Here is a 144,179-nt window from a genome sequence, read left to right as displayed (position 1 = left end):
GCTATGCTGGCTGGAGAATTCTGGGAGTTGAAGTCCACAAGTCTTAAAGCTGCCAAGTTTGAAGACCTCTGTAATAATGGATGGAAACTGAACAAGGAGAGATTCAACCTGGAAATAGCAATCAACCAATGGAACAGAAGTTGCCTTCAGAAGTTGTGGGAGCTTCATCACTGGAAGCTTTCAAGAAGAGATTGGACTGCCATTTTGCCAGAAAAGGTCTAGGATCTCCTGCTTTGGGGGGGTGGGTTGTACTAGATGATCTACAAGGTCCCTTCCAACTCTGTTAATCTGTAATAAACTAATCCAGCCTTTTGCAACTGCTCAACTTTGGCAACTTTAAGATGTATGGACTTCAACACCCAGAATTCCCCAGCCAACATCCTTTAAAATGGGTGGACTTCAAATCCCAGAATTCCATGCTGGCTAGGGAACGCTGGGAGTTGAAGTCCATCCATCTTAAGTTTGCAGAGGTTGAGAAATGCTGGTCTAGACCATAAATGTTCCTGCAGATTCTTCTGTTTTACAATAAGTACATCTCAGCAGCCTGGAAAAGAAAATTGATAGATCTTTGGAGATTTTTTTTCCCTTCAAAAAGCCCGAGAAAATCAGATCCCATGGGAGCAATATTATATTTTATATACCATAGGAGATTTACTTTTTCTTCCTACACAAGTAGTCCTTGATTTACAACCATTTGTTTAGTGACGGTTCAAAATGGAAAAAAGTGACCTATAGATACTTCGAAACCTCCTCCCAGAGGGGAGCAACAGAAAACAGACTTCCCTTCAGAAGTTGTGGATGCTCCATCACCGGAGGTTATCAAGAAGAGAGACGGGGTGGCCATTTATACGGAGTGGTATGGGGTTTCCTGTTTGAGTAGGGGTTGGACTAGAAGACCTCCAAAGTCCCGTTACGAATCTGTTATTCTGTTATTTCGCCGAGATGTGGAACAGAATCTCCCTTAAGATTCAGATGTCCCTGGACCTGATAACGTTCTGTAAGGCCTTAAAAACTTGGCTTCCTGTCCAGGCATTGGGCCAGGAAGTTAGATCAACCTGTTTCGGAAGCGTTATTGATATAGACATGTGCGCTGACCCAGGGGTCATTCGTTTTCTCGCTAATGTTTTTATTGTTGCTTATAACTTTCTGCTCGCTGCCCAGAGACGTTTGTCATCTGTCAAGGGGTGCCTTAGAAATCAAATCGGTGCTGCGGTGCTACCACGTTGTGTCTTCTTGTATGCAGAGTTTGGTCTGCTTGTGCACCTTTTTCACATTTAACTTTTTTATTAGTTGATCCAAGTATAAAATACATAGAAAAAAAAAAAGGCATGAAAAAGCAAGACGAGAGGGAGGGAAAAAGAAGGAATATAGAGTAGAGTAGAATAGAATAGAATTAGTATTAGAATTAGAATTAGAATTAGAATTACTACTGCAATGCTCTCTACATGGGGCTCCCCTTGAGGAGCACCCGGAGGCTCCAGCTGGTCCAGAATGCAGCCGCGCGGGTGGTTATGGGAGTGACGGGGTGCTCCCATGTGATCCCCCTCCTGCGCGAGCTGCACTGGCTCCCGGTGGTCTTCCGGGTGCGCTTTAAGGTTTTGGTTACTGTTGCAATATTTTCAGGATCAGACTCAATAAAGATAATAGAAATTATAGGTTTAAATATAATTCTCTTTAATCATAATAGGCATTCTATATTCGCTGAATATTCAAGATAGAAGCAAGGAAAATGGGGAGGATGGCTCCTTTTATATACAAGGGGCGGAGCCAGGAATGGGAGTGGTAAAATATGAATACATTAAAGCTCAAGTAATAAGTTAACCCCTGATGTTCCATATATACATTATTTACACATTAGAGAATAAGGCATTTACATCTGACAAATCCCCCTCTAAATGCCGGTTCGTTATACAACACCAGTTACATTCAGATTCAGGACAATATAATACATATAATTTAGAAGTTAAATATTTGTGTTGTTTAGAAGGTAAGGGTTTTGTTAATATGTCAGCTAATTGTTCAGAAGTATCACAATGTATTGCTTTGATGAATCCGTCTTGAGATAGTTGTCTCACGTGCTTAAATTTTATATCAATATGCCTGGACCTTTGTCCAATTGCATCGGATCTAGAAATTTCAATGGCCGCTTTATTATCTTCATGCATAATAAATGGTAAAGTAGGTTTCTTCCAAACATCTGTGATCAAATCATTGAACCATACAAGGTTATTTGCAGCTTTAGACAAGCAAACATATTCTGCTTCTGTGGTAGAGGTGGCTACCAGTTCTTGTTTACCAGTATACCAGTAAACTGGACAATCGTTCAATAGAAAAACATAACCAGAGGTACTCTTTCTGCATGATGTATCACCAGCCCAATCTGCATCAGCATAACAAGTAATTTTTGGTTCTTTGTCATTATTGGGTTCCAATATTAAACAAAAATCTAATGTACTTTTCAGATATCTTAAAATTCTTTTGACAGCTTCCCAATGATACAAGGTTGGTTTGCTAACATATCTTGACAATAAATTGAGAGGTAATGCAATATCTGGCCTAGTCCAATTAGATATATAAAGGAGTGAACCTATAACTGATCTGTAAAATGTGTTGTCTTTAAACTCAGGGGAAGATTCATCATTGTTTCTAAGAAAATCAGTTTGCATAGGTGTGTCACATGTTTTGGCATTATTTAAGTTACATTTGTTTAGGAGTTCAATGATTTTATCTTTTTGAGTAAGTTTGAATCCCCTTTTTGTTTTGTTAATTTGTACACCAAGGTATTTATTCACTCTACCTAGTGATTTCAATGAGAAGTGTTCGTTTAACTTATTTACAAAGATTTCCCTGCTCTCTTTATGCTTTCCAATATATAAAATATCATCCACATAAATTAATACAAATTCAATATGATCATTACTCTTTTTTACAAAGAAACAGTTATCAGCAGTGGTGGCGTTGAAATCCATGGTCTTTAGTACTTTTACCAAACAATCGTACCATCTTTTGCCAGATTGCTTCAATCCGTACAGACTCTTATTTAGTAACCAAATTTCGTTCTTATTAGTGTATTGACTGTGTGGTGCTCTTACATATATTTCCTTATCTAATTTTGCATGTAAGTATGCAGTCTGTATGTCATATTGGAACACGTCTAGATTGAGTGCAGATGCTACTACTAGAGCTGTTTTGACACTCTCTGTTCTCACTGTGGGTGAATATGTGTCAGTGTAGTCTTCTGGATATTTTTGTGCATAACCTTGTGCAACTAGTCTGGCCTTGTATAAGGTATTTCCTCCTTCTAAATTCTTAATTTTATAAATCCACCTGGTACCTATAATTGTTTTATCCTTAGGTGCGATCGCAGGTGTGAATACATTTAATCCTTGTAAACTTTTCATTTCTTTTTCCATAGCTAGTTCCCATTTTTCTCTTTCTTCACGGGGAAGTTTCAATACTTCCTCATATGTATTAGGTGTTATTTGTTCTCCATCCATATGCATAATATAATCTTTGTATTTATTTGGTATTTGGTTTCTATTATTTCTAATATTTCTTTCAGGTTTGCTATGGTTGTCATGCAAATATCTGGCTTCCTTTTTTGTTAATGTGTCTGTCTTTATTTTATGCTGACTATTTGTCCAAGTTTTGGTTTTGTTCTTACTTTTGTTAATATTTTGATTTTCTGTTGTTCCTTCCTCGCAAGATATATTATCTTTGCTTTTATTAGAAAAAATTTCATTAAGGTGCAACTTAGACCAATTGGCCTGCTCATGAAACACAGCTGTTCTGGATACTATAAATTTGTTATTATTATCGATGAATCTGTACCCTTTGGTTCCAGTTTCGTATCCCATGAATCTTAATCTCCTGGATACGTTTTCTCCCTTTCTCCTCAATTGTTTAGGTATGTGCACGTCTGCAGTAACTCCAAATATGTGCATGTGTGCTAATTTAGGTTTTCTATTGTACATCACCTCATATGGTGTCTTATTCACAATACTGGACCATGTTCTATTTTGAGTGTAATTTGAATAATGTAAGGCTTCTGACCAAAATTGTTTGCCTAAACCAGCATCTTCTAATGTGCATCTAATCATGGTTTGTAGTGTGGAGTTCTTTCTCTCTGCAATCCCATTTTGAAAGGCAGAAAATGGATTGGACGTGAAATGTAGCATCCCTCTATCCTTTAACCATTGGGAGAATTCTTTAGACATGAATTCACATCCCCTATCTGTCATAATTTGTTTTATTCTGATATTATGTTGTGTTTCTATGCGTTTGTAGAATTCCTTAAATTTCTGAAAGGTTTCATCCTTGTGCTTTAATGTGTAAACAAAACCATAGCGACTGTAATCATCCACTATTGTTAGGAAGTAACGTTTTCTATAGGTAATTGATGGAGTTAATGGACCAACTAAGTCCATATGTACCAAATCAAAAATATTGTTAGTTGATCTGTTAGATTTTTTTGGTCTAGGACTGGTTTTTAGTTTGGTGGATTTACATACTGAGCATTCTAAATAATTTTCACAATTTTTTATTTTTACACCTTCTGCGTGTTCAGTCATTTTTTGTACTACAGGAAAGCTTGCATGTCCTAACTTCCTATGTAAGATATGAGCACACTCATCATGAATTGGTTTACCTATTTTTGGTTTCTTCTCATTGTGTGTATTTTTGTTATCATGAGTTATTTTACATTCATCATTGTCACTGTTACTGACATTTTCATCATCTGCTTCAATACAATCTTCCATATTTGAATCAATGTTATGTAACCATCTTTCTTTGGTTATCAGATAGGGTAGACCCCCTTTTATCATCACAGTGCCTACATTTGTTTTGTTCTTTTCTATAGTTGCTTTCCCCTTTGAGAAAACTATATTGATGTCAGATTCTCTGCTTAGTTTTATAGCACTTAGTATGTTGTGAGGTATTTCTGGGATTAATAATACCCCCTCTATTTTCCCTAAACCAGGCAAGGTCACATTTCCTCTGCCTAATACTTGAACCTTTTCTTGATTAGCTACCTTTATCACAAACTTATCTTCTGTAAATGAAGATAATATACTTTTGTTATTAGTGGTGTGATTTGTTGCACCAGAATCAATAAGCCAATTATTGTTCTCATCTTGTTGTGTTTTGGTGCTGTCTTGTTTATTTAGCCCATTTAGTGACCCAGATTTTCTCTCTTTTGAATTTTCTCTACCCCCTCTACTTTCTCTGTAGTTTGGTGGGCTTCTATATTTGTGTCTATCTGTGGAAGATTGTCTGTAATTGTATTTGCTCCTATATTCTGGCCTATGTCTCTCCCTTGGGACTTTGGGACAGTCTCTTCTACTGTGTTCCCTGGATCCACAATTGTGGCATCTAAAGACCTCATTATATTTATCTTGAAAGACTACTTTCCTAAAAGATTTGTGTTCTGTTTGGTTACTGGAACGATTTTTTCTTGAATTGTCTTCTGCTATCAATTTGTTAGATAGACTTTCTATTGATAAATATCCCAAATTAATGGTATCTAAGTGTGACATAAAGCTATCCCATGATGGATCAAGTGAATTGATAATAACACTTTTCATAGTTTGATCTGAAATCACTTCCCCCCTCAATTGCAGCTCAGCTCTTATTTTGTTTAGATTTATCAAATGTTCACTTATAGAAACCCCTGGTTTCACTCTAGAAGAAAAGAAATCCTTAGACATTCTTGTGGTTGTGGCTACGCTATCGCTGTGAAATAGATTAAACATGCATTGAATTATTTCTGATACAGTTAGGTTTGGTTTGATGCTATGATACATTGCAGGAGACACGCTAGAAATTATTATGAAAAATGCTCTATGATGTAAACAGTCTATTTTTAAAGTCCAAGGTCTTCTTGGAGGACTAGTTATAAAGAATAGTAAATTTTCTTTCATAAAAATAACCTGAAGCTGTTGGTACCACTCTTGTAAATTAATGCCATCAACTCTAAGTTTTGGGAAGTCACTGGGTAAGTTCCCCACATTATTTTGTCCATTACTTACAACCTGAGACAGTCCGTGGTCTCTCAAGTGCAGGAAATTACAGAACGGCATTGGGATGCTTGTAACGAGTCTGCGCGGTTCTCTGGCCAGTTCAAGTCTTTCGGGGCCGTCTACGTAGTTTTGCACATGCGCGTTGCTCATTTCTTCTTTGGCGCCGTTGTGGAAGGTTCTCTCCATTTCAGCTCTTTCGATCCGCTCCTCTTCAGATGAGTCGGTCTCTGGCTCGGTTTTTGGGGCTTTGGTGATGGCGGCGGTTCTTCTCTTTCTCTTGTGTGTGCTGGCACTCGATTCTGTCTGCGGTGTAGGACGGAATCGGCATGGCTCTCTGGGCTCGGGTGTCGTCGTTTTCGAAGTCAGGATGGGAGCGTGCAGGTCTTGAGTTGTCGGTTTGATTGCTTGCTTCTTCGTTGATGTCTTAGAAATTTTCAATCTTGGCCCAAAAGCAGCAAAAAGTGTTTTCATTGCTGACTCTACTTGAGACTTTGTTAAATCGTCTTCACTTTCTGATTTTGGTTCATCTGAAGAGTTTGAGACTTCTTTTTCACTTTCTTCGTCTGATAGCGTTTTTCGCGCCAGAAATTTTGAACTGAGCGTTTTGATTGGCTCTGCTTCACTCTCTTTTGAAGTTCGTTGAAACCAAGATGGCTGCCGTTCAAGATTTCGCGCGGGGTCACATCTTTTCTTTTTTACAACTATTTTCTCAGTAGTCATTTCACTCACAGTTTTTTGATCTTTGGGTTTTTCTTTAATGATGTTTTTCTCTCTCGCTGCTCCGCTGTTCCTCAGCATCTCCTGGAGGTCCGCGATGAGGCTTTCATCATTCTTTTGGCTTTTTAGTATTTTTGATATTTCTGACCTGAGTTCGTTATTTTCTATCTCGATTTCTTCCTGGTCGTTATTTTCACTCATCAGTTCTTCTTCTTCAGTGGTGTATTCTTCGGATTCTCTCGAAATCGCATTAGTGGATTCGTTGATCATCTCTTGATCAGTTTCTATTTCTTTGCTGTAGGCCCTGGTGTTGGGCCTATCTTTCTTGGACATTTTTAATTACTTATTGAGTCAATTAACCATCCTCTGCTACCAGCTTGTTGCAATATTTTCAGGATCAGACTCAATAAAGATAATAGAAATTATAGGTTTAAATATAATTCTCTTTAATCATAATAGGCATTCTATATTCGCTGAATATTCAAGATAGAAGCAAGGAAAATGGGGAGGATGGCTCCTTTTATATACAAGGGGCGGAGCCAGGAATGGGAGTGGTAAAATATGAATACATTAAAGCTCAAGTAATAAGTTAACCCCTGATGTTCCATATATACATTATTTACACATTAGAGAATAAGGCATTTACATCTGACAGTTACCACCTTTAGAGCGCTCCATGGCTTAGGACTGGGGTATCTACGAGACTGCCTTCTGCCACCAGTAGCCTCTCACCGACCAGTACGCTCCCATAGAGAGGGGCTCCTCAGGGTGCCGTCGGCGAAACAATGTCGACTGGCGGCCCCCAGGGGGAGAGCCTTCTCTGTGGGGGCACCCGCCATCTGGAACGAGCTTCCCCCCAGAGATACGGAGGATCCCGGACCTGCGCGCTTTCCGCCGTGCCATCAAAACATTTCTTTTCCAGCAGGCCGGCCTGGCCTAACCTCTGTTTTAAACTTTTTAAACTTTTTAAAATTTCTAAATTTTAAATTTTGTCTTATGAATTTGCGGGTTTTAAATTTCGTTCTCTGAGCCAATTATTTAATTGTATTTTAACGGTTTTTTACCATTTGTATTATATGTATTTTATTTGGCTGTTCACCGCCCTGAGTCCTTCGGGAGTAGGGCGGTATACAAATTTAATAAAACAAAATAAACATAAAACAAACAATTAGAATTAGAATTAGAATTTTTTATTGGCCAAGTGTGATTGGACACACAAGGAATTTGTCTTTGGTCCATTTGCTCTCAGTGTACATAAAAGAAAAGATACGTTCATCAAGAATCATAAGGTACAACACTTAATGATAGTCATAGGGTACAAATAAGCAATCAGGAAACAATATCAATATAAATCGTACGGATACAAGCAACAAAATTATAGTATACTGTCATAAGTGAAAGGAGATGGGTGATGGGAACAATGAGAAGATTAATAGTAGTGCAGACTTAGTGAATAGTTTGACAGTGTTGAGGGAATTATTTCTTTAGCAGAGTGATGGCGTTCGGGAAAAAAACTGTTCTTGTGTCTAGTTGTTCTGGTGTGCAGTGCTCTATAGCAGTGATGGCTAATCTTTTTGCCATCGTGTGCCAGGAGGAGGTGGGGTGGGGGAGGTTCACGCACGTGCATGCCCACACCCATAATTCTATGCGCCCCGCCCTGTGTGCACAACCCCCCTCCCCCCCGCTCCTGGCACACGATGGCCCGGTAGGCCTGTTTTTCTTTCCCACCTGGCTCCAGATTCTCTCTATGCATCTGGGGAGGGCAAAAACAGCCTTCTCCACCCCCTTGGAGGCCCTCCGGAGACTTGAAACGGCCCATTTCCCAACTCCTGGTTGGACAGGTAGTGACATTTTCTGCTGTCCCCAGCCTCCAGAGCATCACTTTTCCTCCCCAGATGCATAGAGAGGCTCTGGAGCCAGGTGAGAAAGAAAAATGGGCCTTCCCCACCCCCACCCGGACCCTCCGGAGGCAGGAAACATCCTGTTTCCCTACTTCTGGTGGGCCCAGAAGGCCCGAAAATCAGCTGACCAGTGTGCACATACACGCCAGAGTTGAGCTGGCGTGCCCACTGATATGGCTACGCGTGCCACCTGTGGCACGCGTGCCATAGGTTCGCCATCACGGCTCTATAGTGTCGTTTTGAGGGTAGGAGTTGAAACAGTTTAGTCAGGGGTCGTATTCAGTTACCTTCCTTATCTTGCAAATGTGAGCGCGCATGCATGCACGCTCGCTTTGCTCACATGCATTCCATCCACGCATGCGCATGGCCTTCCGCGCATACCCTTTGCTCGCTTGTGCACCTATCATGCATGCGCCTGACCTCAAAAACGTGGCTAAATAGGACGGCATAGAGGCAGGCGGTGGGGCGGGTCCACCCGTGATTTCCATTACCGGTTCGGGCGAACCACTCCGAACCGGCTGAATACCACTTCTGGATATATGGAACAGGGAAGAAAAAGAAAGAAAGAAAGAAAAAGAAAAAAAAGGCACTGACTTCTGATTCTTCTGCACATTTTGAGTGCACACAAATAGGATTAGGCCCTTTTGTGCTTGTGGAAATCCTTCTGGTCACATCTATTATTCTGCTGGGATGCCAGGAAGGATGGAATCATCCATAGCTTGCATTCACACAACCTGTGTAGAAAAAAGAAGATCGCATGATCCCGGGACATTGCAACTGTCATAAATATGAAGTTGCCAAGGGTCTTGAGTTTTGATCATGTGACCTTGGGGATGGCGCAACAGTTGTAAGTGTGAATAACGATCATAAGTCACTTTTTTTTTTTTGTAACTTCGAACGGTCTCTAAATGAACTGTTGTAAGTCAAGGATTACCTGTATTAAAGACTGTCAACACTTTGAAGTAACTTAACTCGGGAAATAAACACCACAAGTATCCCAGGAATGTTACTTTATTGTTAGAGGGGATAATAACCGAGTCTTGAAACCTAACCGAACAACGTCAAAGTGGAGCTATTGAGAGTTTTACTCTTAAACTTTCCAGTTATCCAAAACTGAGTTTATCCCCTTAATGGCTCCTTTCTTCTCCACATTCCTTTACAATTCCACAGTCCCCCCCCCCCACCTCTTAAAAGTTGTAAAAATGCATCTTCTACTCTTTGATTTACCTGGTTAAGCATTTTAGGTTGTTAAGCCATAACAGGGTTGATTAAAGGTAAAGGTAAAAGTTCCCCTCGCACATATGTGCTAGTCGTCGTTCCCGACTCTAGGGGGCGGTGCTCATCTCCGTTTCAAAGCCAAAGAGCCAGCACTGTCCGAAGACGTCTCCGTGGTCATGTGGCCGGCATGACTCAATGCCAAAGGCGCACAGAGCACTGTTATCTTCCCACCAAAAGTGGTCCCTATTTTTCTACTTGCATTTTTTACGTGCTTTCAAACTGCTAGGTTGGCAGAAGCTGGGACAAGTGACGGGAGCTCACTCCTTTATGCAGCACTAGGGATTTGAACCGCTGAACTGCCGACCTTTCAATCGACAAGCTCAGCGTCTTAGCCACTGAGCCACCGCATCCCTTAGGGATGATTAAGTTTTGCCTTAATTTCTGCAAAGTCACCCACTGAATTTCATAAATCTCAGTTTTAGGATTTAGGAGAACAGCTGAGGAAGCAAAGCATGGTTTGATGGTGGTGAATGAATGAGGGAATTAACATCTCAACCCTCCCCAGTGGTCATTTCTGGTACAGGTACTCCTTGACTTACAACAGCTCATTTACTGACCGTTGGAAATTACAACGCAGTGAAAAAAGTGAAGTTATGACCCTTTTTTCACACAACGGTTGCCGCAGCCCCACTCAGATACTCGGCAACTGATTCATAATTATGACGGTCGCAGTGTCCTGGGGTCACATGATCACTTTTTGCAACCTTCTGACAAGCCACGTCAATGGGGAAGCCAGGTTCACTTAACAACCATGTGACTCATTTAACAGCCGCAGTGATTCACTTCACAGCGACTGCGGCAGGAAAGGTGGTAAAATGGGACACAATTCACTTAACAACTGTCTCGCTTAACAACAGAGACTTTGGGCTCAATTGTGGCCGTAAGTCAAGGACACCAGCTTCCTTTCGCAGCTGGACGTTTTGTGTCTGTGTGTATGAGAAGATGGTTAACTCTTAAGTGGAAGCAACGCTGTTCGGTTTGGATCTGCAGAACAATCATTCTCAACCCTGGCAGCTATATAAGATGCAGGTAGTCCGTGATGGTGAACCTATGGCCAGGTGGCACGCGAAGCCATATCGGTAGGCACGCGAGCATTGCCTTAGCTCAGCTCCAGCACGAATGCGCGCACCAGCCAGCTAATTTTCGGGCCTTCTGGGCCCACCGGAAGTCTGTTTGAAACAGGCTGTTTGTGGTCTCCAGGCAGGGGGGAGGCCATTTTTGCCCTCCCCATGCTCCTAGAAAGCCCCTGGAGGCTGGGGAGGGCGAAAAAACGGGCCTTCTGGTCTCACTGGAAGTTGGGAAACAAGTCGTTTCCGGACTCAAGAGGGCCTCCGGAGGTGGGTGGGGGGAAGCCATTGTCTCCCTCCCCAGAGTCCCCCTCTTTTTGGCACGCAACGGCAAAAAGATTAGCCATCACTGAGGTAGTCCTTTAGTTCTGACCAGGGTGGATAAAAATCAATGATTGTTTTAAAAAAGATTTTAAAAAATCAGATTTTTTTGATTTAAATCAGATTTTTTTGATTTTTATTGAATTTATTTTAAGAAAAAACTTTTGGGGTAAAAATCTATCGTAAGATAGTTTTCTATTTAAGATACATAAATAATTTAGTTTATTCAGCATGAAATGGAGCTGAGTTATGTAGCAGGAGGCTGTATATTCTGCAACACTGGGACTATCGGTGAGTCAACAGTGGGTCAAAGGAGTAGCAGAGATGACAGTTGCTCTTTAAAAATTATGATTTAAATCGAGTTGATCTAAATCAAGTCTTTTTACTAGTGATTTAAATCATGATTTAAATCGACTCGATTTAAATCAAATCCACCCTGGTTCTGACCCCAGTTGGGGCCAGAATGTCTGTCTCCAAATGGTGCAGTCATTAAGTGAGTCATCATGTGACCATGCTCAATTTTTCCAAGCTTTTTGCCATGGTCATTGAGTGAATCGCTGCAGTTGGTAAGTAAGTCCGACTTTTTTTCATTTACTCGTCAAAAGCTGGTTGGGAAGGTTGCAGACGGCCATTTATATGACCCTGGGATTCTACAGCCATTGAAAACACATGCCAGTTGCCAAGCAACCAAATTGTGACCATGTGACCATGAAGAGCCTGTGATGGTTGTACGTGCAAAGACCAGTCTAAGTCACTTTCCCAGGCCCTTTCATTACTACAAATAATCATTAAACAAATGGTTGTAAGTCCAGGGCTACCAGTTCATAGACCTTCAGCTCCAGAATTCCCCATCCAGCCATGCTGGCTGGGGAATTCTGGGAATTGAAGTCCAGGTATCTTAAAAGTTGCCAAGGTTGGTGAACGTTGCATTATAATTTGCCCCAAAATACATGACTTAGAAGTTCTGCACCCAGAAACTGGATGGAAGCAAGACAGAATTTGTAGCCCTTCCCATCCTTTTCTACACAGAGCTCTTGGCAAGGCCCTTTCTGTCTTCTATGTCAGCGCTCTCCAACCTTGCCAACTTTAAGGCTTGTGGACTTCAACTCCCAGACTTCCTCAGCCGGGTGGCGGAATTCTAGGAGTTGTAGTTCACAAGTCTTCAGCCTTGCCAACTTTAAGGCTTGTGGACTTCAACTCCCAGAAGTCCTCAGCCGGCTGGGGAATTCTAGGAGTTGTAGTCCACAAGTCTTCAGGAGTCTCCAAACTTGGCAACTTTTAAGGCTTGTGGACTTCAACTCCCAGAATTCCTCAGCCGGTTGGGGATTCTAGGAGATGTAGTTTTCAAGTCTTTAAAGTTGCCAAGTTTGGAGACTTCCTGTTCTACCAAACGATTGGAGGCACAGGTCAGCATGGTCACATTTTCTCCTTTCCCCTGGTTAGTTCATTATTGTTTCCTCCCATCTGCGTAGTATTTTTATAGGAAATCTGCCTGGAAAATAGAAAGTTTGAAAGCCACCGAGTCTGCAAACAAAGGATCGGGGGAGATCAAGTATTTCTAACCAGCAGGTCTGCTTGGAGTAAACCTGACAAGCCGAGGGAGATTTATTGGATCAATTCAGCGTGACTCAGATTTTTGACCTGGATTCGTTTGTACCCGGTGGCCTTGGATACATAGAAAAGTGGGCCGGGGAGCTGGGAGGAGGCCGTTTACCTCTTTCCCCAACTGTGGGTTTGTTTAAAGGTAGTCCTCAACTTACAACCATTCGTTTTGTGATCAACATTACAATGGCACTGAAAAAAAGTGATTTATGACCATTTTCCCACACTTACCACCATTGCAGTATCCCCATGGTTACATGATCAAACTGCAGACTTTGTGTTTGTGGTATAGGGCAGGGGTGAAATGTAAAATGTGTTACTATCAGTTCTGTGGTCGTGGCTTGGTGAGGGGAGTAATGTGACTGGGTGGGCGTGGCCAACTTTAAAAAAAAAAACTTTTCAAAGCATTTTTTCTAATGCTTTGAAAAGCCTCTGGCGATCAGGCAACTCAGCTGGGATCGTCAGAGAGGCTTTTTTTAAAAATGCTTTGAAAAGCCTCTCTGACGATCAGGCAACTCAGTCTGGGATCGCCAGAGACTTTTCAAAGCCTTTTTTTAACCACCTCTTCGGCCAAGAGGTTGCAGAAAAAAATGCTCAGCTGAAAAATGATCCCAGCTGAGCCTCACGATCATCAGAGGCTTTTTTTTTTTACTTTTAAAAGCATTTTTTCATCAGACGAGGTTGTAGAAAAAATGCTTTTAAAAGTTAAAAAAAAGCCTCTGATGATCGTGCGACTCAGCTGAGCATGGGGGTGGGGGGGTGCGCAGGGATTTTTGCTACCGGTTCTCCGAACCACCCGCCACCATCGCTACCGGATTGGGTGATCCGGTCGGAACCGGGAGCATTTCACCCCTGCACTGGCAGTCTTGAGGCCAATCCCTCTTTCTGGGTGCAGCCTACCTTATAAGATTGTCCGGGGAGTTCCCTATATTCCATGCTGAGCTCCCCAGCTAAATGTGAAATGCAGATGTGACACACAAACAAGCATCCAACATAATATGTCAGGTTTAGAGACATTTATTTAGGTCAGGACTCAGAGCCAGGCAACCAGTGTCCTCTTGTCTAGTCTCAACCAACAAATGCTCTGTCTTACACATTGGCAAAAGGAATCAGAACACAAAAAATACAAGCTTGCCAGGCTCAAGGTTGACTCAGCCTTCCATCCTTTCTAAGGTAGGTAAATTGAGGACCCAGTTTGTGGGGGCAATAAGCTGACTTTGTATAAATATACAAAAGTATGAAGGCTATTGCTTAATACACTGTAAGCCGCCCTGAGTCTCCGGAGAAGGGCGGCATATAAATCAAATTAAAAAAAAAAATCAATTCATGCTTATACTTATATATATTATTTAATACGTACTCAACAAATACATTAAAAAAAAATAGATGGTTTAAACTGCAATGCCCATCAGCTCAAGCCCCTTGGTCAACCTTTATTGCAGGGGAGGCCAAACTTGGCAACTTTAAGACTTGCGGATTTCCGTTCCCAGAATTTTTCAGCCCTCATGGCTGACTGAAGAATTCTGGGAGCTGAAGTTTGAAAGTCTTAAAGTTCCCAAGTTTCGAGATCCCTGCTTTACAGGAAAGAAAAATGGTAAATATTCGGCCGCCTAAGATCTTCAGTCCTCTTGAAACCTCACCTTAGAGGAAATAAAATTCCTGCTTTTGGATGTGTTGAGCCTTCATGGGACGTCGACAAAATGGGGTTCCTGCTGAGGTTTGCCTGCCAAGGAGAAAAAAAACAAGGCTTAAAGTCAAAAGTTTATTGAACCATAAATGAAAAAGAAGGGGCTGGATCTACACAGCTCTCTAAATCCCCGTCCAAGTTTATACAAGCCAAACTTAGCAGGTGGAGTGAAATGCCCCTGTTAGATCGGCTCCTGACCTGGTTAGGCCTATTCTGTAAAGTTCATTAGTTTAAAAAATATTCATTTTTCATTTCATTTCATTTTATTAGATTTCTATACCGCCCTACTCCCGAAGGACTCAGGGCGGTGCACAGCCAAACAATAAAAACACATACAATACAAAATTTAAAAATAGAATAAAATCAAATTAAATAATTTTGGCCCCGACAAATTTAAAACCCCAAACTTTTAAAACCAATTTAAAATTGAATATATAAATACTAAAAGATATTTAAAATTTTAAAAATCTTTTATAAAAGAGGGGGAAATTTAGGCCAGGCCGGCCTGGTGAAATAGTAAGGTCTTTAAGGCGCGGCGGAAGGTGCGCAGATCCGGGATCCTCTGTATCTCTGGGGGGAGCTCGTTCCAGATAGTAGGTGCCCCCACAGAGAAGGCTCTCCCCCTGGGGGCCGCCAGTCGGCATTGTTTGGCTGACGGCACCCGGAGGAGCCCCTCTCTATGGGAGCGTACCGGCCGATGGGAGGCTATTGGTGGTAGTAGGCGGTCCCGCAAGTACCCGGGTCCTAAGCTATGGAGCGCTTTAAAGGTGGTAACCAAAACCTTGAAGCGTACCCGGAAGACCACCGGGAGCCAGTGCAGCTCGCGCAGGAGAGGTGTTACATGGGAACGCCATGTCGCTCCCATAACCACCCGCGCGGCCGCACTCTGCGCCAGCTGGAGCCTCCGGGTGCTCCTCAAGGGGAGCCCCATGTAGAGAGCGTTGCAATAGTCCAGGCGGGAAAAATATATATGAGAGCTCCTGAATTAGAGCTGAAAGTCAAAAGGGAAGCAGTATGCTCCCTCCCATATTGGGGTAGACCAAGTGCTTTGATAGAAAAACAATCTCTCCCCTGGCTCAAGCTGATCAAGGGAGGAGAACTTGTGGCTCAGAGGCTAATACAACTGCCTAATATGCAGCCCAAGTTCGAATCCGAGTAAGGGTATGGTTAGCTGATGAGAGCTAAATAGCTTGAAATAGATCTATACTAGTCTCCCTTTATTTCTTTATCAGCAAATATAAATTTGGTATAAAATGGTTTGTCGTGAATGCGACTGCTTGAGGGCTCCTGGATTGGAGCTGAAAGGCGAAAGGGAAGCAGTATGCTTCCTCCCATATTGGGGTAGATCAGGTGCTTCGATAGAAAAACACTTTATACATAATAAAAATCCATATATATATTATAAAAATCCATATATATCCCTTTCGCCTTTCAGCTCCAATCCAGGAGCCCTCAAGCAGTCGCATTCATGACAAACCATTATATATATATATATATATATATATATATATATATATATATATATATATATATATATATATATATAATTTATATTTGATATAAAATGGTTTGGAATGCAGTATGCTCCCTCCCACATGCTGGGGTAGACCAGGTGCCTCCATAGAAAAACATTTATTGCAAGCTAAAGTGAGAAGGAATTCAAAGAGAAAGCTAAAACTGCAAGAACCCCGGGCCTGGTGGCTCAGCAGACTGATAGCATTGTGATTAACACCAGCTATCTGCAATTACTGTAAGTTCGAATCTCCCCAGGCTCAAGGTTGACTCAGCCTTCCATCCTTTCTAAGGTAGGTAAATTGAGGACCCAGTTTGTGGGGGCAATAAGCTGACTTTGTATAAATATACAAAAGGATGAAGGCTATTGCTTAACGCAGTGTAAGCCGCCCTGAGTCTCTGGAGAAGGGCGGCATATAAATAAATAATAATAATAATAATAAAATAAAGGGGGGGGAGGAAAAAGAAAAATAGAAAAGATAGAAAGAAATAGCTTCCAATCTTTACTGCAGTAATAAGTACAAGTATAAATTTTACCTCTGTCTCTAGGATTACAATCAGAGGTGGTATCCAGTGGGTTCGGACCAGTTCGGGCAAATCGGTAGCGGGCCTGCCCACCCGCCCTGGCACCATGCCATCCTATTTAGCCACGTTTTCGAGTCTCGGCACATGCGTGGAAGGCGTGTGCGCGAGCAAAGCACATGCGCCAAAGGCCGAGTACATGCGCGGAAGGTGTCGGTGGTAACAATACGTGAACCGCACCTCCCGATTACAAATGTAACTTTCCTTTCTATAATCCTGTCCAATCATCAAAACAATAAATCGTAAACTCCTTTTTGTTGTTGTTTTGCACAAAAAGTCAGTGACTGGTTTCCAGACAGCAATAAACAGCAATAACAGAGCAATAAACAGCAAAAAAAAAAAAAATCAATAACAGAGATTTCTCGGATAATTTAGTCATCTCAGAAAGTTTTATCGTCTTCCCCAATCATTCCTCCTTTGTGGGCGGTGCCAAATCTTTCCATATTAGGGCACGCAATCATCTCGCGGCAGTTTATCATGTAGAAAAGCAAAGTTCCTTGGCTTCCCCCCCCCACCCCTCAACTGTTTGTCCATTAATCCCAAAAGAAAAACCTCCAGTCTCTACTATGGTCTAAATCAGGAGTGGCCAAACTTGGCAATTTTAAGACTGGTGGACTTCAACTCCCAGAATTCCCCAACCAATGTGGCTGGCTAGGGAATTCTGGGAGTTGAAGTCCACAAGTCTTAAAATTGCCAAGTTTGGAGACTCCTCATCTATTGCATGGAGCCAATATGTGAAGGGAGGGGATGTCTAAGCTGGGCTTTACAATATATTAAGCTATGTATAAACTGCCATACTGGGTTCACGCATAATATGGGCCAATCCATATGGGCCAATCACATATTGGCTCCATGCAATAGATGAGGAGTCTCCAAACTTGGCAATTTTAAGACTTGTGGACTTCAACTCCCAGAATTCCCTAGCCAGCCACATTGGTTGGGGAATTCTGGGAGTTGAAGTCCACCAGTCTTAAAGTTGCCAAGTTTGGAGAATCCTGCAATAAATGGATCCAAGCAGCTTTATCAGCTCACGGCCCTTTTCTTGAGCTTTGCACAAGGTTGATTGCAGAAAGCAGAATCCAGATTTATTAATATTTACAACCTCTTGACTTACAGCCATTCATTTACCGACCGTTTGAAGTTATAACGGCACAAAAGTGAGTTAGAACTGGTCCTCACGCTTATGACCGTTGCAGCAGCCCCACGGTCGCATGATCAAAATTAACACGCTTGGCAATTTGCATGCATTTACAGTGGTTATAGGCAGCATCCTACGGTTTATGGGGTCAGCATCTGTGACTTTCCCAACACGGACTCCGTTGTACCCCCAACTTTTAAAGTGGGCTTATGGCTACTGGCCCAGTGCTGTGAGTTTTCCACAAAGGTGTCAAAGTTTCCATTATGGAATATTCCAATCCTAAATAAGAGGTGTCCAAGCTTGGCAACTTGAAGACTTGCGGACTTCAACTCCCAGAATTCCCCAGCCAACATGGCTGGATAGGGAATTCTGGGAGTTGAAGTGCGTAAGACTGCAAGTTGCCAAGCTTGAACAAACCTGGCCTAAATCTTATTCCCAACGCACCAGGGGTGAAATCCAGCTGGTTCTGACAGGTTCTGGAGAACCAGTAGCAGTTCAGGGAACCAGTAGCGGAAATTTTGAGTAGTTCGGAGAACCGGCAAATGCCACTTCTGGCTGGCCCCTGAGTGGGGTGGGAAAGGAGATTTTGCAGTATCCTTCCCCCAGGAGTGGGGAGGGAATGGAGATTTTGCAGTATCTTTCCCCTGGAGTGGGGTGGGAATGGAGATTTTGCAGTATCTTTTCCCCGGAGTGGGGTGGGAATGGAGATTTTGCAGTATCCTTCCCTCAGGAGTGGGAAGGGAATGAGATTTTGCAGTATCCTTCCCCTGGAGTGGGGTGGGAATGGAGATTTTGCAGTATCCTTCCCCCAGGAGTGGGGAAGGAATGGGGATTTTGCAGTATCCTTTCCCTGGAGTGGGGTGGGAATGGAGATTTTGCAGTATCCTTCCCCCAGGAGTGGGGAAGGAATGGGAATTTTGCAGAATCCTTTCCCTGGAGTGGGGTGGGAATGGAGATTTTGCAGTATCCTTCCCCCAGGAGTGGGGAAGGAATGGGGATTTTGCAGTATCCTTCCCCTGGAGTGGGGTGGGAATGGAGATTTTGCAGTATCCTTCCCCTGCCACGCCCACCAAGCTGCGCCCACCAAGCCACGCCACGCCCACAGAACCGGTAGTAAAAAAAAAAATTGGATTTCACCACTGCAAACGCACCCACACCCTTGCACACGCACCCACACAAACACACCCCTGAAATTTAAGTCTGCATTCTGCTTTTCCTTCAGCTTCAAAGGGGGAGATTCAGCATTGATTCAGCAATGCCCTGTGGAATGAACTGCCCCCAGAAATTCGTAAAATCTCCGATCTCCGTGTGTTTCGCTGTGTCCTCAAAACCATGTTGTTCCGCCAGGCTGGGCTATCAATGTAAAGATTTTAAATTTGGGATTTTAAATTTGGGGTTTTATAAATTGGGCCTACTATTTAATAATTTTAATTCTTTTTAAATTTTGTCTGTCTTTGTGTTTTTAATTAGGCTGTACACCGCCCTGAGTCCTTCGGGAGAAGGGCGGTATAGAAATAAAATTAATAAATAATAAATAAATAAATAAATTAGAGGTTATTTCGCACTTCCTCCTTAGACAGAAGGCCAGCTGTCCCCCCGCCCCCTTGCCCCCCCCAACCATGCTGCTTTCTCCACTGAGGTCAGCAATTCCCAAATTCTACCTTGGCTGTGTTGTTTCAAGCCATTGTTGCTGGAAAACAAGCGAACGGTTTCATTGCAAAGCCCAGCGGGGGCTCTTGAAATCAAAGTTGCCCCCTGAGGAGGGCACAGATCGGTGTGGGGGGCGAGAAAGGAAATATAAAACCCCAGAATTCCTGAATCCCACAATGGAGAGCGCAGGCATGGAGTCGGGGGGGGGTGTGTGTGTATCTCAGATGGTTTCCACACGGGAGGTTTTTAAGAAATTCGTCTGGAATGTCACAGCGCCATGATGGTGAACCTATGGCACGCGGGCCAGAGATGGCAGACAGGGCCCTCTTTGATGGCACACGAGCCCTCACCCCAGTTCAGCTCCGCTGCACATCCGCAGGCATCTCCCACCAACCAGTTGGTCTTCGGGCCTCTGCCGCGCAAGCATTGGGGGTGGGGCGCATACGGGGAGCCGTGCGTGCATGCGAGGGCTGCATGCGCGGGTGCAGGAGAAGTGCAGCACTGGTGGGTTTCAAAAATTTTACGACCGGTTCTGTGGGTGTGGCTTGGTGGGCGTGGCAGGGGAAGGTTACTGTAAAATCTCCATTCCCTCCCCAATCCTGAGTGGCGTAGGAGGCTAATGCCTCCCACTAAGGCAGCATTTAACATCCAGCTGCCTGCAATTACGGCGAGTTCAATTCTCACCAGGCTCAAGGTCGACTCAGCCTTTCCATCCTTTCTAAGGTGGGTAAAATGAGGACCCGGATTGTGGGGATAATAAGCTGACTTTGTATAAAATATACAAAAGTATGAAGGCTATTGCTTAACGCATTGTAAGCCACCCTGAGTCTCCGGAGAAGGGCAGCATATAAAAATAAATAAATAAATAAATAAATAAATAAATAAATCAATCAATCAATCAATCAATCAATCAATCAATCAATCAATCCAGGGAAAGATTACTGCAAAATCCCCATTTCCTCCCAATCAGCTGGGACTCGGGAGGCAGAGAATAGATGGGGGTGGGGCCAGTCAGAATTTTTACTACCGGTTCTCCGAACTACTCAAAATTTCCGCTACTGGTTCTCCAGAACTGGTCAGAACCTGCTGAAGCCCACCTCTGCTTACCACCCTGTGTTTATACGTGATGAGGGAGGAACAATTCTGCCATTTGAATAGCTCATTGAATCACATTAAATCATTGTATCAAAGAGTTGGAAGAAACTATTTAGGCCTTCTGATTCACCTCTGGCTCTGAATGAGATGCAAAGACAGATAGTCCTTGAATTACAACTATTCGTTTAATGGCCATCCCTTCCAACTCTGATATTCTATGCTTTATGTTGAATGTACTATAAAAAGAAAACAAAACAAACACTCCAATTAACATCAAAGTCTTAGTTATATAATAGCTTCAATCTTTAACTAATTACTTGATATTAAAATCTCCATTATCTAGTTATTTAATGTATGTAAGGATCAGAGGTGGGTTTCAGCAGGTTCTGACCAATTCTGGAGAACCGGTAGTGGAAATTTTGAGTAGTACGAAGAACCGGTAGTAAAAAATTCTGACTGGCCCCGCCCCCATCTATTCTCTGCCTCCCGAGTCCCAGCTGATTGGGAGGAAATGGGGATTTTGCAGTAACCTTCTCCTGGAGTGGGGTGGGAATGGAGATTTTACAGTATCCTTCCCCTGCCATGCCCACCAAGCTATGCCCACCAAGCCATACCCACAGAACTGGTAGTAAAAATTTTTGAAACCCACCACTAGTAAGGATATATGTATGTATGCATGCATGTATGTATGTACAGTAGTGGCCAAAATTGTGGAAACCTTTTGGGAAAAGTGTATTTTCTAAAACTAGCTAATAACATCACTTTTGTTTGGAGAAGTACCATGAAATTATATATCAATGAAAAGATAATTTAATCAAGAATGTAATGCCATAACTTTTATGAACGATTTGCTATTAGAATAGCAGTTACAGTATAAAGAAGAAAAGTGAAACACGTAGAAAAAATGAGATACACCAAAATTATCACCATGTCTGTTAATACTTGGGTAACTTTTAGCATGAATAAAAGCCTTACAACGTTTTCCCATGGAGTGAACCATGTCTTTTCGTTCTGCAGCTGTTCTACTGTGAAACCAAAATTGAATGACGGTTCTATTAACTGGGTTTTATTGCTGGATCGCTTCTGACTAACAAGTTTTTTTAGTTGGCTCCATCGATTTTCAATTGGGTTAAGATCTGGGCTGTTCCCAGCAGTGGAATATGATTATCTTGAAACTCCCCCCAAAAAGTAGTGTTATTAGCCATCAAACCTTAAAAATACACCTTTCCCCAAAGGTTTCCACAATTTTGGCCACTACTGTACGTATTTCTATAAAAGGAAATAAAAAATAGATGAAGCAAATTTAACAAACAATATTCCTAAAAGGGTGTTCTTAGAGACCGAAGATGAGGGGACTTGTATCCTAGTAGGAAGAAAGAACCAGTAAAAGAATATGGAATGGACCGGAGAAGGTGCAAAAAAGACCCCAAATTAGCTGGCGTTTCCCAGCTATTAGAAGTAGATTGAAAATAAAAGACTGTGGACTGGGTAGATAAATCACTGATGCCTGACACACAGAATCTCTGAAAACACAACCATCTCTTTTCAAGCTGCCCTGGGTGAAGGACACCATGTCCTGGCAAAGCAGTCAACGCAAATAAAGGGAAAACATAACCATCTTTAGATTAGCAAATCAGGCAAGAGGCAGGAAAAGAAAGGAAAAGGGAAGGGAAGTGAAGGGAAGGAAGAGGGAAAGGAAGAGGGAAGGGAAGGAAAAGGGAAGGGAAGGGAAGGGAAGGGAAGGGAAGGAAGAGGGAAGGGAAGGGAAGGGAAGGAAGAGGGAAAGGAAGAGGGAAGGGAAGGAAAAGGGAAGGGAAGGGAAGGGAAGGGAAGGAAAGGAAAGGAAAGGAAAGGAAAGGAAAGGAAGAGGGAAGGGAAGGGAAGGGAAGGGAAGGGAGGGGAAGGGAAAGAAGAGGGAAGGGAAGGAAAAGGGAAGGGAAGGGAAGGGAAGGGAAGGAAGAGGGAAGGGAAGGGAAGGGAAGGGAAGGAAAGGAAGAGGGAAGGGAAGGGAGGGAAGGAAAGGAAGAGGGAAGGGAAGGAAAGGAAAGGAAGAGGGAAGGGAAGGAAAGGGAGAGAGGAAGGAAGGGGGGAAGGAAGGGCAGGGGAGGAAGAGAGAGAGACAGAAGGAAGTGATGGAGGGAGGGAGGAAGGAAGGAAAGAAGATAGAAAGAAAGAAAAGAAAAAGAAGAAAGAAGGCGGGAAGAGGGAGAGAGGAGGGAAGGACGAGAGAGAAAGAAAGGAAAGAAAGAGAAAGGGAGGCGGATAGAGGGAGAGAGGGAAGGAAGAGAGAGGGAGGTGGGGAAGAGGGAGGGAAGAAAGAAGGGAGGAAGTAAATAAGAGAGAGAGAGAGAGAGAAAGAAAGAAAGAAAGAAAGAAAGAAAGAAAGAAAGAAAGAAAGAAAGAAAGAAAGAAAGAAAGAAAGACTCCACCTAGAGAGTTTAAGGGTATTTCCAGGGTAATGAAAGTGATATTTTCTCAGGATAAAAAGAACGGTGTCTGGAGAGAATTCAAAAGCTTACAGAAATACAAAATCTCCGTGGAATGTCTCCAGAAGGTCATGTATGTGCGTAGGATAAAAGTGGCTTGATGAGAACACGGCTTTGTGACGAAAGTTGGAGGAGACAGACAGGGCTTGCTAGGACATTGGCCAAAGGCATTGAGTTATCTAAAACGGGGACCACAAACTGCAAGGTTTGGCTGCAAGGACATCTCATAGCTTAAATTGCAGGGAATGGCAGATTCCTCTTTGGAAGTCACTCAAATTGGAAATTACTGGCCTGTAGGAAGCTGGAACCTTTCCTTCCCTTCCCTCCTTCCCTTCTCTTCCCTTCCTCCACCTTTCCTTTCCTCTTCCTTTCCTTCCCTTCCCTTCCCTCCTTCCCTTCCCTTCCCTTTCTCCTCCTCTCCTTTCCTTTCCTTTCCTTTCCTTTCCTTTCCTTTCCTTTCCTTTCCTTTCCTTTCCTTTCCTTTCCTTTCCTTCCCTTCCCTTCCCTTCCCTTCCCTTCCCTTCCCTTTCCTTCCCTTCCCTTCCCTTCCCTTTCACATAACCTCAAGAAAGGTCGTAAAATGGAGCAAAATTCCCTTAGCCATTGTCTCACTCAGCAACAGAGGTTTTGGGCTCAGTTGTGGTCCTAATTCAAGGACAATCTCTATCATTCTGGCTGCACCCACCCTATGCAGTAAGTGAGTTACCGAATTAAATCTATTTGTGGCTCAATTGTGGTCATAAGTCATAAGGACTACCTATACTGGGCTATTTCGATGCTTGCTCTGACATATCCTAGTTAAGTGGGTCGGAAGGAATCCTGGAGGACATCCAGTCCAGCCCCCTACTAAGGCTGGGGCCAGGATACAGGAGGCAGTTTTGGCACCCTTGTCCAGAATAACCTCTTTTCGACGCTGGGTGGATGCTCAGGCTGGCCTGATCTGACCCAGCTGTTTGCTGGTGCATTTGCCCATTTCTGGCTGAGAGAAGCATTGTATGGGAGAACAATGGCTATAGATCAACCCAACACCACTTAATCGGTCTTGCATTGTTGGGTTTCTACATCCCTGGGAAAAGAAAGTGTTTGCTTAGCCTTGACAAGCCCTGTGCTCCAGCGATCGGCTTTCGTGGGTAGACGGAGCTGAGCAAAAAGTACATTTCCCCTTTCCCCTTTTGCATTTATTTTTTCCATCTGCCTTAATCAAGTTTCCAAATCCTTTTGCCCTCATTAGTTAGTTAGTTAGTTTATTAAACTTCTATACCGCCCTTCTCCCGAAGGACTCAGGGCGGTGTACAGCCATGTTAAAACACACATAAACTCTCAAAATTTAAAAACAATCTAAAACGAATATATAAAATTTGGCCCACAAAGTTAAAACATTGACAAACAGCCCCATTTAAAAGTCATATTCTAAGCCAACCCGGCCTGTTGGAACAAAAGGGTCTTAAAGGCACGGCGAAAGGTACGAAGGTCGGGGATCATACGAACCTCCAGGGGCAGGTCATTCCAGAGGGCAGGAGCCCCCACAGAGAAGGCTCTCCACCTGGGTGTCACCAGTCGGCATTGTTTGGCCGACGGCACCCTGAGGAGTCCCTCCCTGTGGGAGCGTATTGGCCGGTGGGAGGCTACCAATGGCAGAAGGCGATCTCGTACATACCCAGGTCCTAAGCCATGGAGCGCTTTAAAGGTGGTAACCGGCACCTTGAATCGCATCCAGAAGACCACCGGGAGCCAGTGCAGCTCGCGCAGGAGAGGTGTTACATGGGTGCGCCGTGTCGCACCCATAATTACCTGCGTGGCCGCATTCTGGACCAGTTGGAGCCTCCGGGTGCTCTTCAAGGGGAGCCCCTTGCTGGCATATTCATGAAGAATATGCCAGCAATGAAGCCTTGAATTCAGTTGGAAGGACCTTGGAGGTCTTCTAATCCAACCCACTTCTCAAACAGGACACCCTATACCCGTGATAGCGAACCTTTTCGACACCGAGTGTCCAAACCAAAACGCGCGTGCATGTCCGTGCGCCGGAGCACCGGAAACCCAAAGACCAGCTGGCTGGCGCATGCATGCCTGTTTTTTGGCTGGTTTTGGCCATTTTTCAGACCATTTTCTTGGCCGTTTTCTGGCCATTTTCAGGACTGTTTTCCAGCCATTTTCAGGGCCGTTTTCTGGCCATTTTTAGGTTGTTTTTCGGGCCGTTTACGGGCAAACAAACTGCCCGAAAACAGCCCCCAAAAATGGCGAAGACCAGCTGGGTGGCGCTTATGTGTACGCTGGAGACCAGAAGAGCAGCTGGCAATGGTGCGCGTGCCCACAGAGAAGGCTTTTGTGTGCCCTTTTTGGCACTCATGCCATAGGTTCGCCATCAGGGCCCTATACTATTCCAGACAAGTGACTCTCCAGTTTCTTCTTAAAGACTCCAGTGGTGAAGTACCACAACTTCTGAAGGCCAAATGTTCCACTGATTCTCATTATCAGGAAATTTCTCCTTACTTCTAGGTTGGATCTCTCCTGGATAGGTTTCCCTCCATTATTTCTTGTCCTGACCCTCAGGTGATTTCAGGATTTCCTGCTTTCTAGCAAAGTCAAACTTAGTGGCACAGCTGATAGTTGGAAATACCGGTTCGGAGAAACCGGTAGCTTTTTAAACTACCGATTCGCCCGAACCGGTAGCTTTTTATCACTACAGGTTCGCCCGAACCCGAGCGAACTGGTAGCATTTCATCCCTGGTACAGGGTTTCCTGCCTGAGCAGGGGGTTGGACTAGATGACCACCAAGATCCCTTCCAACTCTATTATTATTCTATTTTATTTCTAATGCTGAGAGACAAACGACTCCTTTAAAAAAAGATCTAAACTTGTGGATAGAATCCAAGGAAGCCTGCTTAGATAGTATAAAGAACAAGCTAGCACGGATGTAGAAGAAGAACATTGTAAAAGAAAGAGAAAAAAAAAAACCCAATACAATATATCTACTTTTCTACAGTAGTAGTAGTAACATTTTGTGCAAATGTCCTAAACTCACTTTTAAAACAGTGAATTAAACCTTGACTGCACAAAATCAACTCTTTTCATTGATAAAAAAACTTGGCAACTTTTTGATGTGTGGACTTCGACTCCCAGAATTCCTCATCCAACCGTCTATTACAAAAATATCTTTCATCACACCTTTTTTTGCGACAATTCAGGCACCATGAAAGCTAAAGCACTTCCAAATTTAGGGAATGTTGTTGATCTCCCATATTATGGGAGGGGGATTATGGGAGCGACGGGGCGCTCCCATGTGACACCTCTCCTGCGCGAGCTGCACTGGCTTCCTGTGGTCTTCCGGGTGCGCTTCAAGGTTGACCACCTTTAAAGCGCTCCATGGCTTAGGGCCGGGGTATTTACGAGACCGCCCTCTGCCGCCAATAGCCTCCCGCCGGCCAGTTCGCTCGCACAATGAGGGCCTCCTCAGGGTGCCGTCGGCCAGACAATGTCGGCTGGCGACCTCCAGGGGGAGAGCTTTCTCTGTGGTGGCACCTGCCCTCTGGAACGACCTACCCCCAGAGATACACATGATACCAGACCTCCGGACTTTTCGTCGGGCCCTGAAAACCCATCTTTTTCACCTAGCCGGGCTGGCTTGATCCCATCCCCTCGGTTTTAATTTGTAATTGGTTTTAATTCGGGTTGTTTTAAATGGATAGCCAAAATTATTTAATGTTTTTAAACTGCTTTTAAATTTTATATGTTATGTTTTACCATGGCTGTTCACCGCCCTGAGTCCTGTTGGAGAAGGGCGGTATACAAATTACATAAAGTAAATAAAGTAAAATAAAATAAATATTAAACAACTTCAAACGTTACATTCCTCTCAAGGATCTGGTTTGTCAGTCCTTGGCTTACGACCACAATTGAGCCCAAAATTTCTGTCGCTAAGTGAGACATTTGAATTTTGCCACGTTTTACCACCTTTCTTGCCAAGTTTTATTAAGTAAATCACTGCAGTTGTTAAATTAGTGACGGGGTTTGTTAAGTAGATCTGGCTTCCCCATTGACTGTGCTTGTCAGAAGATTGCAAAAGGGGATTGGTCACGTGACCCCAGGATGCTGCCACCGTCATAAATATTGCCAAGTTGCCAAGCATCAGAATTTTGGCCGTGTGACCATGCAACGGTCGTAAGTGTGAAAAATGGTCATGTCACTTTTTTTCAGGCCTGAATGGTCACTAAACAAACTCTTGTAAATCAAGGACTATCTGTATAGTGATGTCAAATCCAACAAGAGCTACACTAATGAAATTTCAGCTCGATTGCATCTTGAATCATAGCAAGTCGGGATAACCATTTTAGCATGTTAGGTGAAATTTCACTTTATTAATTTGGATTTAGAGTTCCCATGTGATGTGATTCTCTTCCCCCATCACATCATGATAGCAGTCTTCCAATATTTGAGGGGCTGCCCCAGAGAGGAGGGGATCAAGCTATTTTCCAAAGCACCCGAAAGCCAGACAAGGAATAATGGATGGAAACTGACCAAGGAGAGATTCAACCTGGAAATAAGGAGAAATTTTCTGACAGTGAGAGCAATCGACCGATGGAACAGAAGTTGCGTTCGGAAGTTGTGGGAGCTTCATCACTGGAAGCTTTCAAGAAGAGATTGGACTGCCATTTATCAGAAACGGTGTAGGTAGGGTCTCCTGTTTGGGCGGGGGGTTGGACTAGATGACCTACAAGTTAATCTGAATCTGAATCAGCTAGGCTTTGTTTAGCACGATGGCTTTGTAAATCAGTGCATGCACAACCCAGCTCCTCCTGTTTGGCGAGCTTATTGGCTTCAGAGTTTTTATGAAAAATCCCCAAATGGACTTAATTCAGTAACGCAGTTACAGTATAGGATGAGTGCAGCCAGAATGGTACAGATCAGTGGTGGGTTGCTTCCGGTTCGCACTGGTTCGCAAGAACCGGTAGTAAAAATTTGTAGTAGTTCCAAGAACCAGTAATAACATCGGCTGGCCATACCCCGAAACCGGTCCGCGGCCCGGTTGCCACTCGCTTACCCTGCCCACCTTATCAGAGGCTTTTTTTTTTTTTTACTTTTAAAAGCATTTTTTCTACAACCTCTTTGGCCGAAAAAATGCTTTTAAAAGTAAAAAAAAAAAAGAGCCTCTGATGATCCTGCAGCTCAGCTGGGATCGTCAGAGGCTTTTCAAAGCATTTTTTCTACAAGCTCTTCAGCCAAAGAGGTGGTAAAAATAATGCTTTGAAAAGCCTCTGACGATCTCAGCCGAGTTGCCTGATCGGCAGAGGCTTTTCAAAGCATTGTTTTCTGCAACCTCTTAAGGTTGTAGAAAAAATGCTTTTAAAAGTAAAAAAAAAAAAAAGTTGGCCACGCCCACTCAGTCACATTACTCCTCCCCCCCAAGCTACTCCCACAAAATATGCCACGCCCACAGAACTGGCAGTAAAAATTTTAGAACCCACCCCTGGTACAGATGGCCCTTGACTTAGGACCACAATTGAACCTAAAACCTCTGTTGCTAAGCGAGACGGTTGTTAAATGGAGTTTTGCTCCATTTTACGACCTTCCTTGCCACGTCTCGCTTAGTGACTCACGGCAGTCATGACGTTAGTAGCGGGGTTGTTAAGTGAATCCGGCTTCCCCATTGACTTTTGCTTGTGAGGAGGTCGCAAAAGGGGATCATATCACGTGACCCCGGGACACGGCAACCGTTTATACAGGCATGCCAAGCGTCTGAATTTGGATCACGAGACTCTGAGGATGCTGCAACGGTCGTAAGTGTGAAAATTGGTCGTAGGTCACTCTTTTCGGTGCCGTTGTAACTTCAAACAGTCGTTAAATGGACGGTTGTAAATTGGGGATTATCTGTACTGCATGAGGTAGATACATCCAAAATGGCATCTTTGTCATCTTTTGTTAACCTCAAGGGCATTGTCGACCGAAACTCCTCTGGCATAAACTTCAATAAATACATAAAATTCTTTCTAAATTCCTGGCTCTTGGTGGGAGGTGGGGAGGGGCTGACCCTGAATGGTTCCCCTCCCTCTGAATTCACCTACCCCCCCCCCAAAAAAAACCCCCTTTCTTTCCACTGTTGCTTAAAGTTGGCTGGCGAATACCTGAATGCCAATCGATCAATAAAGAAGAATTAAGCGTCGGATGCTAGTTTGCCACAAGAGTGGATCAGAAAATGGTCCCTGGCGCTGACAGCCCCAAATATTGGCCTTCCGTCTGACCCTTTTGCTTCCTCTCTTGGTTTAAGATAAGTGATAGTTAAGGATCTGCTAGCATTTCCTGGGAAATCGAGAGAGGAAGCAGGACGAGAGAAGCTCATTCTTGTGAAGCCACATTAACAGAATCTTGCAAGTCTGAAAGTACAACATCTCCTTTACAGCTTGAGAAACTAGGGAGGGTCCCTTCTGACCCTCCCTTCTGACCCTCCCACTATCCAGCGATGCTGTCTCTTAACCAGTGGTGAAGTCCAATTTTTTTTTACTACCGGTCCTGTGGGCGTGGTTTGGTGGGCGTGGCAGGGGAAGGATACTGCAAAATCTCCATTCCCTCCCCACTCCTGGGGGAAGAATATTGCAGAATCTCCATTCCCTCCCCACTCCTGGGGGAAGGATATTGCAAAATCTCCATTCCCTCCCCACTCCTGGGGGAAGGATATTGCAAAATCTCCATTCCCACCTCACTCTGGGGCCAGCCAGAGGTGGTATTTGCCGGTTCTCCGAACTGCTCAAAATTTCCGCTACCGGTTCTCCTGAACAGGTCAAAACCTGCTGGATTTCACCCCTGCTCTTAACCGGCTATTCCCTTGGCAAGGTTTCCTTGCTGTGAATCCCAAGGTCTTCCCCACATACCATGACAAGACCTCAGGAGAAAGGAGGAAGAGGATCAGAGGTGGTATTCAGCCGGTTCGCACAAGTTCGGGCGAATTGGTAGCGAAAATCGCAGGTGGGTGATTTTTAGGCATGTTTTTGAGTCCGGGTGCATGCGCGGAAGGCGTGCGCGGCGAACTGGTGGTACCAAAATGTGAAACCCACTGCTGAAGAGGCTACAGCAGGAAGCCAAATTAATCCTCAGACCCACCTTTGAGGCAGTCTGTGCTTTGCTGGCTGAGGAATTCTGGGAGTTGAAGTCCACAAGTCTTAAAGTTGCCAAGGTTGGAGACCCCTGCTTTATTGGATATACCATTTTGGCACAGATCTAGTGAAAACCGAGACTGAAGGTTCCTACGGTTTTCACCTAATTAAAAGTAAAAATTTGTCACTTTCTCTTCAAGTTTTTTATTTTTTACGAACATATCAACGTGTGAACAGTGTGGCACCTGAACGTCATACATTTTGATACAAATAAAATAGTATGAATCATATTTGTTCCATTTTTTTACAAGCTCATACAATCCTATTAATAATATACATATTTTTATTAAATTATAATCTGTCCTTATTCAATATTTCAATGTGTCATTTTTATGCCAATCACCCCAGGGGTGGGTTCTAATTTTTTTTACTACCGGTTCTGTGGGCGTGGCTTATTTTGTGGGTGTGCTTGGAGGTCATGTGACTAGGTGGGCGTGGCTAGCTGGTCAGAGTCATTTCTGGAAGGTCCTCACACTTACGACCAGTCCTCGCACTTACGACCCAACTCATTTGTTTGCTTTTAACACTGATCAGCTGTAGGGCGGCCCTTTGAAGCCCCGCGGCAAGAGTTTAAACAGTTTTTTTCCCTCTAGTCATCAGCTGGGACTCAGGAGGCAGCAATAGATTGGGGGTGGGGCCAAATAAAAGGTAAGAATAACGTGGGGGGGTGGGGGGGGCGGGGGGGGAGAACCGGTTCGGTGATGTCATATCGTCACCGCTACCGGCTCGGCCGAACCGGGAGGAACCCACCACTGAATCACCCTATTCTAAGTGTCATACCTTTTTAATACAAATAGAATATTATTAATCATATTTATTACATTTAGCTAGCTTATATAATTCTAATAACAATATAGACAGTTTGTCACTTTCTGGTTGCCTGGTGATATCACTCCGCCTCCCTCTGATCAGTGAGAACGTCCTTGGTTCTCAAGAGAAAGTGTTTTGTTTTGGCTACAAAATCCCAGCTGTCTCAAATCCCCCCACCTCCCTATCCCTCAGCTCCAGTGTGGCAACCCTGAAGCTGTCAAGATGGCCTCGGTCAGGTCAGCTTCAGGGTTGACACCCACTCCTTAGTAGCCCTGATGATGTTCCCTAGTTTGGGTCATGAAGAGTCTGCAAGAAAACAAGCGAGCTCAGAAAGTGTCCCTCGTCGCTGCTCATCTCAAACCTGGGATTATTCTCTTTGCTCACTTGCGGCTGGGAGGGCACCATAGAAACGCTACTCTTGTGTTCACACAATGCATTTAACCTGCTTTCAGAATTAACCCTCTGTTCAGGGGTGAAATGTAAAATTTGTTACTACCGTTTCTGTGGGTGTGGCTTGGTATGTGTGGGGGTAATGTGACTGGGTTGGCATGGCCAACTTTTTTTTTTTAAACTTTTCAAAGCATTTTTTCTAATGCTTTGAAAAGCCTCTGCCGATCAGGCAACTCAGCTGGGATCATCAGAGAGGCTTTTTAAAAAATACCTCTCTCACGATCCCAGCTGAGTTGCCTGATTCGGCAGAGAGGTATTTTTTAAAAAGCCTAAAAAATACCTCTCTGCCGATCAGGCAACTCAGCTGGGATCGTCAGAGACTTTTCAAAGCATTTTGTTTACCACCTCTTCGGCCAAGAGGTTGCAGAAAAAAATGCTTTGAAAAGCCTGTGACAATCCCAGCTGAGCCGCGCGATTATCAGAGGCTTTTAAAAGCATTTTTTCATCGGAAGAGGTTATAGAAAAAATGCTTTTAAGAGTAAAAAAAAAAAAGCCTCTGATGATTGTGCGGCTCAGCTGGGGATGGGGGGGGGATTTTTGCTACCGGTTCTCTGAACCACCTGGCTTCATCGCTACTGGATCGGGTGATCCGGTCCGAACCGGGAGCATTTCACCCCCGGGTGAGGTCAACAGTAGACAGTCTAAGGTTAAAGTTTTGGGGGTTTGGGGAAGAAACCACAGAGTCAGGTAGTGCATTCCAGGCATTGACCACTCTGTTACTGAAGTCCTATTTTCTGCAATCGAGTTTGGTTTTGACTTTCTAGGGCAGGGGTGTCAAACTCAATTTCATTGAGGGCCACATCAGGGTTGTTTGACCTTGGTGGGGGGGCAGAGTAGGCGTGGCTAGGGTGGGCGTGGCCAGCTCGATGTCACTAGTGTCGGGGGCGCCTGTGGAGGCCCGAGCTCTCTGCCAGTGAAAATGGGCTCTTGAGCTCCGTTTTCCCTGGCAGAGGCACCACAGTCTGGTCCTTTGCTGTTTCTAGGGCAGCACCTCTGCCTAGTACCCCGCATGCCGGATCCGGCTTCCGGGCCTTGAGTTTGACACCCCTATTCTAGGGGAAAGTGACAGACTTCTGAGCCCGCATCTCTTTGTAGGGTCCCAATGCCGGGTTCGCATTCCCTCTTGATCTCTCCATGAAGGTAGAGCAAACCATCTTCTCTTGACCTCCCTGGCAGGGTCCTTGACTCACTGCTTTCTCTTTTCTACCCCAGATGTATGGACGCTACACCCAGGACCTGGGAGCATTTGCCAAGGATGAAGCGGCTCGCGTCCGGCTGCAGCAGGAGCGCTGGAAATTTTCCCCGAAGGAGCGGCTGCGTCCCTCCGAGTTTCTGGAGTACGACCACGGTCGCTGTGCCTGTTGCCGTAGTAAGTAGCTTGTTCTGCGCTGAGCATGTCCGTGCCAGGCCTAAACCCTGTGCATTTGTTTTGGTCACCACGCTATAAATAAGATGTTGAGACTCTAGAAAGAGTGCAGAGATGAGCAACAAGGGCGATTAGGGGATTGGAGACTAAAACATACGATGAACGGTTGCAGGAACTGGGCCTGGCTAGTCTAGTGAAGAGAAGGACCAGGGGAGACACGAAAGCAGTGTTCCAATACTTGAGAGGCTGCCACAGAGAGGAGAGGATCAAGCTATTTTTCCAAAGTACCTGAAGGCCAGACAAGGAACAACGAATGGAAACTCAACCAGGAAAGATTCAACCTGGAAAATAAGGAGAAATTTTCTGACAGTGAAAACAATCGACCAATGGAACAGAAGTTGCCTTCAGAAGGTGTGGGAGCTTCATCACTGGAGGCTTGCAAGCAGAAACTGGACAATTGAAATGGTGTAGGGTCTCCTGCTTGGGCGGGGGGTTGGACTAGATGACCTCCAAGGTCCCTTCCATCTCTGTCATTCTGTATTCTGAGGGACGCAGCCACTCGTTGGGGAAACTAGGATGAGGGTTTAACATGTTTAGTGAGCTCATTCTTTGTTTGCAAACAAGTGCTTTAGACCTCTGGGTTTCTAGGTGCTAATTTTATCCTTCGCCGTGGGCATGTAAATAAGCGGTTTGGATTACAGTGTTCCGTGGCTTCCTTGATTGAAAGGCGCAAAATGCATCCGTTCTGTGAAGCGGATCAGGAAGGGGGGAGAACCAGAATGAATTCATCGCCATTAAAATATGTAGGTGATCTTGTGTTCTGGGTGTCCCAAAGGTGCTTTTTCAAAAGGCGATGGAGACTTTGTTTTTCCTTGAAGACGTTTCGCTTCTCATCCAAGAAGCTTCTTCGGTTCCGACGGAAGAACCGAACAGTCAGAACTGAAGAAGCTTCTTGGATGAGACGCGAGACGTCTTCAGGGAAAACATCGTTGCCTTTTGAAAAAGCATCTTTGGGACAACCATGTCCTGGATGACTGAGAATCTCCATAGACGAGTGTACTGGGTATTATGTGTTTGCTTGGAAAGGGAGAGTGGCATCCCCCAAAAATACCTCTCTTCCTGACAGTGGTGGAATTCAGCTGGTTCGGGCCGGTTTGGGTGAATCGGTATTTAAATTGCTGGCTGGCCCCTCCCTTCCCCACCCCTTCCCATGCACCCCATTTTGACTCCTAGGAGGCTGCAGGGAGGCCTACTAGGCTCAAAACGGGGTGCGGGGGACACATTCCCCCTCACGGCCCATTTTTGCTCCCAGGGGGGTGCAGGAGGCTGAGTGCTGCCTGTCACACCCCCTGGCCACACCCACTATGGCCATGCCTCCCCCCCACCGGTCATTAGGGCAGCGAACCGGTTGTTAAAATATTTGAATCCCATCACTGCATGCTACCATTTATCTATCACGGCCCTAAACCAAAAGGCAAGGCATTTTCAATAGGGCACCCTTTATTCCCAGTTGTGTGAAAAAGTAAGTACACCCTCTTTGAGTTAGATGGTTTTATCTATCAGACTTAGGGGACTTAGGGGTCTCCAACCTTGGCAACTTTAAGACTTGTGGACTTCAACTCCCAGAGTTGAAAGCTGGCTGAGGAATTCTGGGAGCTGAAGTCCACAAATCTTAAAGTTGCCAAGGTTGGAGACCTCTGTCCCAGAGAACACTCTGTGCATGGAAGTGATCTGCTTAATAGGGCAGAAAAGAGAAAGAAATTCTAGGTCTGTGATGGCGAACCTATGGCATGGGTGCCACAGGTGGCACGTGGAGCCATATTGGTGGGCATGTGAGCTCAGCTCCGGCACACATGCGTGGCCAGCCAGTTGATTTTTGGGTCTTCTGGGTCCACCAGAAGTCAGGACGCTGTTTCCAGCCTCCGGAGAGCCTCTGGGGGGGGGGAAGGCTGTGTTTGCCCTCCCCAGGCTCCTAGAAAGGCTCTGGAGCCTGGGGAGAGCAAAAAATGGGCCTACCAGGCCACGTGCCATCGCGTGCCAAAAGTAGAGGGAGCATTGGGGGGGGGGGCGCATAGAATTATGGATGAGGGCACACATGCGTGTGACCCCTCCGCGCTCGTCCCGCTTTTGACACGCGATGGCAAAAAGGTTAGCCATCACTGTTCTAGGTTGATCCCTTCTTGATAGGTTTCCATCCGTTACTTCTTTTTTTTTTTTTTTTTAATTGCAAAAGTTTTACAATTACATTTTCACCCCTTTTTTTCACCCCCCCACCTCCCTCCCCAAACTTCCCGTCCTCCCTAACCCTCCCTAATCCTCCCCCCCCCAGACTTCCCTATTATGTACTCATAACTAATAACACTGATATATAAACCTGAACCCATCCCTCCCCCTATATAATTTTTCCTCTTTTTCTCTTTACATTAAGATATTTCTAATACATTATTTTCAAATAAAAGCTATTTGATACTTTCTAGTTTGGTATTTGTTCTGAACATATTCTATCCACCTTTTCCATTCCCATTCATAAGTCTCTTGTGAACAATCCTTTAAGTATGCTGAAATCCGTTACTTCTTTGAAATCCATCCGTTACTTCTTGTCTCACCTTCAAGTGCTTTGGAAAATAGATTGACTCCCTCTACTCCAAGGTTGTCAAACGCAAGGCCCACGGGGCTCAATCCGGCCTGCAGGGTGTTTAGATCTGGCCCATGGGGCTACCCTGAAAAAAAGGAAACGGGGGCTCTCCAGGGCTCCGTTTTCGGCCGCGACAGCCTCCTGCAACCCTCCGCCAGCAAAAACGGACCCTGCTTTCGCTGGCCTCTCCTGGCTAGCAAAACAAACTAAAATCAAAACAAAAGGAGAAATGTTTCCCCTTTTGCATTTGAGCATGCAAGAAGGGGCAGGAAAGGAGAAAGGGAAAGAGGAAAGACAAAGAAAAAGAAGGGAAGATGGGAAGAGAGCAAGGAAGGAAAAATAAGGAAAGAGGGGAAGGCAGGCAGAAGAAAAAATGAAGAGGGACGGAGAAAGAACAAGAAGGAAGGAAGGAAGGAAGGAAGGAAGGAAGGAAGGAAGGAAGGAAGGAAGGAGATAATAATGAGAGTGAGGGAGGGTCTGAGGCAGTGGTGGGTTTCAAAATTTTTTACTACCGGTTCTGTGGGTGTGGCTTAGTGGGCGTGGTATGGCTTGGTGGGTGTGGCAGGGGAAGGTTACTGCAAAATCCCCATTTCCTCCCAATCAGCTGGGACTTGGGAGACAGAGAATAGATGGGGGCGGGGCCAGTCAGAATTTTTACTACCGGTTCTCCGAACTACTCAAAATTTCCGCTACCCGGTTCTCCAGAACTGGTCAGAACCTGCTGAAACCCACCTCTGGTCTGAGGGAAGTCCTGCCTTAGCACTTGGCCATCACAGGTGCCCCTGACACTAGTAACGTCAAGCTGTCCATGCCTACTCCCACCACGCCTACACCCCCCCTCCCCAGGGTCAAACACAACCCTGATGTGGCCCTCGATGAGATCAAGTTTGGCACTCCTGCTCTACTTTATGGCAACCCCTTAGATATTGGAACACAGCTATCATGTCACCCTTAGTCCTTTTCAGCAGACTAAAGATAAAGGTAAAGGTTCCCCTCGCACATACGTGCTAGTCGTTCCCAACTCTAGGGGGCGGTGCTCATCTCCGTTTCAAAGCCGAAGAGCCAGCGCTGTCCAAAGACGTCTCCGCGGTCATGTGGCTGGCATGACTCAACGCCAAAGGCGCACGGAATGCTGTGACCTTCCCATCAAAGGTGGTCCCTATTTTTCTACTTGCATTTTTTACCTGCTTTCGAACTGCTAGGTTGGCAGAAGCTGGGACAAGTAACGGGAGCTCACTCCATTACGCGGCACTAGGGATTCGAACCGCTGAACTGCCGACCTTTCGATCGACAAGCTCAGCATCTTAGCTTAGTTTAGTCTTCAGCATACTGAACATACCCAATTCCTGCAACTGTTCTTCATATATTTTCATAGATTCCAGCCCCCTAATCATCTTTGTTTCCCTTCTCTGCATTCTTTCTTAAGTCTCTAAAAAGGGTTCTAAAAGGATTAAGTATGTTGTATGAACCAGCAAGGTAAAGACATTGTACATTTCAATGACAGTTTTATTCAGGCTCAGAGAAGCCACTCCTCACAGGTCTGCCACACATCATCGCTGCGGTCAAAGGAAAGATTGTGCAGCAGAATTTAATCTGACACTCTGTAGATAATATAGGATTACAATTACCTTTGTCCCCAGTTTTATGCAGATTAACCATTCTGGTCTGGGAGAACGGGAGTGGTGGCAGCTCAGCCAGACATTGGGAAATTGGCACTTGTGTACAGAAAGAAATGCATGCATGAGAAAACTGTATGTTTGTGTGCAGGGGTGGGTTCTCAATATTTTTACTACCGGTTCTGTGGGTGTGGCTTGTTTTGTGGGCGTGGCTTGATGGTCATGTGACAATTCTTTAGGATTTAGCAGAGGTACTGGTCTACCAGGCTTTTAACTGCTTGCAGAGCTGTACCGGTCTACTCATTTGTTTTTTGGAGGCACTGGTCTACTCATTTATTTTTGTAGGCACCGGTCTACTCATTTGTTTTTGGAGGCACCGGTCTACTCATTTATTTTTGCAGGCACCGGTCTACTCATTTGTTTTTGGAAGCACCGGTCTACCACCACACTGCCTTTTAACACTGATCAGCTGTAGGGTGGCCCTTTGAAGCCCCGCTGCAAGAGTTTAAGCAGTTTTTTTCCTTCTAGCCGATCAGCTGGGACTCGGGAGGCAGCAATAGATTGAGGGTGGGGCCAAATAAAAGGTAAGAATAATGCGGGGGGAGGCACGGGGGAGAACCGGTTCGGTGATGTCATATCGTCACTGCTACCAGCTCAGCAGAACCGGGAGGTAGACACCACTGGTTGTGTGTTCATACAGTCCTTAGGAGGCAGACACCAAAAAATCCAGGTGAAGTGTTCAGGGGGAATGCTGAATTGGGAAGGAACTGAAAGAGATGGGTTTACACAACACGCTAAGCCCCCTTCTTCTCCCCAAAAGGGAAGGCTTAAAATTGAGTATACAGAATAACAACAAAGTTGGAAGGAACCTTGATGGTCTCCTAGTCCTACCCCCTGCTCAAGCAGGAAACTCTATGCATTTCAGACAAAGAGTCATCCAGTCTCGTCTTAAAAACCTCCAGTAATGAAGCACCCAGAGCTTCTGGAGGCAAGTTGTTCCACTGATTAATTGTTCTCACTGTCAGGAAATTTCTGCTTAGTTCTGTTATGGAATGAAAGACTGAAAAACATTCCTGGGTCAGCCAGATAGTGTTTATTGCGCAGGTTCAGAGCCAGATTTGTACCTGAAATTCTGAACCCCGGAAAGCTCTGATACAACTGCTTATATATGTTTCCAAGACAAAGGGTTTGGTGAGCACATGCATTTTTCCATATATGGTTAACATACACTTGTTATATGATAATTGACACTTCCTAATTACTAAACCATTATTTTCTAGTTCATAAGATTATCTTTAGCTAGACAGCCTTCCTTAGTTCTGTAATTACTAATACGGGAGATTTATTGCTGTCCTTAGGTAATAAGTAACTCTTTGTAACATACATGTCCTTGTGTCTTTGACAGTGAGGCCCCTCAGATGTTTTCCATATGGCTGTCCTTCCGTGACAGCTAGGCCTCATCAGAAGATATATTACCAATAATGAGATTTAGCTGATTTTTAATATAATCTCCAAACAAGCACATTTCTCCCTTATAATAATGTGAATAGAGAGGGTCCTTTAGCGTTCATGTAGCTGACCCTGTATGATTCCTACTTTATTTACATTAGTTCTAGGTTGCTTCTCTCCTTGATGAGTTTCCATCCATTGCTTCTTGTCCTGCCTTCAGATGCTTTGGAGAACAGGTTGACTCCTATCTTCCTTCTTTGTGGCAGCCCCCAAGCTTAATGTGTCTTGAATCTGCAACTTTCATTTATTTCAGTGACCTTGGTTAAGTCACTGGACAATCCTCGACTTACAGCCATTCATGTTGTGACCGTTTGAAATGACAATGGCACGGAAAAAGTTGATAGGACTGGTTTTTCATATTTACGGTCATTGCAGTATCCTCGGTCACGTGAGCAAAATTCAGGTGTGTGTGGCAGCTAGCATGTATTGTGATCGCCATTTATAAAAAGGTGATGTGATGTGGTCGGATTCGGCCTGTGGGGCCATCCTGGAAAATGTAAGGGGCCAGCCCGCGTCGCTTAGGCCCGGTTTACCTCATGCGAAGAGGAAACATCGGGCCAGCAGTTTGGGGAGTGGTGTCAAGCTGGCCACACCCACCCAGTTGGCCATGCCCCCCCCCCGAGGTCAACTCCAGCCCGATGCGACCCTCAATGAAATCGAGTTTGACACCCCTGATTTCTAACCTTCCCTGCAGACTTCCGACAAGCAAAGAAAATGAGGAAAGCCAGATTTGCTTAACCAATACTACACGAACCACTTGATAACTGCGATGATTGGCAGTTTTGTGGCAAAAAGGTCGTGCAACAAGGCATAACTCACTTAACGGCTGTCTTGCTTAGCAGTGGAAATTGTGGGCTCCATTGCGGTCGTAAATCGAGGACTATCTGTATTGTGTGAATCCAGGTTCGAAAAGAGATGATGGGTGGGTGAGCAAATTTCTTGTAACGAAAGGAAGAGGATCCTGGAAAAGTTGGTAGAGGGGGCAGCTCAGCTGGGATGGATGCCGCTGGCTCTGCTGGCCATCTTCCTCAGCAGTGGGGGGGTGACCTCTTGCCCACAATGCTCTGCCAAACTGGACCTTTACTGTCAGCTTTGCTGTGCAGCTAGTCCTCAATTTGAGACGGTTTGTTTAAAATTACAGTGGCACTGAAAAAGCGACTCACAACCATTTTTCACACTTATGACCATTGTAGCGGTCATGTGAACAAGTTGATGCTTGGCAACTGGCTCATACTTATGACGATTGCAGTGCCCTGGGGTTATATGATCCCCTTTTGCATCATTCTGACAAGCAAAACCAGGAGTGAAATCCAGCAGGTTCTGGAGAACTGGTAGCGGAAATTTTGAGTAGTTCGGAGAGAGAGGGAGAGAGAAGGAGGGAGGGAGAGAGAGGGGGAGAGAGAGAGAGTGAGTGAGAGAGAAGGAGGTAGGGAGGAAGAGGGAGAAAGAGAGGAAGGAGAGAGGGGGGAGAGAGAGAAGGAGGGAGGGAGAAAGAGGGGGAGAGAGAGAAGAAGGGGAGGGAGAGAGAGAATGAGGGAGGGAGAGAGAAAGAGAAGGAGGGAGAGAGAGTGAGTGAGAGAGAAGGAGGTAGGGAGGAAGAGGGAGAAAGAGAGGAAGGAGAGAGGGGGAGAGAGAAGGAGGGAGGGAGAAAGAGGGGGAGAGAGAGAAGAAGGGGAGGGAGAGAGAGAACGAGGGAGGGAGAGGGAGAGAGAGAAAGAGAAGGAGGGAGGGAGAGAGAGAAGGAGGGAGAGAGGGAGAGAGAGAGAGAAGGAGGGAGGGAGAGAGAGAGAGAGAGAAAGAAACACACAAACACACATTGTCTGTGGGATCTGGCTCTTCCTAAATCCCTTAGCAACTGCTGCAGTCACAGCTTGCCTTGTCCTTGAGGCTGTTTCCTTGTTAAAAGTTGCCAACTCGTGGGGGCAGCCGCAGGAGATGGACCGTGTCCAGACTCCTCTGTCCTGGGGTGGCCTTGGCCGTGACTGCGTTCCTCTCCTCTTTTCGAATGGCCACCTCCTGTGACCAGATGGGCAGGAGGGCGAGAGGCTGTTTTCCTATCCGGAGCTACCTCCATGCCACGCCCCCCCCCCCTCTGGGTCCAGCTGTTGGCTTCCCACAGCTGTCACAGCAATGGGGTAAAAAGGATGGCCGACTGTAGGCTTACTCATGAAGTCAGAATTTGGGACCGGTCTCTCAGTTCGCCTCAGGTAGCACTGGCCAGCCAGATGCAGAACATCTGGAAGCGTCTTCAGCCGTTTTGAGTATCAAAGGGCCAATCTGGCTCAGTTTTATCGTTTTGCTCGGCCCAAATCTGAAAATGAAGCAGAAATACCTGGGTATTTTAACTCTTTATGAAGGGGTGGGAAAATATGGCCCCTTTACGACCTGTGGACTTCAACTCCCAGAATTCCTGAGCCAGCTTGGTTGTCTCAGGAATTCTGGGAGTTGAAGTCCACAGGTTGTAAAAAGGCCACATTTGCCCACCCCTGCTTTAGTGACTTCCTCAGTCTCATGCCAGGAAATGCCCGTGGAGATAAAAGAGTGCAGCATGACTCTAGCTGGCCACCTAAGGCTGGGATCATGTAATAAATAGAGGTCATCCTTGATTTATGACCGTAATGGAGTCTGCTTTTTTCCCTTCTTTTTTGTGGCAGTCGTAAAGGAAATGCCATAGTTCTTAAGCCAATGACTGCAGTCGTTGAATGAAAATCATGTGAAGTATTCATACCGTTTTATAAAGCCTTAGTAAGGCCGCACCTGGAATACTTGCATCCAGATGTGGTCACCACATTACAAAAAAGATGTTGGGACTTTGGAAAAAGGGCAGAAAAGAGCAACTAAGATGATTAGGGCCTGGTGGCTCAGCAGACTGATAGCATTGTGATTAACACCAGCTGCCTACAATTACTGTAAGTTCGAATCTCACCAGGCTCAAGGTTGACTCAGCCTTCCATCCTTTCTAAGGTAGGTAAATTGAGGACCCAGTTTGTGGGGGCAATAAGCTGACTTTGTATAAATATACAAAAGGATGAAGGCTATTGCTTAACGCATTGTAAGCCACCCTGAGTCTCCGGAGAAAGGCGGCATATAAATCAAATTAAAAAAATAAATAAATTAGAACATAGAATAACAGAGTTGGAAGGGACCTTGGAGGTCTTCTAGTCCAACCCCCTGCTTAGGCAGGAAACCCCACACCACTTCAGACAAATGGTTCTCCAACATCTTCTTATAAACTTCCAGTGTTGGAGCATTCACAACTTCTGGAGGCCAGTTGTTCCACTGATTAATTGTTCTCACTGTCAGGAAATTTCTCCTTTGTTCTAAGTTGCTTCTCTCCTTGATTAGTTTCCACCCATTGCTTCTTCTCCTACCCTCAGGTGCTTTGGAGAATAGTTTGACTCCCTCTTCTTTGTGGCAGCCCCTGAGATATTGGAAGACTGCTATCATGTCTCCCCTGGTCCTTCTTTTCATTAAACTAGACATACCCAGTTTCTGCAACTGTTCTTCGTATGTTTTAGCCTCCAGCCTCCAGATTAAAGGCCTGGAGACTAAAACATAGGAAGAACGGTTGTAGGATTTGGGGTTGGCTAATCTAGAAAAAAGAAGGAGCAGGGGGGACATGATAGCAGTAATCCAATATTTGAGGGGCTGCCACAAAGAAGAGGGGGCCAATTTATTTTTGAAAGCACCAGAAGGCAAGACAAGAAACAATGGATGGAAACTAATCAAGGAGAGAAACAACTTGGAATTAAGGAGAAACTTCCCAACAGTGAGAACAATTAACCAGTGGAACAGCTTGCCACCAGAAGTTGTGGGTGCTCCATCACTGGAGGTTTTTAAGAAGAGACTGGACAGCCACTTGTCTCAAATTGTATAGGCCCTTCTGCTTGAACATTGACTAGAAGACCTCCAAGGTCCCTTCCAGCTCGATTCTGATTAATCGATTGATTGATCTTTAAACAAACCCATTGTAATAAAGGCCAATTTTCAGCCAACACGTTCTGAATCGTACAGCTAGTCCTTGGGACTTGAAGGCCACATCTTCAGCTGGAGCAGGCTGTCTTGCCATTGCTTTCTATGATACTCTCCCATCTCCTGACCTAGTTGATTGAGAAGTAACAAAATATAAACCTTGGATGGAGAGAAACAGTTTATTCCTTTATCTATAGATAAGTGGTGTTAGTCAGACTCGTGAATACTGGCCTTGAAGATAAGTTGGTAACAATTTTGAGACCTGTAGTCTTCTGGTAAACTAACTCTTGATTTAAATCCTAGACTACTGAGTCAAAATGGGCCAGTTTGTAGTGGTTCGACTAACACTGGGCAAACTTTGGAGTATGGATAGTCCTTGGCTTACATTGCACCCCGAATTTGTTAAGTGAATTTTGCCCCATGTTAGGACCTTCCTTGCCGCACTTGTTAAGTAAATCAGTGCAATTGTAAATCTGGATTCCCTATTAACTTTGCTTACTAAACAAATGGGGCTACATGGGGCTCCCCTTGAGGAGCACCCGGAGGCTCCAACTGGTGCAGAATGTGGCCGCGCGGGGGATTATGGGAGCGAGGGGCCGCTCCCATGTGACACCTCTCCTGCGTGAGCTGCATTGGCTTCCAGTGATCTTCCGGGTGCGCTTCAAGGTGTTGGTTACCACCTTTCAAGCGCTCCATGGCATAGGACCTGGGTATTTGCGGGACCGCCTTCTGCCGCCGATAGCCTCCCACCGACCAGTATGCTCCCACAGAGAGGGCCTCCTCAGGGTGCCGTCAGCCAGGCAATGTTGGCTGGCGACCCCCAGGGGGAGGGCCTTCTCTGTGGCAGCTCCTGCCCTCTGGAACGATTTGCCCCCGGAGATACGAAGGATACCAGATCTCCGGGCCTTTTGCCATGCTCTAAAAACTTTTCTTTTCCATCAAGCAGGGCTGGCGTGAAACCCCCTCCCCCTTTTTTTTAGCTTTTTAAATTGTCAATGGTTTTTAGTTTGAATGTTTTAAATTTTGGGCAAAAGTCATGTAATTCTTTTAAAAATTTTAAATTTTGTATTGGTATGTGTTTTAGTTCTGGCTGTGCACCGCCCTGAGTCCACTAGGAGAAGGGCGGTATACAAATTGAATAAAATAAATAAATAAATAAATAAATAAATAAATAAATAAATGGTCTTAATTCGTGGACTCCTATATCTCATAACTCTACCACTTTGAGGGGGGCATGGGCACGGTACATATTTGGGCCTCCCATTGTCCCAAAGGATCAGTGGCAGGGCAAAAACATCAGTTGAAATTTGTTCCGATTTGTTTTCAGATGGTTAACAAATTAGATGCAATTCATTAAGCTTGTTTCCTAAGGGTTTAATAACTTTCCTCTTCTTTCACATTGAAAGTTAAGAGTTTGGCAGCCGGTTTTGGTTGCTTTCCAGGCATTATATGAATGGCTTGAGTGAAGGGGCACGAATGGAGCCTGATTAAGGTCGCCTTCATAATATGAGGAAATGGGCAAACTTGTTTACAATTTTGGCCAATGAGTCACTCTAGTTATTTTTGCTGAATGAAACCTAGGGAACTTTCAGAGTATAGTCTTAGTCCAATGTACTGTGAAAGAAACTTTTGATCTTGTTTAGTGTTATGAAGTCTACCTCCTCATTAAATTTAGATTACATAACAGTACAAAAAAAAAAAAAAGAGAGAATTTCTTGGGCAGTCTCATTCAACAAAGATGATTAGAGAGCTCAAGGCTGAAACATACGAAGGACGGTTGTGGGAATTGGGTACGTCCATTTTAATGAAAAGAAGGACTAGGGGTGACATGATAGCAATGTTCTGATATCTAAGAGGCTGCCACAAAGAAGAGGGGGTTAACCTATTTTCCAAAGCACCCAAAGGCAGGACAAGAAGCAATAGATGGAAACTAATCAAGGAGACATCCAACCTAGAACTAAGGAGAAATTTCCTGACAGTTAGAACAATTAATCAGTGGAACAACTTGCCTCCAGAAGTTGTGAATGCTCCATCACTGGAGGCTTTTAACATGTCGGCATGTTCCAAGTGAAGCCAATTGTGACCCCACGTAATTTACAACCCAGTCTTGACCAAGTTTCCCCCTCCCTCCTCCCAGGGTGTGTCATCAGTCACATTCGCCAACGGAGCAATTTCGCGGGTTGTAGAGATCACTCCCCTCCGGCCGCTGTGGGTAACCCTGGGAGACAGCCTTGAGAGAGATACATCTGAAATGTGCTTTTGTTTTTGGCTGCCATGCTGCTTCCCCCTTGCCTATGGCAATTCGAGAGCAGGCCAGGGATGCTTTGCGAGTTGACATAAAGATTGGACAACCATTTGCCTGAAATGGTATAAGGCCGTGATGGCGAACCTATGGCACGCGTGCCAGAGGTGGCACACGGAGCCCTCTCTGTTGGTACCTGTGCCATTGGCAGCTGGTCTTCGGGTTTCCAGCGCTCCGGTGCGCGCATGCATTCACACATTCTGGTTTGGGCACTTGGTGCTGAAAAGGTTAGCTGTCACTGGTATAGGGGTTCCTGCCTGAGTGGGGATTTGGACTAGAATAAGGGTCTCCAACCTTGGCAACTTTAAGCCTGGCGGACTTCAACTCTCAGAATTCCCCAGCTAGCAAAGCGGGCCAGCAAAGCTGGCTGGGGAATTCTGGGAGTTGAAGTCCTGGACTAGAAGACCTCCAAGATCCCTTCCGACTTTGTTATTCTATTATTCTTCAAGATGTTTAGAAATGGACTGGTTTACTGTTTTAATATCTTTCCAGGTTTGGATGGTTGATAATATCTTGATTTTCTCTTTCTGTCCTTTCTTGATGAGGAGGACTGCATTTGGCCTTCTCCAATTTCCCTAGTTTTCTTCTTCATTGGTTACTCTTTGAGATTTAATTTATTTGAGATTTAATTTAAACTTTAATTTTTTTGAAGCTCCGTTTCCTTTTCAAGAATTCCCAACTAGCTTCAATCCATTTTACCTTTTAAAGGTTTCTTTATATCACACCTTCCTTACTTTTTCTTAGTTCATTAGAACTATGCTTTCTAAAAATCCAGGGCTGTTTCCAAGCAAGTTTTTTTTTTTAAAAAATAAAGATTCTAATAATGTATAGCCATTTCCATCCGGTTTTCATCTCTTCAATATCTCCAACCAATCCCGTTAGTAAGGCCCAAATCCGAAGTAGCTGTTCCCCCTGATACGCAATTCAAATCTTTGGAAAGAGGAAAATTATCACCAAGACAAGTGGAAAAATTGATGTGACATCTTGGGTCCCGCAGAATTAATCTTCTCACAGAAGTCTAGAGCTTGTTGAAATCCCCCATTCATGGTTTTCGGCTTTAATAAATCTTCCCTCCGTCTCTTCTGATTGGTTGGATGGTCTCTGACAGACTCCATGGAAAATAATCGTCCTTTTAATTTGCTCTTTTATCTTAACCCTGTTTGTTTTCAACACTCCTGGTACCATCAATTGGATGGACCTCTCTTCAGTTCTTCTCTGGTACCCATCTCTATACCATCACGTCCTTCTGTTGTTCTCTGTCTGTCTGTCTGTTTCATATTGTCATTAATTATGGGGCCAAATATATATATATCTTTTTAATTGTATTTTCATGTTTGTAGTTTATGTTTTTACTTTGGCTGTATACCGCCCTGAGTCCTCAGGGAGAAGGGCGGTATATAAATTCGATATAAAATAAATAAATAAATAAAATAAAATATGTATCTATCTCAGGGGTGAAATGCTCCCGGTTCGGACCAGATCGCCCGATCTGGTAGCGATGGCAGCGGATGGTTCGGAGAACCGGTAGCAAAAATCCCTGCCCCCCCCCCATGCACAGCTGAGCCGCGCGATCATCAGAGGCTGTTTTTTTTACTTTTAAAAGCATTTTTTATATTTTATATAAATTAAATATAAGTATACATTTTATACTTATGTATTTTATGTCTTTTATTGGGTTTGTTTTTACTTGTTGTGAGCCGCCCTGAGTCCTATGGAGATAGGGTGGCATACAAATTATATTAAATAAATAAATAAATAATTTTTTTTTACAACCTCTTCGGCCGAAAAAATGCTTTTAAAAGTTTTTTTTTTTAAAAAAGCCTCTGATGATCGCGCGGCTCGGCTGGGATCCTCAGAGGCTTCTAAAAGCATTTTTTTCTGCAACCTCTTCAGCCGAAGAGGCTGTAGAAAAAGAAATGCCTTTAAAAGCCTCTGGCGATCCCAGCTGAGTTGCCAGATCATCAAAGGCTTCTAAAAGCATTTTTTAATGCAACCTCTTAAGGTTGTAGAAAAAATGCTTTTAAAAGTAAAAAAAAAAAAAACGGCGATGCCCACCCAGTCACATTACCGCCCCCCCCACCAAGCCATGCCTATAGAACCGGTAGTAACAAATTTTAGATTTCACCCCTGATCTATCTGGTCCAACTCCCTAACCTCGGGGAGCCGGGATAGGCATGGCCAGGGTGAACGTGGCCAGCTGAACATCACTTGTGTTGGGGGCACCTGTGGTGACCCCAGTGAAAACAGGCTCCCAAGCTCCATTTTCAGCTGCGACAGCCTCCTGCAACCCTCTGCCAGCGATCTGGTCTTCTCCTGTATCCCAGCTTCTCTCTGCTGCAGCCCCATGGATGCCCCTGCCTCTCCATCGCTCACCCGTCCCCTTTCCCCCCCCTTTCTCTTGCAGTCTGTACCGTGCGGTGCCAGAAGTTCCTCATCTCCAAAGTGGGCGAAGACTGGATCTTCCTCATCCTCTTGGGTCTGCTGATGGCCTTGGTGAGCTGGGCCATGGACTTTGCCATAGCAACTTGCCTGCAAGGTAGGAAGATGGCAGATCACAAGTGCAAAGGCAGGCAGCGCTCCTAGGCTGCGAATCTGAAACTCAAGGCTTCCAAGAGGGGTCGTTTTGTTTTGATTTTGATTTTTATTATTTTATTTTATTATTCTATTCTATTCTATTTTGTTTCGTTTTATTTTATTTCATTTCGTTTTATTATTTTATTTTGTTTTATTATTTTATTGTATTTTTTATTATTTTTTTATTATTCTATTCTATTTCATTTTTTTTCGTTTTATTTCATTTCATTCCGTTTTATTTTATTTTGTTTTATTATTTTATTTTATTATTTTATTTCATTATTCTATTCTAGTTCATTTCATTTCATTTTATTTCATTTTGTTCTATTTCATTTCGTTTCCTTTTATTTTATTTTGTTTTATTATTTTATTATTTTATTTTATTATTCTATTCTAGTTCATTTCATTTCATTTTATTTCATTTTGTTCTATTTCATTTCATTTCATTTTATTTTGTTTTATTATTTTATTTTATTTTATTATTTTATTTTATTATTCTATTCCAGTTCATTTCATTTCATTTTATTTCATTTTGTTCTATTTCATTTTGTTTTGCTTTATTTTCTTTCGTTTTATTATTTTATTTTATTATTTTATTTTATTATTCTATCCTAGTTCATTTCATTTCGTTTTATTTCATTTTGTTCTATTTCATTTTGTTTCGTTTCGTTTAATTATTTCATTTCATTTCATTTCATTTCATTTCATTTCAGTATTGTATTGTATTGTATTGTATTGTATTGTATTGTATTGTATTGTATTGTATTGTATTGTATTGTATTGTATTGTATTGTATTGTATTGTATTGTATTGTATTTTTCAACATATAACTGTAATGGAGCCTGTCTGCCCATTAAGGCTGTGAGTTGTGATGGATACAAAGTGGGTTATGTAGAAAGCAATCATACGACTATAGGACACTGCAGATAGCCATAAGTGCGGGTTGCTGGCCAAAGAGCTTGATATAAGTCAAGGACTTTTATTATTTCATTATTTATATTTTATGTTGTTTTATGTTTTGTTTTTTTTATTGTGATCCTGGGCAGCTTACAATAATTAAAAGCATAGAAAACCCCCCACTCCATATTGCTTCTCATCCAATATAGAGCCGTGGTGGCGCAGTGGTTAGAATGCGGTACTGTAGGCTAATTCTACCCACATCCAGGAGTTCGATCCTGACTGGCTCAAGGTTAACTCGGCCTTCCATCCTTCCTATGTCGGTTAAATGAGAACCCAGATTTTTTAAATAGGCTGACTCTGTAAACCGCTTAGAGAGGGCTGTAAAAGCACTGTGAAGCAGTATATAAGCCTAAGTGCTATGGCTATTGCTGTCTAAGGAAAAACAACAACGCAACTTGCAGACAAAAATCAGGTCAATTAAGTCCAGCTCATCTACCCCTCTGATCCAAAGGCCTAGGGCAGCGGTCGGCAACCTTAAACACTCAAAGAGCCACAAAAGTCCTAACCGGAAGCCCCCCATTCAATTCTGGAGCCGACCGGAAGTCCAGTTCCCCCACCATAGAGTCTCCTCCTAGTGCGGCGTCCTTTTTCCTCTACCTGTCCTAACCGAAAGCCCTATCAATTGTGGAGCCGACAGGGAACCGCACAGTGGTGGGTTCCTCCCGGTTCAGTTTGGTTCGGCCGAGCCGGTAGCGGTGACGATATGACGTCACCAAACCGGTTCTCCCCCCCCCGCCCTCCCACCCACCCACGTTATTCTTACCTTTTATTTGGCCCCTTCCCCAATCTATTGCTGCCTCCTGAGTCCCAGCTGATGACTAGAGGGAAAAAAACTGTTTAAACTCTTGCCGCCGGGCTTCAAAGGGCCGTCCTACAGCTGATCAGTGTTAAAAGCAAACAAATGAGTCGGGTCGTAAGTGTGAGGACTGGTCGTAAGTGCGAGGACCTTCCAGAAATGACTCTGACCAGCTAGCCACGCCCACCTAGTCACATGACCTCCAAGCCACACCCACAAAATAAGCCACGCCCACAGAACCGGTAGTAAAAAAAATTTAGAACCCACCCCTGGAGCCGCAGCAGAGGGATGAAAGAGCCACATGCGGCTCTAGAGCCACGGATTGCTGACTCCTGGCCTGGGAAACAGCCTGGACTTCAGCGCCTAGCAAGATTGAGGCCATCCAAATTTCTGGAGGGAAGATGCTGAGAAAATGGTCTCTTCGAGGCAGAAGCATCACTTTAGCTTAGCCTCCTGCGTGGTGGCAACTCAACCTGGAAGATTATCTCTTGTGCATTGACAAATAAACCCTCTCTCTTACAGCCCAAAAGTGGATGTACGGCGGGTTGGATACCAACGTTTTCTTGCAATACATGGCTTGGATTACCTATCCCATCGTGCTCATCACCTTCTCAGCTGGATTCACCCAGATCTTAGCCCCGCAGGCGGTGGGTGAGTGTCGGTCCGGAGAGGTGGGAGGGGAAGAAGCTGCTTTGGAGGAAGCCCAGCTGTTTGGAAGGCACAGCTGGGAACTCACCTGTGCCAACCATTTGTTTTCTGATCCTGGAGACAAGGAAGGTTCCATTCCATCAGAGACCCAAACCCAGGGGATTCTCCTAAAAGGTGGCCCTTTCTGCCCATCAGGTCACCTTTCTCTGCATTGGAAAGATCCCCTTTTCCCCCTCAGAGAGGAACCAAACCAAGGTCTTCACTGTCCTGAATCTTAAGAAGCAAATTCATAGGCCACGCTCAAAGCATGCTGGGGAATTCTGGGAGTTGAAGTCCACGTATCTTAAAGTGGTAAAAGTTGAAAAGCATTGTGCTAGGTCTTTCCCTGACCTGGTTAAACATTCTTTCGTTCAGTGGATTTCTGCATCTCTCTGGATTTTCCTGATTCTTCTTTTTTGCCTCATCTCCTTCCCGCCTTCCTTCCTTCCTCCCTTCTTTCTTCCCTCCCTCTCCATTCCTTCCCTCCTTCCCTCTCTCCCTCTCCCCTGCCTGCCTGCCTTCTTTCTTTCTTTCTTTCTTTCTTTCTTTCTTTCTTTCTTTCTTTCTTTCTTTCTTTCTTTCTTTCTTTCTCTCTCTCTCTCTCTTTCTCTCTTTCTTTTTTCCCTTTCTTTCTTTCTTTCCTTCTTTCCTTCCTTCCTTCCTTTCTTCCTCCCTCCCTCCCTTCTTTCTTCCCTCTCTCTTTCTTTCTTTCTTTCTTTCTTTCTTTCTTTCTTTCTTTCTTTTTCTTTTCTTCTTTTCTTCTTTCTTCCTTTCTTCCCCCGTCCCCCACCACATTCCCTATCCCTTCCTTCCTTTCTTCCTTCCTTCCCTCCTTCCTTCCTTCCTTCCTCCCTCCCTCCCTTCTTCCCTCCCTCTCTCTCCCTTCCCTCCTTCCCTCTCTCCCTTTTCCTTTCTTTCTTTCTTTCTTTCTTTCTTTCTTTCTTTCTTTCTTTCTTTCTTTCTTTCTTTCTTTCTTTCTTTCCTTCCTTCCTTCCTTCCTTCCTTCCTTCCTTCCTTCCTTCCTTCCTTCCTTCCTTCCTTCCTTCTTTCTTTCTTTCTTTCTTTCTTTCTTTCTTTCTCCCTCCTCCCCCCCTCCCTTCCTTCCTCCCTCCCTCCCTTCCTTCCTCCCTCCCTCCCTTCCTTCCTTCCTCCCTTCCTTCCTTCCTTCCTTCCTCTCTCTACAGGCTCTGGCATCCCAGAAATGAAAACCATCCTGCGTGGGGTGGTGCTGAAGGAATACCTCACCCTCAAGACCTTTGTGGCCAAAGTCATTGGATTGACCTGTGCATTAGGCAGTGGGATGCCTTTGGGGAAAGAGGTGAGGAGGGGTCTGGGGTCTGTGGGGTCTGTGGGCTACCAAGGTGGAGAAAGATCTGGAAGCCAGGTTCTGCCTGGAATGGTGAAAAGACACAGTTGCCTTTAGTTTGCAGGAAGGTAGTTTGAGAGAAAATATGATACAGGTAGTCCTCAATTTACGACCACTTGGTTAGCAACTGTTTTAAGTTACAATGGACATCCCCCCCCCCCAAAAAAAGCTATTCACAACCTGGTTCCCAAGTTCTGACATCCCAGTGGAACAGCTGGCCTCCAGAAATCGTGGGCACTCTATCACTGGATGTTTTTAGACCCGTGATGGCGAATCTATGGCATGCGTGCCACAGGTGGCACGCAGAGCCCTATCGGTGGGCACACAAGCTCAGCTCCGGCGCACATGCACACGCTGGCCAGCTGATTTTTGTGCCTTCTGGGCCCCCTGGAAGTCGGCAAACAGGCTGTTTCCGGCCTCCAGAGGGCCACCCGGTGGGTGGGGAAGACCGTTTTCGCCCTCCCCAGGCTCCTAGAAAGGCTCTGGAGCCTGGGGTGGGCGAAAAATGGGCCTACCGGGCCCACCGTGCCATCGCGTGCCAAAAGCGGGGGAAACGTGGGGGGGGGTCGCGCACACATGCGCAGGGTGGGGCGCATAGAATTATGGTGTGGGCACGCACGTGCACGACTCCCCCGTGCTCCCCCCACTTTTGGCACGCGATGGCAAAAAGGTTAGCCATCACTGGTCTAGGCAGTCATTTCTCTGAAATGGTATAAGGTCTCCTGCTTGAGCAGGCGGGCTGGACTAGAAGACCTCCAAGGTCCCTTCCAGCTCATTCATTCTATACATTCGTTTGCCACCTGCAATGAATCCTGTAGAAGGTTGATCATGCATGATGATATCTGGGGTCCCTTCTGTTCTGACCTAGGCTTCCTGATACAGTAAAAGCACACAATGAATCCCAAAAACCCTCTTTTTTTTTTTAATTTGATTTATATGCCGCCCTTCTCCGGAGACTCAGGGCGGCTTACAGTGCGTTAAACAATAGCCTTCATCCTTTTGTATATTTATACAAAGTCAGCTTATTGCCCCCACAATCTGGGTCCTCAATTTACCTACCTTAGAAAGGATGGAAGGCTGAGTCAACCTTGAGCCTGGGGAGATTCGAACTTGCAGTAATTGCAGGCAGCTGAATGTTAATAACAGGCTATTAGCCAGCTGCGTCACCAGGCCCCTTTTTATTTCAACGGCTGTGAATTCTGCTCATTCAGAGCCTGTTCATTCTCAATCGGTTCATTCACAGATGAGTCCCAAATAGTTTGTAAAGAGTCTGACAAAAGTCTGCCACAGTTCTTCTGATAAGGCTGATAAACACCCACCTTTATCTCCCTTGACACGCTGCCAAAGACCTAATTGGCAATTAACTTTGCAAGGCCACACAGAACAGAGAGTCAACACGGAGCTGCAGTCTTGAAACCGGCCAGCACGAACAACAGTTGCTTCCTGCAAAGGCTCATGTGCCTTTGCTCCTCCTTTATGTCTTATGGGAGGGGCCAATCATCTCCAAGCCCTACTCCCGAGTCGTCCCTTTTGTTTTAACTGTTCTTGCCTTCTGGCACCTCTGCGCATGTGTGCACTGGGAACAGGCTTCCCCTGTTCCTCTGCCTCTCTGACGTCAGACTCTGGAGGCTCCGGAGTCAGCACATAACTCCCAGATGGCCCTGGCCCACTCTCTGCCTCCGACGTAGAGCCCTCGTCCGAACCTTCCCCAGACTCCAGGATTGGCCCATGTTCCTCCCCAGCCTCCTCACTGTCCAACTCTGCAGGCTGCCGGCGGACCACAATATCTTCCAACTCTATGATCTTGTGAATCTTCTTTCCAAGGCTGTTTAATCCAGCTGCCTTATCAGCTCCCATAACTGGACACACTGCGCATGGAATCATTGATTGAGATGGGCGGCTGCAGAAACTGAATAGATCAGAGGTGGGCAACTGTGGCCCTTTTACAACCTGTGGACTTCAACTCCCAGAATTCCTGAGCCAGCTGGCTCAGGAATTCTGGGAGTTGAAGTCCACAGGTTGTAAAAGGGCCACAGTTGCCCACCCCTGGAATAGATAAATAAATAAACATAAAAACTTTGAGAGTGTTTGGGCCCTAGCAACGTTCTGCCGATCTTGCTAACTTCTCCTTCCTCCCTTTCCTGTGTTCAGGGACCCTTTGTTCACATAGCCAGCATGTGTGCAGCCCTCCTCAGCAAGTTTCTTTCGGTCTTTGGAGGCATTTATGAGGTGAGTATCTAACTCTGAGGAAGCGACGTAGAATATGCGCTCTGACAATGGAAAAACAAGATGGCCGGAAAACATCAGATTGCTGGTTAATCAGGGGTCCTTGGTGCTCTCTCAGTTTTGTTGTTTTCTTGCGGACGTCTCATTACCAAGCTAGGTAACCTCATCAGTGCACTGATGAGGTTACCTAATTTGGGTAATGAAAAATCTGAAAGAAAACAACTAGAGAGCACCAAGGACTCCTCATTTCTCCTCATTTGAGCTACAAATATTCTCCTTTATTTTCTATGGAAATTCTCAGTCATCCAGGTCATGGTTGTCCCAAAAGTGCTTTTTTTCCCCCTCAAAAGACAACTGGACTTTCCTTGAAGACATTTCGCTTCTCATCCAAGAAGCTTCATCAGTTCCGACAGTCAGAACTGAAGAAGCTTCCTGGTTGAGAAGCGAAGCACCTTCAAAGAAAAACAAGTCCACATTCTCCTTTATTGTTGGTTAGTCACAACAGGCAGGAGTCCAGTTCCGAGTTGTGTTCCTCTACCCTCAGTCCTAAGATTTATAATTTGGAGATAATAATAATCCCCAAATTGTAGAAATCAAACCAAATTCAGGCCTGCTTTATGGTCATTGCCAAAAAAACAGTCCTAAAGGCACTCTTGAACTCTTAGGAAAAGTACTGTTGTGGACTTGTTCCCTTATTCCTGTTACCATATTATGATTAGATTCATGACTTCATTCTTGAACTCTCTTGCCCGCCAGCTAGCATAACATCGTGCTCCAAAGCCAGGCTGGCTGAAAACAATGGGGATTGTAGTCTAAGCTATTTAGAAGGTCTGTTTTCCGAAGCTAGGGATAAAAATATATGTTGAAAGCTGAGAAAGGCCAACCGAGCTGGGAGTTAAACTGAAGGATTCCCAATGGGGAGATGGTTTATTTGTGATCTGCATATCAACTTAGCCCTCTGTGACATTAGCGGAAGAGGGGAGCGCCACGAAAAAAAACAGTATTTCCGTGGCATTTTACCTTTTTTTTACCTTTTTAAAAATTTTTTACAAACATATCAATGGGTGAACAGCGTGGCATCTGAGTGTCATACATTCTAATACGAATAAAACTAGTAAAGTTAATCATAGTTATTACATTCAATCAACATATATTTCTATTAATAATACACATTTATATTAAGTTGCAGTCTATCATTGTCCAATTATTCCATGTTTTCTGTTGTTATTGCTTTTATTTTATTTTTATTTTTATTTTTTTGCTTTAATTTATATGCTGCCCTTCTCCGGAGACTCAGGGCGGTTTACAATGTGTTAAGCAATAGCCTTCATACTTTTGTATATTTATACAAAGTCAGCTTATTACCCCCACAATCTGGGTCCTCATTTTACCTACCTTTGAAAGGATGGAAGGCTGAGTCAACCTTGAGCCTGGTGAGATTTGAACTTGCAGTAATTGCAAGCAGCAGATGTTAATAACAGTGCTTTAGTCCACTGTGCTACCAAGGCTCTTTTATTATATAAAAGTACACTAATATTCTCCCTTCTCTTATTTCTATCTCTTATTCTACATTTCTACATTCTACCTTTCGATCATGTCACCCTTATACTAAAAAACATTTTCTTTCTAGCCTACCTAACTTCTAGTCATATCAACTACCTAGTAAAAGAAAAGAAAGCGAGAGAAAAAGAAAAGCAAATCAGAACAACAAAAAAGAGATATCATCTATCAATCATCTCTTGCCCGCTTCAATACTTTAATTGCTATGCTTTTTTTGACTTGCCTCCCATATTCCTCTCTTGAATCTTTATCTCTGTCTGCATCTACTTCTTATCTGTTCAATCTAGATATATTAAAAGATGTTTTCTTTCTGTCCTACCTAACTGCTAGTCGTGTCACCTACCTAAGAAAAGAAGAAAATGAGAGAGAAAACGGAAAGCAAGTCATTTTACTTACTGCTTTGTTTATTAAAATTAAAATCTGCCCACTTCCCTTACAGATGCTTTCTTTTGCACTGCAATCACCTTTATAGTTAAAATCTTAATAAATCCTCTTTTCTTGGCACACGAGGGTCTCCAGCAAAATGGCTTGCTAAGCCTTTGGAAAACAGAATGGGGACTGGGTCAGGATTAGCGTCCATCGGTTGAATTGTGTATTAAGTTTAATAGAGTCATGGTGGCGCAGCGGTTAGAATGCGGTATTGCAGGTTAATTCTGCCCACATTTTGGAGTTCGATCCTGACCGGCTCAAGGTTGAATGGGCCTTCCATCTTTCTGAGGTCGGTAAAATGAGGACTCAGATTGTTGGGGTGCAACATGCTGAGATTGTAAACCGGTGTAAGGAATTATGAAGCGGTATATAAGTCTAAGTGCTATTGCTATTGCTAGCTGATTGTTTCCCTTGGTGCCATCCTCCGCTGTTACTCATTTATTTTATGTATTTATATTCAGCCTTATCGTTTTTATAAATAATGGAAAGTGCTGAACGTATTTAAAACTCCTTCTGCCTTCTGTTTTTCTCCATAACAACCCTATGAGTTGAGTTGGGCCCAGAGAGAGAGTGACTGGCCCACATTCATATAACCAGCTTTCGTACCTAAGGCGGGACTAGAACTCACACGCTCCTGGTTTCCAGCCTAGTGCTAAACCAGCACACTATTTTTATGTTAATCCAGTCAATCTAATCTGGGTCATTAAACCATAAAAAACATAAAATAGGCGGTCACTCTGTCTTTCATGCCTAGGGTGGTACTAGAACTCTCAGTCTCCTGATGATTGGCCCAAAGTCACCCAGCTGTTTTAGAATAGAAAGGAATGGAATAAAGAATAGAATAGAGTAGAGTAGAGTAGAATAGAATAGAATAGAATAGAATAGAATAGAATAGAATAGAATAGAATTGAATTGAATTGAATTGAATTGAATTGAATTGAATTGAATTGAATTGAATTCTTTATTGGCCAAGTGTGATTGGGCACACAAGGAATTTGTCTTTGGTACATATGCTCTCAGTGTACATTAAAAAAATACATTCATTTCATGCCTAAGGAGGGACTAGAATTCTCAGTCTCCTGGTGATTGGCCCAAAGTCACCCTTGCAGAAAACAATGCTTTGAAAAGCCTCTGCCGATCAGGCAACTCAGCTGAGATCGTCAGAGGCTTTTCAAAGCATTATTTTTACCACCTCTTCGGCTGAAGAGGTTGTAGAAAAAATGCTTTGAAAAGCCTCTGACGATCCCAGCTCAGCCGCGTGATCATCAGAGGCTTTTTTTTTTACTTTTAAAAGCACTTTTTCGTCAGAAGAGGTTGTAGAAAAAATGCTTTTAAAAGAAAAGAAAAAGCCTCTGATGATCGTGCAGCTCAGCTGGGCATGATGGGGGGGGGGCCTCAGGGATTTTTTGCTACCGGTTCTCCGAACCATCCGCCGCCATCGCTATTGCATCAGGCGATCCGGTCCGAACCGGGAGCATTTCACCCCTGGGGGGGTGGGGGTGAGAGAAGAAAAGAGAGAGAGGAAGATATGGTGAAAAACGATGTATTTGTGATAAAGAATTTGATAAAAGGGATGAATATGAAAAAAGCGACGTATGTGACTCGGTCAACACTCCATTCACAAAATACGTATAATGAAAGAAAATTTGTAATAAAACTTGTTTAAAAAAAGAAGAAGAAGAAAGTTCAGTTGCCTCTTGAAAAAAATGCACCTTTGGGACAACCATGACTTGGATGACTGAGAATCTCCATGGACATTCCTGCCAACTGCCATTCCTCCTCTTTTTTCTCTCTCTCTCTCTTGCAGAATGAATCCCGTAATATTGAGATGTTGGCGGCGGCTTGTGCGGTGGGCGTTGGGTGCTGCTTCGCTGCTCCCATTGGCGGTAAGGCTTCTTTCCAGAACTTTCCACGTAGCTCGTCCTCGTCTCTGCCCCAAAAGCTGTCCTTTCCTGCCTGCTCTGTCCCAAAAGGGGCTTCTTTTTGAATTTGGCCAACGAATGTGTTAAGGCTGAATCCGCCGCATGGATAGGGACGTTAATTTTTGATGCTTTCCCCAAATGGGTTAAGAAACTGGCAGAAAGTTGAGCCGCTGTCAACCATACAACATAGAATATCAGAGTTGGAAGGGACCTTAGAGGTCTTCTAGTCCAACCCCCTATTCGAGCAGGAGACCCTATACAGGTAGTTCTTGGCTTAGGACCAAAATATAGAATAGATTTTTTTATTGGCCAAGTGTGATTGGACACACAAGGAATTTGTCTTGGTGCATACGCTCTCAGTGTACATAAAAGAAAAGATACATTCAGCCAAAATGTTGGAGATGTGATTGTGTAGATGCTACATATTATCATGTTTGGTGGACCTGTAGGAAAGTTAAGGCTTTTTGGATAAAAATTTGGTGGGTCATGCAGAATGTTTTGAAGAAAAAAATTCAATTTTCTCCACAATTGTTTTTATTGGGTATAGTTAAGGGTTTTACACGGGGTGAAATAAAACTAATATTGTATATGATAACAGCAGCTAGATTGTTGATAGGTAAATATTGGAAGAATGAAGCTTTGCCTACTATCGAGGAATGGACTTTGAAGATGGCCAGCTTTGCAGAGATGGCGAAGATTTCAGCGTATCTAAAAGATTGTTCACAAGAGACTTACGAATGGGAATGGAAAAGGTGGATAGAATATGTTCAGAACAAATACCAAACCAGAAAGTATCAAATAGCTTTTATTTGAAAATAATGTATTAGAAATATTTTTATGTAAAGAGACAAAGAGGAAAAATTATATAGGGGGAGGGATGGGTTCAGGTTTATATATTAGTGTTATTAGTTATGAGTATGTAATAGGGAAGTCTGGGGGGGGAGGGTTAGGGAGGGTTAGGGTGGATGGGAAGTTTGGGGAGGGAGGTGGGGGGGTGAAAAAAGGGGTGAAAATGTAATTGTAAAACTTTTGCAATAAAAAAAAAAAAAAAAAAAAAAGAAAAGATACATTCATCAAGAATCATAAGATACAACACTTAATTATAGTCATAGGTTACAAATAAGCAATTGAATCATACTAGGAAACAATCAATATTAATCGTAACAATACAGCAACAAGTTACAGTCATACAGTCATGAGTGGGAGGAGATGGGTGATAGGAACGATGAGAAGATTAATAGTAGTGCAGACTTAGGAAATAGTTTGACGCTGTTGAGGAAATTATTTGTTTAGCAGAGTGATGGCGTTCGGGAAATAGAATAGAATAGAATTTTTATTGGCCAAGTGTGACTGGGCACACAAGGAATTTGTTTTTGGTGCATACGCTCTCAGTGTACATAAAAGAAAAAATACGTTCATCAAGAATCATAAGGTACAACACTTAATGATAGTCATAGGAAACAAATAAGCAATTGAATCATACTAGGAAACAATCAATATTAATCGTAACAATACAGCAACAAGTTACAGTCATGCAGTCGTAAGTGGGAGGAGATGGGTGACAGAAACGATGAGAAGATTAATACTAATAGTAATGCAGACTTAGTAAATAGTTTGACGCTGTTGAGGGAATTATTTGTTTGCTAAACAAATGAGCGATGGCTTTCGGGAAAAAACTGTCCTTGTGTCCAGTTGTTCTGGTGTGCAGTGCTCTATAGCATCGTTTTGAGGGTAGGAGTTGAAACAGTTTATGTCCAGGATGTGAGAGGTCTGTAAATATTTTTGACCCGTGCAGTATACAGGTCCTCAATGGAAGGCAGGTTGGTAGTAATTGTTTTTTCTGCAGTTCTAATTATCCTCTGAAGTCTGTGTAAGTAAGTAAGACATTTGTTAAGTGAGTTTTGCCCCATTTTACAAAGTTGATTGCCACAGTTGCTAAGTGAATCGCTACAAGCTGATAAGTGAGTAACCCGGTTGTTAAGTGAATCTGGCTTCCCCGTTGACTTTGCTTGTCAGCAGGTCGCAAAAGGCGATCACATGACCTTGGGTCACAGCAGCCGTCATAAATAAGAACCAGTTGCCAAGCCTCCGCATTTTGATCAGGTGATTATGGGGAATGCTGCAAGTCGTAACTGTGAAAAATGGTCATAAGCCACATTTTTCAGTGCCATTCTAACTGTGAATGGTCACTAAATGAACTGTTGTACATCGAGGGCTACCTATACCTTTTCAGTCATTTGGTTGTCCAATCTCTTCTTAAAGACTTCTAGTGTTGGAGCGCCCACAATCTCTGAAACATTGTGAGTTCTCAGTCTCCTGGTGATTGGCCCAAAGTCACCCAGCTGCCTTTCATGCTTAAGGCGGGACTAGAACTCACAGTCTCCTGGTGATTGGCGCAAAGTTACCCAGCCGCCTTTCATGCTTAAGGCGGGACTAGAACTCACAGTCATCTTGTGATTTGCCCAAAGTCACCCAGCCGACTTTCTTGCCTAAGGTAGGACTAGAACTCACAGTCTCCTGGTGATTCGCCCAAAGTCACCCAGCCGCCTTTCATGCCTAAGGCGGGACTAGAACTCATAGTCTTCTTGTGATTGGGCCAAAGTCACCCAACCACCTTTCATGCCTACGGTGGGACTAGAACTCATAGTCTCCTGGTGATTAGCCCAAAGTCACCCCATCGACTTTCATGCCTAAGGCACGACTAGAACTCACAGTCTCCTGGTGATTGGCCCAAAGTCACCCAGCCGCCTTTCATGCTTAAGGTGGGACTAGAACTCACAGTCTCCAGGTGATTGGCCCAAAGTTACCCAGCCGCCTTTCATGCTTAAGGCGGGACTAAAACTCATATCGTCTCTTGATTGGCCCAAAGTCATCCAGCCACCTTTCATGCTTAAGGCGGGACTAGAAATCATAGTCGTCTTGTGATTGGCCCAAAGTCACCCAGATGACTTTCTTGCCTAAGGTGGGACTAGAACTCACAGTCTTCTTGTGATTGGCCCAAAGTCACCCAGCTGGCTTTCATGTCCAAGGTGGGACTAGAACTCACAGCGTCCTGGTGATTGGCCCAAAGTCACCCACCCGGCTTTCATGCCTAAGGCAGGACTAGAACTCACAGTCTCCTGGTGATTGGCCCAAAGTCACCCATCCGGATTTCGTGTCTAAAGCAGAACTGGAACTCTTATATCCTGCTTCTTAACCACTGGCTCTTTAAATTTATTTAACCAATTTTTATTGCCACCTGACTCACCCAAATGCGTAAAATGGATTAAAATCAGAATCTGGAGAAATTGCATTGCATGACGGGGAATTTTACTGTGGGACTGAGGTTTCTCTGGGTTGTTCGGGCAACAGAATTGGTCTTGCCCTGGAGAAGCATTCAACCCAAGGTCTCATGCGTTGTCCCTTCCAGCCATTTCTTCTACAAATGTTTTCTTAAGAAAGCCAGAAGTGGCCCAAGTTGGTAGAACTCTAGATGAATTCGGGGAGTTGAAGTCCACCCGTCTTAAAAGTTGCTGAGGCAGAGAAGCAGTAAGGCAGTATGATTCCTCTACGCTTTTATAATTGCGTCATTTGGTGGTTATGGTAATGAGAACCAACCTTCCCAGGCTATCCTGGTGAGAGGAACCATATTTAGCTCTCCAAGGGCCCGAGACTCCGCTCGTCTTTTACGACGCAAATACGTGGATGTAAATTTCCCAAATCCTCTTTGCTGGCTCACGCCTGGATTCCCAGCATCCGACTAGAGGTGCTACGGGAAGGAAGGGCACCCTGCCTGCAGTTCAGAAGCAGCCGCTCCCTAATTCAACCCGGGGTTTGACTGGCGTTTGGGAGAGCTGCCAAACCGGGCTGAGATCAAGCCTTTCGGCACAGTTGCAGGGGAAAGGCGTAACGTTGCAATTCCCAGCTAGGAGGATGCCTCCTTTGATGGATCTCGAGGGTTTCTGGATCGCCTTAGGCAGCCGAGACAGATCCAAGGTGGTGCATAAGCCTGGAGGGATCCCACCTGTACTACTACTCCCAGAATCTCGCACGTTTTTTCTTCTTGTGCGGACCCAGGCACACCTGACTTCTTGAGGGCACACCCTACTCCAGAGGTCTTCAAACTTGGCAGCTTTAAGACTTGTGGACTTCAACGCATAGCTGGCTGGAGAATTCTGGGAGTTGAAGTCCACAAGTCTTTTTTTTTTTTTATTGAAAAAGTTTTCAAATACAAATTTTTCCCCCTTTTTTTTCCCCTCTCCCTCCCCCTCCCTAACCCCCCTCCCCACCCATCCCCCCCTGTGACTTCTTCGTAAAAAAAAAAAAAAAACCTAATTCATAACAGATTACTTACTCCCTCCTCTAAATATTGACCTTTACTTACTAAAAATATTATTAATATTATGACATCCCCCTTTATCCATACATTTCAGAAAAGAGAAAAGAAATAAAAAAAAAGACATTATACTATAACATTATAGAATAACTTCTAATTTAGCATAATAGTATTATAACTCCCAATTTGGCAATAATCTGCCCTTTTTCTCCTCTCCCAAGCTTGTATCTATATATTATTACAACAATTCAAGACCACCTTCCACTTTAAAACTATACGATAAGTCCTACTTTAACATTTAATCTTCTATATATATTACTATAACATTTCAAAGCGGCCTTCCCCATAAAATCTAGTTTAACATTTATTCCACTCTATCCATTTCCTCCACTCCCCTAAATATATCACTTAATAATCCCTTTTCTTAGACTAATCAATCTACTAACTAGCTTATTCACCCACTATCCTGCAAAATTACCATACACAACAATTCTTAATATCTTTGATTCACTGCCCACACTACTTAAAAATATATATCTATATATTCCATTATATCTAAATAAAAAAAGAAAAGACAATGACTTTAAATTTATAGTCCATATAATATCTTCTTTGAAGTCCACAAGTCTTAAAGCTGCCAAGTTTGAAGGCCTCTGGCCTATGCTGTCCAAAAGCTGGGAGGGAACAATGAAATAGGTAGCCAAGCTCACTTCAAGCCAGCGGGGCCTTAAGCAGTGGCTCCATTCAGTTTGTGGGAATGAAGGCATTCACAACCATGAATAGACTCCTTTGAGCCACCGTAATTTTTTCTAAAATAGATAAATTAATCCCAATGTTGATGGAGATTCTCGGTCATCCCAGGCCACGGTGCTTTTTTCCCCCAAGAGACAACTGGACTTTCTTGGGGTTTTCTTTTGAAGACCTTTCACTTCTCATCCAAGAAGCTTCTTCAGCTCTGACTGCATGGTGGGGAATGGAAGGATTTATACCAGTGGTGAAATCAATTTTTTTTTTACTACCGGTTCTGTGGGCGTGGCTTGGTGGGTGTGGCAGGGGAAGGATACTGCAAAATCTCCATTCCCACCCGACTCCAGGGGAAGGATATTGCAAAATCCCCAATCCCTCCCCACTCCTGGCGGAAGGATATTGCAAAATCTCCATTCCCTCCCCACTCCTGGAGGAAGGGTATTGCCAAATCCCCATTCCCTCCCCACTCCTGGGGGAAGGATATTGCCAAATCCCCATTCCCTCCCCACTCCTGGGGGAAGGATCCTGCAAAATCTCCATTCCCACCCCACTCCAGGGGAAGGATCCTGCAAAATTCCCATTCCCTCCCCACTCCTGGGGGAAGGATACTACAAAATCTCCATTCCCACCCCACTCTGGGGCCAGCCAGAAGTGGTATTTGCTTGGGTTTTTTTTTACTACCGGTTCTGTGGGCGTGGCTTGGTGGGTGTGGCAGGGGAAGGATACTGCAAAATCTCCATTCCCTCCCCACTCCAGGGGAAGGATATTGCAAAATCCCCATTCCCTCCCCACTCCTGGGGGAAGGATATTGCAAAATCCCCATTCCCTCCCCACTCCTGGGGGAAGGATATTGCAAAATCTCCATTGCCACCGCACTCCTGGGGGAAGGATATTGCAAAATCCCCATTCCCTCCCCACTCCTGGGGGAAGGATATTGCAAAATCCCCATTCCCTCCCCACTCCTGGGGGAAGGATACTACAAAATCTTCATTCCCACCCCACTCCTGGGGGAAGGATATTGCAAAATCTCCATTCCCAGCCCACTCTGGGGCCAGCCAGAAGTGGTATTTGCTTGTTCTCCGAACTACTCAAAATTTCCACTACTGGTTCTCTGAACTGCTCAAAATTTCCGCTACCGGTTCTCCAGAACCCATGAGAACCTGCTGGATTTCACCCCTGATTTATACTCCTTGCAGACAGCTGGTCATTTGCATTCTTTTTACAGGGTCCTTGAGGGCAGTTGGAGGTTTATCTGTGTCCTCAGGGTCACCTGAATAGTGCAAATGGGTGCTTTTCTGCTTAATTTAAGGCTCCACATCCATATGCACTACTCAGGTGACCCTGAGGACATAAATAAACCTCCAAGTGGCCTCAACAACTCTCTAAAAGGATGCAAATGATCAGCTGCCTGCAAGGAATATAAACCCTTCCATTCCCCACCATCCAGTCAGAGTTGAAGAAGCTTCTTGGATGAGAAGCGAAACGTCTTCAAAAGAAAAAAAAAAACAAGGAAGTCCAGTTGCCTCCTGAAAAAGCACCTTTGGGACAACCATGACCTGGATGACTGAGAATCGCCATAGATATTAAACCATAGTATAAAATACAAATGAAATAAAGATAGTAGGGAATGGGAAAGAGAAAGCAAGGTGAAGGAGAAGCCCAGGTAGTCCTCGCCTTACAGGACAGTTCATTTAGTGACTGTTCAAAGTTACACTGAAAAAAGGGACTTATGACCACACAATCAAAATTCAGACGCCTGTCCACTGACTCATATTTATTTTATTTTTTTTGTAAACGTTTTTTTTTTTTATTTTTTACACAAAGACACAAACAAACATACATTTTTTCCTGAACAGAGTATTGGCCGAGTCACATATCTGTACAATTTTTAGTCATCTCCAACACAATTTATATATTACACTGTTTGCCATAATAATCTTTATTAACCAAGATTATCCTTCGCCCTAATCTCTAATCTTAATCAAATTCAATTTTTCTCTTTTCTTTCTCCAAATTAAAGCCCTTAAATTTAAAATCTCATAACATAATGTAATTTCCCGTATTTCCCTAGACTCCCTTATCCTAATCACAAATATTCTTCTTTGTCAACTTTTCCAAATATTACAGTCCAATATCTTACTAAAGGTCACTTGAATATATAACACTACAGTCATTCATTTCCTTTCCATTGCTTTTTCAAATATATATGTGATCTCTTCTTATTAAACAATAAACCAAGTTACTTTGCACAGTACACCTTAAATCTTAAATCCAATTTCAGTGACTTTTTCAAATATATATATTTGTAAGGTGACCAATCGTCGTCCTGTAGGAAGAAATATCCTTCTGGGTTCAGCTCCAAGTGGGGAAAAAGACACTGGAAACATGGAGACTGCTTGGAAAGATGGTTTAATGGTGGACAGGATCACATGGTTTGAGTTCCTGAACAGAAAAGGGCTGAGATGCAGCGAGTCCCCGGGTTTTATACCCTCTCTGGCTTTGAACTTCCTGGGGCCCAGAAAGAGTATCCTGATTGGTTGTCAGATTCCCAGGGGGTGGGGGTCTTAGCTAGCCTTGTTGGCTAATGTAATCTTCCCAGGTGCCGTGTGGTGAGTTTCTGTCGCTAGATGGGTCCTATTGTGTTAGTTTCTGTTGCTAGATGGGTCCTATTGTGTTGCAGATGATGGTCCATTGACAAAGATTGAGTTTCTGCCTCTGGCCCATTGACAAAGGGTGAGGGCAGGAAAATGGGAGCTGCTTCATCTTTAAAACATGCTTCTCCATTTCTCATCCAGGGAAACATAATATTCTGCCTTTTTAATATTTCCCAAAATATTTCATTCCTCTAGGAAAGGGGTGGGTGCTAACTTCCTACACTCCTTTAGGGGGGACATTCCTTCTTTTGTAAGTTCTTTTCTCCTCTCTCTTAAATGTCCTCCTTTTCGATATTTGAAGACTAATCTGTAAGTCTCCGTATTCGATCGATGCCGATCCGATCGGTTGAGTGTGATGTGACGTATTTGTATTTGACGTGACAATTCGTCAAGGCTCGGTACAGTGTGGCGAGACGCGATTATGAGATGCACGCGCTCCGCACAGGAGAATTGTTTTGAGAGAGTGCGCCGCGCACAAGTGGCTCTGTTTACTTCTTACCGAAACACGACACGGCACACACGCACGCATTAAACTCACTTCTTTCTCAGTGAATATTTCTTTTATTTACGATTTTTTTTCTTCAATTTAATTGTGTCCTCCTTTTTTTTTTTTTTTTTTGGCAAAGATTTTATTTTTTAAGTAAATACATAAAAAACAAATAAAAAACCATCTTCAATGTAAATACAAACAGTGCATCTTCACTCTATTCATATATATCCATATATTATTATCCTCATTAATCGTATGTTTAGCTATGGCTGTTTCTTCCCTCATATCATACAAAATAGTCTTAAGATTTAAGTTAATTTGTATTATATCCTTCATTCTCCTAAATCATTTCAATAACAATACATCTTTATATGGTATTTTATACAGTTCTACATTTCTTGCTTTGGAAAAATCTCCACCGTATTTCATTTCCATAACTTTTTATCTAACCGTTGGTAAAATAAATCCCATATCTCGTAATGTTGTTTATCTTCTTCTTCTCTCATTTCAAATGTCAATTTACTCATTTGTGTCCTCCTCCTCATTGTAAAAAAGTTGGTCACCTTAATATTTGTACCGCTTCAACCATATCTTAATCACTTCTAATTGAACAGTAAATCTAATTAATTCACTGTTTATGACGGTTGCAGCATCCCGGAGGTCCCCTTTTGCGACCTCCTGACAAGCACAGTCAATGGGGAAGCCAGATTCACTTCACAACCCCGTCATTAAATGAAAAACTGAAGTGATTCACTTAACAACCAACCATTGGTTGACTTACTGCCATCCCTTTAGTGATAGTTTCAAATTAGAACAGCACCGGAAAAAGTGACTTGTGATTGTTTCTCACACTTACGACCATTACTGCGTTCCCACAGTCACATGATCAAAATTTGGATGCTTGGCAACTGGTTCATATTTATGACGGTTGCAGTGTCCCAGGGTCACGTGATCCCCTCTTGCGACCTTCTGACAAGCAGATTCATTTAACGACCGTGTTAGTAACAACTGTGGTGATTCGCTTAACAACGGTGCCAAGAAAGGTCGTAAAACGGGGCTCAACTCCCTCAAACCGCTGTCTCGTTCAGCAACAGAAATGTTGGGCTCCATTGTGGTCAGAAGTCGAGGACGTAGCCATATTTTCTCTCTGTCCCTTCATTACCTCCACCCTTTTGGGTGGAGGCACCTTTTAGCCAAAGGTGTCAATGCAGGAAAAAGAGAAAAGTTCCTTTTGCTGCAAAATGTAGAAGAGTGAGATGAAAACCTAATCAGAAGGGATTTTTTTAAAAAAAAAACGTTTTCATGGAGCATTTGCGGGTGGATTCCTCTGTTAAAGCTGTAGATCCAACAAAATACCAATTGATGTCGTTATTGCGAGTCAGTCTAAGTCGAAAGGCAGTTTAAAAGCAGCAGCAAAGAGCTTATTCATCGTCTACGGCCATACTACCCTGAACACGCCTGATCCCGTCTGATCTCGGAAGCTAAGCAGGGTCAGGCCTGGTTAGTACTTGGATGGGAGACCGCCTGGGAATACCGGGTGCTGTAGGCTTTTTGGTGTTTTTTTTAAAATTTAATATTTAATTTAAAATTTTTAAAAAAACTTGCCTCCTGGCTTTTAAAATTTTTTTTTAATATTTTACTTAAAATTAAAAAAAAAACGTTTGCCTCCTTGCTTCCCCGTCCAGTCTGTCTTTCCACTTTTCCTGCAAATGGCAGCCCATGCAGGAAAATGCAACGGGTACTTTTTTCCCACTGCGAGATTGGGTGGGTGAGATCTTTTTGCATCCGCTTGCTTAGAATGGCCCTCCTGGCTTTGCAGGGCAGCGCAGAAATACAGCAGCAGCAAGAGGCATGCATGGAGAGCCTGGGGGCAGGGGATGATGGGTCCCATTTGGTAGTCCTGCCGATTGCTGAGCAGGGTATGGAGAAGCAGCTTAAAAGCCGCAGCAAAGACCTTGTTCATTGTCTACGGCCATACTACCCTGAAAGCGCCCGATCCCGTCTGATCTCGGAAGCTAAGCAGGGTCAGGCCTGGTTAGTACTTGGATGGGAGACCGCCTGGGAATACCGGGTGCTGTAGGCTTTTTGTTTGTTTTTGCACCCCTTCTCCTCCTCCCCCCACTTATCCAGATTATCCTAAACTTTTGCTGCAAATTGCAGCTCCTTGCAGAGCTGCGTTTCCCATTTTAAGACTGCTGGATCAAATTCAGCAGCTGGGCATTTGCACCCTTGTTCCTCCCTCCTCCTTGGTCCAGCCAGCCAGTTCTAGACTTTTTCAGCCAGTTGCAGCCTGTGCAGGAAATGCAGTGCTGCATCTCCTTCTCCAAACCTGCTGCATCAGATTCAGAATTCGTCTCAAAGGTGCTTTTTTTCTTTTTTTCTTTTCTTTTCAAGAGGCAACTGGACTTTGCTTATTTTTCCTTGAAGACATTTCGCTTCTCCCCCAAGAAGCTTCTTCAGCTCTGACTGGATGGAGGGAAATGGAAAAATGTATATTCCTTGCAGATTGATACTCCTTGCAGATTTATACTCCTTGCAAATGACCGGCTGTCTGCAAGGATTATAAATCCTTCCATTCCCCACCATCCGGTCAGAGCTGAAGAAGCTTCTTTAGAGGAGAAGCGAAACGTCTTCAAGGAAAAAACCAGAAAGTCCAGTTGCCTCTTGAAAAAAAACACCTTTGGGACAACCATGACCTGGATGGCTGAGAATGGCTCTGCACGGCAGAGTATGATCCTGGACACAGTTAGTCCTCAACTTACAACAGCTCATTTAGTGACCGTTCCAAGTTACAACAGGCATTGAGAAAAGGAACTTACGACCATTTCACACACTGACGCCCGCTTGCAGCATCTCCCCGCAGTCCCGTGATCAAAATTTAGACGCTTGCCCAACGGACTCCTCTTTATGACGGTTTTATGACGGCGTCCCGGGCTCACATGAGCCCCTTTTGCGACAAGGAAAGTTGACGGGGAAGCCGGATTCACTTCACAACCGTGTCGCTCCCTTAACAAAGGCAATGATTCGCTTAACAACGGTGACAAGGAAAGTCGTAAAACGGGTCCGACTCAACCAATGTTTTTCACTGAGCAATGTAAACTTTTGGACTGGGTTGCGGTCGTGACTCGAGGACTACCTGCAGTAGCCCAGTGAGTTGAAGAAAACATTGGCTAGGGAAGCAGCAAGGGAAGGAGGGGTGGATTCTGATGGCAGGGGATGATGGGCTAATCTAGGCTGCCGTCCCTCTCTTAGCCAGAATGATGATGGACCGCACATTGGGTGCACAGGGCAAGCTTAAAAGCCGCAGCAAAGACTTTATTCAATGTCTACGGCCATACTACCCTGAACACGCCCGATCCCGTCTGATCTCGGAAGCTAAGCAGGGTCTGGCCTGGTTAGTACTTGGATGGGAGACCGCCTGGGAATACCGGGTGCTGTAGGCTTTTTTTAAAATTTATTTAATATTTAATTTTTTTAAAAAAACCTGCTTCCTGGTTTATTTTAAAAAAATATTTAATATTTTATTTAAAATTAAAAAAAAAACTTTTGCCTCCTTGCTTCCCTGTCCGGCCTGTCTTTCCACTTTTCCTGCAAATGGCAGCCCATGCAGGAAAATGCAAGGGTACTTTTTTCCCACTGTGAGATCGGGTGGGTTGAAATCCTTTGGCATCCGCTTGCTTAGAATGGCCCTCCTGGCTTTGCAGGGCAGCGCAGAAATACAGCAGCAGCAGCAAGAGGCATGCATGGAGCGCCTGGGGGCAGGGGATGATGGGCCCCGTTTGGTAGTCCTTCTAATTGCTGAGCAGGGTATGGAGAAGCAGCTTAAAAGCCGCAGCAAAGACTTCATTCATTGTCTACGGCCATACTACCCTGAAAGTGCCCGATCCCGTCTGATCTCGGAAGCTAAGCAGGGTCAGGCCTGGTTAGTACTTGGATGGGAGACCGCCTGGGAATACCGGGTGCTGTAGGCTTTTTGTTTTATATATATACATATATACACCCATATTCAGTGGGTCAGAATGTTTTGTGGCTTACCCACTTCTGGTAGTGGGGTCATTTTTTTTTTCCTATGAACTCAAAGCATGTCGCGAATTCTGTAACCAGATTAAACCTCCTTGGGTTAAAATTAATCAGGGCTCTGCAACCTTGGCAACTTTACGACTTGTGGACTTGAAGTCCAACAAGTCGTAAAGTTATCAAAGTGGCAGAGCCCTGGTTAAATGCAGTGGTAAAATCCATTTTTTTTTTACTACCAGTTCTGTGGGCATGGCTTGGTAGACGTGGTGTGGCTTGGTGGGCATGGCAGGGGAAGGATACTGCAAAATCCCCATTCCCTCCCTACTCCTGGGGGAAGGATGTTGCAAAATCTCCATTCCCACCCCACTCTGGGACCAGCCAGAGGTGGTATTTTGATTTTGATTTTGATTTTGATTTTGATTTTGATTTTGATTTTATTTTAAACTGGGATGTCTTGAATTATCTAGGACCAGAGTGTTTAGTATATTTTAATTGGTTTTTTTAACGTTTGTATTACATGTATTTTTATCATTCGCTGTTCACCTCCCTGAGTCCCTCAGGAATAGGGCGGTATATAAATTTAATAAATAAAATAAAATAAATTTGCCAGTTCTCCAAACTACTCAAAATTTCCGCTACCGGTTCGCCAGAACTTGCTGGATTTCACCTCTGGTTTAAATGCATCCCTTAAAGACCAAAGAATGGGATGGGAACGTGAACATGGGGGCCATTCAAACTTGAAAGCGAAGTTATATAATCCTTCTTGTGGGTTATTTTTTTTGGGGTGGGGGAATCGTTTTAGCAAGAAAAATAAATAGAGCTAGTGTGGGAGTTGAAGTCCAACAAGCAAAGTTGCCAAGGTTGCAGAGCCCTGGGTTAAATGCAGTGGTGAATTTTTTGACAAAAGGATGTCAAAAATTCCCTATAATATAGTATTATAATATAGTATAGTATATAATAAGCCTGAATAGGTTTTTATGGGTTTTTTAATTGTATAGCTAGTGATTTTAAATTGGGAGGCCGTTTATTTAATTTATTTTTAATTATCTTAACTTTTATATTGCGTGTTATTTTAATTTTCGGCTATTCACCGCCCTGAGTCCCTTCGGGGAGAAGGGCGGGATATAAATCTAATAAAATAAATAAATAAATAAATAATATAATAAATATAAGGAAGATGAGAAGAGGAAGGGGGAGGGGAAATCCCAAATTTCTAGGAAGAGATAACTTTATGAAGCGAATGGCATTTCTCTGTAATAAATATGTACACAGTTCCCAAAGCTTGAACCTGTGGTCCTTGACTTACAGCCATTCGTTTAGTGACCGTTCAAAGTTACAACGGCAGTGAAAAAAGGGACTTTGTTTCACAGTTATGACGATGCCGCGTCCCCCTGATCATGTGATCAAAATTCAGATGCTTAGCAACTGACCATTATTTATGACGGTTCCTATGGGGAACCTTCTCACAAGCAAAGTGACCTTAAAACATGGTTATTTCGCCTGGCTGGTTTGGACTGAAGGGGGATTTTAATGGTCTTTTTATAATCTTATTGGGTATTTTTAACATTGATTTTGGTTGTTTTTATTGTTGTGAGCCGCCCTGAGTCCTTTTGGAGATAGGGCGGCATACAAGTTCAAATAATAAATATATATATATTTATTTATTTAGTTTTATTTGATTTATATGCCGCCCTTCTCCGGAGACTCAGGGCGGCTTACAATGCGTTAAGCAATAGCCTTCATTCTTTTGTATATTTTATACAAAGTCAGCTTATTGCCCCCACAAACTGGGTCCTCATTTCACCTACCTTAGAAAGGATGGAAGGCTGAGTCAACCTTGAGCCTTGGGGAGATTCGAACCCTGCAGTAATTTCCCCTTCTTCTCTCTTTTTTTTTTTTCCAAAGAAACTTTATTGAGTTTAAAAAACATAAATATATTGACATTTCCATTAATAGAATAATTTAGAATAGAATAATTTTATTTCTATACCGCCCTTCTCCCGAAAGGACTCAGGGCGGTGTACAGCCTATTGAAACACAAGACAACATTAGTTAAAATAGTTTAAAATTATTAAATGAATTCGGCTCAATTCAATTTAAAACCCCAGGTTTTAACCCCTAATATCAGATGTGCAGTGGTTTTAACTATATACAAAATATATTTCTGGTGTCATTTCAAATTACTTTTTACTTTTATTTAACACCCCTTTTTCTCTTCCTTTCATTTTATCATTCATCCATTCAGTGCCTTTTCTTTCTTTTTCCCTTCTTCTCTATCCTTCTCCCTTCCTCCTTTCCTCCTCTGTTTTTCCTCCTATTTGCTTTTTTTTTCTTTTTTTTAATTTGATTTATATGCCGCCCTTCTCCGGAGACTCAGGGCGGCTTACAATGCGTTAAGCAATAGCCTTCATTCTTTTGTATATTTTATACAAAGTCAGCTTATTGCCCCCACAAACTGGGTCCTCATTTCACCTACCTTAGAAAGGATGGAAGGCTGAGTCAACCTTGAGCCTTGGAGAGATTCGAACCTGCAGAAATTGCAGGCAGCTGTGTTAATTACAGGGTGCATTAAACCACTGTACTACCAAGGCTCCTATTTTTTTAATTATTATAAAAAAATTTATTTTTTATAATAAATAAATAAATAAAGTCAAGGTCAGGTCTTAAAAACTGGGTTACGAACTTGTCAGCTGCAGTGGTTCCCTTAACAATCGTGGCAAGAAAAGTCGTAAAATGGGACAAAACTCAAACGTTTCAAGGAATAACAGAAATTTGGGGCTCAATTGCGGTCGTAAGTTGAGGACTACCTGTACACACTGCTCAAAGCTTGCATAGGTAGTCCTCGACTTACAGCCAATTGTTTCGTAACCGTTCAAAGTTACGATGACACTGGAAAAAAGGAGTTAGGACCGTTTTTCACACTTACGACCGTTGCCACATCCCCATGGCCGTGTGATCAAAATTCGGACTCTTGGCAGCTGGCTCACATTTATGATGGTTTGCAGTGTCCCGGGGTCGTGGTGGGATCCCCTTTGGCGACCTCCTAACATGCAAAGTCAATCTAGGGAAGCCAGACTCACTTAACAACCGTGTGACTAACTTAACAACGGCAGTGGATTCACTTAACAACTGTGGCTAGAAAGGTCGTAAAATGAATCAAAATTCATGTAAGAACTATCGTGCTTTGCAACTGATGTTTTGGGCTCAAGCCCCGAATTAAATAAAAAGGGAGCGATTGTATTCATAAATCGAGGACTATACAGAATAGAATAGAATAACAGAGTTGGAAGGGACCTTGGAGGTCTTCTAGTCCAACCCCCTGCTTAGGCAGGAGACCCTACACCACTTCAGACAGATGGCAGTCCAATGTTTTCTTGAAAATTTCAAGTGATGAAGCTTCTACAACTTCCGAAGGCAACTTCTGTTCCATGGGTTGATTATTCTCACTGTCAGAAAATTTCTCCTTAGTTCTAGGTTGCTTCTCTCCTTGATTAGTTTCCACCCATTGCTTCTTGTCCTGCCCTCAGGTGCTTTGGAGAATAGCTTGACTCCCTCTTCTTTCTGGCAGCCCCTGGAAGACTGCTATCATGTCTCCCCTAGTCCATCTTTTCATTAAACTAGACATACCCAGTTCCAGCAACCGTTCTTCGTATGTTTTAGCCTCCAGTCCCCTCATCCTCTTTGTTGCTCTTCTCTGCACTCTTTCTAGAGTCTCCACATCTTTTTTATAGCGTGGTGATGGTGAGTCTACCTCGGCGTAGGTGTGCTTTGCTATGAATGAGGGGGTGTCTTCTTTCCTTCTTTTGATATTTAGGCTTCCTTGCAATCAGCGTCAATCAGACGCTGTCAATCAACTTTGGCCCAACGGAGATCTCGAAAGAGAAGGAGGATGCTTAAAAATAATTCCTTTAAATTATCTTGGTTTTTTGTTTTTGTTTTTAGTGCTGGCTCATTCTAATCTTTTCGTTGTTGTCTGTTGTGCCTTTGTGCGTCATTCCTTCTTGAAGAGAAGAATGGATGAAGCCACAGAGGGCTTATTCATCAATTTCCCGCAATAAACAGATAGATATTTTCCAGGGCCATTAAATTAATCTAAGGCAACCAGAAGCGCTAAGGCAACCAGAAGCAAGCGCAAGGCAACCTTGATTTTTCTTAAAAATGTTTTCACTTCTCATCCAAGAAGCTTCTAACTCCTCCCCAACTCTCACAACTGAGACCACTAAGGTCATCCAATCCAACCCATAATCTTGTCATGATTGAGATGTGTAGCTGCCACCTCTGATCCCGTCCATTCTGGCGAACGGTGTTTTTTTTCAAGGGGATGCAGGTAGTCCTCGACTTACAACCATTCATTTAGTGACCGTTCCGAGTTACAATGGCGCTAAAAAAAAGGTGACTTATGACCTTTTTTCACCCTTACGGCTGTTGTAGCATCCCTATGGTCATGTGATCAAAATTCAGACATTTGGAAAGTGAATGGTGTTAGGAAATGACTATTACCTAACTTGTTGGGTTGGCAATATATAAACCCTCAATATAGCTTTAAGACTGCTGTATTGCATCATACTGTGTCCTGATTGGTTAGCTCTGTAGCCAACCAGAGGGAGCTAGAAACATGGTTTGTTTTCTCTTTGCTGCTCTTTGCTGTTCTTGCTCTGTATGATATCTGTATGCTACTGTTTGCATATCCAGAAGAACTGATTATTGTGAATGACTACGACGACTGGTAAGAAGACTTTGTTATTGGATTATCCCTGGACTGTCGTTTTGCTATCTCCTGCTTTATATGTGTATGACCTGGACTGTTTATTGGACTGTGCCTTACTATTTCCTGAAAGTAAACACAACTCAGTGTATCTGTGTGTTGGCTGTGTTTATTCGTAACTACTCTCAGTCGCTTTCATGTGCACACCCTTGCTACTCAAGGGTTACTCTGCGAATTCCTTAATAAATGGGGAAGCCAGATTCAGTTTACAACCATATTACTATCTTAACAACTGCAGAGGTTTACTTAACAACGGTGTCAAGAAAGGTTGTAAAATGGGGCAAAACTCACTTAGCAACGGAAATGTGGGGAGTCATAAGTCGAAGACCACTTGTGTATTGGAATGGAGGCTGCATTCTTGAAAAGCAAGGAAAGGTAAACTTGAAAAGTGAGGAAGAACACCAGTGGGGGAGTTAATGTTTGTTAGTTTCTTTGCTTGTTTGTAAAATTTATTGGCCATCCATCTTTTTTTTTTTTTTTAAATTTGATTTATATGCCGCCCTTCTCCGAAGACTCAGGGCGGCTTACAATGTGCTCAGCAATAGCCTTCATCCTTTTGTATATTTATACAAAGTCAGCTTATTGCCCCCACAAACTGGGTCCTCATTTCACCTACCTTAGAAAGGATGGAAGGCTGAGTCAACCTTGAGCCTTGGCGAGATTCGAACCCTGCAGTAATTGCAGGCAGCTGGTCTTAATAACCAGCTTTAATAACAGGGTGCCTTAAACCCCTGTACTACCAAGGCTCTTTCATCTTACCACAGGGTTAATGTTTAGAATTAGAATTAGAATTCTTTATTGGCCAAGTGTGAGTGGACACACAAGGAATTTGTCTTTGGTGCATATGCTCTCAGTGTACATAAAAAGACAAGATACATTCGTCATGAAACATAAGGTACAACACTTAATGATAGTCGTAGGGTACAAATAAGCAATTGAATCATACTAGGAAACAATCAATATAAATCATAACGATACAGCAACAAGTTATAGTCATGCAGTCGTAAGTGGGAGGAGATGGGTGATGGGAACGATGAGAAGATGAGAAGATGAATAGTAGTGCAGACTTAGTAAATAGTTTGACAGTGTTGAGGGAATTATTTGGTTAGCAGAGTGATGGCGTTTGGGAAAAAACTGTCCTTGTGTCTAGTTGTTCTGATGTGCAGTGCTCTATAGCGTCGTTTTGAGGGTAGGAGTTGAAACAGTTTATGTCCAGGATGTGAGGGGTCTGTAAATATTTTCACAGCCCTCTTTGTGACTCTGCAGTATACAAGTATACTGGACCTGGACTTGCAGTATACAGGTCCTCAATCGAAGGCAGGTTGGTAGCCATTGTTTTTTCTGCAGTTCTAATTATCCTCTGAAGTTCTGTGTCTGTCTTGTTGGGTTGCAGAACCAAACCAGATAGTTATGGAGGTGCAGATGACAGACACAATAATTCCTCTGTAGAAGGTTTGACCCACAGAATAAGAGACCTGTGTCAGCGTTCCAAGTAATGCACCCATAGAAAGCAGAACTCCGAGGCAGGCAGATTCCTCAAAGAACAATTTATTGGATACATCATATTGGCACAACCGGTGAAAGCCAACTTTGAAATTCCCGCAGTTTTCACCTAATTAAAAAGTAAAAAATTTCCCTTTTCCCCCCAAGTCACTGGTCATGCTGTCCAGTCAAGGGGCTAGCTGGTTGCTTGGTCACTTCACTCCTCCCCTTGGCCAGCCACCTGTGAGAATGTCCTTGGTTCCCAAGAGAAAACTTTATTGTTTTGGCTACAAACCCCATCTAGCTATTTCCCCCCTCCCTCTTTTGTGTGGCAACCCTGAGGCCTCCAAAATGGCCTCAGCCAGGTTCAGAGTCGACAACTTGGATAAATAGAGCTGAGTTTAGATGCCTTCAGCATTTTCCATTTCTTCTTCTTCTCTCCTCCATTAGGTGTCCTTTTCAGCATCGAAGTCACTTCCACCTTCTTTGCTGTCCGCAACTATTGGCGTGGTTTCTTCGCGGCCACCTTTAGCGCGTTCATCTTCCGGGTCCTTGCGGTGTGGAACAAAGATGAAGGTACCGTTGTGGTTTCTTCAGAAGTGGGATTCACTTACCTTCCCTACTGGCTTCGCAAAATGTGAGAGCGCGCGCTTGCTTCGCTCACACGCACCATCTTTCACACATGCTCGGCCTTCCGTGCATGCTCTTTGCTCGCGCACGCCTTCTGGGCATGCATATGGCCTCCAAAATGTGGCTAAATAGGATGGCATTATATCCAGACGGGTGGGCAGGGCCTATCACAGTTACCGCAGCCGGTTTCCCCCAAACCGGACAGAACCAGCTGAAACCCACCACTGGGTTTCTTCCTGCAAGATATCAGGCGTGGATTAAGTGGCATCCACGTGAATCTGGCCTGGGGAAATATTGCCAAACCATTTAATAGAATCTTCTTTATTGACCAAGTGTGATTAGACACACAAGGAATGTGTCTCTGAGTGTATATACAAACAAGGAAGTGATAAATCATAAGTCATAAGATAGAATCGTAAATCATAAGATAGAAACAACGAAGTGATAAATCGTTAAGTCAGAAGATAAAATCATAAATCATCAGATAGAAACAACAAAGGGATAAGTCATAAGGCTCCCCCAAAAGGAGACAGTAATTGGAAAGATGAAAAGGATAATGGTAACACAGCCTTACTACGTGGGTAGTAAGGAATATCCTTAGGAATAAAACAGCGCTGTGGGAATTTAGGTGTTTAGCAGAGTGATGGCATGGGGGGAAAATGTCTTTGTGTGTAGTTGTTTTGGTATGCACTGTCCTATACTGGTATCCTGAGTGATACTGGTATCACTCTTGTCGTGTCTCATTCCGGCTTGTTCTCTTTCCCTCAGAAACCATCACGGCTCTTTTCAAAACCCGCTTCCGGCTCGACTTTCCCTTCGATCTGCAGGAGCTGCCGGCTTTTGCAGTGATTGGGTGAGCCTCGCTCGCTCGCTTATGTGGGGCCTCCGCTGCCTCTGGATAAGGACCCCCTTCTTCCCAAATCAGCGGTCCTCTCCCGCTAACCTCCCGCTCTTTTCTTTTAGGATCGCCAGCGGCTTCGGGGGAGCCCTCTTCGTCTACTTCAATCGCAAGATTGTGCAGTTCATGCGTAAACAAAAAACCATCAACCGGTTCCTGATGAAAAAGTAAGGCCTGCAAAGGCCCAGGTTTGGGGTCAGTGCGGGGTCTCAACCGGGACGCAGAAAGGAAGGCCTTTCTATCACAAAGTAACTTAAGTCATTGAGCTGTGGGAAGAGATCAGGCTGGTATTGAAATAGGAAAAGAGAAGAGAGGCTCACAGAGAGAGAGAGAGGGAAAGAGAGAGAGATCAGAATGGGAAGGAATAGGGTGGGCAGCCTGAGTGGGGCAGGTGGCTGGCCTTGAGGGGTTGAGTTTGACGGGTCCGGAGCCAGGGGCAGGCTTCAAAATTTTTAGCAAGAGGTTCTCTGCCTGGTTGCTGGGTGGGCGTGGCCATGGTGGGCATGGCCTAGTTGGCCTCCTGCACCATGGTGGTGGTGGGGGGAGTGTTTTTGCTATCCCGGGCCTCTGTAGGCTTTCCTGAGCATCCAGGAGGGCAAAAACAGCCTCCCCAGGCTCTGGAGGTTAGAAACAGGCCCATTTCCGGCCTTCCCAAACTTCCAGTAGTGTGCTTGCGCAGTTTTACAAATATTAACCTTCTGTGTTACCACTTGGGAGTAACACAGCTGAGGCGTGGCAATCCGCTCTGCTGTACCAATCAGCTGAGAAGATAAAGGTAAGTAAAGCGCAGAGGCAGGCGGGCAGGCCAACCTGATCGTCGGAGCAAACTGGTTCTCTCCCAGCTGATCATCAGAGCTACCGGTTCGCCCGAACCTGTAGAATCCCACCCCTGGCTCTAGGCTTTTCCAGCCTCAAGCTCAGGGCTAGTAGGGGTCAGTATTTTGGCAGCCAAGCATTGCATTCAACATTGAGGGAAGACTCCCACAAGAGGGGGACATCACTTCCCACGTGTGGGTGAGGGTCTGCTTTTATGAATTTTTTATTGTTGTTTAAATTCCTGTGATGCCTATTTTAGGAGTAAAACTAGAGATTTTTCCTCCTGAAAAAGGCAAGAAACTTAAGTCCGAGAAGCCTCCACAAATATAGGAGAACAGCAGGCAGAGCTGGGTGGTGGAGTTAAATGTGTCATCAGTTTAGAATCCTTATGTTGCCACAAACAATCTAAGCCCAGCCCTCCTTGAATTCCGTTATCTAGCACCAATTTAGCGCTGACCATTAGTTGACTAGAATTTTGTATAGGCTATTTGACTTTTGTATAGGCGCGAAATAAATCTTATGTGCTGCAATTTGAAATATGACCCCCGATCCCTTATGCCTGACAATAAACCACAAACCGTGGTGGAGGGCCAATGTGGTTCCAAGGCAGTGATGGGATTCAGCCGGTTCGGGCCAGTTTGGGCGAACCAGTTGTTAAATTACTGGCTGGCTCCGGCCTGCCCCTTCCATGAGTCCCCATGTGCCCCATTTTGGCTCCCAGGTAAGTGCAGGGAGGCCTACTAGGCCCAAAATGGGGCACGGGGGGATGCAGTGCAGCCCACCCCACAGCCCGTTTTTGCTCCCAGAAAGCTGCAGGGAGGCCTACTAGGCCCAAAACAGGGTGTGGGGCAGTGGTGGGTTCCAACCGGCATTACTACCAGTTCTCTTTGTGCACATGCTTCACGCGCGATTGCCGCGCACATGCTTGCTTCGCTCGCATGTGCGCCAAACAAAAAGCGCATTAGGTATCTGCCCAGCTGAGGTGTGGCAATCCACTCTGCCATACCTATCAGCTGGGCTGAACAAGAAGAAATAAAGATAGGACTAACGTGGGAGCGGGCGGGAGGGCCCAGCTCCCAGGCAAAGAGAACCAGTTCGATGATGTCACATTGTCAACACTACCGGCTCGGCCAAACCAGGCCAAACCAGGAGGAGCCCACCACTGGTGGAGGGGGATGTGGCAAGCCCCCCCCCGCGGCCCGTTTTTGCTCCCAGGAGGCTGCAGGGAGGCCTACTAGGCCCAAAACGGGGCACGGGGGGGGGTGGCGCGTGCCCCCCCCGGGCGCCCGTTTTTGCTCCAAGGATGGGTGCAGGAGGCTGAGTGCTGCCTGTCACACCCCCTGGCCACGCCCACCATGGCCACGCCCACCCAACTGGTCTTTAGGGCAGAGAACCGGATGTTAAATTATTTGTATCCAACCACTGTTCCAGGGCCACTGTTGCCTAGGACATCCCTCCATCAACTCTTAAGTGTACAGTCAGCACCACTGGAGGGCACCAGGATTTATGGGTGAAGAAGCAGGAAGCAGAGTTGTGATGTGTAACCCTCTGTTGTTTTCTTGTGGTCTCGATAGGCGCTTGCTGTTTCCTGCTCTTGTCACCTTCCTCATAGCAACGCTGACTTTCCCACCTGGTTTCGGGCAATTCATGGCAGGCCAGGTAAGTTTTGAATCCCCAAAGTAGACTTTCCTGCAATACGGCTTCATGCAATTACAGGTAGTCCTCGACTTGCGGCCAAAATTGAGGCCAAGATTTCTGCTGTTAAGCAAGACAGTTGTTAAGTGAGTTTTTGCCCCATTATACGACCTTTCTTGCCACAGTTGTTAAGTGAATCACTTCTCCTTAGTTTTTCCATGTTGGATGCTCCTGGAGAGAAGTGTGATGTTTGCACTCAACAGAATACAGGTAGTCCTCAACCTACGACCTCAACTGAGGCCAACATTTCTGTTGCTAAGCGAGACATTTGTTAAGTGAATTCTGCCTCGTTTTACGACCTTTCTTGCTGTAGTTGTTAAGTTAATAACACGGTTGTTAAGTGAAACTGGCTGCCCCATTGACTTTTGCTTGTCACGAGGTCGTAAAAGGTGACCGCATGACCCCGGGACATTGCAACCGTCAATAAATATGAGTCAGTTGTACCAAGTATTTAAATTTTGATCACATGAGCACGGGGATGCTGCAACAGTCGTAAGTGTGAGAAATGGTCATAATTCCCTTTAATCGGTGCCATTGTAACTTCGAATGGTTACTAAATGAAGTGTTGTAGGTCGAGGACTACCTGTAACAGAGTTGGAAGGGACCTTGGAGGTCTTCTAGTCCACCCCCCTGCTTAAGCAGGAAACCCTATATCAGTGGTGGGTTTCAAAAATTTTTGCTACCGGTTTGGTGGGCATGGGTAGGTGGGGGGGAGACATGTGACTGAATGGGCGTGGCCAACTTAATGGCCACACCCACTCAGTCACATGATACCTCCCCCCACCTAGCCACGCCCACAGGAAAAGGTATGAAAACCTCCCTTCGCCAGTCGCCCCCGTTTCCCGTCCTTTAGCAGCCCCAGGCCCTAGCCCCACTTCCTCCCCCACTACCGTCTCTTTGTTCGGGCTTCTTACCTTCTGTGGCGGCTGGTCCAGAGTCTGAAGGCAAGGTGACTGGAGTTTTTGGTGGCCCCCAGCCAGTCACCGCTGCTGGAAATACCAGAGAGCCACTTTGTGGCTGTGGCGGCTGGCTGCAGGCCATTAAAAAAGTACCGGAGGTCGTGGAAAAAGCTGCTGCTGTCACCACCATGTTCTTCACGCATGCGCATCCCATTGGAGTTGCAAGGCAATGGGAGGCGTGTGCACGAAGAACCTGGTGACAATGAACATGGCGGGTGGGGTGAGTGAGCGGCAACCGGGGGACCAGTTTGGGGGCGTGGCTAGCCGGCCATCGCTACCGGTTCGGCGACCTTGGCAAAATTTCTGCCAACGGTTCGCGTGAACCGGTGCGAACCAGCTGAATACCACCTCTGCCCTATACCCTTTCAGACAACGGGTTGTCCAATCTCTTTTTAAAAACCTCCAATGTTAGGAGAATATGCTGGAAATCAGCCAAACAATGGAGGGAGTACAGGAGGAGACTATGCTGGAAATCAGCCAATAATGGAGGTAGGCTTGGAGGAGACTATATTGAAATTAGCCAAAAATAGTTGGTGCTCTGGAGAAGAATATGCTGGGAATCAGCCAAACAGAATATGTTGGATAATAGCCAAATAATAGAGAGAGGTATGGAAGAAAATATGCTGGTAATTAGACTAAATAAAACATGTTTTTGTGATAAATCTGTGTAACATGAAAAGTGTAATAGATGATAAGTAGGATAAAATCAAAGATAAATTGATAAAGTTTAAGATATTAAAAATCGAGGAAAGGGTCGAGAGATTAAGAATTAGATAGAACTTTGCCTTATAAAGTGTAATAAAATGGAATGGTATGGAATTTGAAATTAAGATTTGTGGTGATAAAATTGTAGGGTAAATAATTAGAACAAGAGGTTAGAATATTGTTAAAAAATTTTTTTTTGATGCTGATGGTAAAAGATATAAGGTGAAGAAGAACAAGATATAATTAAGATTGATATATAGATATAAAAATGAGTGAAAGTTAATTTGAAATTAAAATTGTATTGATATAATGGATTTGTTTAGATGAAGATGTTAGAATTTATGTTAAAACTTGTTCTTTTATGTTTTGAATTTTTATTTGTAAAAGATGTAATGGGAAATTGTGAATGGAGCTTGTTAAAGAAATGTAAGTGTGGTAACCATCTATGGACCGGATCGAGAGACTGCTCTTGAAAGTTATATTTTATGTTTAAGTTTGAAAAAAAATAAAAAAATATTTACAAAAAAAAAATAATCCCTCCAATGTTGGAGCACCCACAACTTCTGGAGGCAAGTCGTTCCATGGTTTAATCTTCTAGAAACTGAAGCCGAAGTTCTGGCTGCTTGAATTGTAGGGCCCAGGAGAAATCCAACACAAAACTTTCTGCAGTTATTGTGCCCCTAACCTTCTCCTTTTTTCCCTTTCAGCTCACCCAGAAGGAAACCCTGGTTACCTTGTTTGATAACCGCACATGGGCCAAGCAGGGCTTGGCGGAAGAATTCGAGTTTGGTGGTGTTTCAGAAGCCTGGAAACATCCCCGGGCCAATGTCTTTGTCACCTTGGTGGTTTTCATCCTTATGAAGGTGTGTTGTGGCTTTGGACAACTCTGGATATAGCCCTGCCTCTTTCTGGTTGACTTCCCCCAGTGGCATCTGGGACAGGGGTGGGTTCTAAAATTTTTTACTACCGCTTCTGTGGGCGTGGCTTGATGGTCATGTGACAATTATTTAGGATTTAGCAGAGGTACTGGTCTACCAGGCTTTTAACTGCTTGCAGAGCTGTACCGATCTACTCATGTATTTTTGCAGGCACTGGTCTACCCATTTATTTTTGCAGGCACTGATCTACTCATGTATTTTTGCAGGCACTGGTCTACCCATTTATTTTTGCAGGCACCGGTCTACTGATTTGTTTTCTTTTAACACTGATTAGCTGTAGGGAGGCCCTTTGAAGCCCCACGGCAAGAGTTTAAACAGTTTTTTCCGTCTAGCCATCAGCTGGGACTCAGGAGGCAGCAATAGATTGGGGGTGGAGTAAGAATAATGCGGGGGGCGGCGCAGGGGGGCAGAACCGGTTCAGTGACATCATATTGTCACCGCTACCGGCTCGGCGGAACCAGGCAGAACCGGGAGGAACCCACCACTGATCTGGAAATAGGAGCGTCTAATTTCCAAAATCTGTTGATATTGTGGCATTCTTGGTGCTCTCTGAGCTTGGTTGTTTTCGTCCAGACATTTCATTACCCAACTAGGTAACGTCATCAGTGCTGGAAGGGAGAAGGGGTTTGTTTTTCGTTTATATAGAGTACCTTGCCCTGTCAGTGTTGGTGGGAGTGTTGTTTTCTGCTTCGCGGCTCCTTAACTGGGTTGTCGTTTACTGTTTGTTTTTCTGAGTTGGTGGTTCCCGCGATTGAGATATTGTTTACTGATTGATCATTGCTTAGTATTGATCATGATCTCTCCTTATCTGGGTATTAGTCTTGAACAAGGAAGCAATTGTTTGGAAGGAGATGCTTCAAACCATTTTCTCTTGCCAAACGTCTGTAGAGATTCTCAGCCATCCAGATCTTAGTTGTCCCAAAGGTGCTTTTTCAGGAGGCAAATGGATTTTCTTCTTTTTTCTTTTGAAAGTGTTTCGCCTCTCATCCAAGAAGCTTCTTCAGCTCTGACTGGATTCCATTCAGAGCCTTGGTGGCGCAGCAGACTAAAATGCTGTTAAGTAGCACCAGCTGCCTGCAATTACTGTAAATTCAAATCTCACCAGGCTCAAGGTTGACTCAGCCTTCCATCCTTTCGAGGGAGGTAAAATGAGGACCCGGATTGTGGGGGCAATAAGCTGACTTTGTATAAAAAAGATCACCGCTTAGGAGGGGCCGAAAACCCTACTAAGCAGGTATATACAAAAGTATGAAGGCTATTGCTTAACGCATTGTAAGCCGCCCTGAGTCTCCGGAGGAGGGCGGCATATAAATCGAACCAATAAATAAATAAATTCCCCACCATCCAGTTAGAGCTGAAGAAGCTTCTTGGATGAGAAGCGAAACATCTTCAAAACGTGAAGTGTTAATACCATTTTATAATGCCTTGGTAAGGCCACACTTGGAATACTGCATTCAGTTTTGGTCGCCACGATGTAAGAAAGATGTTGAGACTCTAGAAAGAATGCAGAGAAGAGCAACAAAGATGATTAGGGGACTGGAGGCTAAAACATATGAAGAACGGTTTCAGGAACTGGGTATGTTCAGGGGTCAGCAACCTGCGGCTCTGGAGCCGCATGTGGCTCTTTCACCCCTCTGCTGCGGCTTCCTGTTACTCAAAATATGCGTCACAACCACCAATGTGTGACACCCACCAGCACACGATTTATTGAGCTTTTCAACCCCCGGTAGGCCAACCATGGATAAATCCAAGAAAAGAAAAGTTTCAAAAGAAAACAGAACATTTAATTCAACTACATATGCTAGTTTTGTGGCCACTCAAGAAATAGTCAGGCACAGGAAGGGTTTTGTGGCTCCCGGTGTTTTCTTTTCTGTGGGAAAATGGTCCAAATGGCTCTTTGAGTGTTTAAGGTTGCAGACCCGTGGTCTAGTTCAATGAAAAGAAGGACTAGGGGAGACTTGATAGCAGTCTTCCAATATCTCAGGGGCTGCCACAGAGAAGAGGGAGTCAAACTATTCTCCAAAGCACCTGAGGGTAGAACAAGAAGCAGTGGGTGGAAACTAACCAAGGAGAGAAGCAACCTAGAATTAAAGAGATATTTCCTGACAGTTAGAACAATTAATCAGTGGAACAACTTGCCTCCAGAAGTTGTGAATGCTCCAACACCGGAAGTTTTGAAGAAGATGTTGGATAACCATTTGTCTGAAGCAGTGTAGGGTTTCCTGCCTAAGCAGGGGGTTGGACTAGAAGACCTCCAAGGTCCCTTCTATTGTCAAAAGAAAAAAACAAGACAGTCCAGTTGCCTCCTAAAAAAACACCTTTGGGACACTTTCTCCCGCGTTAGGAAAGATGAATCAAAGGATGGGATCCACACAATCATGGGTTCTGCTTTTATTTTTATTTTATTTTAATTTGTATACCGCCCTACTCCCGAAGGACTCAGGGCGGTGAACAGGCACAGAGTAAAACACGTAAAATTAAGAGCAGAAATAAAATCGAATTAAATCAATTTAGCCCAAGACAAATTTAAAACCCCAGGTTAAGAACAAATTAAAATTTACATTAAAATTTTCTGGATAAATGACAAGCTATCAAGCTTGTAGGAGCTACTAAGAAGAAGGCTGCAATCCTAGCTTTCCTTTCCATAAAGAGAGTGTCAGATGTAAATGCCTTATTCTCTAATGTGTAAATAATGTATATATGGAACATCAGGGGTTAACTTATTACTTGAGCTTTAATGTATTCATAATTTACCACTCCCATTCCTGGCTCCGCCCCTTGTATATAAAAGGAGCCATCCTCCCCATTTTCCTTGCTTCTATCTTGAATATTCAGCGAATATAGAATGCCTATAATGATTAAAGAGAATTATATTTAAACCTATAACTTCTATTATCTTTATTGAGTCTGATCCTGAAAATATTGCAACAAGCTGGTAGCAGAGGATGGTTAATTGACTCAATAAGTAATTAAAAATGTCCAAGAAAGATAGGCCCAACACCAGGGCCTACAGCAAAGAAATAGAAACTGATCAAGAGATGATCAACGAATCCACAAATGCGATTTCGAGAGAATCCGAAGAATACACCACTGAAGAAGAAGAACTGATGAGTGAAAATAACGACCAGGAAGAAATCGAGATAGAAAATAACGAACTCAGGTCAGAAATATTAAAAATACTAAAAAGCCAAAAGAATGATGAAAGCCTCATCGCGGACCTCCAGGAGATGCTGAGGAACAGCGGAGCAGCGAGAGAGAAAAACATCATTAAAGAAAAACCCAAAGATCAAAAAACTGTGAGTGAAATGACTACTGAGAAAATAGTTGTTAAAAAGAAAAGATGTGACCCCGCGCGAAATTTTGAACGGCAGCCATCTTGGTTTCAACGAACTTCAAAAGAGAATGAAGCAGAGCCAATCAAAACGCTCAGTTCGAAATTTCTGGCGCGAAAAACGCTATCAGACGAAGAAAGTGAAAAAGAAGTCTCAAATTCTTCAGATGAACCAAAATCAGAAAGTGAAGACGATTTAACAAAGTCTCAAGTAGAGTCAGCAATGAAAACACTTTTTGCTGCTTTTGGGCCAAGATTGAAAATTTCTAAGACATCAACGAAGAAGCAAGCAATCAAACCGACAACTCAAGACCTGCACGCTCCCATCCTGACTTCGAAAACGACGACACCCGAGCCCAGAGAGCCATGCCGATTCCGTCCTACACCGCAGACAGAATCGAGTGCCAGCACACACAAGAGAAAGAGAAGAACCGCCGCCATCACCAAAGCCCCAAAAACCGAGCCAGAGACCGACTCATCTGAAGAGGAGCGGATCGAGAGAGCTGAAATGGAGAGAACCTTCCACAACGGCGCCAAAGAAGAAATGAGCAACGCGCATGTGCAAAACTACGTAGACGGCCCCGAAAGACTTGAACTGGCCAGAGAACCGCGCAGACTCGTTACAAGCATCCCAATGCCGTTCTGTAATTTCCTGCACTTGAGAGACCACGGACTGCCTCAGGTTGTAAGTAATGGACAAAATAATGTGGGGAACTTACCCAGTGACTTCCCAAAACTTAGAGTTGATGGCATTAATTTACAAGAGTGGTACCAACAGCTTCAGGTTATTTTTATGAAAGAAAATTTACTATTCTTTATAACTAGTCCTCCAAGAAGACCTTGGACTTTAAAAATAGACTGTTTACATCATAGAGCATTTTTCATAATAATTTCTAGCGTGTCTCCTGCAATGTATCATAGCATCAAACCAAACCTAACTGTATCAGAAATAATTCAATGCATGTTTAATCTATTTCACAGCGATAGCGTAGCCACAACCACAAGAATGTCTAAGGATTTCTTTTCTTCTAGAGTGAAACCAGGGGTTTCTATAAGTGAACATTTGATAAATCTAAACAAAATAAGAGCTGAGCTGCAATTGAGGGGGGAAGTGATTTCAGATCAAACTATGAAAAGTGTTATTATCAATTCACTTGATCCATCATGGGATAGCTTTATGTCACACTTAGATACCATTAATTTGGGATATTTATCAATAGAAAGTCTATCTAACAAATTGATAGCAGAAGACAATTCAAAAAAAAATCGTTCCAATAACCAAACAGAACACAAATCTTTTAGGAAAGTAGTCTTTCAAGATAAATATAATGAGGCCTTTAGATGCCACAATTGTGGATCCAGGGAACACAGTAGAAGAGACTGTCCCAAAGTCCCAAGGGAGAGACATAGGCCAGAATATAGGAGCAAATACAATTACAGACAATCTTCCACAGATAGACACAAATATAGAAGTCCACCAAACTACAGAGAAAGTAGAGGGGGTAGAGAAAATTCAAAAGAGAGAAAATCTGGGTCACTAAATGGGCTAAATAAACAAGACAGCACCAAAACACAACAAGATGAGAACAATAATTGGCTTATTGATTCTGGTGCAACAAATCACACCACTAATAACAAAAGTATATTATCTTCATTTACAGAAGATAAGTTTGTGATAAAGGTAGCTAATCAAGAAAAGGTTCAAGTATTAGGCAGAGGAAATGTAACCTTGCCTGGTTTAGGGAAAATAGAGGGGGTATTATTAATCCCAGAAATACCTCACAACATACTAAGTGCTATAAAACTAAGCAGAGAATCTGACATCAATATAGTTTTCTCAAAGGGGAAAGCAACTATAGAAAAGAACAAAACAAATATAGGCACTGTAATGATAAAAGGGGGTCTACCCTATCTGATAACCAAAGAAAGATGGTTACATAACATTGATTCAAATATGGAAGATTGTATTGAAGCAGATGATGAAAATGTCAGTAACAGTGACAATGATGAATGTAAAATAACTCATGATAACAAAAATACACACAATGAGAAGAAACCAAAAATAGGTAAACCAATTCATGATGAGTGTGCTCATATCTTACATAGGAAGTTAGGACATGCAAGCTTTCCTGTAGTACAAAAAATGACTGAACACGCAGAAGGTGTAAAAATAAAAAATTGTGAAAATTATTTAGAATGCTCAGTATGTAAATCCACCAAACTAAAAACCAGTCCTAGACCAAAAAAATCTAACAGATCAACTAACAATATTTTTGATTTGGTACATATGGACTTAGTTGGTCCATTAACTCCATCAATTACCTATAGAAAACGTTACTTCCTAACAATAGTGGATGATTACAGTCGCTATGGTTTTGTTTACACATTAAAGCACAAGGATGAAACCTTTCAGAAATTTAAGGAATTCTACAAACGCATAGAAACACAACATAATATCAGAATAAAACAAATTATGACAGATAGGGGATGTGAATTCATGTCTAAAGAATTCTCCCAATGGTTAAAGGATAGAGGGATGCTACATTTCACGTCCAATCCATTTTCTGCCTTTCAAAATGGGATTGCAGAGAGAAAGAACTCCACACTACAAACCATGATTAGATGCACATTAGAGGATGCTGGTTTAGGCAAACAATTTTGGTCAGAAGCCTTACATTATTCAAATTACACTCAAAATAGAACATGGTCCAGTATTGTGAATAAGACACCATATGAGGTGATGTACAATAGAAAACCTAAATTAGCACACATGCACATATTTGGAGTTACTGCAGACGTGCACATACCTAAACAATTGAGGAGAAAGGGAGAAAACGTATCCAGGAGATTAAGATTCATGGGATACGAAACTGGAACCAAAGGGTACAGATTCATCGATAATAATAACAAATTTATAGTATCCAGAACAGCTGTGTTTCATGAGCAGGCCAATTGGTCTAAGTTGCACCTTAATGAAATTTTTCCTAATAAAAGCAAAGATAATATATCTTGCGAGGAAGGAACAACAGAAAATCAAAATATTAGCAAAAGTAAGAACAAAACCAAAACTTGGACAAATAGTCAGCATAAAATAAAGACAGACACATTAACAAAAAAGGAAGCCAGATATTTGCATGACAACCATAGCAAACCTGAAAGAAATATTAGAAATAATAGAAACCAAATACCAAATAAATACAAAGATTATATTATGCATATGGATGGGGAACAAATAACACCTAATACATATGAGGAAGTATTAAAACTTCCCCGTGAAGAAAGAGAAAAATGGGAACTAGCTATGGAAAAAGAAATGAAAAGTTTACAAGGATTAAATGTATTCACACCTGCGATCGCACCTAAGGATAAAACAATTATAGGTACCAGGTGGATTTATAAAATTAAGAATTTAGAAGGAGGTAATACCTTATACAAGGCCAGACTAGTTGCACAAGGTTATGCACAAAAATATCCAGAAGACTATACTGACACATATTCACCCACAGTGAGAACAGAGAGTGTCAAAACAGCTCTTGTAGTAGCATCTGCACTCAATCTAGACGTGTTTCAATATGACATACAGACTGCATACTTACATGCAAAATTAGATAAGGAAATATATGTAAGAGCACCACACAGTCAATACACTAATAAGAACGAAATTTGGTTACTAAATAAGAGTCTGTACGGATTGAAGCAATCTGGCAAAAGATGGTACGATTGTTTGGTAAAAGTACTAAAGACCATGGATTTCAACGCCACCACTGCTGATAACTGTTTCTTTGTAAAAAAGAGTAATGATCATATTGAATTTGTATTAATTTATGTGGATGATATTTTATATATTGGAAAGCATAAAGAGAGCAGGGAAATCTTTGTAAATAAGTTAAACGAACACTTCTCATTGAAATCACTAGGTAGAGTGAATAAATACCTTGGTGTACAAATTAACAAAACAAAAAGGGGATTCAAACTCACTCAGAAAGATAAAATCATTGAACTCCTAAACAAATGTAACTTAAATAATGCCAAAACATGTGACACACCTATGCAAACTGATTTTCTTAGAAACAATGATGAATCTTCCCCTGAGTTTAAAGACAACACATTTTACAGATCAATTATAGGTTCACTCCTTTATATATCTAATTGGACTAGGCCAGATATTGCATTACCTCTCAATTTATTGTCAAGATATGTTAGCAAACCAACCTTGTATCATTGGGAAGCTGTCAAAAGAATTTTAAGATATCTGAAAAGTACATTAGATTTTTGTTTAATATTGGAACCCAATAATGACAAAGAACCAAAAATTACTTGTTATGCTGATGCAGATTGGGCCGGTGATACATCATGCAGAAAGAGTACCTCTGGTTATGTTTTTCTATTGAACGATTGTCCAGTTTACTGGTATACTGGTAAACAAGAACTGGTAGCCACCTCTACCACAGAAGCAGAATATGTTTGCTTGTCTAAAGCTGCAAATAACCTTGTATGGTTCAATGATTTGATCACAGATGTTTGGAAGAAACCTACTTTACCCTTTATTATGCATGAAGATAATAAAGCGGCCATTGAAATTTCTAGATCCGATGCAATTGGACAAAGGTCCAGGCATATTGATATAAAATTTAAGCACGTGAGACAACTATCTCAAGACGGATTCATCAAAGCAATACATTGTGATACTTCTGAACAATTAGCTGACATATTAACAAAACCCTTACCTTCTAAACAACACAAATATTTAACTTCTAAATTATATGTATTATATTGTCCTGAATCTGAATGTAACTGGTGTTGTATAACGAACCGGCATTTAGAGGGGGATTTGTCAGATGTAAATGCCTTATTCTCTAATGTGTAAATAATGTATATATGGAACATCAGGGGTTAACTTATTACTTGAGCTTTAATGTATTCATAATTTACCACTCCCATTCCTGGCTCCGCCCCTTGTATATAAAAGGAGCCATCCTCCCCATTTTCCTTGCTTCTATCTTGAATATTCAGCGAATATAGAATGCCTATAATGATTAAAGAGAATTATATTTAAACCTATAACTTCTATTATCTTTATTGAGTCTGATCCTGAAAATATTGCAACAGAGAGAATATTCCCATAACAAGTTTAAGCAAACCGTCAAACAAAGAAACTGCTACATCATGCTACGTTGGTTGACAATGAACCTTTATTAGTCTTTTATGACAGCTTGTCATTGCAAACCCAATCTGCTTGATGAGATTATGACCGAACGCATTGTGCAACCCTCCGAATGGGCTAATTCAATAACCAGATGAAGCAAGTCGACAAACTTGGGGAAAATTAAATGAGGCTTTTCTTCCGGATCAGCTAGTTTTCTAAGGGCTGGGAAAGCTTTCGTCATGAGTGAACATGGAAATATGTGATTTTTTTTCCTCACGTGGCTTGAAATCACTTAAATCCTGGAAACTTTGGGCCCCGTCATTTAAATGCAGAAATAGCTAAGATAACGCACACACAAATCTAGTTTTCCAACAGAGGAACTAAGCTAGGATCTATAGATGGGTGGGCTTCAAAAATTTCAGCAACGGGTTCTCTGCCCGGTTGCTGGGTGGGCATGAGGCCTAGTTGGCCTCCTGCACCACAGCGTGGGGCCTGTTTTTGATTTCCCCAGGCTCCAGACGCTTTCCTCGAGCCACTGGGAGGGCGAAAACTGTCTCTCCCGGGCTCCGGAGGCCAGAAACGGGCCTGTTTTTGGACTTCCGGAAGACCCGTTTTTCAGAGGTGAAATGCTCCCAGTTCAGACCGGATCACCTGATCCGGTAGTGATGGCGGCGGGTGGTTCGGAGAACCGGTAGCAAAAATTCCTGCCCCCTTCCTCCACCCCTATGCCCAGCTGAGTCATTCGATCATCAGAGGCTGTTTTTTTATTTTTAAAAGCATTTTTTCTACAACCTCTTCGGCTGAAGAAATGATTTTAAAAGTAAACAAAAAAAAAAAGCCTCTGACGATCAGGCAACTCAGCTGGGATCGTCAGAGGCTTTTAAAAGCATTTTTTTACAACCTTTTCAGCCGAAGAGGTTGTAGAAAAAATGCTTTTAAAAATTAAAAAAACAGCCTCTGACTAACTTTATAGATCTACTTTAGTGGGGAGGGGAGGGACAGGACAGAAAAAGTAGTTTTATGAGTAGCATAAGGTAAAGGTAAAGGTTCCCATCGTACATATGTGCTAGTCGTTCCTGACTCTAGGGGGCGGTGCTCATCTCCGTTTCTAAGCCGAGGAGCCAGCACTGTCTGAAGACGTCTCCGTGGTCATGTGGCCAGCAGGACTAAAGGCCAAAGGCGCATGGAACGCTGTTATCTTCCCACTAAAGGTGGTCCCTATTTTTCTACTTGCATTTTTTACATGTTTTCGAATTGCTAGGTTGGCAGAAGCTGGGATAAGTAACGGGAGCTCACCCTGTTACATGGCACTAGGGATTCGAACCACTGAACTGCCGACTTTTCTATCGACAATCTTAGCGTCTTAGCCACTGAGCTACCGCATTCCTTATGAGTAGCATATCAGTGTGGAAAAAAAAAACGGAATAAGAAGTTGTAATGATTGAAGTGGCATAAAATGATTGCAGAAGACAGGAAAGCATCTGGAGGGAGGGAAGGAAGGAGACAGATGTGAAATTAAAATTAATATCTCAATCAGATTTGATCGTTGGAAGACAAATAGAACGAAGGGATAAAGTCAAGAGCCCTTCAGTTAATCCTAGATCATGAGATGTGGATTAACGAAGCCTCTTCGATTGCCACATTAAGATAAATGATGACAAAGTTAAAATAATGAGAAGCCTGAGACAGAAATCTTTATCAAATTTGGATGGATTTTATAGTTTATCTCAATTGCAATAGACTATAATAAAGGGGTGAAATGCTCCCAGTTCAGACAGGATTGCCCGATTGGTAGCGATGGTGGTGGGTGGTTCAGAGAACCGATAGCAAAAATCCCTGCCTGCCCCTCCCCCCCATGCCCATCTGAGTCGCGTAATCATCAGAGGCTTTTTTTAAAATTTTTAAAAGCATTTTTTCTACAACCTCTTCAGCCGAAAAAATGCTTTTAAAAGTTTTTTTTTAAAAAAGCATCTTATGATCCTGCAGCTCAGCTGGGATCGTCAGAGGCTTTTAAAAGCATTTTTTTTTACAACCTCTTCGACCGAAGAGGTTGTAGAAAAAATGCTTTTAAAAGTTAAAACTTTTAAACTATTCAGGGAGCCTGGATAGCTCAACAGACAGGGCACTGTAATTTAACACCAGCTGTCTGCAATTAAAGTAAGATCGAATCTCACCAGGCTCAAGGTTGACTCAGCCTTCCATCCTTTCTAAGGTAGGTAAATTGCCCCCAGTTTGTGGGGGCAATAAGTTGACTTTGTATGTGTGCGCATGCGTAGAGCTGCCAGAAAACAAGAACAACTCAGAAAGCAGGGTCGACTTGGGAGTAAAGCCACACCTTGGAGGTGAGTGGCCCCTCCCATAGGAAACAAAAGAGGAGCGAATGGGGAGGGGGCTTTTGCAGGAAACAATTCATTCGTTCGGTAGTTTCAAGAGTGGAAAATTCTGTTTGTGACTCTGTGCCAAGTTGTGCCTTGTACTGCGTTTGGAAACTAGTTACCTGGCAGCTTGCCAAGCGAGATAAGGTCTGTGTTGATAAACATTCCTTTGAAAAACTGTTTGGACAGGCCTTGCTGACTGTGAATGAAAGGAATTCACAGTCGTCTAAATAAAAGAAGGTTTGCCGGGACCAAGACCCGGCTTTTTAAGGGAGCCTAGGTCAGAACACATTGCTGTACCACCCACCTCCCTCAAAGAGAGACTCCATTCTTTACTGTTGCAAGATTGCAAAGGGGCAATGATGCGACCCGGAATTCTGTGACCGTCATAAATGTGAGCTGGTGGCTAAGCACCTCAATCGTGATCCTTTTGGGGCCACTGCGATGGTCAGTTCATTAAGTGGCAAAGTCCAGTTGGAGGTGACTTTTTTTTTTCAGTGCTTGTCGTAACTTCAAACAGTCGCTGGACGAAGGGTCATAGGTCGAGGACTACCAGTGCAACCAACGGGCCTGCTGGCTGGAGGCTAATGGGGATTGTAGGCTAATCCCCCTGAATGACTCCCAACCAGGGAAGCCAGCATAGAGAATCTCTCCCTCCTGCTAATCAACATTTGTCTGTCTGTCTTCCTTCAGTTCTGGATGTCGGCTTTGGCGACCACCATCCCTGTGCCTTGCGGGGCTTTCATGCCCGTTTTTGTCATTGGTAAGTTCAGCCCCTGCATCCTCTTCTCCCTCTTTCTTTGACGCCCATCTTGGAGCTGCATCTTTTCTTGATATCGCCCTGTATTTGAATCCTACTTTTCCCAGGCAAATACAGATAGTGCTAGTCCTGGGAGAATGGAATGGAATGGAATAGAATAAGAAATGGAATAGAATAGAATAGAATAGAATAGAATAGAATATAATATAATAGAATAGAATAGAATAGAAGTGGTGAAATCCAAATTTTTTTACTACCGGTTCTGTGGGCGTGGCTTGGTGGGCATGGGCGTGGCTTGGTGGGCATGGCAAGGGAAGGATACTGCAAAATCTCCATTCCCTTCCCACTCCTGTGGGAAGGATACTGCAAAATCCTCATTCCCTCCCCACTCCAGGGGAAGGATGCTGCAAAATCTCCATTCCCTCCCCACTCCTGGGAGAAAGATATTGCAAAATCTCCATTCCCTCCCCACTCCAGGGAAAGGATACTGCAAAAACCCCATTCCCTCCCCATTCCTCAGGGAAAGATATTGCAAAATCTCCATTCCCTCCCCACTCCTGGGAGAAAGATATTGCAAAATCTTCATTCCCTCCCCACTCCTGGGGGAAAGATATTGCAAAATCTCCATTCCCTCCCCACTCCTGGGAGAAAGATATTGCAAAATCTCCATTCCCTCCCCACTCCTGGGGGAAAGATATTGCAAAATCTCCATTCCCTCCCCACTCTGGGGCCAGCCAGAGTCGGTATTTGCCGGTTCTCCGAACTACTCAAAATTTCCACTACCGGTTCTCCAGAACCTGTCAGAACCTGCTGGATTTTACCCCTGGGGTGGTGGTCTTGTCTTGTGGGAAGGGAGCCAGTGGCTTTCCTTTGATCTCCCCCCAGACCCAGAAAATTGGTTTCGCCTTCCTCCCAAGAGCAGAGAAATTCCATCACCTGTCCATCTTCTCCTTTCCCAGCCTTCTGATTTTTCCTCTCTTTGCAACAGGGGCGGCTTTTGGGAGGCTGATGGGTGAGAGCATGGCAGCTTGGTTCCCCGATGGCATTCACACGGACAGCAATATCTACCGCATTGTGCCAGGGGGTTACGCAGTGGTAGGTAAGAGGCATTTTTTTTCTATTTCCCCCCCAAAAATTCAGGAGGATTGATTCCATTGGTACAAGCGCAAAGCCACGGGCTTCACCACCTCAGTTAAACAATTAGCTGCGTTGACACAAAAGTTTGGTGGGTCCATTTCTGGGGCTGCAAGAGAAAGAGAAAGAAGGTTAAAATAGTAAGAAAGAAAAAGAGGGGTGTTTCAATGTTGCAGTGTTACAGGGGAGAAGGAGCCTCCGCCCTTCAGTTTCACAAATGAGTGGAGTGAGATTCAAACTCTTGGGGACCTCACCTCTATGGCATCACTAATAAAAGTTTTAACCATTTTAAAGCTGATTTTAAGGATGGCAGGTTGCAATTATTAATTGTGTTTAACTATTTGGTCACATGCGAGATGGGTGGCCATATAAGTTAGGTAGGTAGGTAGGTAGGTAGGTAGGTAGGTAGGTAGATAGATACCAGTATGTAGATGGATGCATGGATGGAGAGAGAGAGAGAGAGACAGACAGACAGATAGACAGACAGACAGAAAGACAGACAGAGGATAGATAAATAGATACATAGATAGATAAATAGATAGACAGAAAGACAGAAATAGATAGATAGACAGAAAGACAGAAATAGATACAGACAGATAGATAGATAGATAGATAGATAGATAGATAGATAGATAGATGATAGATAGGTAGGTAGGTAGGTAGGTAGGTAGGTAGGTAGGTAGGTAGATAGATAGATAGATAGATAGATAGATAGATAGATAGATGATAGATTAGGTAGGTAGGTAGATAGATAGATGATAGATGATAGATAGATAAATAGATAGATAGATGATAGATAGATAGATAGGTAGGTAGATAGATAGATAGATCATAGATCATAGATAAATAGATAGGTAGGTAGGTAGGTAGATAGATAGATAGATAGATAGATAGATAGATAGATAGATAGATAGATGATAGATTAGGTAGGTAGGTAGATAGATAGATAGATGATAGATGATAGATAGATAAATAGATAGATAGATGATAGATGATAGATAGATAGATAGATAGGTAGATAGATAGATAGATAGATAGATAGATAGATAGATAGATAGATAGATAGATAGATAGATAGATAATGATAGATAGATAGATGAGAGAGAGTAGATAGATAGATAGATAGATAGATAGATAGATAGATAGACAGATAGATGAGAGAGAGACAATATAGATAGATAGATAGATAGATAGATAGATAGATAGATAGATAGATAGATGATAGATAGGTAGGTAGGTAGGTAGGTAGGTAGATAGATAGATGATAGATTAGGTAGGTAGATAGATAGATAGATGATAGATGATAGATAGATAAATAGATAGATAGATGATAGATGATAGATAGATAGGTAGGTAGGTAGGTAGGTAGGTAGGTAGATAGATAGATAGATAGATAGATGATAGATTAGGTAGGTAGGTAGATAGATAGATGATAGATGATAGATAGATAAATAGATAGATAGATGATAGATGATAGATAGATAGATAGGTAGGTAGATAGATAGATAGATAATAGATCATAGATAGATAGATAGATGATAGATAGATAGATAAATAGATAGATAGATGATAGATAGATAGATAGATAGATAGATAGATAGATAGATAGATGATAGACAGACAGACGACAGACAGACAGACAGACAGACAGACAGACAGACAGACAGATAGAACCACAGAAGAGCCGTGGTTTCACAGTGGTTAGAATGCAGTATTGCAGGCTGAGTCTGCTCACTGCCAGGAGTTCGATCCTGACTGGCTCAGGGTTGACTCAGCCTTCCATCCTTCCGAGGTCAGTAAAATGAGAATTCAGATAGTTGGGGCCAATTATGCCGACTCTGTAAACCACTTAGAGGGCTGTAAACAGTGGTGGGATTCAAGTAATTTAACAACCGGTTCTCTGCCCTAATGATTTCTTCCAACAACCACTTTGCCAAACTGCTCAGAAAGTTAACAACCGGCTGATTGGCGCGTGCAAATGTGTGGCAGTAACCAGAAGACTTGCTGGCTGGCACACATGCGTGTGCTGGAAACCAGAAGTCCTTTATCCGGCGCGTGCATGCCCCCTGGGAAGCTCATCTTCCTGGTCGTGGCCCTGACGAGCACGCACGCACAGCGCTCCTTTTTCGGCACTTGGTGCGCAGATGTCAGTGATGATGTCAGGGTGGGTGAGCGGAGCTTCCCACCGCCATTACTACCGGTTCGCAAGAACCGGACCGAACCGGGAGCAACCCACCACTGCTCCTAATGCAGAAAACAATCCTGCTCTTCACTGACCCGGCTCCCTCCTTTCCTCCCCAGGTGCAGCTGCCCTCTCTGGGGCCGTCACCCACACGGTCTCCACCGCCGTCATCGTCTTCGAGCTGACCGGCCAGATCTCGCACATCCTGCCGGTTATGATTGCGGTGATCCTGGCTAATGCCGTGGCCCAGAGTTTGCAGCCTTCCCTCTACGACAGCATCATCCGGATCAAGAAACTGCCTTACCTGCCGGAGCTGGGTTGGGGACATCAGGAGTAAGTGTCCGTGGACGTGGGAGAGATCCGTACTCAGGGCTGGGATGCTGCGGGGAGCCAGATGCAGACCACACTGAATAATGTGGCCATGGGGGCGCAGTATTGCAGGCTAATTCTGCCGATTGCCGGCAGTTCGATCCTGACCGGCTCAAGGTTGAATCAGCCTTCCTTCCTTCCTTCCTTCCTTCCTTCCTTCCTTCCTTCCTTCCTTCCTTCCTTCCTTCCTTCCTTCCCTCCCTCCCTCCCTCCCTCCCTCCCTCCTTCTCTCCCTCCCTCCTCCTTCCTTCCTTCCCTCATTCCCTCCCTCTTTCCTTCCTTCCTTCCTCCCTTCCTCCTTCCTTCCTCCCTCCCTCCTTCCTCCTTCCTTCCTCCTTCCTTTCTCCCTTACTCCCTTCCTCCCTCCTCCTTCCTTCCTTCCTTCTCTCCCTCCCTCCCTCCTTCCTTCCTCCCTCCTTCCTTCCTTCCTTCCTTCCTTCCTTCCTTCCTTCCTTCCTTCCTTCCTTCCATCCGAGGTGGGTAAAACGAGAATCCAGATTCTTGGGGGCAATATGCTGACTCTGTAAACTGCTTAGAGAGGGCTGTAAAACACTGCGAAGCAACATATAAGTCTTAAGTGCTATTGCTACTGCTAATGCACATATTATCCAAAGCTGATGGAAGCTGTTCTGACCTAGGCCCCCCAAGATCCCCCCCAGACTCCTGGTCCCGATAAAACCTCTTTTATTTAGATTAAAGGGAATTCCTCTCCAGCAAAGTCACGGCCAACAGTCTTTCATGAGATTTCACAACTACAAACCTTTATCAGGCTTGGAGAGTTGCCAGGCTGATATCTTCCAAACGCCATGCTGGAGCAGACAATACTTGGCAAGAAGTCAGGAACAGATCTTCACCCTGATGAATTAAACTAATTGTCTCCTGCAAACTCCCCTCTCCTTCGCTCCTCTTTATTCCCTATGGGAAGGGCTATTCACCGTCCACCTGTGGCTTTACTCCCGAGTTGGCCCTTGTTCCTTAGCTGTTCACTTCTCCTGGCAGCTCTGCGCATATGCACACTAGGAACAGGCTCCAGCTGTTCTTCTGCCCCACTGATATCTGACTCCGAAGGCAGCTGATAACTGTCGGACGGCCCTGGCCCCCTCTCTGCCTCCAATGTAGAGCCCTCATCAGAGCCTTCCCCAGACTCCAGGACTGGCCCATGTTCCTCCCCAACCTCCTCACTGTCTGAGTCTGCCGCCAGCTCCGGTGGCCACTGGCGAGCCACAACAAGCTATGGTTCAAAACAGAGTCAGAACAACAAAATTGGAAGGGACTTGGAGGTCTTCTAGTCCAGGGGTCCCCAGTCCCAGTCCACGGACGGGTACCTGATCTATGGCATGCCAGCAACCAGGTCACACAGACAAGCAAAGCCCCATCTGTGGGATGTAGGTCTAGTCTAACCCTCTGGTTTTTCTGCCCCAGCTACGGACCCCAAAGAACCAGCACACACAAACTCTATACAAAGCTTATTTTACTCAAATAACTTAGTCTTTATCAATCAAAAGCTGTTAATAAACTGTCTTAACAGCCTACCAGAATTCTAAGATAAGGTAATCACAGTCTTACTAGAGTTGGCAGAAAGCCCAGAAGCAATTTTGCAGAGAATCCAGACGCGAAGGAGATTGAACTAAAGTTGTTCCCTACAGCTTGCTGCAAGCGGCGTTCCTCCTTAAATGGGCTAAGGGAGTGGCCAATTAGCCCCAAGCCTTACTCTCGAGGAGACCTCCTCCTGAGGAGCTACTCCTGCCTTTTGGCAGCTCTGAGCGCCCATGCATCGAGAAGAGGCTCCTCCTCTTTGTCCTCTTCACTTAAAGGAGCTTCTGGAGGTTCTGAAGGCCCTGGCTGAATCCCCGCCTCTGGCACCACATCTTCTCCAGCCTCCTCACTGTCCGATTCGAGCGCCAGCTGCCCAGGCTGCTGGCGCAGCACCACACCAGCCTCCTCATTATCGGAATCAGCTATAATCTGCACAGGCCGCTGACGGGCCACAACATCTGGTCCACAGAAAAACCTTTCTCCATGGAACTAGTCCCTGATGCCCATTGGGGGATGCTGTTCTAGTTTAACCCCCTACTCAAGTAGGAAACCTTACACCAGCAGTCTCCAACCCAGCGTTCTGGTGGAGATGACAGCAGGAGGGTAGGGAGAGGGGATGATTTTCTTGATTTATTTGGCACTCGTCTGCCTTGGGACTCACTTTATTATTCCTTATGGGAAAAAATGTATTTGTTACTCATCGCTTTTGATACTCATCGCGCCTCCCGGAACCAATTAAGGATGAGTACCGAGGTACCACTGTAATTTTAATCAGAAGAAATGAATGCCTGAAGCAACCTATTTCACCCTTTGAAACCTGCCCCTTTCAAGCGTTTGAAAATTTTGGCTACACTTATCACAACACGTTATAAACATCTGTGATGGGGTGGTATGGGTTGAATTATCCACCTCTGTTTTAAAGAGCAAAGCCATGCTTGTAATGTCGTACTCTTCGGCAATATTAGACGAAGATGTAGCAAATGCATTCACATAACACGCCGGCCTTGGTTAGCATTAATCTACCGTATTCTTCGCTGGTGGTGAAGAGCCGGAGTGCCTTGTTCCAGTGGGACAGCATCATGGCCTGGAGCTGGCTGACATTGAGTTGGCCACGCCCACCCAGTCACATGACCACTTAGCCACGCCCACCTAGCCGGTCATTAGGCAGATCATATTAGTGGTCCGTGGGATTTAAAATTACGAATTTAGTGGTCCCTGAGGTCCGAAAGGTTGGGGACCCCCGGTTTAATGCATGGGTAATATCCAGAGAGTAGGTTAAATCAATGTTAATTGTGTAAATCCAGCCTGCTTGTTTGCATTTTCAGGAAGTACAACGTACGCGTGGAGGACATCATGGTGCGTGACGTGCGTTATATCACACTGAACTGTAGGTACCGGGATCTTCAGGATGTCTTACACAGCACCAAGATGAAGAGCCTAGCTCTGGTGGAATCAGCCGGTAAGAGAAAAGGATGGGCAGGCAGGTGGGGAAATTCAGGAGTTGTAGAACTTGCCTTTTGCAAGCAAGAACTAAATACCCCCACTCTACTTTTTACAACCAGGAATGGAATGGAATGGAATGGAATAGAATAGAATAGAATAGAATAGAATAGAATAGAATAGAATAGAATAGAATAGAATAGAATAGAATAGAATAGAATAGAATAGAATAGAATTCTTTATTGGCCAAGTGCGATTGGACACACAAAGAATTTGTCTTTGGTGCATATGCTCTCAGTGTACATAAAAGAAAAGATACATTCGTCAAGAATCTTCAGGTACAACACTTAATGGTAGTCATAGGGAACAAATAAGCAATCAAATCATATTAGGAAACAGTCAATATAAATCCTAAGGATATCAGCAACAAGGTTACAGTCATACAGTCCTAAGTGGGAGGAGATGGGTGATAGGAACAATGAGAAGATGAATAGTAATAGTAATGCAGACTTAGTAACTAGTTTGACAGTGTTGCGGGAATTCTTTGTTTAACAGATTTATGGCGTTCGGGAAAAAAATGTTATTGTGTCTAGTTGTTCTGGTGTGCAGTGCTCTATAGCATCGTTTTGAGGGTAGGAGTTGAAACAGTTTATGACCAGGATGCGAGGGGTCTGTAGATATTTTCACAGCCCTCTTTTTGACTCGTGCAGTATACAGGTCCTCCATGGAAGGCAGGTTGGTAGCCATTGTTTTTTCTGCAGTTCTAATTATCCTCTGAAGTCTCTCTCTGTCTTGTTGGGTTGCAGAACTAATAGCAATAGCACTTAGACTTATATACCACTCCATAGTGCTTTACAGCAGTGGCCCCCAATTTTTCAGGCACCAGGGATCGGTTCCATGGAGAGAGGTTTTGTTCCAACCCAGCTCCCCGAACACAACAAACCCTCTGTAGTTAAATCAATGATTCCTTTATTAGGACCGGCAGCAGCCCCAGCAAAACGTCTCTCTCTCACAACAGGCTAACAAGTCTGCCCAGCAGGGAGAGGAATAGTTGTCTGCCACATCTATTCATCTTCACCTGCTGCCTTTTTTCCCCAGAGCTAGGGTGGGGCTTCGCTAGCAGCGATGGCTCTTCCTGCCCAAGGACTGGCCCACACATTTCCACTGCTCTCCTCTCCTTTGCCTTCCATGCATCCGTGTGTCAGACACTGGACCCAGCTGTTCCTCCTCCTCCTCATCAGTCACCTCCAAACCTGAGGACTGCTGACTCTCTCCATCTGAGGGCTGATGGACGGCCCAGGCTCCGCCTCTGTCTCTCTGTCTCTCTCTGACAGCTCGATTCTCTCTTCCCCCTCAGAGCTCTCAGGTTGCCTTGATGCCAATCCTGACTCCCATGCCGCCTCCTCATCTGATTCGGTTGCTGGAGGGGCTGGCGGACGACAGGCCACAACAAAGTGGCAGGTGTGCATGTGAAGTTCCGTTTGCGCAAGCGGCGGACACACACATGCAAAACCATCTCTTCTCCCCCACCCCTCTGTTGTGACCTAGGCCCAAGTAGTTATTACCAGACACAATCAGTCCTAAACAAACATATTTTATTAGAACAGCTGAGAATTACTTCATTCTCAGCGTAGTCCAATTTAAGTCCAAAACAAATTCTTCATAAACAGTCCTTCGGCCTTATCACCAACTTTTGTCTTCTTGGGCACCCTGCCAAAGGCTTTTCTTGGCAAAAGTTCAGAAGCAAAAGAAGCTGACAAGAAACAAATGTAGCAACATTGCTTTCCTACAAAGATCCCAAGAGCCGTTGCTGCTCTTTTAAGCCTACTGGGAGGGGGCCAATCATTTCCTGGCCTTACTCCCGAGCTGTCCTTTTTGCTTTAGCTGCTCTTGCCTTCTGGCAGCTCTTCGCATGCGTGCACTAGGAACAGGCTCCTCGTCTTCCTCTGCCTTTCTGCTATCCACCTCTGGAGGCTCCGGAGTCCGCGCATCGCTCCCACATGGCCCTGGCCCCATCTCTGCGTCTGACGCAGAGCCCTCATCTGGTCCTTCCCTTGACTCCAGGACTGGCCCATTGTCCTCCCCAGCCTCCTCACTGTCCAACTCCGCTGCCAGCTCCGCCGGCTGCTGGAGGACCACAATAACTTCTACTGCCACCACTGCCGGTCCATAGAGCCAGAAAATTTGGGGACCACTGTCCTACAATGAAAAGCTTGTGAAGGAGAATTGGAGATGCTGGCTGGGGAATTTTGAGAGTTGACCCACACATCTTACTAAGGTTGAGAAACATCGGATTAGTATATCAGTTGTTGTTTTTTTATGGCTTCCGATGTTGCGTCTCCCAAATGGGCAGGTGCTTAAACGGAAACATCGGCGCCTAAACATCAATGCGCGTGTACAGCCGCGTGCATTTCCCATGGTGACAAATATAGATTCCCCCCAGTTTGTCCCAATGCCTCTTCCAAAGGAGCTGATGCAATTGCTATTTTCCTAATGCTTTATCGATTGGTGAGTCAACCGAGCAGCTACTGACATCACCGAGCCCAAATTATAACAACATCAAAAGGCTGCACGTTGTCGCTGAATTGGCTGCAAAATTAGAAGAGGGGAAACGATCCATTCAAATCATAATTGCCGACGTGATATTTTTGAAATTCCTTTTTAGATCAAGCTTGATTTGTGGGGTATATAAAAAAAATATTATGCCAGAAAGACATTGTGGCAACAAAGGTAGCCGCATTTGACTTCCCCTCTCGAGTATTATTTCTCGAGCATCCTTAAGGATCCTTAAGGATGTTGATACTCTCAACTGGGGAGACTTCATCAGTTGGGTTCACACAACAAATTGAACCAAGTCAGCTAAAGGCCTTGTGCCTGCATCTGCACAACATGCTGAATTTGAATAAACGTCTATGGAGATTCTCAATCAAGGTGCTTTTTTTAAAAAGAAGGGCAACTGAGCTGTTTTTTTCCTTCGGGAAGAGATGAAAATGTTTCACTTCCCACCCAAAAAGCTTCATCTTGGATGAGAAGCAAAACTCCTTCTCCTTCTCCTCCTCCTCCTCCTCCTCCTCCTCCTCCTCCTCCTCCTCCTCCTCCTCCTCCTCCTCCTCCTCCTTCTCTTCCTTCTCCTTCTCCTCCTTCTTTTCTTTTTCCTTCTCCTCCTCTTTCTCCTCCTCTCCTCCTCCTTCTTCTCCTTCTTTTCCTTCTCCTTCTCCTCCTCCTCCTCCCCTTCCTCCTTATTCTCCTTCTTTTCCTTCTCCTTCTCCTCCTCCTCCTTCTTCTCCTTCCCTGACTCCTCCTCCTTCTCCTCCTTCTCCTCCTCCTTCTTTTCCTTCTCCTTCTCCTCCTCTTTCTCCTTCTTCTCCTTTTCCTCCTTCTCCTCCTTCTCCTCCTTCTCCTCCTCCTTTTCCTTCTCCTTCTCCTCCTCCTTTTTCTTCTCCTTCCCTTCCTCCTCCTCCTTCTCCTCTTCCTCCTTCTCCTCCTCCTTCTCTTCCTCCCTCTTCTCTTCCTTCTTCTTCTCCTCTTCCTCCTCCTCCTCCATAAAAAACACTCCAGTTGCCTTTTTTCAAAAATCACCTCTGAGACCAAACTTAAATAGTGTTAATCTTGGTTTGTGTTTAATAGGCTGAACCCAGCCTATTAACCACAAATTAATTTATGGTTCTGGGTATTGTTTAATCTCAGAAATTGGTTAATTAAAGAAATAGGCTAAACATGTTGCGTGCCTGTTCTGCTTCTGTTACAAAATATACATTATGATTGTTAATCATCCTTTGGGACAGAATCTCAACATTTTCAGCAAAATCTTTCCCAGGTTTAAGCATCATTGACCAATTATCGTTCTTTCCTTCTTTCCCTCCTCCCTTCCTTCCATTCTCCCTCAGCCCAACCCCTCACAGAGTTGCCACTGTGGTGAAAATAGGAGAAAGAAGGAGTATTAGATATGTTCACCACCCTGATTTATTTATAAAAAAAAATAACAGTCAATTCAGTGATGCAGTGGATGTGATGTGCCGGTGCCTGGAGGCCGTGAGGGTCTGGATGGGAGTCAACAGGCTCTGATTTAACCCAGACAAGACCGAGTGGCTGTGGGTATTGCCTCCTAAAGACTATGTTGATTGTCCATCCTTGGTTCTGGGGGGGGGATAAATTGTCCCCCTCAGAATGGGCTCGCAATTTGGGTGTCCTCCTAGACTCACAGCTAAGATTAGAGCAACATCTGTCAGCTGTGGCTAGGGAGACCTTTGCACAGGTTCGCCTGGTGCACCAATTGTGACCCTACTTGGATCGGGAGGCTCTCCTCACAGTCACTCATGCCCTTGTCACCTCACGGTTGGATTATTGCAACGCGCTCTACATGGGGCTACCCTTGAAAAGTGTTCGGAGACTACAGTTGGTCCAGAACGCAGCCGCAAGAGCTATTGTGGGTGCACCTAGATACACCCACATCACACCAATTCTCCGCAAGCTGCACTGGCTCCCTATTGGTGTCCGGGCACAATTCAAGGTGTTGGTTATTACCTTTAAAGCCCTACATGGCTCAGGGCCAGACTATCTTCGAGACCGCCTTCTATCACATAGCTCCCAGGGACGGGTAAGATCCCACAGAGTTGGTCTCCTCCGGGTCCCATCAGCTAAACAATGCCGGCTGGCGGGCCCGTGGGGGAGGGCCTTCTCTGTGGCTGTCCCGGTTCTCTGGAACCAGTTACCTCCTGAGGTCTGGACCATCCCCACCCTATTGGCCTTCCGAAAAGCGGCGAAGACCTGGGTTTTCTGGCCGGCCTGGGGCCGTTGATCTCGCTGTTGCGATCTAGTGAGATCCGGCCGTGAATGGTGTGAATGGGTTTTAATGTTTTAATTTTAAAATGTTTTTATAATGGTTTTTTAAATGCATTGTAAGCTGCCCTGAGTCTTCAGAGAAAGGCGGCATATAAATTGAATTAATAAATAATAATAATAATAATAAATAAATAAAATAAATACAGGTAGCCCTACGACCACAACAGAGCCCCAGATTTCTGTTGCTAAGTGAGACATTTGTCAAGTGAATTTTGCCCCGTTTTGCAATCTTTCTTGCCGTTGTTGTTAAGCGAATCACTGCAGTTGTTGGTAACTCAGTTGTTAAGCGAATCTGGCTTCCCCATTGACTCGTGACCTGCAACCGTCATAAATACGAACCAGTTGCCAAGAGTCCAAATTTTTTATCATGTGACCACGGCGATGCTGCAACGGTCCTCAGTGTGAAAAAGCTTAAGTCAACATTTTTCAGCGCCATTGTAACTTTGAACGGAATGCTGGCTTACATAAGCTCTTGGCCTGATTTAGGTTTTAGACTACTTTTGGATGTTCTTACCCATTTCCCCTGTTTTTCCCATCGTGTTTTGCTTCCTGCCCTGGCATAACAGAGTTCCTTTTCAGCTGGGTTTCGAACTGCATCTGCTCCCCTCTTACAAAAACAACAACAACAACAACAACAAAACGAACAATTGCAGTCCTGTGCTGTATTAGTCATCCAAATTAGTAGTTTTGCCATGTTTGGCTTAGTCTGCATCTCACAGTAAAAAGAGCCGAAAGGGACAGGAATCGTTCCTTAGCTTCTCCTCCGTGTGGCTACGACATTTTTATTTTATTTTTTTAATTTTTAAAAGCAAAGACAGTAAGAAAAGTGGAGATCTCGAGGGACTGAATCCTGCATAGAAAACTCTTCCGTTTAGGGGACAATAAAAATATCCAGTGTGTTCCACCATCTGGAAGGCTGCCAGATCAATTCGGTGGTTGTGGAATAGAGAAATGGAGATAGCTGAATTTTATACCATAATCCCGGCTGGGGAATTCTGGAAGTTGAAGCCCTCACAGGTTAAAGGTGTTGAGGTTGAGAAACCCTGCAGTAAAGTCTCTAATCACCCATGGTTTCCCTGACCTCAACTAGAGTTCTTGTCTTCCTTCCTTCCTTCCTTCCTTCCTTCCTTCCTTCCTTCCTTCCTTCCTTCCTTCCTTCCTCATTTATCTCCTTCCTTCCTCATTTATCTACTCCCTTTCTCCTTCCTTCCTTCCTCATTTATCTTCTTCCTCACTCCCTTCCTCTCTTGTTTATTTCCTCCCTCCCTTCTTCCTTTCTTCTTCCCTCCCTCCCTGCTTCTTCCCTCCCTTCCTTCCTCATTTATCTTCTTCCTCCTTCCCTCCCTTTCTTTCCTTCTTCATTATATCTCCCTCCCTCCTTTCCTCCTTCCTTCCCTTTCTCCTTCCCTCCCTCCTTTCCTTCCTTCCTTCCTCCCTTCATTTATCTCCTTCCTTCCTCATTTATCTACTCCCTTTCTCCTTCCTTCCTTCCTTCCTCAATTATCTTCTTCCTCACTCCTTCCCTCCTTCTTCCCTCCCTTCCCATTTATCTTCTTCCTCCCTCCCTCCCTTCTTTCCTTCTTCATTATATCTCCCTCCTTTCCTTCCTCCATCCTTTCCTCCCTTCCTCCCTTCCTTCCTTCCTTCCTTCCTTCCTTCCTCATTTATCTCCTTCCTTCCTCATTTATCTACTCCCTTTCTCCTTCCTTCCTTCCTCATTTATCTTCTTCCTCACTCCCTTCCTCTCTTGTTTATTTCCTCCCTCCCTTCTTCCTTTCTTCTTCCCTCCCTCCCTCCCTGCTTCTTCCCTCCCTTCCTTCCTCATTTATCTTCTTCCTCCCTCCCTCCCTCCCTCCCTTCTTTCCTTCTTCATTATATCTCCCTCCCTCCTTCCCTCCCTCCCTCTTTTCCTCCTTCCCTCCCTCCTTTCCTTCCTTCCTTCCTTCCTCATTTATCTCCTTCCTTCCTCATTTATCTACTCCCTTTCTCCTTCCTTCCTTCCTCATTTATCTTCTTCCTCACTCCCTCCCTTCTTTCCTTCTTCATTATATCTCCCTCCTTTCCTTCCTCCCTCCTTTCCTCCCTCCTTTCCTTCCTTCCTTCCTCATTTATCTTCTTCCTCCCTCCCTTGTTGATTTCATCCCTCCCTTCTTCCTTTCTTCTTTCCTCCCTCCCTCCTTCTTCCCTCCCTTTCTTCCTCATTTATCTTCTTCCTCCCTCCCTCCCTCATTATATCTCCCTCCCTCCCTCCCTCCCTCCCTTCCTTCCTTCCTTCCTTCCTTCCTTCCTTCCTCATTTATCTTCTTCCTCCCTCCCTTGTTGATTTCCTCCCTCCCTTCTTCCTTTCTTCTTTCCTCCCTCCCTCCTTCTTCCCTCCCTTTCTTCCTCATTTATCTTCTTCCTCCCTCCCTCCCTCATTATATCTCCTTCCCTTCCTTCCTTCCTGGGTTACAAATGTCCATCTAAAGAGCCGCAGTGGCGCAGTGGTTAGAGTGCAGTACTGCAGGCTACTTCTGCTGATCCCCAGCTGCCAGCAATTTGGCAGATCGAATCTCACCAAGCTCAAGGTTGACTTACCCTTCCATCCTTCCGAAAGTGGGATTGTTGGAGGCAATATGCTGACTCTGTAAACCACTTAGAGAGGGCTGTAAAAGCACTGTGAAGCGGTATATAAGTCTAAGTGCTATGGCTATCTATGTCTTTATGCATGTTGAAGACTCTGTGCCCAGGGCTGCAGGCCTATAAAATGTAGGGAATATGTTGCCTCCATAAATATGTTGCCTCCAAGAGCTTTGGTAGTACAGTGGTTTAAAGCACCCTGTTATTAAGAACAGCTGCCTGCAATTACTGCAGGTTCGAATCTCGCCAAGGCTCAAGGTTGACTCAGCCTTCCATCCTTTCTAAGGTAGATAAATTGAGGACCCAGTTGTGGGGGCAATAAGCTGACTTTGTATAAATATACAAAAGGATGAAGGCTATTGCTTAGCATATTGTAAGCCGCCCTGAGTCTCCGGAGAAGGGCGGCATATAAATCAAATTAAAAAAAAAAAAAGTATTTTCCCACTTAGTTTAGGGATCCGCAAGCTCGTGGGTTTGATCATCACTCTACGTATCAGATGTTGTTTAATAACTTCTAGAGGTTTTTTTTTTAAAAAAAAAAAAAAAACTCTTTCCCCAGATCTCCCTGAGCAAGCAAGTGGGAGAGGTAACGGGATCTTGCTGAAGAGTCCCTAGTCAGTTTTCCACCCGAATAAATACTTTGATCTTGACTAATGCAAAAGTCTAAAAAAAAAAAAAAGATCAAAGAGAAATAAATGCTGATTCTGCTGGGGGTATCTAAGAAGCAAAAGTGGAGATGAAAGTGCAGTCGAAAGCCTGCACTTGTGATCTGCAATGCGTGTGGCAAGAGTGTTTTCCTGCCTAAAAACATCCTGAGGTATATTTGCAACAAATACAAGCTTGTAACCATCTTTGATGAAACATTCAAAGGGCTTCAGCAGCACATGGGCATCCTTCAACTGGAGAAGAGGATAGTGATTTATCATTTCAAAGAATGGAATGGAATGGAATGGAATGGAATAGAATAGAATAGAATAGAATAGAATAGAATAGAATAGAATAGAATAGAATAGAATAGAATAAGAATAAGAATAAGAATAGAATAGAATAAGAATTAGAATAGAATAGAATAGAATAGAATAGAATAGAATAGAATAAGAATTAGAATCAAATCGAATAAGAATAGAATAGAATAGAATAGAATAGAATAAGAATTAGAATAGAATAGAATAGAATAGAATAGAATAGAATAGAATAAGAATAAGAATAGAATAGAATAGAATAGAATAGAATAGAATAGAATAGAATAGAATAGAATAGAATAGAATAAGAATTAGAATTAGAATTAGAATTAGAATTAGAATTAGAATTAGAATAGAATAGAAGAATAGAATAGAATAGAATAGAATAGAATAGAATAGAATAGAATAGAATAGAATAAGAATTAGAATAGAATAGAATAAGTATAGAATAGAATAGAATTAGAATAGAATAGAATAGAATAGAATAGAATAGAATAGAATAGAATTAGAATAGAATAGAATAAGAATAGAATAGAATAGAATAGAATAGAATAGAATAGAATAAGTATAGAATAGAATAGAATTAGAATAGAATAGAATAAGAATAGAATAGAATAGAATAGAATAGAATAGAATAGAATAGAATAGAATAGAATAAGAATTAGAATAGAATAGAATAGAATAGAATAGAATAGAATTAGAATAGAATAGAATAAGAATAGAATAGAATAGAATAGAATAGAATAAGAATTAGAATAGAATAGAATAGAATAGAATAGAATAGAATAGAATAGAATAGAATAGAATAGAATAGAATAGAATAGAAGTGGAGTGGAGTGGAGTGGAATGGAGTGGAAACTGGAAAGGACCTTGGAGGTCTTCTAGTCCAACCTCCTGCTCGAGCAGGATACGTTCCCAGACAAATGGCTCTCTGTTCTGTTCTACTCTACTCTACTCTACTCTTAAAAGAAATGAAGCACTTATAATTCTGGAGGCAAACTGTTCCTCTGATGAATTGTCCTCACTGTTAGAAAGTTTCTCCTTAATTCCAGGTTGCTTCTCTCCTTGGTTTACTTTCCATCCATTGTTTCTTGTCCTGCCCTCTGCTGCTTTGGAAAATAAGTTGATCCCCTCCTCTTTGTGGCAGCCGCTCAAATACTAGAAGACTGCTGTCATGTCCCTCCTAGTCTTTCTTCTCTCTAGATTAGCCAGACCCAATTCCTGCAATTCTTCTTCATATGTTTTAGCCTCCAGGCCTTTAATCGTCTTAGTTGCTCTTCTCTGAACTTTTTCCAAAGTCTCAACCTCTTTTTTGTAATGTGGTGCCCAAGACTGGATGCAAGTATTCCAGGTGTGGCCTTACTAAGGTTTTATAAAACGCTACTAATACTTCACATGATTTTGATTCCGCAAACGAACGTCTAGCACAGAAAATAAGATAAATCACATGTCTCCATCAGATTTTTGGAGAACCTTGCTTTGGTCAGATCCAGTGGTAGGATTCAAATAATTTAACAACCGGTTCTCTGCCCTCATGACCGTCTGGGTGGGCGTGGCCAGGAGGTGTGACAGGCAGCACCCCCCGGGAGCAAAAACAGGCCGTGGGGAGGGAAGTGCCACTCCCCCTCGCGCCACGTTTTGGGCCTAGTAGGCCTGTCCGCAGCCTCCTGGGAGCGAAAATGGGCCGCGGGGTGGGTGGGCGCGCTGTCTACCCTGCGCCCCATTTTGGGCCTAGTAGGCCTCTCTGCACTTACCTGGGAGCCAAAATGGGCCGTGTGGGGGACTCCTGGAAGGGGCGGGGCAGGGCAGCCAGAAATTTAACTACCTATTCGCCCGAACCAGCCCGAACCGGCTGAATCCTACCACCAGTCAGATCCCAGCTTGAGTGGTGCGTCTGGTTTTTGGTACCATATTTAAAAAAAAAAAGATTTTGAGAAATTGGGTCGTGTTCTGAGACAGACAATGACATCGGTCAGGAAATTAGGAATTGAGAACGCTTTCAGTCTTGAGGAAAGAGTGAGGGCAACTATTGGCTCGCATTTGCAGTTATCTCTGAATATAACGGAGAAGGACAGAAAGCTAGCCAGTTCTCTGCAGCACCATTGTGTGCGCAGCTCAACTTTGCCACAATCCTTGTAACAGCCGTTTGGCCTTTTGGAGGAACAAGCAGAGTTACATGTCATGCGCAGCAGGGGGTTAGGGGAAATAACTGCACACTGCAACAATTCGTAGTGGCGGTTGCAAGTGCTGTGTGCCAACATTTGAAAGGCAGCTGTGCCTGACCTCCTAAGCAGAATAAAGAAGGGGGACACCGGTTTCATTTGCATTGCATTTGCATTAGCACCAGAGGTTGCTGGGAAAAATAGCTCACCAGAAATTTAAAAGAACTGGGACTGTATCCAGTGGATCAAGCTAGTTACAGTAGAACCAGTGGTGAAATCCAATTTTTTTTAACTACTGGTTCTGTGGGTGTGGCTTGGTGGGAGTGGCAGGGGAAGGATACTGCAAAATCTCCATTCCCTCCCCACTCCTGGGGGAAGGATATTGAAAAATCTCCATTTCCACCCCACTCTGGGGCCAGCCAGAGGTGGTATTTGCTGGTTCTCCGAACTAGTCAAAATTTCCGCTACCGGTTCTCCGAACTACTCAAAATTTCCGCTACCAGTTCTCCAGAACCTGCTGGATTTCATCCCTGAGTAGAACTTTTGGTCACAACCATAATTTGTTCCATAACTTTGGTCACAAACCGATTTGGTTGTGACCTGAACCTAATTTTGGAAATTTGGCGCTTACAAAAAAAAAAAAGACGCGGAAGGGGAAATCAGCCACGGGAAAAAATAGTTGTGGATTTTTTAGATCGGAACCCGATTTGGTCGTAGTCAGAAGCGTTTGTGACCAGATGATTCGACTGTACTTGGGAACTGAGTCACTATTTCAATTTGCATTGCATTTGCATTGCACTAGAAGTTGCTGGGAGGAGTGGCTCACCACAACTTTAAGAGAACTGGGATTTTATCCAGTGGATCAAGCTAGTTACTTGGGAACTGAGTCACTGGTTGCATTTGCATAGCACCAGAATAACCAGAGTCGGAAGGGACCCTGGATGTCTTCTAGTCCAACCCCGTCTGGATTATTTCAAAAACATTAGAGAATTATCCTATTTCAAATTCTCCCACTCTGTGGATCCAGAAATGGTTGACTTTGCCCAGCACGATGAGGTGGAAATCAAGCTTAACGCGCCAAGCAAGCTTAGCGTGCAGGCGAACGTGTCTCCTAATCTTTATCTGATTCGCTTAAACACAGCTGCGTATTGCTTCGCCATCTGTCTTCGGTCCATAAAATAGATTCGGTTTGCTTCCCTCTGCAGAATCCATGATCTTGCTAGGATCCGTGGACCGTACTCAGATTGGCGCCCTCCTCCGCGACCAGCTGAGCTACGTTCGCCGCCGGCAGTTTATGCAGGAGAAAACCGAGCTGGAGCACCGGGTCCCTGAAAAGAGCCAGGAAAACAAGGAACCGCACCACGTACCGGACACAGGAGTGCGCTTTCAGGTACACCCACGGTGTCTCTGCCAACAACTTTCGTCTTGTAAAGCAGTGGTCCCCAACCCCCGGTCCGCGGACCGGTGCCGGGCCGTGGAGTACCTGGCACCGGGCCGCACAGCGGCCGGGGGACATGAACGCTGCAGCGCAAAGGCTCCTGGGCCGTGCGCAAAAGCTCCTGGGCCGTGCGCAAAGGCTCCAGGGAAGAGAGCCCCGCGCAGGTACGCACGTGTGGCCCAAAGCCCCCACCCCTGCGCGCGCTCAGCGGGCCACGGTAAAATTATCAAAGGCTGATTGGTCCACAGCGATAAAAAGGTTGGGGACCACTGTTGTAAAGAACTCAAAACCTGTCGAACGCCAGGGAAATCGGGAGATTCAGGCAGCTCCGAGGAGTGTAAAGATTTTTTTTGCAAGCTTAAGCGCTCTACAAAAATCTGAGCTACTAACGGTCAAGGGAAATGAAGGCATTCATGATGGGCTGGGTTTAGATCTCTTGTGGGCATGCAGGGATTCATGACTGATGACGCGTTTGATCCCTCCCTCGCGCTCAGCCTGGTTTTCTCCTAAAAAAACCATTGGAAAAAGAGAAACACACAGTCACCTTCTGTCATCCTATTAGGTTGCAGAGTAACTGTCAGGCCTCCTGGGTAACCCCGACAGGAGATACAACCAGATGAACTAATTCTACTTTAAAGCAGTCCTCTAATTATGACCATCATGAAGCCTGCCCGTCACCATCATAATGAAGGACAGTTGTAAATCAGGTCACCCATGTGACTGACCCAATCTTATGACCTTTCTTTGCAGGGGTCGTTAAGCAAACACGGCAGTCATTAAGTGAGCTAACAGTTTGCTACAGGCCGGTTTTGCCAAAACCCAGAAGCTAATGCCAGTTTTCAGCCAAACCGTCGTAATTGTCCGTAAACCGCCTAGAGTTGCTGTGAGCGAGTAGGCGGCTGTATAAATACACTAAAATTACAAACTATTCTAAAAATACAAGTTCCAGGTATATTAGTAAAAAAAGAAGCAGACATACTGCGAACTCCGGAACTTAAGATTTTAAAATTTAGTAAATTAAAATAAAAGAATTTTATTTTAATTTACTAAATTAAAATAAAAGAATTTAGTAAATTAAAATAAAAGCTTAATAAAGCTTAGTAAAATAAAATTTTAATTCTTTTAAAATTTTAAAATCTTAAATTCCGGAGTTTGCAGTACGTCTGCTTCTTTTTACACACTAAAATAAATAAATAAATTAAATAAATAAGTAAAATGCTATCATATGACCGTGAGACACTGCAAATGGTTTTAAATATGGCCTGGTTGCCAAGTGCACAACGTACGGTCATACGACCTCAGGGAGAGGGGCAGCCATTAGAACTTTGAATCTGGATGGTAAGTACCCCCCCCCCCAAGGAGGTCCGTCATAAGCCGTCATAACTCTGAACGGTCGCTAAGTGACAAGTTAGAAGTCGAGGACTATCTGTCTTGCAAAGCTAAGAGGATCTTGCAAATCTGAAGGTACAAATCTCCTGTCTCCATTTTTAAGCACCTGAACAATTAGATGCTTCTATCCTACCGTGTTCCCCCGAAAATACAACCTACCCTGAAAGTAAGTCCTAGCTTGATTTCTACACGTGTGCCCAATATAAGCCCGACCCTCGGTGGTCCCATGTAACACCGTTCCTGTGCGAGCTGCACTGGCTCCCAGTGGTCTTCCGGGCGCGATTCAAGGTGTTGGTTGCCACCTTTAAAGCGCTCCACGGCATAGGACCTGGATATTTACGAGATCGCCCTCTGCCTCCGATAGCCTCCCACCGACCAGTACGCTCCCACAGAGAGGGACTCCTCAGGGTGCCGTCGGTTAGACAGTGTCGACTGGCGACCCCCAGGGGAAGAGCCTTCTCTGTGGGGGCACCTGCCCCCTGGAACGAGCTGCCCCCGGAGATTCGTCGGATTCCCGACCTCCGTACCTTTCGCCGCGCCCTTAAAACGCTATTATTCCATCAAGCAGAGCTGGCCTAAAATTTTATGGGAATGGGTTATTTTATTTTAGATGATTGGCCAAACTATTGAATAATTTTAAATTGTTTTTAACTTTTATATTGTTGGTTTTTATTTTGGCTGTACACCGCCCTGAGTCCTTTTCGGGAGAAGGGCGGTATAAAAATTTAATAAATAAAATAAAATAAATAAATACCCTCAAAATAAGCCCTAATTAAGACCCTGCCCACTCCAGGGTGCATGGCAGGGGTGAAATGCTCCCGGTTCAGACCAGTTCAGAGAACCGGTAGCGATGGCGGTGCGACGCTCCGCCCACCCGCCCGGTCGTCATTACTTCCTGTTTTTAACCAGGAAGTAACCAGTTTTTTGCCTTCTGCGCATGCGCAGAAGGGTTTGCACATGCACACTTCCAAACTGGTTGGGAAGGTAAATAGATTTCACCCCTGGTGCATGGATAAAAATTAAGCTAGGGTGGAGATGATGGGGTGGAGCTGCCTTACTACTTACCTTCAGACAGTTACAGCCAGGCCTTGTACACCTCGGCCCATTTCTTCTGCAGCTGGCAAGGCCTTCCTGAAGGCCTCTGCAGCTGATAACAGAGCTCCGGATCGAGGCCTTCAGAATTATTTATTTATTTATTTATTGGTTCGATTTATATGCCACCCTTCTCCGGAGACTCAGGGCGGCTTACAATGCGTTAAGCAATAGCCTTCATACTTTTGTATATTTATACAAAGTCAGCTTATTGCCCCCACAAACTGGGTCCTCATTTCACCTACCTTAGAAAGGATGGAAGGCTGAGTCAACCTTGAGCCTTGGAGAGATTCGAACCAGCAGAAATTGCAGGCAGCTGTGTTAATAACAGGGTGCACTAAACCACTGTACTATCAAGGCTCTTTCCCCCCCCCCCCCCAAGTGGTGTTCTTTTTTATATACCAAGTCAGCTTATTGCCCGCACAATCGGGGTCCTCATTTTACCTACCTTGGGAGGATGGAAGGCTGAGTCAACCTTGAACCTGGGGAGATTTGAACTTGCAGTAATTGCAGGCAGCTGGTGCTACTTAACAGCACTTTAGTCCACTGCGCCACCAAGGCAGAAGAAGTTCCTGAAGGCCTCTGACGGTGAAAAGGAGGCCAGGGGCGATGCACACAAGTGAGGTGAGTCAATGGAGGACATCCTTCCCCCACCCAAAAATAAGACCTGGTGCCTTTTTTTGGTGGCAAAAAAAATTGATAACACCGGGTCTTATTTTCGGGGAAACACAGGGTGAGTTTCTTCCTCTAACCATCAAGCCACTGAGGGCTCCTCTCCCTCTTATCTGACTAGGTGGCTCAACGGCTAAGACACCAAGCTCGTCGATCAGAAAAGTCGGCAGTTCAGCGGTTCTAATCCCTAGTACAGGTCTCCTGCATGGGCAGGGGGTTGGACTAGATGACCTCCAAGGTCCCTTCCAACTCTACTGTTACCGTTACATTCTCTTATCTGATTATTTTCCTGGGGAGCTTCTCTTTCCCTCATTCCTCAGAGTCTTTCTCACAAACCATTAAGCATCCGAGCTTGAAGTCGTCTCCCTTGCTAATTTCTTCTTCTTTTTCTTCTTCTTCTCCAACCAGATTGGGCCAGAGGAATCCTCCTCCTTCCTCCCTCCGCAGAGTGAACCTCGTAAACCCCTGAAGCCGGCTCTGAAACGGGTCCCCAGCACTTTATCAGACAATCCTTCAGGTGACCGAAAAAGCCCTTTTGCTCTATTCCCCTTGAGTTCTCCACATTTCAATGTAAACTCCCTCTCCTTACTGGAGCACTGGTGTTGTTACCTACTTAGGTAATGAAATGTCTGCGAGAAAACAACCAAGCTCAGAGGGCACCAAGGAACGCTTGTGTCAACCCTGAGCTACAAATATTCCCCTTTTTTTGGTGCAATGCAAACTGTTCGGTTTTCTCTTAGAGCAGTGGTCACCAACTGGTGATCCGTGGACCACTGGTGGTCCCCAAGAAAATTTTGGTGGTCCGCAGAAAAATTATTTGCATTTTTGATATTGCACTAAATCAGGGGTCCTCAAACTACGGCCCCTGGGCCGGATACGTGCAATGAACGTTTGCATTGCTGTGGAGAGTCTCCCCCTTCAGGGTCTTTTTGTGTGGGTCGGAGTGGGGCAGAATTTCCGACTTGGGGTCTGCTTCGGCCTCCTGGTGCAGGGCTTTGGGCGAAGGCTGGAGGGAAGTGCCGCTGGTGGCGAAGAGCCGGAGACCCTTGTTCCAGTGGGGCTGCATCATGGCCTGGAACTGGCTGACCATCTCAGCCCACTGAGCCTCCAGGTGCCGGTATCTGGCCTTGCACTCCCGCAGGCCTTCCCTCTGCTTGGAAAGCCTATGCTCCTAGTCCTCAGTGAGGTGCTTCTGCTGAGCCTCCTTCTCGGTCAGATCCAATTTGAACTGAGCTGTTTTGCCAACTCTTTCTCGTGGTGGCTGCTTAGCTCCAAGAACTGCTTCCTGTTGGGGCACTAAGGAGCCCGGGTGGGCAGGCAAGGAATGGCTGGGAGGGGAGGGGTGAGTAGAGGCTGGCGAGGCGCCCCTCGACGTGAGTGACATCGAGTTGACCACACCCACCCAGTCACATGACCACCTAGCCACACCTACCCAGTCGATCATTAGGCAGATCATATTAGTGGTCTGTGGGATTTAAAATTATGAATATAGTGGTCCCTGAGGTCCAAAGGGCTGGAGACCCATTTTAGAGGGTTTTCTCTTAGTCTGGTTCCCAAACTGCCCTCATTGCATTGGTCTCTAAAAGTGGGCTTCAGGTTTCTAGTCCTCTGCACAATACAGGTAGTTCCCGACGTACAGCAGTTCCTTTAGTGACTGTTCGAAGTTACAACGGCACTGAAGAAAGTGACTTATGGCCGTTTTTCACACTTAACGACCATTGCAACACGACCGGTCATTGTGATCAAAATTATCGACGCTTGGCAACCGACTCATAATTATGACGGCTGCAGTGTCCCGGGGTCATGTGGTGATCTCCTTTTTGCGACCTTCCAACAAACAAAGTCAGTGGGGAAGCCAGATTCACTTAACAACCGTGTTACTAACTTAACAACTTCAGTGATTCACTTAGCAACTCTGGCAAAAAAAGCTATAAAATGGGGCGAAACTCATTTAAGAGATGTTTCACTTAACGACAGAAATGTTGGGCTCACTTGTGGTTGTAATTTGAGGACTACCTGTATGGCATTTGGGTCCTCCCCCAGGTACTCTCTGAATAATTATGAGGTCTCTCTCTTTCTCCCTCCGTCCCTCCCGCTTTCTCTCTCTTTTTCTCTCTTTCTTTCTTTTTCTCTCTCTTTCTCTTTCTCTCTCTTCCCCCTCTTTTTCTCTCTCTCCCTCTCTCTCCCCCTCTCTCTTTCTCTCTCTCTTTCTCTCTCTCTCTTTCTCTTTCTCTCTTCCTCCCTCTCTCCCTTCCTCTCTCTTTCTCTCTTTTTCTCCCTCCCTCCCTCTCTCTCTTTTTCTCTCCCCCCTCTCTTTCTCTCCCTCTTTCTCTCTCTCCCTCTCCCTCTCCCACCTCTCTTTTTCTCTCTTTTTCTCTCTCTCTTTTTCTTTCTCCCTCCCTCCCTCTCTCCCTCCCTCTCTCTTTCTCTCTCTCCCCCCTTCTCTTTCTCTCTCTCTCTTTCTCTCTCTTTCTCTCTCTCTTTGTGGACAGCTGGAACAACCGAGACGGCAGGGATGACCTTGCGGAACCTTTTTTGCGCCAACGCCTCAACAGCAGAGTCCGCGGAGGTGAGTCCCCGTTTTTAATCCTCCCATCCTTCTCTCTATCTTTGAGCCAAAAAAACCCCACCATCTTTACTTCCCAGGCCGCTGCTCGCTCCCTAACATGGCAAACTCCGCTGTTCCCCTCCTGAAATTATGTTCTCTCTCCCTCCCGTTTGTTTTGTTCCCCTGGTAAAAAATTAAAAGGAGGAGAATCCGGGGGCATCCGAAAAGCACAAGTCGAAACGCGTCCGTATTTCCGTGGTGGTAAGTGTGGGCCAGCCGCCCCGTATCCGTTCCTCTCCTCTCCTTCCAAAAATCACAGGAACTAAAAACTAGAGTGGCTATAGAGGATTAAAACTGTGCTGAAGGTTGGGGGGGTGGGGGGTGTTTACAGGATTTATGAACACCCCAATTCAAGACAATTTGGCTTCTGGGATTCACACATGCCTAACTAGGCGACTTAGAAAAAAATCTGCCTGTTTATCCGTATAAACTCTTTTGGCAAAGTTTAGTATTAACCTTGTATTCTTTCCGACCTTCGATCTAAACCAGTGTTTCTCAACCATGGCGACTTTCAGATGGGTGGACTTCAACTCCCAGAATTCCCAGCCAGTTTGGTTGACAATGCCTCATTTTTCTTGCAAGAAACATATGAAAGAGATTTTTTTTATTTATTTTTTTTAATTTTTTTTTTTTTATTTATATACCGCCCTACTCCCGAAGGACTCAGGGCGGTGAACAGGCACAAGTTAAAACACATAGAATACAAAAATTTAAGAGCAGAAGTAAAATCGAATTAAATCAATTTAGCCCAAGACAAATTTAAAACCCCAGGTTAAGAACAAATTAAAATTTACATTAAAATTTACATTAAAAAGAAAATGGGAGAGGTTAGGCCAGACCAGCCTGGTGAAATAAAAAGATCCTGAGAGTGCGGCGGAAGGTGCGTAGATCCGGGATCCTCTGTATCTCCGGGGGGAGCTCGGGCCCATGGAATGTATTTTCCAGAAGAGCTCAGTCTTTATTATGATGTAGACCAAGGGACTCCAACCTTGGCAACTTTAAGCCTGGCGGACTTCAACTCCCAGAATTCCCCAGCCAGCTTTGCCTGGAAGACTTCAATTCCCAGGATTCCCCAGCCAGCTTTCCCTGGAGGACTTCAACTCCCAGAATTCCCCAGCCAGCTTTGCCTGGAGGACTTCAACTCCCAGAATTCCCCAGCCAGCTTTGCTAATGCAACCTTCGGCTGTATTGACGGAAGCCTGGACTTCAACATCCAGAATTCCCTAGCCAACATTCTTTAAGATGGGTGGACTTCAACTCCCAGAATTCCATGCTGGCTGGGGAATTCTGGGAGTTGAAGTCCACGCATCTTAAAGTTGTCACGGCTGAGAGACCCTGTTCTATATTACAGATCTTTGTTCGCAAATACGTTTAGTTGTGCCTTTGGTTCTTTGTACATCCTGGCCAACCCATCCTTAGGCTGACTGGTACTATCCTTATCATTAGAAGAAATCTGGCATATGGCATAGTTGTGTTAATTTTGATAAGACCTTCCTAAAGTTTCCGAGGTTGAAAATCACTGATATTATAGATAATAACGTGCCGATTAACGTGAGCCCATATCTTATCTTCAGATTAACAAGCACACACAATGCACACTTAATTATGGCATATAAATAGGACTCAGAGTACATATACAGTAAAGCACCTAATGTTGGAAAAAATCCACCTGGTTTGAGCTTTCAAAAAGCATTGAGTTCAGTGGTGGGTTGCCCCCGGTTCGGACCGGTTCTATAGAACCGGTAGTAAAACCGGAGGGAGGCTCCGCCAGGGGTGAAATGTAATATTTGTTATTACTGGTTCTGTGGGCGTGGCTTGGTGGTGGTGGGGTAATGTGACTGGGTGGGCGTGGCCAACTTTTTTTTTTTTTTTAACTTTTCAAAGCATTTTTTCTAATGCTTTGAAAAGCCTCTGCCGATCAGGCAACTCAGCCGGGATCGTCACAGAGGCTTTTTAAAAAATGCCTCTCTGCTGATCAGGCAACTCAGCTGGGATCGTCAGAGACTTTTCAAAGCATTTTGTTTACCACCTCTTCGGCCGAAAAGGTTGTAGAAAAAATGCTTTTAAAAGCCTCTGACAATCCCAGCTGAGCCGCACGATCATCAGAGGCTTTTTTTTTTTTTTACTTTTAAAAGCATTTTTTCGGCCGAAGAGGTTGTAGAAAAAATGCTTTTAAAAGTAAAAAAAAAAAAGTCTCTGATGATTGTGCTGCCCAGCTGGGCATGAGGGGGTGGGCAGGGATTTTTGCTGCCGGTTCTCCGAACCATCCGCCTCCATCGCTACCGGATCGGGCAATCCGGTCCGAACCGGGAGCTTTTCACCCCTGCCCTGATGTCATCAGAACGCAACCGTGCCTGCGGCCCCCTTGCAAACTGGTAGTAAAGGTAAGTAGAACCCACCCCTGATTGAGCTATCCAACCTTTCGTTGACATTCTTTGAGCTGATTTTCTGGGACAATTTGTACAGGAAATCCAAATTCAGCATTGTTTAGAGAAAAATATAAACTTCCCCTAATATGCTGCCTTTTAGCTCAGGCGACTTCAAAATGTCTGGATTTAAAAATCTCAGAATTCTGGCACGGGAATTCTGGGAATCGAAACCCAGCCATCTTAAAAGCAATCGAGAAACGCTGTTCTAATGTACAGGCGGTCCTTGACTTATGACCCACAATTGAGCTCAACGTTCCAGTCGCTAAGCTTGTTAGGTGAGTCTTGCCCCGTTTTATGACCTTTCTTGACACCGTTGCAAAGAGAATCACCGCCGTGGTTAAGTTAATAACTCAATTGTTAAGCAGATCTGGCTTCCTCATTGCCTTTGCTTATCAGAAAGGGATCACGTCACGTGACTCCGCCCGGGACATTGCGACCGTCATAAATAGGAACCGGTTGCCAAGCGCCCGGATTTTAATCACACGGCCACAGTCGTAAGTCGTACGCTGCAATGGTCGTAAGTGTGAAACACGGTCATACGTCACTTTTTTCAAGTGCTGTTCTAACTTCGAATGGTCACTAAATGAATGGACGTAAGTCGAGGGCTAGCTGTATGGCCACAGTCCAGTACCTTCAGCACAGTTCCGCCTCTCGTTTTGATTGTGTTTTGGTGTTAGCGGTAGCTCACAACAATCCGCTCCCTTCCTTTGACAAACCAGTTGATTTATTAAAAGCTACATCCTTTGGAACAGCCAATCCTAAACATTGCTTGCCTTCATCCCTGCCTCCGAATTGCTAGCTTCCCTGCCTCGATTCTATCTTTCTCTCCTCAAAATAAATCTGGATCGTGAAAGTGATTTTGGGTGTTTCTCTGCCGGTCTCTTAAGAAGATACAAATTCCAAACTCGATTGCAAAAAATACGACTTCAGCAACAGAGTGGTCAACGCCTGGAATGCACAACCTGACTCTGTGGTTTCTTCCCCAAACCCCCAAAACTTTAACCTTAAACTGTCTACTGTCGACCTCACCCCATTCCTAAGAGGTCTGTAAGGGGCGTGCATCAGTGGTGGGTTGCTCCCGGTTCGCACCGGTTCGCAACAACTGGTAGTAAAAATTTGTAGTAGTTTGGAGAACCGGTAATAACATTGGCTGGCCACGCCCCCGAATCCGGTCCGGTCGCCGCTCGCTTACCCTGCCCACCTCATCAGAGGCTTTTTTTTAAAAAACTTTTAAAAGCATTTTTTCTACAACCTCTTTGGCTGAAAAAAATGCTTTTAAAAGTTAAAAAAAAAAAGCCTCTGATGATCGTGTGGCTCAGCTGGGATCGTCAGAGGCTTTTAAAAGCATTTTTTTCTGCAACCTCTTCAGCTGAAGAGGTTGTAGCAAAAAAAATGCCTTTAAAAGCCTCTGGCGATCCCAGCTGAGTTGCCTGATCGCCAGAGGCTTCTAAAAGCATTTTTTTCTGCAACCTCTTAAAGTTGTAGAAAAAATGCTTCTAAAAGTTAAAAAAAAAGAAGTTGGCCACGCCCACCCAGTCACATTATCACCCCACCAAGCCATGCCCACAAAATAAGCCATGCCCACAGAACCGATAGTAAAAAATTTTAGAACCCACCCCTGGCGTGCATAAGCGCACCAGCGTGCCTACCGTTCCTGTCCTAATATTCCTTTTTACTGACTCTTTTCATGTATTCAAATTATGTTTATACTTTTTAGTTTATTTGATTTATATACCGCCCTACTCCCGAAGGACTCAGTAATCTTGATTACCTGTAATCTTATATATGCTTGACAAATAAATAAAACTTAAACTTAAATAAACTTAAACTTAAGATGGAGAAAGAAAGGGGGCTGAAATAGAGACAATCCCGCTTGGTGAATGTTGGCCTTTTAAGGGCTTTTTATTCCCCGTTTGGTTGACGAGGTTGCGTTTTTCTTGCAAGAAACATAAGAAAGAAATTTCCGGGCTCACGGAATGTGTTTTCCAAGGAGAAATCAATTCAACAAGCGTAGCTCTTTGCAGCTCGGCCTTTATTGTGATGTACACAGTGACGCAACAGTAACGTTGCTCAAGATGCTAAAGCAACGTTAGGCCGTATTGACAGAAGCATCAAGGAACACAGCTGCAGTCCTGGATTTTGCAAAAGTCCTACATATGATTCAAGGCACAGGTGAAAGCAGGGAGGTGAAAGCCTCTGTACCTGGGAGGAGATAAAGAGTCAGGGGGTCCTTGCGCTACATTCACAGGATATACGTAACCTGGTTATTGATTTAATCCAATGGTACTGGCGACCTGCGGGTGTGCCCCAGTGGTGGGTTCCTCCCGGGTTCTGCCGAGCCAGTAGCGGTGGAACCGGTTCAGTTCTGCCCCCCCACCTCCCCACACGTTATTCTTACCTTTTATTTGGCCCCACCCCAAATCTATTGCTGCCTCCTGAGTCCCAGCTGATCGGCTAGAAGGAAAAAATATGTTTAAACTCTTGCCGTGGGGCTTCAAAGGGCCACCCTACAGCTGATCAGTGTTAAAAGACAGTGTGGTGGTAGACCGGTGCCTCCAAAAACAAATGAGTAGACCGGTGCCTCCAAGAACAAATGGGTAGACCGCTACAGCTCTGCAAGCAGTTAAAAGCCTGGTAGACCAGTACCTCTGCTAAATCCTAAAGAATTGTCACATGACCATCAAGCCACGCCCACAAAATAAGCCACCCCCACAGAACCGGTAATAAAAAATTTTAGAACCCACCCCTGGACCTGCAGGTGTGCCCCAGTGGTGGGTCCCAACCGGCTTTACTACCAGTTCTCTTCATTCACGCGCTTCGCGTACGATCGCCACACGCACGCACGCTTTGCATGCATGTGCGCCAAACCTGCGCTCCACGCAAGCGCTTTAGGAATCTGCCCAGTTGAGGTGTAGCAATCCACTCTGCCTCACCTATCAGCTGGGCTAAAAAAGAAGAAATAAAAGGTAAGAATAACGTGGGGGCGGGTGGGAGGGCCCAGCTCCCGGACAAAGAGAACTGGTTCGGTGACGTCATATTGTCACCACTACTGACTTGGCCGAACCTGGAGGAACCCACCACTGGTGTGCCCGCCCCGGCACTATGCCATCCTATTTAGCCGTGTTTTCTAAGGCACACGCATGCACAGAAGGTACACGCATGCACAGAAGGCGCTCACTCACGTTTTCAGTGTGCGGCAAACCGGTTGTTAAATTATGTGAAACCACCTCTGATTTAATCTAGGGGTGAAATCCAAAATTTTTCCCTGCCAGTTCTGTGGGCGTGGCTTGGGGGGCGTGGCAGGGGAAGGATACTGCAAAATCTCCATTCCCACCCCACTCCAGGGGAAGGATAATACTGCAAAATCCCCATTCCCTCCACACTCCTGGGGAAAGGATATTGCAAAATCTCCATTCCCACCCCACTCTGGGGCCAACCAGAGGTGGTATTTGCCGGTTCTCCAAACTGCTCAAAATTTCCGCTACCAGTTCTGCAGAACCTGTCAGAACCTGCTGGATTTCACCCCGATTTAATCCATAATGTGGGCTTGCACAGTGCATTAAACCATAAGCTAACCAAACAGCTGGGGACTTTGCACAACAGACTAGTGCAAGTCCGCACTGACATGTAGGCCTCGTCTTACAACCACAAATGAGATCAGAATTTCAGTTGCTAAGCAAGGCAGTTCGTAAGCGAGTCCCACGCCGTGTTACGACCTTTTATGCCACGGTTGTTAAGCGAATTACTGCTGTCAAGTGAATGGCATTCTTGGTTTTATAAACAGAGGCATAGCGTCAACATCAGGTGAAGTATTAGTACCGCTTTATAAAGCTTTAGTAAGGCCACACCTGGAATACTCCCATCCAATTTTGGATGCCACGTTACAAAAAAGATGTTGAGACTTTGGCAAAAGTGCAGAGAAGAGCAACTAAGATGATTGAAGGCCTGGAGTCTAGAGAAAAGAAGGACTGGGGGTGACATGATAGCAGTATTCCAGTAGTTGAGGGGCTGCCACAAAGAAGAGAGGGGTCAAATTATTCTCCAAAGCACCAGAAAGCAAGACAAGAAGCAATGGATGGAAACTAATCAAGGAGAGAAGCAACCTGGAATTAAGGAGAAGCTTCTAACAGTGAGAACAATTAACCAGTGGAACAACTTGCCTCCAGAAGTTGTGAATGCTTCAACACTGGAAATTTTTAAGAAGGGACTGGACAGCCATTTCTGGGGGAGGAATGCAAGGGTGAAAAATGTTCCTAAATTGCTTTTTTTCAGTGCCGTTGTAACTTTGAACGGTCACTAAACGAACTGTTATAAGTCCAGGACTTCCTGTAGTTCTCTTGCCAGCTCCTGATTCTCCTCATTTGACTGCAGTCTCTACTCCTTTGTCACCATTTTGGTCAGCTGGGCCTCTCATCCTTACGCTGCCCGGTCACACCCTGTGTCTCTTTTCCCACATACCTGAGGTAAATATCCCTTCTTTCCTTGTTTCTCTTGCAGGAGGAATTTGATCCGGTTAGCGAGATGACTCCAACTGAGGTAAGATTCTGGTAGTCCCCCATTTTGTCTGAGATGCTGCAACTTTGAATGGAGAGGCACTCCTGCCACCTCCTTAGCAAATGCTCACAAAAATAAATCTAATTTGTGACTGGATAGCCAGGGACAGGCTCTTCTTCTTCTTCTTCTTCTTCTTCTTCTTCTTCTTCTTCTTCTTCTTCTTCTTCTTCTTCTTCTTCTTCTTCTTCTTCTTCTTCTTCTTCTTCTTCTTCTTCTTCTTCTTCTTCTTCTTCTTCTCCTCCTCCCTCTCCTTCTGCTTCTCCTTCTCCTTCTCCTCCTCTTCCTCCTCCTCCTCCTCCTTCTTCTTTCTCCTCCTCCTCCTCCTCCTCCTCCTCCTCCATCTTCTGCCATATCCATCATCGGACGTTGGCCATCATGTTGGCAATCCTATCAACAGCCGCACGAAAAAGTGCTACTGAGTTTTGTCTAAACCAGTCCCTTAAAATTTGAAGCCATGATGTTCTTCTTCTGCCTGGACCTCGCTTGCCTTCATTGGAAGAAATGTCCATCTAGGTTCAGTTCCAAGTCGGGAGAAAGACACTGGAAACATGGAGATTGATTTAATGGTAGACAGGACCACGTGGTTTTGAAGTCCTGGGCAAAAAAGGCACATGGGTGAGAGAGAGAGAGAGATTTATACCCTCTGTTGGGCTTTGAATTTGAGCTTGTATTCTGATTGGTTGTCAGACTCCCATGGGGCCATGCAGGGCTAACTTTGTAGGTTGTCTGTATCCCAGGCTTGGTTGAGCTTTGCTGGGTGATGATGTAATGAAAGGGCTTTGGGCAATTCCTAGTATGGCTCTGACTGAAGGAGGTAGATCTTTGTTATGTAGAATAGACTGGCCCAGGCCTTAATGGCCCATTGACAAAGGTGGGGGGGCTGAGTTTCTGCCTCCCTTTTAGGGGAAATATTCTGCCCTTTTAATATTTCCTAAAATACCTCATTTTCCTAGGAGAGGGGTGGGTGCTAACTTCCTACACTTGCAAAATTGTGCTATTATATTTCAATAAAGTATAGTTTTAGTCTAACCTGTAGAGTTGATTCTCAGGTCTAGTCTACCTAGGTGGGGCTGACAGCTTTTAATTAAATCAACCCAGTTGTTGTTTTCTAGCATCTGGAGGGGGGAGGGGTAAAGGACTTTATTTCCACTTTCTTGATCTTTCCTGAAGTGGAGAGGGTTGCAATTGAACCTTGGACCATGTGCAAAACAGGCCCTTTGCCATTGATGGAGCATGAGATTGCTACAATTGCCTTAATCAAGAAGTACTGGGAACGATCTGATAATGTTCTATCCATAAAGATCTCCGATACCTAGCAAATAATTAACAAGCAGAAGCCTTCGAGCTTCTGGTTTGACTTATCGGTTGCTAAGAGCTGGGAAAAAAGCTTGCCTGTGGTTGCTGCCAGTTTGGCTTTCTCTTAATCACCTATCTGCTTTAAATTATTCGCACACTGGCTGCGATCAAACAAAACACTTAGCCAGATAAAGACCTTGTAGATAATTCACCCGACTTGCGAAATGTGATTAGAATTGCTTTTTCAAGAAAAAAAAAAAAATTCTACAGCTTCACATCTGTGTGTGATTAGTTCGTTATTCCAAAAATTATGAAAATCCCAAATAGGTTAACTCTGGAACCAAAAGGAGCCTGGATAGCTCAACAGACAGAAGCACTGTAATTTAACACCAGCTGTCTGCAATTAAAGTAAGATCGAATCTCGCCAGGCTCAAGGTTGACTCAGCCTTCCATCCTTTCTAAGGTAGGTAAATTGAGGACCCAGTTTGTGGGGGCAATAAACTGACTTTGTATAAAAATATACAAAAGTATGAAGGCTATTGCTTAACACACTGTAAGCCGCCCTGAGTCTTCGGAGAAGGGCGGCATATGAATCAAATTTTTTAAAAAAAGAAAAAGTGAAGCATATTATCTAGAAAGAGTCACGTCTTCCAAAGTCAGTGTGGTGCAGTAATTAGGATTTTAAAATTAATACAAGGGAGATTCGGGTTTTAGATCCCTTCAGGAATGATTTTCAGACTTTAGGCCAGGCTGTAGCACTTCCCTTAATATGTTAAATGTTAGACCCAGGTTAACAAATCTCAATTGTAGCCTTCTGTAGCATGTTCTATGGAATCAGACACTATCTCTACTGAAAAATAAGAATAAGAATAAGAATAAGAATAAGAATAGAATAGAATAGAATAGAATAGAATAGAATAGAATAGAATAGAATAGAATAGAATAGAATAGAATAGAATAGAATAGAGCTGTGATGGTGAACCTATGGCATGTGTAGATCGGTGCCATATCGGTGGGCATGCGAGCTCAGCTTGGGCCTTCTGGGCCCACCAGAAGTAGGGAAACAGGCTGTTTCCTGCTTCCGGATAGCCTGAGGCGGTGGGGAAGGCCCGTTTTTGCTCTCCCCAGGCTCCAGAGCCTCTCTAGGAGCCTGGGGAGGGTGAAAATGGCCTTCCCCACTCGGGAAGGGTAGGACTGGAAGTCAGCAAACAGGCCGTTTGCGGCCTCCGGGGTGGGGGAGGCCTTTTCGGCCTTCCCAGGCTCCTAGAGAGGCTCTGGAGCCTGAGGAGAGCAAAAAAACAAGCCTACCAGGCCCACTGGGCCATCGTGTGCCAAAAGCAGAGGGAGTGCGGGGAAAAGGCGCGCGTGCATATAATTATGGGTGTGGGCACACGTGTGTGACACACACACACACACCTATGCTCCCCCCGCCTTTCGCACGTGATGGCAAAAAGGTTAGCCATCACTGGAATAGAGAATGGAATGGAATGGAATGGAATGGAATGGAATGGAATATTCTTTATTGGCCAAATGTGATTGGACACACAAGGAATTTGTCTCCAGTGCAGAAGCTGTCAGTGTACAGTACATAAAAGCAACAAAAATGATAAATCATCAATCATAAGATACTGTCATAAATCATAAGATACAAACGACAGTGATAGTCATAAGCTATCAATAGGAGTAGGAAATAGGAAGGATGAGAAAGATAATAGCAATACAACCCTATTACATAGTTAGATATCCTTAGGCATAAGACAATGCTGTGGGAGTTAGGTGTTTAGCAGAGTGATGATATGGGGTGGAGGAGAATTGTCTCTCTGTCTTCGTTGTTTTGGCATGCAATGCCCTATAGCGGCGTCCTGCGAGAAGACGTTGAAAGAGTTTATGTCCAGGATGTGAGGGGTCCGTAGATATTTTCTCAGCCCTGCTTTCTGATCCTTGGAAGTATACCGGTCCTCAATGGAAGGCAGGCTGGTTGCAATTGTTTTTTTTTTTTTTTCTGCAATCTTAACTATCCATTAGTGCAGGGAAAGCGCCTCAGAGGGAGACCACAGCTGCGATATAAGGATATCTGCAAGAGGGACCCAAAGGCCCTGGGAATGGACATTAACAACTGGGAAACCTTGACCTCCGATCGTTCAGCTTGGAGGCTAAAGACGCAGCATGGCCTTCTCCAATTCGAAGAGACACTTGTTCGGCAGGCTGAGGCAAAGGGGCAGCCCCGGAACCAGCAAAATCTGGAGGCTGGGCAGGGGACCGAATGTATCTGCCCTCCATGTGGAAGGGATTGCCACTCTCAAATTGGCCTTTTTAGTCACACCAGATGCTGTTTTAGGACCTCTTTCCAGAGCACGATACCATAGTCTCTTGAGACTGAAGGATGCCAATGAACTATCCATTGAAGTCTGTACTGGTTCTGTTTGATTGCTGTACCAAACCAGATAGTTACAGAAATACAAAGGACGGACTCAATCATTCCTCTGTAGAACTGTATCAACAGCTCATGGGTCAGTCTTAATTTTCTGAGTTGACACAGGAAGAACATTCTTCGTTGTACCTTCTTAATGATGGTTCCGATGCTAGGTGTCAACACCATTTCAAGTCCTGGGAGATTACAGAAGCCAGAAACTTGAAGGCCTCAACCATTGTTGCCTTACATCAGGGATGTCAAACTCAATTTCATTGAGGGACGCATCAGAGTTGTGTTTGTCATGGGGGAAGGGGTGGGGGGGACATGGTCAGGGTGGCCGTGGCCAGCTCGACGTCACTCGTGTCGGGGGCACTTATGGTGGCCCAAGCGCTCTGCCAGCGAAAGCGAGCTCCCGGACTCCTTTTTTTTTTATTTATTTATATGCCGCCCTTCTCCGGAGACTCAGGACGGCTTACAGTGCGTTCAGCAATAGCCTTCATACTTTTGTATATTTATACAAAGTCAGCTTATTGCCCCCACAAACTGGGTCCTCAATTTACCCACCTTAGAAAGGATGGAAGGCTGAGTCGACCTTGAGCCTGGGGAGAATTGAACTCGCAGTAATTGCAGGCAGCTGGATGTTAAATGCTGCCTTAGGAGGCATTAGCCTCCTACGCCACTCAGGCTTTTCATGGCAAGAGGCGCTGCAGGCCAGTCCTTCACTGTTTTCAGGGTGGCTCTGTGGCCCAGATCTAAGCACGCTGCGGTCCGAATCTGGCCCCAAATCTGGGGCCTTGAGTTTGACACCCCTGCTTTATATCATAAGAAGTGGTAGAAGAGGAAAAATCTACTAAAATTTCTCTTAAAAATCTACTAGCATCTCTATAGTTTTAAGCATGTTCAGCTTCAGCTCCAGATTGTTCTGGCCTCACCACAGGGCCAGTTCAACTTCCTGTCTATATGCAGACTCATCACCTTCTACAATAAGAGAATCATTTTATTGGTGGAACTTTGTTGAACGGTTGACATTCAGGGACAAATATTGAAGATATACTGTTGTGGCCCGTACGCGGCCTGTGCAGCTAGTAGCTGATTCCGACAGCGAGGAGGCTGGTGTGGTGCTGCGCCAGCAGCCTGTGCAGCTGGCACTCAAGTCAGACAATGAGGAGGCTGGAGAAGATGTGGTGCCAGAGGCAGGGATTCAGCCAGGGCCTTCAGAACCTCCAGAAGCTCCCTTAAGTGAAGAGGACGAAGAGGAGGAGCCTCTTCTCGATGCACGGGCGTGCAGAGCTGCCAAAAGGCAGGAGTGGCTCCTCAGGAGGAGGACTCCTTGAGAGTAAGGCTTGGGGCTAATTGGCCACACCCTTAGCCTATTTAAGGAGGAACGCCGACTGAAGCAATTTGCAGGGAACAACTTTTTTCCCATATCTCCGTGTCTTGTCTTGCTTATCTTATCAGCTTCCTGCAAATTGCTTCTGGGCATTCTGCCAACCACAGTAAGCAATTCTTGGCAGCTGTTAATGCAGTTAATTAACAGCCATTGTTGTAAAAAACTGGTTTATTTAGTAAACTAAGGTTTGAACTGACTTCGTGTGTGCTGCGTTCTTTGGGATCCGTAGCTGGGGCAGAACATATACCGTAAATGCAATAAAAAATAAATAAATGTGAACTGGCCTGCTGCATTTAATGCATCTCCTGAATTTGCAGGTGATGGAATGGGAGGAGCGACAACTCGATCAGTTGGTCAACTTCAACAACTGCAAGATTGACCCGGCTCCCTTCCAACTGGTAGAACGGACTTCTTTGCACAAGGTAGATGTTTAGCAGAATGATGGCAGGAGGGGGGAAAATTGCCCCTGCGTCTAGTGGCATTTTGACCCCTCTGCACTCACGTTTAGTTTTAATAGATATCTGTATTTGTTAACACTGCAAGAAGAATGGAAGTCCACTATTCTCTCCAAATTTTACACAGCATCCAAGATTTTATGACTCTTATTCACAGAGAAGGAGAGGGAGGGGGAGAGATGCATTGTTGGCATCAGTGTGCCATGGACAAAGACCTCTTTTACATTGACTTGAAGATGTGGATGGAGCTTGTGGGTGCCATTTTTCTGTATGTTGTGATGCCCAGCTGGGATGTTTCCATCTCTTCCAGACACACACCATCTTCTCTCTCTTGGGAGTGGACCAAGCTTACGTCACCAGCATCGGGCGCTTGATTGGCGTGGTGTCCCTCAAGGAGGTGAGTAGCACTTAGAAGGGTCACCCCAAGAATCCTGACCCTTCAGAGGTTCGCCTTGATTATGTCCAACGTCGTGCCATATCCTATACGCGGCAAAGAAATGTCTCTTAAGCTTGTCCTATATCCGTGTTTTCAATTTTGGCAAGTTTGATATAGATGGACTTCAATTCCCGTAATTCTAATATTAGAATCATTAAATATCATTTAAACAAGGATTTTTCTCACGGGAAACAGGTGTCAGTTTTCATAACGTTATTCTTGGCCAAGTTATTATTCCTTAACAGATACGGCATAGAATTTATACCAATTCAAATCCAAATCCTTCACTTTCTTGTCACAGCACTTGCCCTCATGAAAAAAAAAAATCAGATTTTTCCCCCCCAGTTGTCCTGTGTCTGTCCTATGAAGACAGATGCATCTCATATTCTTTGCATTTCTGTCATCTCGTTAGCCAATGCTCACAAAAATCAGTTTGGTGAAATGTAAAATTTGTTACTACCGGTTCTGTGGGCGTGGCGTGGTGGGGGAGGGGGTAATGTGACTGAGTGGGCGTGGCCAACTTTTTTTTTTTACTTTTTTTACCTCTTAAAAGCCAAAGAGGTTGTTAAAAAATGCTTTTAGAAGCCTCTGACGATCCCAGCTGAGCCGCGCGATCATCAGAGGTGTGTTTTTTTTTTTTTACTTTTAAAAGCATTTTTTCGGCCGAAGAGGTTGTAGAAAAAAATGCTTTTAAATTTTTTTTTTAAAAAAAGCCTCTGATGATCACACGGCTCAGCTGGGCATTGGGGGGGGGCAGGGATTTTTGCTACCAGTTCTCCGAACCACCCGCTGCCATCGCTACCGGATCGGGCGATCCGGTCCGAACCGGGAGCATTTCACCCCTTATCTAGTTTGTTATAGGGTAGCCACTGATAGGCTCTGCACAGGTATAAAAAAGCAAGATTCGATTCCTGATAATAAAAATTCCCTTTTTATTAAAGGGAATAATTATTCCCTTTAATAAAAAGCAGGAGATTTTAGGTGGAGCCTTGATTTTTCACAATCTCTCTTCCCCACCTAGCTGTTTGCTAGGGACTAGAATTTTTTTTATTATTAAATTGATAGCAATAGCACTTAGGCTTATAAAGCGCTTCATAGTGCTTTATAGCCATCTCTGAGTGGTTTACAGAGTCAGCATATTTCCTCCAAATATTTGGGCCCTCATTTTACCGACCTCGGAAGGATGGAAGGCTGAGTCAACCTTGAACCAATCAGGAATCAAACTCCTGGCTGTGGGCAGAGTCAGCCTGCAATACTGCATTCTAACCACTGCGTCACTACGGCGTCTAAATTTATGTGCTGCCCATCTCACCCAGAGACAACACTGGACAGCTTACAAAGCTCAGCTAATACAATTTTCACCCAGTAGCAGTCCCCATTCTGATCTGGTTCGATTGAAGTCATAATCCAGCAAGTTTTATGACCATCTTTCTTGGAAAAGGCTCTTAGGATGACAGTTTCTGGTCAAAATAGGTAAGCACAGGTAGACCTCCATTTACGACTTCAGTTGAGGCCAAAATTTCTGTCGCTAAGGGACAGTTGTTAAGTAGGTTTTGCCCCGTTTTACGAACTTTCTTGTCCCAGTCGTTAAGTGAATCACTGCGGTTGTTAACTTAGTAACAGTAACAGGGTTGGAAGGGACCTCGGAGGTCATCTAGTCCAACCCCCTGCTCACGCAGGAGACCTGTACTAGGGATTCGAACCGCCGGACTGCCGACCTCTCTGATCGACAAGCACAATGTCTTAGCCACCGAGCCAGCTAGTCAGGCAACATAGTAACATGGTTGTAAAGTGAATCCGGCTTCCACATCGACTTAAGATCGCAAAAGGGAATCGCGTAACCCCGGAACGCTGCAACCGTCATAAATATGAGTCAGTTGCCAAGGGTCCGAATTTTGACCCCGTGATTTCCCACGTAAGTGTGGGAAATGATCCTAAATCCCATTTTTTTTCAGGGCCGTTCTAACTTCGAACGGTCGCTAAACGAACGGTTGTAAGTCAAGGACTACCTGTACGGATTGGGCGAATGCTGCTGTCGCCCTTCATCCCTTCCTCTCTTCCTCTCTTCCAGCTGCGCAAAGCCATTGAGGGTTCGGTCACCGCCAAAGGGGTGAAGGTGCGCCCCCCGCTGGCGAGCTTCCGGGATAGCACAACCAGCAGCAGCGATATAGAGGCCACCGAAATCCACCAGCTGTGGGATCGGCGGCAACGACACTCCATCCCTCGCGAGTTCAGCCCCTCCGAGAGCGACGACAAGTGCCAGTGACGTCGGGCACGGAAAACCTGCCAACCGAGAGACGGTTCATCATTGCCATGCCTTGGCTGTTGCTCTGGCAGCTGGGCCTCTTCTAAGGATGCCTTCAACATTCCAGCTTTGGAGACTTCAAGAGGACAGTCCGTTCCTGGAATAACTGGAGAATTGCCATCCAGAACCTTAAAGCTGGGCCCCCCTGGTGCCCCGTTAGCTCCATCCTTGGTCTCAGGGTTCATTTAAGTCTTTCCGTTCCCATTTTCCCGTCGTCCCACTCTCCAGCAGCTCAGCTCCACGAGAGCTGGTCAGATGAGGAGAAGGGAGGCTGATCGAGACAGGGGAGGATACGCGCGTGGGTCTTTTCAATCACTCATCTCAACTTCTCTGTACAGGGGTCCTTCCTTGTACCCCGAGGCTTGGGCATCTCACTCGGGCCGCCTCCGAGCGTAGTTCAAAGACTTCCTTGGTCCGTTCTCGGCAGTTTTGCAGGTGGGCAGTCCACCTGGAAGGAAGCTGGTGAAGCATCTGTCTTCCTCGCGGTCTCGTCACTGTGCCCCCCTTTTTTTCAGGTTTGAAAGGAGGAGGAACTTTTCGGCATGGGTGGATGCCCTCCTGGCGTCTGTGGGCAGCTGTGGGTTTCTCTCCCCGTGGCCTGAATCTTCCCCCTCAAATCTTCAGCGCTGACCCAGCCGTGCTGTGTACGGCGACCTCCCCCCCCCCCGTAGGAGGAATCCTAAATAACAGATAGGGTTTGTGGGGGTTGTTGGTAGGGCTTGTGGGGCCCAAATAAAACCGACACTGGATTTCTCGGACTACTGAACCAGGCAACCCCCTCCCCCTTCCTCCCTACTGCCAGATCCTGGAATTCTTCCCTTCCGCCTTCCTCTCTCTGTGGAACCCACTCATGCTCGAATCCACAGGCAGAGGAGAGGGAAAGAAGGAAGACTGTCTGTACATACCGAAGATTTTTATACATATATCTATCTATATTAATTTAATTGCAGAAAAGAATACAAATAGAGTTATATTATTAACCAAGGAGTGTCTGGTGTATATCTAAGCCATAGACGGTTGTGGGAACCGAGCCTGGTTTGTTCATTGACATGGTCCAGATCACAACTAGGGTAAAGAGAAGGATGGGTGTCAGTATGAGCCGGTTTAGCCTAAAGGTTAAGGCACCAGGCTGGCGATCATGATACTATGAGTTCTAATCCCACTTTAGACATGAAAGTCAGCTTGGTGACTTGGGCCAATCGCTAGGAGATTGTGAGTTCTAGTCCTGCTTTAGGCATGAAATCCTGCTGGTTGCCCCTGGCCAATGACCAGGAGACTGTGATTTCTAGTCCCACCTTAGGCATGCATGAAAGCCAGTTGGATGACTTTGGGCCAATCAGCAGGAGACTGAGTTATAGTCCCATTTTAGGCATGAAATCTGGCTGGATGACTTGAATCAATCACCAGGAGACTGTGATTTCTAGTCCCACTTTAAGCACGAAAGATTGGAGCGTTCAATCCTAGGTAGCAGCAGATGTTTCTCTCCTACTGCACAAAGAGAAAATATCTGCTGTGAGCTCTGTGTGGTGTCAGGAAGGGGATCCGGCCAGTAAACTCTCAGCCTCATCCAATCACCCCGATTCTATCCCGAATTAAGGGATTACAGAGTCGTAAAAAGGGAGGGTTTTTTTTTTTTTTTAAATTCATGGTTAGATGGCTTTTATGTTGTGCAGACCCAGCTAGGCTCCAATTCGGTCTATTGTGAGAACCCAGGAAGTGGGTTAAACTGATAACCCAGGTTAAAGATATTATGTGAATGCTCTCAATGTCTACTTTTCTTTTTGGGGGGAAAGAAGGGGGGAAGAAACTCAGGATCCTTTTCAATAAATTATTTCTTCTCATCTCGGATTTCCTCCATAAATTGGTCTAGCCAGCCAGATCTTTCAGATAACCCCTCCCCCCCAAATATCCCAGTTGGTGCAAGCTAGTTAATAGTAGGTGGAAGATGTCCAGAAATCCCAGATTTGGGGGGGGGAAATATTGCTGAAGAATATATTTGCAAATTCCCTCCATACATTTCAGGGGTGGGTTCTACTTACCTTTACTACCGGTTTGCAACGGGATCGCGCATGCGCAGATCGCCGATGATGACATCCGGGGCGGTGGGCAGGACTTCCTGCCGGTTTTACTACTGGTTCTTGCGAACCGGTCCAAACCGGAGACAACCCACCACTGAGACAGTTGCTGGAAAAAAAGCCAAAATGAGTGTATCCTTGTAATCTCCCAGAATCACAGAGTTAAGACAACCTGATTGTTCCAGCATTCCTAAACAGATGTACTTCCAGTTCTGAAAGGAGTCCAGAGTCCACTAGAGATAGGTGGCCAATGAATATTTATTAACAATAAGAATGGGTACAGTCCCCAAACATCTGGAGCATCACTTGAACACCTTCGGTATTGACAAAAAAATCGCCATCGGTCAATTGCAAAAGGCAGCTTTACACTTTAACAGCTTACATCCTGAGACCAGAGGTGGGTTTCAGCAGGTTCTGACCAGTTCTGGAGAACCGGTAGCGGAAATTTTAAGTAGTTCGGAGAACCGATAGTAAAAATTCTGACTGGCTCCGCCCCCATCTATTCTCTGCCTCCCAAGACCCAGCTGATTGGTAGGAAATGGGGATTTTGCAGTAACCTTTCCCTGCCATGCCCACCAAGCCACGCCTACCAAGCCACACCGACAGAACTGGTAGTAAAAAAATTTGAAACCCACCACTGCCTGAGACCATTCCCTTAACACAGGGGTGAAATCCAGCAGGTTCTGACTGGTTGTGGAAAACAGGTAGCGGAAATGTTGAGTAGTTCGGAGAACCGGCAGCAGAAATTTTGAGTAGTTCAGAGAACCGGCAAATACCACTTCTGGCTGGCCCCAGGAGTAGGGAGGGAATGGGGATTTTGCAGTATCCTTCCCCCAGGAGTGGGGTGGGAATGGAGATTTTGCAGTATCCTTCCCCTGCCATGCCCACCAAGCCACACCACGTCCACCAAGCTGCACCATGCCCACAGAACTGGTAGTAAAAAAAAAATTGAATTTCACCAATGCCTTAACACCATCAAACAATACCCTATGCCTATCCCAGGTCCTAGCCCACCCCCCCTTTTTTTAAAAAATTTTTAAATTTATTTTTTTTAATTAGATTTATATGCCGCCCTTCTCCGGAGACTCAGGGCGGCTTACAATGCGTTAAGCAATAGCCTTCATCCTTTTGTATATTTATACAAAGTCAGCTTATTGCCCCCACAAACTGGGTCCTCATTTCACCTACCTTAGAAAGGATGGAAGGCTGAGTCAACCTTGAGCCTTGGCGAGATTCGAACCTGCAATAATTACAGGCAGCTGGTCTTAATAACAGGGTGCTTTAGACCACTGTACTACCAAGCCCTTGATAGGTAGATTTTAAAAAGACAAATCCAGTCTGAATCCTGGCTAATTGTGCATTAACCATAATAACCAAAATCTTTTGTTCACTGAAACTGGCAAAGGACTTCTGTGCTTCCTTGGGATCTTTCTGGAAACTGGCTAATCCCGGCTAGGATTTAAAAGGATTTTTTAAAAAAACAAATCATCCAGAATGTGTTTGCTCTCAGGTTTTTTTCTTCAAACTTTTAATACGGAGAATGCCAAGTTTCTTTTAAATAATTTCCCATGTTAGGTGAGATTAAATTGCGGGGAAAGGAAAGATTTAACAATACTGCATTCTAACCACTGCGCCACCACAGCTCCTAAATTTATGTGCTGCCCATCTCATCCAGAGACAACTCTGGACAACATACAAACCAGTGGTGAAATCTAAAATTTGTTACTACCGGTTCTGTGGGCGTGGCTTGGTGGGGGGTGGTGGTAATGTGACGGTGGGCGTGGCCAAATTTTTTTTTTTTTACTTTTAAAACCATTTTTTAGAGGTTGTAAAAAAATGCTTTCAAAAGGCTCTGACGATCCCAGCTAAGTTGCCTGATCGGCAGAGGCTTTTTTTTTTTCTTTTAAATGCCTCTGACGATCAGGCAACTCAGCTTGGATCGTCAGAGGCATTTAAAAGAAAAAAAGGGGTTTTTTTGTTTTAAAAGCCTTTGATGATCCCAGCTGAGCCGCGCGATCATCAGAGGCTTTTTTTTTTACTTTTAAAAGCATTTTTTAGAGGTTGTAAAAAAATGCTTTCAAAAGGCTCTGACGATCCCAGCTAAGTTGCCTGATCGGCAGAGGCTTTTTTTTTCTTTTAAATGCCTCTGACGATCAGGCAACTCAGCTTGGATCGTCAGAGGCATTTAAAAGAAAAAAAGGGTTTTTTTTGTTTAAAAAGCCTTTGATGATCCCAGCTGAGCCGCGCGATCATCAGAGGCTTTTTTTTTTACTTTTAAAAGCATTTTTTCGGCCAAAGAGGTTGTAGAAAAAATGCTTTTAAAAGTAAAAAAAAAAAAAAAAGCCTCTGATGATTGTGCGGCTCAGCTAGGCATGTGGCGGGGGGGGGCTGGGATTTTTGCTACCGGTTCTCCGAATCACCCGCCTCCATTATTACCGGATCAGGCGATCCGGTCCGAACCGGGAGCATTTCACCCCTAATACAAACCTCAGCTACAGGGGTGAAATCCAGCAGATTCTAACAGGTTCTGGAGAACTGGTAGCGGAAATTTTGAGGAGTGGGGTGGGAATGGAGATTTTGCAGTATCCTTCCTTTGCCATGCCCACCAAGCCACACCCACAGAACCGGTAGGGAAAAATTTTGGATTTCACCCCTGCTAATATCCCTTTTTTGGGAAGTGAATGGAGTGGAATGGAATGGGGTAGGGTAAGGTAGGGTAAAATTAGAGCAGAGTAGAATAAGAATAGAGTAGAATAGAATAGAATTAAAATAGAAAATTAGAATAGAATAGGGTAGGGTAGGGTAGGATAGAATTAGAGTAGAGGAGAATTAGAGTAGAGGAGAATAAGAATAGAGTAGAATAGAATAGAATATTCTATTCTATTCAGCCTGGATAGCTCAACAGACTAAAAGCCTGTTATTAACATTCATCTGTCTGCAATTATTGCATGTTCGAATCTCGCCAAGGCTCAAGGTCGACTCAGCCTTCCATCCTTTCTAAGGTAGGTAAATTGAGGACCCAGTTTGTGGGGGCAATAAGATGACTTTGTATAAATATACAAAAGGATGAAGGCTATTGCTTAACGCATTGTAAGACGCCCTGAGTCTCCGGAGAAGGGCGGCATATAAATCTAATTAAAAAAAAAAAAATTAAAATAGAAAATTAGAATAGAATAGAATAAGGTAGGGTAGGGTAGAATTAGAGTAGAGGAGAATTAGCGTAGAGGAGAATAAGAATAGAGTAGATGAGAATAAGAATAGAATAGAATAGAATAGAATAGAATAGAATAGAATAGAATAGAATAGAATAGAATAGAATAGAATAGAAATATTCTTTATTGGCCAAGTGTGGTTAGATACACAAGGAATTTGTCTCCCTCTCTTTTCCAGCTCTTCCCAAGATCTCTCTGTATTTTCTCTCTTTGCACTTGAGTCTTTTGGGTGATCCTGAAACGCATCTCCATTTGCAGGAATTTTAGTAGCTCTCTGGCATTATTTTTTTTTTTTCCTACGTGGGCCCCAAAGCAAAACCCAGCAATCATCTGCAACGGGTATTGGAAGACAAAAACCAGGGATTGGTGGCAAGAATAAAACCGCTGCCTCCATAGCTCCTTTGCTCGGTTATGAAGTCACAAGATTCAGTAGCACAATTCCCAGAAGAAAAAAAAAAAAAAAAATCAGCGGGCAGCCTTGCTTTTAAATAATTTCAATAGGTCTCTTTTAAAGGGTTGATTGAAAGCTTCATTACTGTAATTTTCAATGCTAATCCACCCCCACTCCCATTCTTTATATACATAAACTTTCTGGATTTCTTCCTTGAACCAAAAGAAGCACATAAAGGTTTCCTGATTGGATCACGCCCATAGAACCGGTAGGGAAAAATTTTGGATTTCACCACTGCTTACAACCACGGCTGAGCCCAAAATTTCGGTTGCTAAGCAAAGAAAGCGATGTGAGTTTTGCCCCCGTTTTACAATCTTCCTTGCCGCCGTCGTTAAACGAATCACAGCCGTTAAGTTAGGGTCCAATCAAGAAACCTTGGGTCCTTGTTTTGGTTCAAGGAAGAAATCCACCCTTTAAAAGAGACTTATTGAAATTATTTAAAAGCAAGGCTGCCCGCTGATTTTTTTTTGGGGGGGGGGGGGCGGATTGTGCTACTGAATCTTGTGACTTCATAACCGAGCAAAGGAGTTATGGAGGCCTAACTGGTCAGAAACCCTGCTGAAACCCACCTCTGGTGCTATGATATGGCATGGCATGGAGAAAGGATGCCCACAAACTAAACTAAGAATCGATCACATCTAAGGGAGCTTGAGGGTGTGGATCGGGTGAGAGAGGGCTACTCTTAAAGCTTCACCTCCGTACGATACAGAGGCGATGGGGACAGCTGACGCCTCCTAGCCGTGATGATCAACTTGCCAGCGTCGTTCAGGGAACAACTGACGGACAGAGGATCCATGTCTGTTGGCAGCTGACACTTATGGGTGAAGGTGTTGGAGACAATGCCATCTTCGGCCATCTGCAAGGCAAGCAAACATAAGTGGGTGAGCCCTTTCCCCAAATATCTTCCGGAATTTTCCACCGTGGTGTCTCTTAAGGCACCACCAATGTTGGCTTAAGACAGGGGTGTCAAACTCAAGGTCCGCGGGCCGGATCCAGACTGTGGGGTTCTTTATTTATTTATTTATTTTATTGGTTCGATTTATATGCCGCCCTTCTCCGGAGACTCAGGGCGGCTTACAATACATTAAGCAATAGCCTTCACACTTTTGTATATACCTGCTTAATAGGGCTTTTTGCCCCCCCTAAGCGGTGTTTTAATATATATATATATATGTATATGTATATATATATACATACACACACACAAAGTCAGCTTATTGCCCCCACAATCCGGGTCCTCATTTTACCTACCTCGGAAGGATGGAAGGCTGAATCAACCTTGAGCCTGGTGAGATTTGAACTCGTGGCAGCTGGCAGCTAAGTGCTATTTAACAGCACTTTAGTCCGCTGTGCCACCAAGGCTCCTTAGATCTGGCCTGCAGGAACCCTGGAAACAGCGAAGGACCAGCCTGCAGTGCCTCTGCCAGCAAAAATGGAGCTTAGGAGGGCCGCACGTGGCCCTCCCGAGCTCCATTTTCGGCTGTGGCGGCATCCTGCAGTCCTCCGCCAGCAAAAACGTCCACTTCCATCCTGGCCAGGGGTGAAATTCACTTACCTTCGCTACCAGTTTGCAAATGTGAGCACATGCCTCCTCCATGCATGCCCAGAGCCTTCAGCACATGCGCAGAGGGTCAAAAACAGGATGTGATGACGTCCGGGCGGGTGGGCGGAGCCTCCCACCGCCAACGCTACCGGATTGCGTGTGTCAAGTTTCCGAAAGATGCCCTAATTAATTCATGAGCCATGATCCAAACTTCAAAGGAAATATAGTCATTTATTAGGAGCACCATTCCGGCAATACTGGGATGCAGTTAGGACTGATCCTGCGTAGATTTACGTTCCCCTATGACCCTGTCTCTGCCCTCCTCTCTGGCCATGTCATAAATCACATTCTCCAATTAACCACTTTGGCTGGCTGTGAAACCTAACACCCTCCTTCTGATTGCGGTCAGGAAGAATGTATGGAATTCCCTTCAGTTCTCCCTCCCTCCTGCTCATGGCAACTTGAAAGCTTTGCAAGTTGACAGCGTGGTCCGGATAGATCCGGCTGAATTTCACCACTGATCCTGGCCATGTCAATCCTAGCCATGCTCCCCCTGGCCCCCCGAGGTCAAACACAACCCTGATGCGGCCCTCAATGAAATTGAGTTTGACATCCCTGGTTTAAGAGCTTAGCTTGAGTTTTTCAAAGGAGTCTCGTCGGGAACGTTCACACAAGCTGCCTGACCTGGTTACCCAGTTACTGTCATTCATTTTCTGGATGTACTCAATACATATTTGCTGAAATTTGACCAAAGGAAAGGATGCGGGTTTTATCCCGGTGTTTCTCAATCTTGACAACTTTAAGATGCTTGGACTTCAACTCCCAGAATTCCCCAGCCAGCATTCAAGGTTGAGAAACACTGGTTTAGCCTGAAGGTCATCAAGAATACAGGTAGTCCTTGACTTATAACCACAATTCAGCCAGGGGTGGGTTCTAAATTTTTTTACTACTGGTTCTGTGGGTGTGGCTTATTTTGTGGGCGTGGCTTGGTGGGGGTAATGTGATGGTGGGCGTGGCCAACTTTTTTTTTTTTTTACTTTTAAAAGCGTTTTTTCTACAACCTTAAGAGTTTGCAGAAAAAAATGCTTTTAGAAGCCTCTGATGATCAGGCAACTCAGCTGGGATCGCCAGAGGCTTTTAAAGGCATTTTTTTCCCTACAACCTCTTCGCCCGAAGAGGTTGCAGAAAAAAATGCTTTTAAAAGCTTCTGACGATGCCAGCTGAGCCGCACAATCATCAGAGGCTTTTTTTTTTTTTTTACTTTTAAAAGCATTTTTTCGGCCGAAGAGGTTGTAGAAAAAATGCTTTTAAAAGTAAAAAAAAAAAAAAAAAGCCTCTGATGACGTGGGCGGGTAAGCGAGCGGGGGACCGGTTTTAGGGGCGTGGCCAGCGAATCTTATTACCGGTTCTCCGAACTACTACAAATTTTTACTACCGGTTCTTGCGAACCGGTGCGAACCGGGAGCAACCCACCACTGAATTTCAGCCCAAAATTTATGTTGCTAAGCGAGACAGTTATGTGAGTTTTGCCCCATGTTATGACCTTTTTTGCCCCAGTTGCTACTGTAGTTGTTAACCCTATTTGGGTGTTGATGACTTCAGCGAATAGAACATCACTGAAAACAGCAGCAGATAAACAGAATTAAAACTCGAAAAGACGGACATCCAGCTTTCCTTTTTTATGGCTACCTCCTACTTCTCTCCTTCTTGCCTTCGATCCATGTCCTGCTTTTCCCTCTCATGCTCCCCCACAGCCCCTTCCCACTCTGGGACTAAGTTTATGCAACCATTTTAATTCAGATCAGGCGAAGAATGCATTTGCGTAATAGAAGAAACTTGACTGCTGTTAACCTCGACTAGGGGTTTTGTTCAGGGTATGGTACAAACTTTAAAAAAACGAGTCCATTCAGTAATCAGGTTAAGTGTGCTGTTTGAAAACAGACGGCGCACTGAGACCAAGAAATGGATTTGTTTTACATTAGCTTAGGCAATTGGTAAGATTTGAGCAAACGTAATACATACGGCCAGTTACTTAGCAACTGTTCAAAGTTACAATGGAGCCCCGAAAAACTAACGTATTTTTCGGAATATAAGACGCACCGGAGTATAAGATGCACCTTAGTTTTTGGGGAGGAAAATAAGAAAAAAGCTGATTGGCAGGTGGATCTTCTTCTTCTTTATCTTTATTTGATTTATATACCGCCCTACTCCCGAAGGACTCAGGGCGGTGAACAGCCAAACGATAAAATACATAAATACAAAATTTAAAAAAACAGCATAAAACCGAATTAAACAATTTAGCCCAGACAGATTTAAAACACCCCAATCATTTAAAAAACAGATTAAAATTTTCATATTAAAAAGAGCCTCCCGGAATACTCCCTATCAGCTATTCCAAGAGGTGAATTTTAGCAACAGGTTCCTTGGTTGTGAGCTCTGTGCCTTGCTTTTTTTTTCTGCCTCTGAAACTTCTGAAACTTCTTTTCAGAAAAAAAATTTTTCCTGCCTCTGAAAGCCTCCGAAACAGCTTCAGAAAAAAAAGCCTCTGAAGCTCTGTTTGGAGGCTTTTTTTTCTGAAGCTTCGTTTCTGATGCTTTTTTCAGCCTCCGAAACCTCCGTTTGAGAAGCTGGGCGGGGCTACATTTGGAGTATAAGACGCACCCAGATTTCCACCCTATTTTTTGGGGGGGAAAAGGTGCGTCTTATACTCTGAAAAATATGGTACTTACAGCCCAGTTATGAAGTTAACAGAATAATAGAGCTGGAAGGGACTTTGGAGGTTTCTTAGTCCAACCCACTGCTCAGGCAGGAGATCTTATACCATTTCAGACAAATCTCTTTCTAAATCTCTTGATGGGTTGACTTCAGTGGTGGGTTCCTCCCGGTTCAGCCCGGTTCAGCCGAGCTGGTAGCAGTGACGATATGAGGTCACCGAACCAGTTCTCTTTGTTTGGGAACTGGGCCCTCCTCCCCCCCCATGTTATTCTTACCTTTTATTTGGCCCCACCCCCCAATCTATTGCTGCCTCCCGAGTCCCAGTTGATCAGCTAGAAGGAAAAAAACTGTTTAAA

The 144,179-nt window shown here is 44.3% G+C and overlaps 1 protein-coding gene and 4 non-coding genes across 6 annotated transcripts; all 5 read left to right on the top strand.

Annotated features, from left to right (window-relative positions):
- The first annotated feature begins 32,673 nt into the window (after positions 1–32,673).
- CLCN2 (chloride voltage-gated channel 2) lies at positions 32,674–134,047 on the top strand. 2 transcript variants are annotated; one of them, XM_070945456.1, is made up of 23 exons: positions 32,674–32,830; positions 47,266–47,397; positions 49,714–49,842; positions 51,063–51,196; positions 53,396–53,473; positions 57,267–57,345; positions 76,302–76,427; positions 77,250–77,334; positions 77,445–77,546; positions 79,770–79,854; positions 82,262–82,417; positions 94,038–94,107; positions 95,093–95,203; positions 97,540–97,753; positions 100,651–100,784; positions 112,556–112,740; positions 116,350–116,438; positions 118,408–118,510; positions 118,691–118,750; positions 125,476–125,514; positions 130,949–131,053; positions 131,397–131,483; positions 133,594–134,047. In XM_070945456.1, exons 1-23 carry the CDS (start codon positions 32,674–32,676, stop codon positions 133,786–133,788), a joined length of 2,655 nt encoding a protein of 884 aa, XP_070801557.1. In that variant the 3' UTR covers positions 133,789–134,047. The 2 variants fall into 2 exon arrangements, with proteins under 2 accessions (XP_070801557.1, XP_070801559.1); XM_070945458.1 differs by having other exon boundaries at positions 116,350–116,458; positions 118,434–118,510.
- On the top strand, positions 67,018–67,136 carry LOC139318945 (5S ribosomal RNA). Its single transcript, XR_011600593.1, has one exon. It is a non-coding gene; the product is annotated as a 5S ribosomal RNA (ribosomal RNA).
- On the top strand, positions 67,552–67,670 carry LOC139318936 (5S ribosomal RNA). Its single transcript, XR_011600585.1, has one exon. It is a non-coding gene; the product is annotated as a 5S ribosomal RNA (ribosomal RNA).
- On the top strand, positions 68,912–69,030 carry LOC139318949 (5S ribosomal RNA). The gene has a single exon (XR_011600597.1). It is a non-coding gene; the product is annotated as a 5S ribosomal RNA (ribosomal RNA).
- On the top strand, positions 69,440–69,558 carry LOC139318939 (5S ribosomal RNA). Its single transcript, XR_011600588.1, has one exon. It is a non-coding gene; the product is annotated as a 5S ribosomal RNA (ribosomal RNA).
- Positions 134,048–144,179: the final 10,132 nt, after the last annotated feature.

This window comes from Pituophis catenifer, unplaced genomic scaffold (assembly GCF_029215685.1).
Source record: "Pituophis catenifer annectens isolate HBS135680 unplaced genomic scaffold, rPitCat1.0.hap2 SCAF_6, whole genome shotgun sequence".
NCBI lineage: Eukaryota > Metazoa > Chordata > Lepidosauria > Squamata > Colubridae > Pituophis > Pituophis catenifer.
The sequence above is the reverse complement of the archived record's forward strand: the minus strand, read 5'-3'. Positions and strand labels throughout refer to the sequence as shown.

Coding starts and splice junctions, on each gene's coding strand:
- CLCN2 (XM_070945456.1), top strand. CDS start 32,674: ATGTATGGACGCTACACCCAGGACCTGGGAGCATTTGCCAAGGATGAA. Junction 57,346..76,301: donor CTTCGCTGCTCCCATTGGCG/GTAAGGCTTCTT, acceptor CTCCTCCATTAG/GTGTCCTTTTCAGCATCGAA. Junction 77,335..77,444: donor CCGGCTTTTGCAGTGATTGG/GTGAGCCTCGCT, acceptor CTTTTCTTTTAG/GATCGCCAGCGGCTTCGGGG.